This window comes from Onychomys torridus, chromosome 5 (genome assembly GCF_903995425.1).
Source record: "Onychomys torridus chromosome 5, mOncTor1.1, whole genome shotgun sequence".
NCBI classification, from domain to species: domain Eukaryota; kingdom Metazoa; phylum Chordata; class Mammalia; order Rodentia; family Cricetidae; genus Onychomys; species Onychomys torridus.
This window is the reverse complement of record NC_050447.1, coordinates 128600608-128708241: the sequence shown is the minus strand read 5'-3', so window position 1 is coordinate 128708241 and position 107634 is coordinate 128600608. Positions and strand designations below refer to the sequence as shown.

The 107634-nt window shown below is 45.4% G+C and overlaps 3 protein-coding genes across 6 annotated transcripts; all 3 read right to left on the bottom strand.

Annotated features, from left to right (window-relative positions):
* Positions 1-5067: 5067 nt before the first annotated feature.
* Pcbd2 (pterin-4 alpha-carbinolamine dehydratase 2) lies at positions 5068-55546 on the bottom strand. Of its 3 annotated transcripts, none has more exons than XM_036186799.1 (4): positions 55209-55546; positions 52032-52163; positions 7383-7463; positions 5068-5254 (listed from the first exon to the last, which is right to left on the bottom strand). In XM_036186799.1, the coding sequence occupies exons 1-4, from the start codon at positions 55539-55541 to the stop codon at positions 5159-5161; spliced, it is 642 nt and encodes a 213-aa protein (XP_036042692.1). In that variant the 5' UTR covers positions 55542-55546; the 3' UTR covers positions 5068-5158. The 3 variants fall into 3 exon arrangements, with proteins under 3 accessions (XP_036042692.1, XP_036042693.1, XP_036042691.1); XM_036186800.1 differs by having other exon boundaries at positions 55232-55370; XM_036186798.1 differs by lacking the exon at positions 5068-5254 and adding an exon at positions 14527-14720 and having other exon boundaries at positions 7404-7463.
* Positions 55547-60499: 4953 nt separating this feature from the next.
* Positions 60500-73563, bottom strand: Txndc15 (thioredoxin domain containing 15). 2 transcript variants are annotated; one of them, XM_036188691.1, is made up of 5 exons: positions 73379-73563; positions 68968-69449; positions 65326-65489; positions 61646-61776; positions 60500-60629 (listed from the first exon to the last, which is right to left on the bottom strand). In XM_036188691.1, exons 1-5 carry the CDS (start codon positions 73455-73457, stop codon positions 60544-60546), a joined length of 942 nt encoding a protein of 313 aa, XP_036044584.1. In that variant the 5' UTR covers positions 73458-73563; the 3' UTR covers positions 60500-60543. The 2 variants fall into 2 exon arrangements, with proteins under 2 accessions (XP_036044584.1, XP_036044585.1); XM_036188692.1 differs by having other exon boundaries at positions 68968-69443.
* Positions 73564-93237: 19674 nt separating this feature from the next.
* C5H5orf24 (chromosome 5 C5orf24 homolog) lies at positions 93238-101089 on the bottom strand. Its single transcript, XM_036188784.1, has 2 exons — positions 100843-101089; positions 93238-95046 (listed from the first exon to the last, which is right to left on the bottom strand). The coding sequence occupies exon 2, from the start codon at positions 95041-95043 to the stop codon at positions 94477-94479; it is 567 nt and encodes a 188-aa protein (XP_036044677.1). The 5' UTR covers positions 95044-95046; positions 100843-101089; the 3' UTR covers positions 93238-94476.
* Between the last annotated feature and the right edge of the window lie 6545 nt (positions 101090-107634).

Here is a 107634-nt window from a genome sequence, read left to right as displayed (position 1 = left end):
AGGGAATCAGTTTATTGGGCTTAGTTACAGAGCACAGATTAGGACTTACAGACAGGAGTGAGGGAGTCCCCACCTAAGACCACCCTGGGAAGTCTTTACCCAACAGGAATCATTGCTTTCCCATAGATGCATAAATGAAGTCACCCTCCCTAACCCTCACCAGCCCATATACTCTAACCCTGCCCTGAGGCCATAAGCAATCAGGGCAGAACTGTATGCAACATGTGGTATGGAGTGGCTGGATACTCAGGTAAGGATCCTGTGAGCCTCCCATCCTTCTATGTCAACAAGTCCAGCTGGGATGATCTTGCAAGCCAGCAACAGCTGAACTCCCAAAGATGCTGGTTGCTTGGCTCAGAGGATAGCCATGTACAATGTGGAAACTCAGGGTGTGAGGAATGAGCCCAAGTGTTGTGGGATGTCTTTCTGTATGCTGTGAATATGTTATTGGTTGATAAATAAAGCTACATTGGCCTATGGCAGGGCAGGATGGAGCCAGATGAGAAAATCCAAGAGAGTGAGAGGAGAATATGGAGAGATGCCAAACTGCCATCCAGGGAGCAACAAGATGCCAGCAGACCCGGAAAGCCATGGCCACATGGCAACATATAGAGTAGCAGGAATGGGTTAATTTAAGTTGTAAGAGCTAGCTAGTGAGAAGCCTGAGCCAATAGGCCATAGAATTTGCAATTAATATTAAGCTTCTGAGTGATTATTTTATAAGTGGCTTTGGGACTGCAGGGTCAGGCAGATTGGAGCAACACAGGACTGCGGGGCTTCCAGCTACACCCAAGACCTAGAGATGTTTTTAAGTACAAGAGCTACAGGGATTTAGTTCTGTTGTAGGATCTTCATCCTTGACCTGCTTTGGCTTGAGTCTCACAAGGCAAGACAGAGTTCTAGAGTGCTGTGTAATATTAAATGTTTAGTCACTGAGTTAGTCCATTTCCTGAAAACACAAGTTCTTGAGCTATAAGGAAATGGGGTAGCCACCCCACCATCTCTACTGTCCCTAATATTCTTTCTGTTGTTTGCATTGTTGGAGTAGAATCTACAACCTTGTGTGCTGGGCAAGCACTCTACCCTGGCTAGTCCTTAGTATTCTAACACATGTGTGTCCATGTCCATTGCTGGTGGGAAAAATACTCACATAAGCAACTAAAACACTGAATTGAGAAATAATAGCATCTCTACCCTGCATAATAGAAGAAATAAGTCCTAGTGGTTATAATCAACAATATTGTATCATATAATAAAAATAAAGGAGAGGACTTCAAATCCAATCCCAAAATTATAAATGTTTGAGATAAGTACCCCAAGTTGGTCAATGCACAATATATACATGCACTAGAACATCACACTGTGTCTCATAAATATATACAATTTTTTAAATTGGTTTTCTGACACAGTCTGATCTAGCCAATGCTGGTCCCAAACTTCATATGTAACAGAGAATGACCTTGAACTCCTATCCTACAGCCCCTCCTCCTCAGTGCAGTGTGCTAGGATTATAGGTGTGTACCATAACTGCAAGTGAAGTGATGTTCTTACATACACCAGATCTGAAGAACCAGCAGAGCCAAGATGGAGTGTGGGGTCCAAGGACTTATAACCTTGCTGTACCATACACAACAAACCCAAGGACACTAGAGCTTTGTTGAAACCATGGCCTCCACTCTCTTCTTACCCATACAGCACCATGTGGAATCATCTAGAGCAGTGATTCTCAACCTGTGGGTTACAACCCCCTTGGGGTCCAATGACCCTTTGTAGCCATAAGTTTTTCCTGTACTGCCCAGCCCTGCAGTCAGGATGAATCTCCCCCACCTGCCTCCCACAGCTGCGTGGTCCCAAGTAAACACACAGAAGCTTGCATTATTTACAAACTGTATGGCCTAGGGCAGGCTTCTCACTAGCTAGCTCTTACAACTTAACCCATTTCTATTAGTCTATAAGTTGCCACATGGCCATGGCTCACCGGTACTTTCATATCTTGCTTCTCCAGGCGGTGCTGGAGTCTCCCTGGACTCCGCTTTTCTCTTTCCTGTCTCTCTCCTTGGATTTCCCACCTGCCTCTAAGCTGCCTTGCCATAGGCCACAGCAGCTTATTTATTAGCCAATGGGAACAACATATATTCACAGTGTACAGAAAGACATCCCACAGCAACCCTTGTATAGGTTGCCCTGCATATCAGATATTTCCATTATGATTCATAACAGTAGCAAAATACAGTTATGAATTAGCAACAAAAATAATTTTATGGTTGGGGGTCACAACAACATGAGGAACTGCCTGAAAGGGTCTCTACATTAGGAAGGTTGAGAAGCACTGAGCTAGATCAAAAGGATCTGAAAACTTCACCCATTATTTGCATACATGTCTCATGACAGTCTTTGTGTTCTTCTGGGTTAGGTTTTAGGACCATGCTTATGTGTTGTCCCCTGTATTTCTCCTGCCCCCATGTCCCCCATGTCTCCTCCACCTATGTCTCCCCGCACACACTGCTCTTAGGTCTTCTTTACCCTCCAGTCATGAGTCTCACAGGCTCCTTCTCTTTGTCCTCCATCTTCTTCCCCTTGTCCTTTTCTCTTCTTTTTACGTCTTTTGTTTGTTGTTTGTTTTGTTTTTGAGACAGGGTTTCTCTGTGTAGTTTTGGTGCCTGTCTTGGATCTCGCTCTGTAGACCAGACTGGCCTCGAACTCACAGAGATCCACCTGGCTCTGCCTCCCGAGTGCTGGGATTAAAGGTGTGCGCCACCACCAATGGGCTTCTTTTTACTTCCTAACTGTAACCTTTGTCAATGCAAAAACAAACAGACATGGATCTCACCTTCAAAAGGAAATAAGAGGTAGTTTATTATGGAGCCATTATGCATGACCACCATCCAGGAACACAGACTTAGGTTACCCTAAATTCCATGTTCCCACCAAGTATAAGATGTATCAAGATACCATAAGAAAACCATTCCTAGACTAGAGAGATGGCTCAGGTTTTAAGAGTACTTACTATTCTTGCAGAAGACCTAGGTTTGATTCTCAGAATCCATGTTTGGTGGCTCACAGCCACCTGTAACTCCAGTTTCAGAGGCTCCAATACCTTCCTGCCTCTTTGGGTACCTGCACGCACGTGGCAAACATAAACTCATGCAGGCACCCACACACAAATTAAAAATAAATTTTTTAAAGAGAGAAGGAGGTGAGCTGGAGATACAGGACATCCTGTCTTGAAAAGACAAACAAAAACTAGCAAACACTAATCGGTACATTGTATATGATGCTAAAATTAATTTAAAATAAAATGGGGCGGTAGTATGCTCTGTGTCAGGTTGACCAGCAGACACACCTCTGGGTGTGTCTGTGGGGGCTACCTGAGAAGAGGGGGCCCACCTAAGCACCATCCCATAGGTTCCTGACTACGGATGCAATGTGACCAGTTCACATACCTGCGGCCACGTTTTCCCACCTTGATGAACTGTAGCCGCTAATGAAGAGCCTCAGGATAAACGCTCCTCCTCCTTTAAGCCGCTTTCTTTAGGACATTTGTTCACAGTGAGAACAGAACTAAGGCACGGCTAACTGAACCAGCCAGGAATTGGTTTTGGGGAGCTTGGACCTTATCACGTGACCACACCCGTGGTGTGCAGCAGCAGTGGCGTGGGTGGGGCAGTAAGGGATTTTGCTCCTAACAGGATTGCTCTTCAGGCCTGTGGAGTGAGGTCCTTCCAGAGATGATCTTCATTCAGTAGAGACTAATCTGGCACTCAGGTCACTGGTGACAAGACACAAATTGTGAAAATATATGGCTCTTAGTTCTTTCTCAATTCATTAAAGCCCAATAATGGACAGGCAGGCCATCGTGATGACAAGAAGTCTTTGAATTGCCACATCTTACTGGAGCCATGGACAAGACACTTGTCCTCTCCTTCAACCCCTTGTCCAAAAACTAAAACTTAACCAAGATAAGTCATCCAATTTTTATAACTTTTGTAATAAAATTAACTACTCCAGTAGCAAAGCAGCTAAACCCAAAACAGCTCTAGCTTTGTGAGAATTACTCTAAGAAGGTGTAGTCTTTACAGTGGGGGTCCCTTCCTACCGTGCTCCAGCACTGTATTACAAAGTCCTGCTCTATAGTTTCTAGGTGGCAAATGTCCCCAATATGGCCTTTAAGAATGCCATCTGGGGGCTGGAGAGATGGCTCAGAGGTTAAAAGCACTTTCTCTTCTTGCAGAAGACCTGGATTCAATTCCCAGCATCCACATGACAGCTCACAAACATCCATGACTCCAGTTCCAAGGGATTACCAGGCGGTGGTGGTGCACGCCTTTAATCCCAGCACTTGGGAGGCAGAGGCAGGCTGATCTCTAAGTTCAAGGCCAGCCTGAGCTACAGAATGAGTTCCAGGGCAGCCAAGGATAGAGAGAGACCCTGTCTCAAAAAACCAAGAAAAAAAACCATATACATAGAATAAATAAATCTAAAAACAAAATTCCAGGGTTTTTTTTTTTTTCCAGGCCAGTCTAAACTATATAGAAAATCCAAATCCAGCCTGGCTATACAGTGAGACCCTGTTTTAAAAAAAATGTAAAAGTTCTGTTTCTTTGAAAATTTAATTCCTGTAACAAGCCAGGCTGGGAGTGGAGAGATGGCTCGGCAGTCAAGAGCTCACACAGCTCTTCAGAGACCCTAAGTACAGCTCCAGCACCCATGTCAGACAGCTCACAACTGCCTGACTCAAGCTCCAGGGGATCCTGCACCTCTGGCTTCCCTAAGCACCTCTGGCTGTACACACACACACACACACACACACACACACACACACACTTTCAATTTTTAAATAACTCAGGTGTTTACTATATGTCTGACTAGATGTGATGAAAAAGAACTCAGGCTTCGAGTTCAAATTATTCTGTATTTAAGCACCAACTATACAAAAATGCATATATGTAAAAACAAGCTGGGGTTGGGGATTTAGCTCAGTGGTAGAGCGCTTGCCTAGCAAGCACAAGGCCCTGGGTTTGATCCTCAGCTCCGGCAAAAAGACAAAAACAAAAAACAAAAAAAACCTAATTTATGACTTAATTTATTCACATAAATGGCCTTCAAAAATACTGCAGACAAGCCAGGTGTTAGATCTTTACGTGCATTTTGAAAGAGATCACAGAGAAGAAGCAGCATTTTCAATGAACTGGGCCAGCTTCACATCCCGTTTGGTCAAGCCTCCGCAATCATGTGAGGTGAGAGTTATCTGGACCTAGGAAGGGAAAAGCAGCTTTTTAGATCTGAGAGAGACCTGTGGGAGAGACCCTAGGTGGTTTGGAAATCAATCTTCTTCTCAACATTCATATTTGAGAATTGGAGGTAGATGATTTAGAAAATGCTGCATTATGAATAAACATTGCATTTCCCAAACCCAGAGAGGTTGGGGTGCGGGCTGCACATGCTTTGTGGGACAGCCACCCCGGAGAGAAGGCTTCCCAAGGACAAGGGGAGTCAGCTTCCAGCACGGAAAAGCTTGTTTCCTGGGGAAAAGGACTGTAGCAGGAATCTTAAGAGTCTTATTAATAAAATCAAACCCGAGGCCAGGTATTGGGGTGAACACTGGAAGATCAAGAAGCAGAACAAGCCACAGCTACCTCGCCTCGCTAGTTCCTCAGCCTGAGTCCTCATCCAGAGTGGATCTCAGCTGAACTGTGCTGCTCCAAAGCCTAAAAGCTTAACCAGCCAAATGCTTAACCAGCCAAATGCTCTAGTTTCTGGTCTTCACGCCTTACATATCTTTCTCTTTCTCTTTCTTCCATCACTCCCTGGGATTAAAGGCTGGATTTCTGGGATTAAAAGTATGAGTCTCCTTGCTGGCTGTATCCTTGAACACACAGAGATCCGCCTAGCTCTGCCTCCCAAGTGCTGGGATTAAAGGTGTGCACCACCACCGCCCAGCTTCTGCTATGGCTTGCTCTGACCCATTTTCTAGCCACCATTTCTGGCTCTGTTCTAGTGGCTGTCTGTTCTCTGACCCCAGATAAGTTTATTTCGGGGAACACACAATATTTTGGGGGAACACAATACCACAAAGAACAGAGACAAAAGCTCCATTTTAACTCGCAGAACTTTAATTACAGCAACCCTATTCAGGCCACTAAGAAAGGGCAAGCTGACCTATCAGGCAGCACCTGAGTGAGGGAGAAAAGCAGGCCACCAAATGAGGAGACACCACTCACAAGATAAGTCAAAAGCAAAGAGAAGTGTCCAGGAAGAAGACGTTCATCCCAGAACTGGACAATTAGGAATTGCTTCTTTTTAAATCACAACAGTGGATTTATTTTTCTCAAAGAGGATTTACAAACCCTTGAAGAAATCTAGACAGATATCTCAAGTGGTGAGACACTCTTGGGGTGTGGCTGTTCTCACTGCACCCCTTAAAACTTTTTAGTCTAAGCTCTGGAGAACAACTCTCTAATAAACATTTACCACAAAGAGACAGTTTCTGAGATTTATTTCATCAAGACACATAAGGCTAGGCTATCTGATTTGCTACCATTCCTTTTAATAAATTATTTTCAAATTAAAACTCTGAGGTCTCAGGTAACTGAGATGGCCATGGCAACCTGTAATCCCACAAAATGGGAGGCAGAGGCAGGAAGATCTCCCACCAGCATGGTGTTCATAGTGAGTTCCAGGCCAAACAGGGGTACACAGGAAGACCCTGACTGCTGTGGATATCGCTCTGTGTAAATAAAGTTCTGATTGGCCAGTGGCCAGGCAGGAAGTATAGGCGGGACAGAGTAGAGAATTCTGGGATGTAGAAGGCTGGGGAGAGACACCGCCAGCCGCCGCCATGAGAAGCATGTAAAGACACTGGTAAGCCACACGCCATGTGGCAAAGTATAGACTAACAGAAATGGGTTAATTTAAGATAGAAAAGGTAGATAACAAGCAGCCTGCCACGGCCATACAGTTTGTAAACAATATAAGTTTCTGTGTACTTTCTTGGTTGGGTCTGAGCGACTATGGGACTGGCGGGTAAGAGAGACTTGTCCTGACTGTGGGCCAGGCAGGAAAACTCTAACTACACCTGACTTAAATAATATATCCCTCCAAATAAATACCCCTCTACAAAAATATACATAAAATGTTATCTTCATGGCTGATACCCACGATTAACTCAGGAAATTCCAAACCTCTGGAATTAATGTTGGAAGACGAGCCTAAGGACAAAGAACAGTTCTGCTCTCAGGAAAGCCCTGAACTGTGCTAACGATGACGACACACTGGGTTTCTGAGAGAGAACAAGAGAACACTTTCTTAGCACCACCTCATTCATAAAGAAGCTTCTTCAATCCCCAAATTAAAGTGATCCCAAGATAAAGAGGTCCAGCTACCTTGTTGTACACGTTGAACCATTCTGGGTGATGATTCATCTTCTCTGCTTGCAGGGCAACCCTGGACATAAAGCCAAAGGCCTGTAAAACACCAAATACAGAATTACCAGCCGCCCTGCACTCTGCAGCTGGGAGGAGACCCCAGAGTCACCCAACCAGATAAAGGCTCGCTGCGACCCTGGGGAAGCCTCAGAAATCCTAAGGGAAGGGCTGCTCTCTGTAGCCAGGGCACCAGGGCAGCAGACTGCTATGTGGAGAAACAATGTGGCTCAAATAAACAAACCAGGAAATGAGTGTCACCTAGTGACCTGTCTGGACGGCTTAATTGTCCTAGGACTCCCGACTGCACAGGAGTAATTTCCCTTCAACCCAGCGCCCTGGGTCTACCTGCCCCAAATCAAGGGAGCCAATTTGCTCCTTAACAGTTCCTTCTGTTTTTAGTGAATGGGCAGCTTGGACCATCAGCTGCAAGACTATGGAGAAAGGCCCACAGCTGTCCCAGCCCACACTTCAGGGGACAGCCAGGTCTACCTTCACCGCCAAGCAGCCTGAAAGAAAAGCCCTGCATGTCTGCTGGGGAGCCTCTGGCTACAGCCCCACCAAGCTGAAGGGACAGTATGCTTCCACAGAAGACAAGCCAAAGACCCCACCCAACAACGTAGACAGCTGGGACTCACACCACAGAAGAAGCAGAGACACTTCGCAGAAGGCCACCATTCTGAGGAAAACGTTTTCCCTGTTTGCGTCCTTTCACATTTTTATGAAGGCGATTGCAAATAATAATCCTACTTTACACTAATCCCTGTAAAGGAACACTCTAGAGGGGACCATAAAGCATACTGGAGGCTGAAGACAGGATGAAAGGCTGTGGACACTGCCACCAGCCAGTGTAGTCACGACCACACTGATTACCTGCACTGGGCACATGCCAGACTGGTCCTGTGAACTGTCAGTCACAGGTAATACATTTTAAAAGGAAGGGGAGGGGAAAGTCCACTTAGCTACGTACACAATTATCCAGAGCAGAGCAAACGTACTGCCCTGCCCCTACTCACTCCAAATCTGACTCCCTAGGTCCACGGAGGGTACAAGTAGCATAGGGAAGTCTGGTTTAATTATCCAAGCATGGAGTTAACAGTGCTGTGTGGGAATTTCTACTGTCAAAGTGACTTCCTTTTATTCAGCATTAGCTGACGTAGAGGACTGACTGCCCTCCATGACAGATGGTGCTATGGCTAAGGACCTCCTGGCCTTCTGAACCTGGGATTCTGGATTCAAATTCTGACACTACCACTTAACTGTCGTTTGACCCTAGGCTCCGTTTCTTTTTCATTCTCTTTCTCTCCCCAGCTCACCCCTGGGTTTTGAGACTGGATCTCATGTAGCCCAGGCTGACCTCAGATTTACTGTTAAGTGCTAGAGGTACAGGTATGTGCTTCCATAAACTCTTTCCAGGCTCAGCCTGCTCTCCAGCACACATGCTCCCTCCTCTCCTCCTCTCCTCCTCTCTTCTTCTCTTCCCTTCTCTCTCTGTCTCTCTCTGTCTCTCTCTGTCTCTGTCTCTCTCTCTCCTGTTATTTTTTAAGATTTAATTTTTAAATGGTGTGTACATGTGTATGCTTTTAAGTGCATATGTACACCTTGAAGCTGGAATCACAGGTGGTTGTACACTGCCTACATGGGGAACTGAATTCTGGTTCTCTGAAAAGCAGAGCACATGCTGAACCTCTGTCCATGAGCTGTCCATGAGCTGTCCATCTAGTCCTTAGTTTTCCTTTTTAGTTGTTTTTATTTGTTCTTAGACATTCTCACAAGTGTACATAATGCACACTGAACTCTCTCACCCGCACCTGCCCAGCTCTGTCTCCTCTCGCCCCACCCTTCACAAATCTCTCTCACACACATTCATGTCTATTCCATTTGTTTTGTGACACGCCAAGATTAGCCACGGCCATCTGTGTGACTTCAAGTTTGAAGCTATCACTACAGCCTGGTGTGTGATGACATATTGTATACCCTAATAAAATTTGCCTGAAGATCAAAGAGACAAAAAAATAAGCCACAGCTATGCCTTACCTCGCCAACTCTATGAATCCTCCATTTGAAACCCTCTGAATCCTTACCTGAAAGGTTCTCAGCCAAAAAGCCTTCAATTCCTGTCTCCTACGCCTTATAAACCTTTCTGTGTCCAGCCATATCACTTCCTTCTTCGTGCTGGGATTAAAGGTGTGTGTACTTCCCAAACAAAGGCATGAGATCTCAAGTGTGACTCCCAAGTGCTGGGATTAAAGGAGTGTGCCACCACTGCCTGGCTCTGTTCTCTCCTAGACTGAGTCAACCTCATGTACTCATGGGTGGTTTTGAACTCACAGAAATCCAGATGAATTTCTGCCTCCTGGGTGCTAAGATTAAAGGTGTGTGCCACCACTGCCTGGCCTCTCTGTTTAATCTATATGGCTTGTTCTGTTCTCTGATCTTCAGGCAAATTTTATTAGGGTACACAGTATATCACCACATTTCCCACAGAGAGCAAAGAAACGGTCCCATCCTCCTCCTTCTGTTGTGTGGTGTTTTGTTTGTGTTCTGACAAATAAAGCTTGCCTGGAGATCAGAGGGCAGATCTACCCACTAGCTAACCAAACAGGCCAGGCAGTAGTGACTCACACCTTTAATCCCAACACTTGGGAGGAGGAAGCAGGAAGATCAGGAGTTCAAGGCCACCCTGGTCTACACCAGATTGAGCCCATCTAAAAGAGAAACAGAGCCATGCTAGTGGTGTATACCTTTAATCCCGGCACTAGGGAGGTGGAGACAGGAATATAAAGCAGGTGCAGACAGGATCTGACCCCCATTTGGTCTGAGGATTTGGAGAGGTAAGAAGTCTCTAGTGACTGCTGCTCTGCTTCTCTGATCTCCAGGCAAGCTTTATTTGTCAGAACACAAACAAAATATCCTACAACATCCTTCCACTTAGCAGACCGAAATCTACTACCTACCTAGTTCAGAGCTTACACAATGAAAATGTCCATAGCAATATATGTCCAAGTTATCAGACCTGTTGCTACGGGAGTTTCGATGGGTGGGTAACAGGGGAGAGGGGAGCTGCAAGGATGGAATGCAATGAAGGAGCATGCCGTGTCTGCAGGAGACTGTGGAAGATGGCCCTTCTTTCACAGACTCCTTTTTACAGCCCTAGCTGCTGCTTACCAAGCCTCCAACTGGGACCTAATGACCCCGAGTTATTAAGAGTGTAGACCTTCTAAAATCATCCCACCTAACAATGCTAGAAAAGCTCCTGGCAGAACAGACTCACTAACAACCCAATGTGACTAAGGAAATGGGCAGTGAAATAAAATCAACAAGCTGGAGAGATGCTCAGTGGTTAAGAGCACTGCTGCTCTTGCAGAGGATCTGGGTTCAAGTCCCGGCAACCACATAGCAGTGCAGTTCCAAGGGATCAACGTCCTGCTTTGACCTCCTTGGGCACCAGCCATGCACATGGTACAGACATACATGCAGGCAAAAGCACCCATACACATAAAATAACAAAATTAAAAAGAAACCAACATGAGCTTCAAGGAATTAAAAAAGAAGTATATGAGACTAACATAAATTTAATTGCTACAGTCAAAAAAAGTTGTAAACAGGGCCAGGGGCCAGGGAAGCTCAGGATAGAACAGGTGTGTATTGAAGGCCTGGGTTTGATCACCAGAACTGAAAGGGAAAAAATTGTAAAAGAAACAGAGAGAGGCTGGTGAGATGTCTCTTGCCTCCCAAGCCTGGGAGTTCTATCCCCAGAATCCATGTAGAGGTGGAAAGGGAAACTCCAACCTACAAAGTTATTCTCTGTTCTCCACGTGCACAACACAATAATAAATGATATAGTAATAATATAATAATAAATAATGCAACAATGTCAGCTGGGTAGTGGTGGCACACCCCTTTAAACCCAAAATTAATAAACTTACAGTCTTAAAAATCCTTTTATCATTTAGTCAGCAATTCCATGCATAAGGATGAAAAGAAATCTGTTGCCTTCAAATCTCCACATGATGGCATTCGGCACTGGAAGTTGGACAAAACCTACAGACTTTAAGAAATGGAACTGAAAACAAAGATTGGGGGGAAAGAAAGAAATTGTTCTGTTGAGTTCTTTTTGTTTTGCCAGACAAGGTTTCTCTGTGTAGCCCTGGCTGTTCTGGAACTCGATCTGTAGACCAGGCTGGCCTCAAACTCAGAGTTCCACCTGCCTCTGCCTCCTGAGTGCTGGGATTGAAGTTGTGTGCCACCAGGGTAAGAATTTTATACCCAGCTAAACTATTTTTCAAAAAATAAAAGCAAGACTCCCCATGGGAGACCTCAATTTGGGGGATGTGGGGATGCGAGATGGCTTGGGAAAGAGGGAGGAGGGGGAGGTCTGTGGATAGTATGTGGAGTAGAAAATTTCTCAATAAATAAATATGAAAAATAAAATAAAATAATAAAAGCAACAGCTTGATGTGGTGACACACACCTTTAATCCCAGTGCTCAGGAGACAGAGGCAGGAGGATTTCTGTGAGTTCCAGAACAGCAAGGGATAGCATAGTGAGACCCAGTCTCAAAACAAACAAACAAACAAATAAAAGCAGTGGAAGTCACAGAAAAACAGAGGAGAGAGAACAGGTTCCATCAAGTTGTCCTCTGAACTTCACATTCATGCTGCCATGCCTACACACATGCACACACGAATTTGCACAACTTTAAATTTGTTTAGGTAAAAAGAAATGCAACAACTCAGAGAACAACTTCCATTCATCCTTCCGAGGAAACTATTAAAGAAGGAGTTATAACTGAGAGTCGAGTGGAAGACTATGTCAAAGGTGCTGGTGATGAGAACAAGGTCACTAAGTTCGAGGACTCCATTTAGCACAACTAAGCAATTAAGGAACCAAAAGCAAATGTTATCAACTAGAACAGGAAGAAAAACACAGGCAGGTTGAAAGCTGAAAGGCAAGTGTTAGAGATCTTTAAAGGCAGAAGATGGGAGCACTGGGGCCAGGAAACAGTGACAAGTAGAAGTGAACAGGACAAGAGACAGGGAGATGATGAGTTCAGATATCCTGTAGTGGGAATGCGCTAAGGAGAGAGGGGCTACGTTTGCCATGTAAACTTGTATGTGTAATAGTACCTTCAAAATGGAAAATAAAACAAACATTCCCAACTCAAGAAAATACAACTAAAATAAAACTTGAAAACACACCAAAATACCACATCTAAACAGCATTACTCATATATAATTTAAGGCAAGTAGACACTGCTTTTGTCATGTTTTTCAAAACCAAACAATAAATGTGCACAGCCTCAATCCAAGCAATTAAAATCAAAATGAGCTCATCAGCAATGAAGACTAACTATGAGTTTATTTGTACTACACAAACACAGCCTCAAAATTAACAAGGTAGAAAGTGCAGAAAATAGAAGGCAAATAAAACATTTATGTTTGAGTTGGTGGGTTATCTTACCACAAATAAGCCCTCTTTTTTTGTTGTTGTTTGGTTTTGTTTTGTTTTTTCTGAGACAGGGTTTCCCTGTGTAGCCCTGGCTGTCCTGGAACTCGCTCTGTAGACCAGGCTGGCCTCAAACTCACAGAGATCCTCCTGCCTCTGCTTCTGAGTGCTGGGATTAAAGGCATGTGTCACCACCACCTGGCCATGAATAAATCTTTAAAGCATTGTGAGAGTTAGGGGGGATTGACGGTTAGTTCTGGTTTTTTTTTTTTTAACAATAAATAACCCTCCTTTTTAAAAAAGTGTGTGGTTAGATGGGCTGGAGAAAGACTGCTTGGAGGGGAAGAGCACTGGCTGCTCTTCCAGAGGATCCATGTTCAATTCCCAGCACCACACAGTGGCTCACAACCATCTGTAACTCCAATCCCTGGGGAACCAACGTCCTCTTCTGGTACCTCCTCAGGCACACACTTGGTGCACAGACACACCTGCAGACAAAACACCCATACACATTAGATAGATGGATGGATGGATGGATGGATGGATGGATGGATGGATGGATGGATAGACAGACAGACAGACAGACACTTGATAGATTATAAGATTTTAAAAATATATAAAGGGAGAGGAAGGAGTGGGGTGATATAGATGAAATACTCACATAAGAAATTCACAAAAAAGGCCTGGCAGTGGTGGCGTACACCTTTAATCCCAGCACTCGGAAGACAGAGCCAGGCGGATCTCTGTGATTTCAAGGCCAGCCTGGTCTACAAAGCGAGAGCCAGGACAGGCACCAAAACTACACAGAGATAGCCTGTCTCAAAAACACCCCCCCAAAAAAAAAATCTACATAGTAGTGTCAGGGTACTCTAATCCATATTCAATAAAAAAAATTTTTAAAAAGAAATCCACACAAAAATATACACATATAAATGTCTCTGCTGGGTGTGGTAGCACACACCAATAATCAAACACTGAGGAGGCTGAACCAGGAGCTCGCCAGCTTGAGGCCAGCCTGTGCTACACAGTAACAAAAAGCAAAAGGAGGGGCTGCGGAGAAGGCTCGACAGCAAGAGGCCTCCCTGTTCTTCAAGGAGAGTTCAATTCCGGGAACCCATGTCAGGCATCTCATAACCACCTGTAACTCCAGCTTCAGGGATACCTACACACAGATGTGCAGACGAACACAAAATTAAAAATAAAATGATTAAAAACAAAAACAAAAAAAACCAAAACCACAAGCCAGGCTTGGTGGTGCACGCCTTTAATCCCAGCACTTGGGAGCAGGGGCAGGGGGATCACCGTGAGTTTGAGTTCCAAGTCAGCCAGGGCAACATAGTGAGACCCTGTCTTTAAAAGGAGGAGGGAGCAGGTAATAACAAGATGCCACACAAGCTAACTACCGAGTTCAAGGCCTGGAACCACAGTGCAAACCAGAGCTAACTCCTTAAGTCATCATCCTCTGACCTCTTCACATAGACTGTAGCACACATGTGCCCATGCTCTCACACAGACACGAACACATGCATGAATGTTCATACACACATGCGCACACTCGAACACACATGCAAGCCCATGACTTTAGAATGAACAGTTCTACTTCCTGCAGACACTCACACAACAGTTACAATAATGGTGACTCTGTATACTCTCCTACCTTGTTGCAGCACCAACTGGAGGAGCGAGAGTGTAGACATTTATACACAGGAATATGATGCAGTCATCACGAAGGATGAGAAAACTGCCCTCTGACAGGAGGCACTGCCGAGATCTATTAGGAAATGAGGCCTGCACTAGAGTGTGTGAGCTGTGCCAGGCCAGCCTCCTCTGAGCACTCATCTCCAGCACAGTCTGCAGGAAATACGGGAGCAATGTGAGCGGTGGCGGGAGGCACTGGCTGGGAGTCAGGTGACCAGGGCCAGAAACAGGAAGAACTCACTGCATTCTTAGTATCTTTTGAATTTGCACAATGAATATATCTCATCTAGTTTTAAAAATTAGTTTGGGAACAAAAATGAAGGAGTTGTACAAATGAAGTTATCACTGTAAAGGGAGCCGGGACCCTGTGATGTATAGTAATATGGTTCATATTAAAATACTTTGGCTCACGTCAACTTCTTAACATATGCCTACCTGTTGAGGTGGGTTTTAGTGCCAATTTACAGCATAGTTTGTCTATGAGCCGTGTTCTGTTGAGCCACGGCCATTTCAAACAAACATATGGTCAACAAATAACATATAATGGCTGATAATAGTTTCAGTCTTTCCTGTATTGCAAATTACAAACATTTCGTGAACAAGCCATGAGCGCATGATGAAGTATGACTCCTTAAGTCACTCTGCCATTTCAAGGAATGTGAGCACTACAATCAGAGCAAATTGGGCCGATGAAGTTTGTCATTTGGAAATCTCCAAATCATCGGCAAGTAAAGGTTTTTTCCATGAACCCCAAATCAAGTCCTCTTTGGAAACTTGAATTTTTCTCAAAGTTACTTTGGTTTCAGTTCACTCCATGGAACCATGAACACTATCAGATGCACAAAACCAAAACAGGAATCCTGTATCAATCTGTGAAACACGGAACAGCACCCCAGACTTAAAGCACAGCCTCGGTCCTAACAACATGTATGGCTTACTGAAGCTCGCAGGCTTAACTCTGGGCACACTGACAATATGAACCTGAGTCCTCAGCACAGCCCCCTTTGATATATGTCCTTCAAATCAGCTGCCTTCATATTTTGATTATAGACTATTTTAATTACATACTAAAAAAGAACATATCTCCCACTAAGAAAATGAGCACCAGGTACTCTCAAGTAATTTCACCAGGACAATCTCCATTAAGCCGTTAAATACTTCCCTCACTAATTCAATGAATTAGAACTCTCTATTGTTTACGAATCACCTTCATGTTTGTAGGCCTATAACCCTTCTTTTAAAAACACAATTGCTGTGGAAGGAAACGATATTTATGTCTGATTAGAAATGAAAACACTATTACATAAATCAGTTTGGGCATTTCTTCACGTCTTGAAACTTGATCGGCAATTTCCTCTAATTGGTGATCAAGGAAACTATCTTGTGATCAATTAAAGTAATTACCAGATTCCGGCAACACAGCCTACCTTAATTTCAGCTAGAGTCTGCACTTCTTCAACTTTAATTAAAAATAATGAAAATTATTAAGCAAAATACAAGGCAAGATCATTGCCAAGCATGCACATGTCACGGGACAGGACCTTCCCTCGGTGTTGGTGACATCAATCACGTAAACATTGCTTGGTGCACAGAGGGAAGACATTCTCTGCCCCCAAGTATGATTACACGTTTCCCCATAACTTTCACATTGGAAACACTGCTCACTATTCCCCTCACTGCAAAGGAAACATCAGATCCTAATTTGAGGGTCAACACAATATTCTTGACCAGAATTGTGAGGGACAGGCCCAGCTAAAGATGTATTTCACTCATGCTTTTTCTGTCTGCACAGGAGTTAACTACAGAGTCTGAGATCAGAGACCTGGGGTCAACTCCAGACTGCAGTAGTCACGGCTACATGACATCAGCAAAGCTCCTTAGCAGGGCTCCCTCCTGTAAAGCTGAGGCACTCTGTGCCACCCTCCTGTGCCCGGCACTCTGCTAAGCATTGGTTGTTTCTGGTTATAGACAGCAATGCTAACACTGTAGCACCTGTGACTAAAAATTCTTTCCCAAACCAAGACCAGCCTGGAAACCAACCGAACTTATCTTTGCAATGCTGAGAAAACCTGCAACATCTTGAGAACTGTTTCTTTAAGTTGCTATTGCCACAGGAAGACTTCCTTGGCGTCTGTGAGCAGCTCAGCCAAGGGACTAGTCTTCTGACAAGCACAGGGGTGTGTGTGTGTGTGTGTGTGTGTGTGTGTGTGTGTGTGTGTGTGTGTGTTGTGTGTGTGTGTGTGTTGTGTGTATATGGTATGTATGGTGAGTGTGTGTATGGTGTGTGTGTGTATGGGGGGAGTGTATGGGGTGTGTGTATGGGGTATGTAAGTATGGGGTGTGTGTGTGTGTGTATGGTGTGTGTGTATATGGTGTATGTGTAGGGGAGTGTGTATGGTGTGTGTGTGTGTGTAAGGCCTGAGGACCATTCCTCAGGCTTCCATCTTTCTAGGGGCAGATACAACCCCATCAGTCCTGGGACAGCAGTCTACATGCCCTCTACCTAATCTGCTACACAACTTACATTTCCAGTAACTCGGGACAAGAAAACCCAGTTCTGAAACTGAACTGGATTTCTCATGCTCTCAGGTAGAGCCAGCCCCTCTTCCTTGCCCCAGGCTGAATTACTGTCCTCTTAGTGATGATATAAACATGCCACCTGGGAGATAGCATGCTCACTTCTACACACACACACACACACACACACACACACACACACACAGAGGATAATGATTAATGATGATGGTAATAATAATAATAAAGAAAAAATTTTTCATTCCAACATCACCATTTCTGGTAGACAGCCGATTGGAAAAAGAAAGCAGCTCTTCAGCTAAGCACGGCACCACCTTCAAAACACATCATTAACAGAAAACGCAAGACTGCAGAAGCAGGACTTCTCACGTAGTGCATGCTTGGGTTCCCACAACAGTGAAGCCTCCCCTAGCAGGAATCTGCCCACAGAAGCTCTCAGTTCTCAAGGCAGCAGTTTGCTCTATGTAAGGCCCTCCACATGTGGTCTACCTAAGGGCCCTTCGCTTCTATTCTGCTCATAGTGAGAGGTCCTCAGACAGATCTCAGAAACTGATTTGTACCAGAAAAGGACATACTAGCCACATTGATCTCCCCCCCCCCCCCCCCCCCTGCCAAAAAAAGATACCACCCCTTTCTGACTTCCTCCACACACTGTCCTAACTGCATTCCCCACATCTCCAATGGCCGGCTACTCCGGACAGCCCGCGTGCCCGTCTGATTATCCATTTCTTGGGTTTCTCACAATCCTCACTTTTGCGCTCTTCAAATCGGCACTGCCACCAGTTTCCTCACTGTCCTCTTCCACAAATGCAGACAAAACACTGGCTTCAAAACCAGCCCAAGAGAAAGCCGCCAGAGAAGCACTTCCTGGAGATGCTTAATGTCACACCATTGCCTGGTACCTACTGCTCACCATCACCACGCAACGGCCTCACGACTGCCCAGGAGAGGCGTCCTTACCTGATCCTCCAACAGCAGCTGATTCCTAAGTTTTCAGGATCTCATGAAGTGAGAAGTGTTACAGAAATTACCACAGAACTTTGTTTTCTTTGAGCAATCTCTCCAAGAAACTGAACTTTAAGCTCCTTGATATTTTCATCATTTCATAAAGTTCAACTTTATACAGAAAGTGTCTGTTTTCAATGTCATGCATCCAAACCATGTGAATTCAGAATATCAGGCCAAATAAAAAAAAAACCTTAAAAAAAAAAAAAAACCTGAATAATATGCAAAATAGCAGTCTGTTCCTGATTCACAGACCCTTCCGGCTGCCTCAGCCTCCCAAATGCCAAGGTTCCATGATGCCTGGCTGCTTTTTTCTGGGGGATGGGGGGGGGGCAGGTCTCATGTATCCCAGGCTGGCCTTGAGCTCCTGAGGATAACCTTGATCGTCTGACCCCCTACTCTCTCCATCCCCCTAGTCTTAAGATTACAAGGGTGCACACCATGCCCAGTTTATTCAAACTGGCGACCAAATCTAGGGCCTCTTCACACAAGGCAAGCACTCTACCAAATGAGCCACATCTCCAGGCTGGCTTTTCTTCTTCACCATCAACCAACAGCTTTCAAGGCACTGTCACCACTACTGCTAACACAAAGACGCAGTCCAGGTTGACCTCTTAGGCGAAGCCACAGGGACCTCTGCACCTTTCCCAGGGACAGGGATGAGCACGTGTTAACCTAAAGATCCTATGACTGAGGGTGGAGGGTGAGCACAGGATCTCAGGCAGACAAAACACCCACTCCCCACCATCATCTACAGGAAGGAGGGTCACAAATATCTGAAGGAAAATTAACACAAATTTGTCGGTACAGTGTAGGCATGCTGCCGGTCGGGTTTGTACACTCCCATTTCACATCACCAACTATCTGACGGTACAAACAGATCTGCAAAACAACCACACGTCCACAGATGTGCTTTCTTTTACTTTGTTTTAAACCAGGAGTCCATTTCCCTTTTGGATTTTTAAAGTACTTTCTATCACATTTGCATTTATTTTCTGGAAGAACATATATCACCCAAATAGTGGATATCTGGTAACTCCACAGAGGACCCCAGCAGCAGCACAGAACCGGAAGAAAAACAGCTACCAGAACCAAGTTCCAGGGTGCTATGCCAAGCAGGCAGCAACCAGTAAAGAGGTTGTGCGCGCGCGCACATGGGGTGCTCCGTACACTTGTCTTCAGACGCTGAGCTGAAGTAAACCACAGTATACTCAGGACCTGTCACCACCTGTTGTGGCGAAGCTTAAGGAGGGCTAAAGTCTCACCCTTGCAGACTGAAAGAAGGGACTAGTTTTTGTTTCAAACAGCATTACTAAACAGTTAAAACCTCAAGGCTTGTGGCCACAGAGAGAGTAAGCAAGCTTAACACTCACTTTGTTTTTGGTATCAAGATTCGGTGCTGGGGTGGGTAGTGCCATTGTATCCTGAAAACTTTGAATTCTGGGTATGTCTCCTTCTAGCATACCAAGTAAACTCCACACCTCTACTGATCACTGTAAACCGAGGCTGTCCCATCTCTTAATTTCACTGTGGGATGGGACAGGTCTCATAAAGGTGGGACTGCCGTGCACAGATGACATGCCACCATGGGGCACTGTATATAGGGCTCGATCATGCACAAGCTAAAAAATTTGTTCTTTGTGGCCAAATAAACTTAGCAAGGCACACTGAAGAGCAACCCATATCAAAAGTTCACAGATGCCCCGTAACTCAGGGAGCAGGGGATGGGGAGGCACGCAAGAGGATAAACTTTTCAGTCCGCTTTCTTCAATAGTCAGACATAAATTACTTGAACTTCAGCTGTTGGGTTAGTAGGGCTTTCTCCAGCTTGGGTTTTATTTTCTATTCACAATATATCTGGGGAAAGTGTTTTCCTGACCGTACGAACAAGGATGTTCACTCTCCCTTCAGTCTGTCATGTGCCTGGGCAGGTGAGGCCACAGGCAGCAGACACAGCAAGGAAGGAGCAAGCAGAAGAGGAGAGAGGGGCACACTGCCATCTGATGCAAGTGCTACAGGGGAAATCCCCCCTTTTGTTCTGAAAAGTTTATTATTTCATATCTTATGCAAATCATACTTCATATATTAGGCAATAATATTTGAGAAATACCGGAGCTAAATTAAAGGCTTCAATAGTCCTGGCTGAAAGCACTGTGATTTTCCTATAAAAAAAATTATTCCAATTTGTTGATCTTACATAGGATGAAACATACTGTAACAATCTTCATAATTTATGTCCTGTTGGGACACAATGATTTAAAGTAACATAATACAGAGCCGCATCACAGTTAATCTAAACCACCTGACCAGATAAACACCAGCTTTCCTTCCCTCTTCAGCAAAGGCATTTCTGTTTATTGTCATATCATTTCCTCATTCTAGAACATGCAGAATAAATGCAGCCAACCTGCCTTCCAGTGGGAGGCTGAGCTGGCCTTTCCCATGTCCGGGGTTTGTGAGCACACAGGTACCGTACAATGTCAAGAGCTTACAAGACAGAAAGCAATCCAAGAATTCCACCCTCAAAATCATTTACAGTGAAGCAAATATGGATTCATCCAGCACAATCTGGACCAGGTGTGGTGTTATGAACCACACAGCCTTTTGGTTGGCTTTTGGTTTTTAATGTCAGTGAAAAAGTAATTCCATTTAAAAAATTATGAGGCTTACTCTGAGTCAAATTTTTACAAATGCTTCAATCATGCCTCTTGTCATGCTTACAGGGGACACATGATTTCATCAACCAGATGCCCAAGGTAACCATGTCTTCTGCAGGAAGAATCCTGGCAGGAGGAAAAGGCAGACAATTCGGTATGGCCTGGCCATGGTCCCATCTGGTCCACAAACGCAGTCTCACACTTGAAATTTGAAGGCTTCCCTGAGGTCTGCATCCCTTCACCCTCTGCACACAGCCTCACTAGGTGCAGGAAGGCTTCTGGGAGAACTTGAGGAAAGGGTTCAGAGTTTCAAGAGTGAAAGGCCGAGCCCAGGGTGCACACGCACTGGGCAGATAACAAGTCACTGAGCATTTTAAATCAAAACGAAATGCCTGTCTGAGCAAATTTTTACCGACGTGGTTGGAGAAGAGGAAGGCAAACAACTGTTAAGGGTGGTTTCAAATGCTTCCCGCTGTTACCGAGGACTTTCAAAGCTTTTCATGCTCCATTGGAAACAGCGCTGCTTCACAGGCTCTTCTGGTCGGGCCTGCCAAGGAAATGGTCTGATGCACTTTATTACAAGTTTATCAATGTGCTTACCCAGGCAAATATACATAATAATCTCCGCCCAAAAAGACTAGTGTGAAACAGGACTCCCCCACGGAGCACAGGGAGAGTGCTGAGACACAAGGGGTGAGACAGGATGGTGGTGCCCTCCCTGCCTGCCTGCCAAGCCCTGCTCCGATGTGGTCCACACTAGCACGCCCAACCCAGTTCAGCCAGTCAAAAGCAGAGTTCATCATCTCCTGAACACCACGGTTTGGACTCCCACGGTCTCAGTTCAGGAATGAAGGTTACAAGTGGTGACACTTTTTTACAACCGAGAACTTTCTGCTGTAGAAAGTTAGAGAGAGAACACAATTTTGGAGCGCTTTTTCATAAAATAACAAGTGCCCAGTGACTTGGGCCTGGACTTGACATCATGGACACTTGTAAAAGTTTAAGGTAACATTTTCAAATCTGCAGTACTGATGGCATTTCAAATTAATGCTTATCAACAGTGTACATGGTAGTGCACACCTATAGTTCTGATGCTCAGGAAGCTGAGGCAGAGCAGGGCACGGTGGCGCACACCTTTAGTCCCAGCACTCAGGAGGCAGAGGCAGGCGGATCTCTGTGAGTTCGAGGCTAGCCAGGTCTACAGAGTGAGTTCCAAGACAGCCAGGGCCATATAGAGAAACCCTGTCTTAAAAAAAATGGGGTAAGGGAAAAAAGAGAGGGGAAGAAGGGGGGGAGGGGAGGAAGGGGAGGGGAGGAAGGGGAGGAAGGGGAGGGGAGGAAGGGAAGGAAAGGGAGGAAGGGGAGGGGAGGGAGGGGAGGAAGGGGAGGGGAGGGAGGGGAGGAAGGGGAGGGGAGGGGGAGGCTCAGTGGTTAAAAGAAATTGTTGCTTTTTTGGAGGAGCTGGGTTCAGTTCCTTGCACCTACATGCCAGCTCACAACGTTTTTTAACCAAAAAGGAGGAGGAAGAGGAGGAGGAGGAGGAGGAGCTGAGTCAGGGGAAGGGCAGGGCGGGGAATCCTGAGTTCAAAATCAACCTGGGCTACACAGGTCTGAGCAAAATGCTGTCTTAACAACAAAAAGCTACAAGTTTCCACTGTAAGCTTTCAAGGCTGAGGGGAGGGCTCAGTCCTTGCCCAGCCTTGATGCCAAGGGAGGAGCCTGGTTCTGCCTCAACGTGACTGACATGCTTTGTTGACTCCTATGGGAGGCCTGCCCCTTTCTGAACAGAGGAGGAGTGAATGAGAGGCAGAGGGGAGGGGAGGGAACCAGAAGAGAGGAGGGAGGGGAAACTGGTTGGTATGTAAAATAAATGAAAAAAACTAATTAAAAAAAAAAAGTACTTGCCACATAAGTGTGAGGACCCAAGTTCAATCCTCACCATGGTGTAGCATGCCTGTGATCCAGCCCTGAGGAGGGAGGACAGGCAGGAGGATCCCTGGTGCTGGCTTACCAGCCAGTCTACCCACAGGCAAGCTCAGGCCGGTGCAAGACCTGTCTAAAAACAAAGTGGAGAGGAGCTGATGGACGCTGACCTCTGGCCTCCACGTGCACAAGTGTGTGCGCACACACACACACACACACACACACACTCACTCGCACGCATGTGCTGTGTGTGTACATGCACATGGAGTGGGATTCCGCCCCCCCCCCACAAGGTGCTCATAATCTTAACTAAGATACTACTCGTTAGTTGCTCCCACAATATTTTCACTGCATGTGTGCCTGCTCATATGTTCAGCACCAGTTCGAGACCAGCTAATGCCGTTCCGACGCGACAAGGACTCAGGTCACCATGGGTTACTGTGGTCTCACACACAGGTGACGTCTCTGATGACGAACAGCCTACTCCTGGGCTGCAGTATTACCAACATCAATCTCTGACCTCCCCACACTCCCAAACTTCCATTTTATTAATCTATGTAACAGAAGGCTACTCCAACATGTCTAGGGTTTCCTACAGAAACCCATGCCTGTGCACAAGGAGACACAGGCCTGACAGCAATGAGTCCTGGAAAGAAATTAAATGCTCATAACAGAATACACATTTTTTGTTACATTGTGATTAATTTAGTTAAATCTCTACTTTGTGGAGCTAAGAACATGTTTTACACACAGCTAATACACAGAAGCAGAGTGGTCTGGATGGGAAGGGCATCAAACGTGCAACCCAGACCTGGTCCCCAAACCCAGACTGCAAGCTGCATGACTCTGCTATCTGTTTCCATGGTATCAGGGCCACCCATTGCTATATTAATGCTCAGTAGACATACTAAAGCAAAGTATCAGCCAGTGTCTGACTGTTTTCTGAGTAGTCAGTATTAGCCATAAGGTACTTTATTTTCATCATATACATCCAATACCCAAGTAGACTCTTTTCTGATCAAGAAGCCCCTTCCTCTTCCGGACGGGCCTACTTCTTGATGGCTGTGGATTCTAACTAGTACACCCCAGAACCATCATTCCGACCGTATGTAGCCAACAGTAGCTGATTCCACTATTCAGTTCTGGGAAAGAAGAAGCTGCTCTAGGGCTGGGGTATGAATCAACAGTAAAGTACCTGACTAGCAAGCATGATGCCCCGAGTTTGACTCTGTGTGTGTGTGTGTGTGTGTGTGTGTGTGTGTGTGTGTGCATGCGTGCCCCTAGATACAAATCCCTAACAATGTCAAAGCACACTTCCCCATTTTTCCTTATACCTAAAAGTAAACTTTAGCATACATTTTGAAAAAAGTTAGTGACAAGCCAAGAGTAGTGTCGCACACCTTTAATCCCAGGGCTTAGAAGGCAGAGGCAGGTAGATCTCTGTAAATTCATGAGTTCAAGGCCAACCTGGTCTACATAGTGAGTTCCAGGACAGCCAGAGCTATATAGTGAGAACCTGCCTCAAGAAAACAAAAATAATAATAATAATAATAATAATAATAACAACAACAAACAAAAGCATTATAGAAGGTTTAGAACAAGGAAAGATGTTATTATAGATCTCTGCCTATGCCTTTCCCATAACTGCTATAGCTTCCATTTACCTGTGTAGCCTGAACAAACCACTCCATAAGGAAACTCCTTCCTCAGGTCCAGGAAGCAACATGGTTTTCTTTCCTACATTAGCTGCTGTGTGACCTCACACCTGGTGGGAAACTGTTTTAAAAACTGTTCTGTGCATATGGTTCACTGAGGTAGAGGAAAAGCAAATACATATTTTTTAATTTGCTTTTCCTTTTAATTTTTTATGTACATGGGTGTTTTGTCTGCACATATGTCTGGCCACCATGTACATGCAGTGCCTGCAGAGGCCAGAAGAGGGCATCAAATCCCCAGGGAATCAAGTTACAGGCAGTTATGAGTCACCACGTGGGTGCTGGGAATTGAACCCAGGTCTCCTGCAAGAGCAGCCAGGACTCTTAACCACAGTCATCTCTCCAGTCTTACGGCCAGGATTTCTAAACATAAAGACTGAACTCTCCACCAACACATGGCACAGTGTTTCAGGGCAAACTTCGAAGCGTAACTGATCAATGGGATTTTATGGAATAGGTAAGTTACCGTAAATCTATTTTTTCCAACTCCCCCAGTGGAAACAGATGAGAATGATCTCTTTATGGGAGTACTAAGAACAACTCATCATTTCAGGTATTAATAGTCACCTGTGCTAAAATGACAACAATTATCTCTCAGTATCTATCTGAGCCAATAGCCTGCCAATTTGAACTAGAGAAAGCACTCCGGCCACACCCTCAGGGCGCCAGCAGCACAACTCTGGACAGAGCACCCCCCACCCTTGGAGCAGACTTCTCAAGGACCAAGTTCTTGTGCTCACAATACTTTCAAATACATGGATGACTGGACATGCCACACAACCACCTCACTCTGCTCCTGCACTAGCCCACAAGAAAGCAGCTCACCAGGCGGTGGCGCACATCTTTAATCCCAGCACTTGAGAGGCAGAGGCAGAGGCAGGCAGATCTCTGAGTTCCAGAACAGCCAAGGCTCCACAGAGAACCCCTGTCTTGACACAAACAAACAAAACGGCTCACAGAGTATGTTGTGAAATGTGAGCGTCGAGGAGACAGGATGCAAAAGTGCTTTATGTCTACTGGGTCGTTGGCCTGACCCTACCACAAACACCCTGTGCTTGGTGCTGAGATGCCCCCTCCTTGAAACTTCAGGGGCCAAAGCCAGTTGCAAAGCTAAAATTAGAATAAAGCACAGGATACACTCTGCTCTGATTGTGGGGAGTGGGCAGGAGTCAGAAATGAGCTGGGGTGGTTCTGAGAGAAACACCAGGATATGGTGGCTCAGTCAGCAGAGGACTTGTCTAGCTCACATTGGTCCTGAGCTCAATCTCCAAGACAATGTAGAGCTGGGCATGGCAGTTCAAACCTGTAATTCCAGCCCTGGGGAAGGGGAGGTAGAAGGATCATAAGTTCAAGGTCATCCTTAGCTACTAGGACACATGAGACCCTGTCAAAGGGGAGGAGAGAGGAGAAAGGAAGAAAGAATGGACTAGTGACAGGTGGCATGTGACCCACAGAAAGACGTAAGTGCTGTGTTCCCTGATGAGTTCTCACAGCACAGGGAGAGGGGCCTCCGTAACTCAGCACACACTATTCAGGAAATCAGGGTTTGCTTCCAGGGTAGCTGGGGGGAATCTCGAGTCCTCTGTTCAGAAGTGTTTTTACAAGCACTAGTAAGACTTTAAGGCAGTCAAGTGTCCAACTTTCCTCAGCTTTCAAGGCCTGCAAGGCGGATCCCAGCCACAGTCGTCTGTTCAGTCTCTCCAGAAAGAGTATTTCTGAAGTTCTTCAGCCTTCATGTGAGGCTGGGGGCTGAGCCTTGTGTGGCTCACTTAGCGGCCTTTCAGGCCTGGAGACTGTTTACACAGCAGAAGGGCCGCATTTTTTTCCTTTGGGGTTTTTCTTTTGTTTTGCAGACTGGGTTATTCTGCACCATTCTTTCCCCTCACTGCCTCAAGTTTCCCTAAAACACAACCTCCCAAGTGCCTTCCTATGATCCAGCAGATGCTCAGACACACAAACACAGGCACAGGCGGTGATAAATCTAAACTAAAATCTCATGATCTCAGAATAAATTTAAAAATCAACAAAAACGTGAAATTAAGGGGAAAAGCTTCATAAATATAAGATTTTAAATAAGTTACTGATCCAGCCTGACAGTGCTAAGTAATGACAAGCTAAAGAGACATGGGAATAGAGAGACGGTTCAGCAGGTAAGGGCTTGCCACCAACACTGACAACCTGAGTCTGATTTCCAGGACTCAGGGTGGAAAAGAGGAACTGACTCCCACAAACTGTCCTCTGGCCCCCACATGTACACTATGGCATGTGTGCAGGAGTGCCAGCACACAATTGCACATGCTTTTGTACACACAATAAATAAAGTACGATAAAAGTTAGGTATGCCTGTTGATAACTAAGGTCTCAAGTCAGAGTTTTCTCTAAAAATGTAATGCTGTTCAGCATTCCTTTAAACAATAAATATGTTCCAAAAATGTGGTATTTTTCATTCTACTAATGGATTTAAGGAAAATCTGCTCAGAAATCTGTCGACAAGGGAACAGAGGGCAGGAGTAATGCAGCGGGCGGTTCCACTACTTCATCCAGGCAAAGCCTTTGCATTTTAGATGGGCAACTAGGCCTTACTTTATTAAAAAGCTTAAAAAATTAAAGTGAAAGAGTTTTTTGGGTGCAATGCCTTTCTTTTGCCAGTTGTAATTTTATGAGTTGGTAATAAATGAGCCCAGCGATGTCAGAACAAATGGGAAATGGTTGAGGTTTTAATGCACTATTTTAAAACCTGGCAATAAATTCCGTTAATGCTATTCTAAAGGTACACATATATATTTAAAGTAATGAACACTTCTCAAGCTCTCGGACAACATTCAAGCATTCCAAACTTCATCACTTTCCAACTCTATTCCGACCCTTCTTCTGCTGCCTCCTCGGCACCAGCTTCCCAGGCTCCATTCTCATAACACCAAGTCCAAAGCTGAGTCACATTCTGAGCCACACAAAGCTCTCAAAGGACCACGCAGGACACAGAACTGCTGAGACTAACCCAGAGGGTGATGAACGATCAGCTGGGATATATGAACAGATCCACTGCGCCCACATTGCCACACAGACAAGAAACAGTGAGTTGGCAGAGAAAGCTCCTTGTGTGTCTCTGCTGCCATTTTGTAGTAAGAAAAGAATTTTTTGAAATCAAAAAGCCAGGAGAAGTGCCTGAACAAACTGATTCTGCTCTTACTTCTGGCATCAAAACCCACAGCCACAGAGAGACCTGGAAACACACAGTCCACAGCCACAGAGAGACCTGGAAACACACAGTCCACAGCCACAGAGAGACCTGGAAACACACAGTCCACAGCCACAGAGAGACCTGGAAACACACAGTCCACAGCCACAGAGAGAGACCTGGAAACACACAGTCCACAGCCACAAAGAGACCTGGAAACACACAGTCCACAGCCACAGAGAGACCTGGAAACACACAGTCCACAGCCACAGAGAGACCTGGAAACACACAGTCCACAGCCACAGAGAGACCTGGAAACACACAGTCCACAGCCACAGAGAGACCTGGAAACACACAGTCCACAGCCACAGAGAGAGACCTGGAAACACACAGTCCACAGCCACAGAGAGACCTGGAAACACACAGTCCACAGCCACAGAGAGACCTGGAAACACACAGTCCACAGCCTCAGAGAGACCTGGAAACACACTCCCACAAAGGCACAGAGAGGACAGGACTGCAGGCCAAGAACCAAACCCTCAACCCCCACATCCACAAAGCTAAAACATTTCCTCATGTAGAAACAGAATCACCACTGATAATTTTTGGAAACAATTGAGTCCTGGGTCCCAGCTGCATAATTTTGTTCTACACCAAAAATAAATCCATATATACTCCCCAAATCTTCCAACTGCTTCGTACCACTGTCAGGACATAGCTTCCTTCCAAACCCAACAAAATGAAAGGCAGAAACCAGAAGAAGAAAAAAGATTAAATAACATATATAAGATGCCTTGCCATTTTATGAAAAACAAATGAATTACACTCACATCCCACTGGTAAATATGAGGCTGCCAGTGGCTCTCAGGGCAGATGTAACATTTTAACAAATGTGATTGTTTGTGAACGAAATAATTCTGATCAAAAACCTAATTGCAGTCAAACTGAGCTCTGGGCTGTGTCACAGTAATCCATTCTGACAGGAAGCAATGAGTGGACACTCCTACTGTGAGCGGGGCACATGTGAAAGGTCAGTGTTGGCCTGGAACTTCAAAACCGTTAGCGTGTAAGCCAGTGTGCATTAGAGCCTGGAACGGCTACCCACTGGATTAGCGGATGTCCGCTGTGTGGGTCTCATGTACTTTTTGGCAGGTAACAGTTAATTGGTAAGCAGGCTATGTATTGGAACTTCTTTCTTGTCCTCTTGCTCACATTACCATAGAAATCACTGATTATAGTTCTAGAACACTACAGTATTCCATTTGTAACACGGTCTCAATAAAACAAAGCAACATTCCTCAAGTAAAACTCATCTATAATGATTTACCAACACTGCTTTTATTAACAAATAAATTTCTGTGAATAGAATGAATGAAACAATTCTTACATAACATAGATCTATGTACATGTATACATAAGTGTGTGTGTGTGTGTGTGTGTGTGTGTGTGTGTGTGCACACATATATTTGTTCAGCCAACTCCAACAGCCAAATTTTTCTAAGGGTTTTATTAGAGAAAATATATACTTTGCTCATATACAATAATCTGAAAAACCAATTACATGACAGAATTTTGCATGTCTTAAAACAAAATTCTAAATAAAAATACAGTTAATAGCACAGTTTTCATTTCCAATATGGAATGTTCTTATGAAAGAACCAAGCTAAATATTACCTTATAAGTCAATGCATGCAAAAGTGTTTGTGCCTGTCCAGCACTGCAAGCCGATCTATTGGGCTTTAAATTATAGTCATTTCCCAACATCTAAACTACTTAAGATAATGCAGCATTAATTTGTGGTAAAGGCAGGCACTGGGCATTGCAATGATTATTTTAAAGTTTAACTCATTTCTGGGCTGTGGAGAAATATAGGTCTACTTTAAAAAAAATAATCAGTTCTTCTAAAGTTTTATTTCTGCTCTCAAAACCAGCCTTCTAAAAGTGTATCTCAGCCACTGGGCAGATTCAGTTCCAGGCACTTTGCAGGCTAGCTTGTGGGCTGCACGGCTGAGGGGTAGGTCTTCAGTAACTGTAGTCTCTGTCCTGTGCAGAGCATCAAGTGACATCTCAGAGACAGACTCACCACAACAGACAAATAACCAAGAAGAAGTGAGAAGAGGCCAGCGAGAGAAGCCGCAGGTTCTCATGTCCCGCTTTCACCATCCAGTGCTCCCAGCCCTGGGACCCAGAGGCTGCCCCTCAAGGATTTCACAGTGTGATGAGAGTGGGTAGACAGGCCAGCCATGAAGAATGCACAAAGAAAAAGGAGGCTGAGAGGGAGTGGGCCAAAAGGACAAAACCAGCCCGTCTCACTGTCACCCACTTTCTCCATCAATGCACACACAGAAACAATGGCTGCACCACCCAAGGAAATCACCTTTTCCTGGAGACAAAATGAGATGCCATAATTCCCTAAAATCTCCTCCAGGGTTCCACTGGAAGACTGGATAATGATATTTTCTGTTAAGTGGCTATTTCTACCTGATAATACACTAAATTATCATTTTACCTTACTAATCATTTATTCTGTGATAATTCAACATAATAATTTAATTATTATTACATTTACTTAGTGTGTATGCTTTCATGTACGTGTGTGTGTGTGTGTGTGTGTGTGTGTGTGTGTGTGTGTGTATACACCCAGGACGTGACGTGACAATCCCAGGACAGGACAAGTGGTGAGGGCTGTTTCTCTCCTTCTACCATGTGGGTCCCAGAGCCTGAACTCAGGTCCTCAGGATTTGGCAGCAAGCACCTTTGCCCACAAAGACATCTTGCCAACCCTCAGCATAGTAATTTTTGAATGCTGCTTCACTTCTTTGGTGAAACTAAGGCTCAAAAACTCTAAAAGAACTTCCTTCTAGGGATTAGGAATGTAGCTCAATGTAGAGCACCTGTGTATCGTATGCAAGGCCCTGAGTTCAGTGGCCAGCACAAAAACAAAGCAAAATTTGCACAAAAAACCCCAGATACAGTGGCTCGCCCACCCATGACCCCAGTTCTGGGGGTCCTTGATGCCTGCTTCTAGCCTCCAAGGGCACCTGCTCACAAGGGGCGTATACTCACATAGACACATACACAAAGATATTTTTAAATAATAAAATAAATTTTAGAGGAAAAAAAACCTTCCTTCTAGAAAGCTTATAATCCCAGCATTTAGAAGGCTGAGGCAGGGTGGTTGTGAGTTCTAGACCAACCTCTGATACATAGTGAGTTTGTAGCCAGCTCAGCATCTATAGGAAATGCTGTGTCCTGGAGATAAGCAGAAAGGTGGAATTTAGAAGGGATCAACAGCCGGGCCATGGTGGTGGTGCCACCTGCAATCTCAGCACGGGCAAGACAGAAACAGGAGGTCCCGGGCCAGCCAGGGATGGAGGGCACTCCACTGCATCTGCCTATACCAGTGGTGTGGTACCAAAGACATCTCAGAAAACTGGGGTGTCTGCCCTCACCCCATTCCTTCATAAACTGCTAATACATAGAAAAATCCTATCTCAAAAATAAATAAAATAATGGGCTGGAGAGATGGCTCAGTGGTTAAGAGCACTGGCTCATCTTACAGAAGACCCAGGTTTGATTCCCAGCACCCACATGGCAACTATAATTCCAGTCCCAGGAGGTCCACTGCCCTCTGCTGGCCTCCTCAGGCACTGCACACACACACTGTGCACAGACATACGTGCAAACAAAACACCCATACACATAAATAAATTTTTAAAATAAAATAAACATAAATTGATAAACAATAAACACTTTTAAAAAGATCAACCAGGCAAGAAGTAACTCCATGCTCATTGCAATCAAAGCAAGTGTGTGCACTCAGGGTTATGGCTGTATTAAGGGCAACACACTGCCCTAACATCAGTGCCAACACTAACATTAATGCTGTCTCATTGAGAAAAGCAAGATCATTGCCAAGGCAATTGCAACTCCTAATCAAGAATCAGACTTCTGCTTATGTCTTAATTGGTTTATGTTTTACTCATGTATTTTAAACTCTAAGATGTTCAAATGGTTGACTTCAATGTTTAATTCAGTTTGTATCATGAACTAATTTTTAAAGACACAAACACGTTACCGGTTTCACGTTAAGGAATCACTGGAAATGAGAAGAAGGTAAAGAAATTCATCATTCAATTCTAATTTGCAGAAACAGATTTTTTTGTAGCTTGTAAATTATTTTGATTTATGGTGAATCATTATTGTATTCAGACATGCTGGAAAGAGGATAGCCTGATACAATAGCGCTCCAGATAATTTTATAACTGCAGGTGTGTAAACCAGGGCACGTGGACAAGGACTCAAGGATAATGGGAAATAGAGCAGCTTAAGAAGGAACAGGGTGAGGGCAGGCACCCCAGTTTTCTGAGATGTCTTTGAAACCACACCGCTGGTGTAGGCAGATGCAGTGGAGTGATCCAGTTCCATTGAAATAAGCCAACACAGAACGCTTCATCATTTCCAACAAGCCAATCACGCTGCCCACTCTTCTGAGATTAAACAACCTGACATGAGCTACACCTGAATCCAATCGGCACGGAGCCATGGAGAAGATTCACACAAAAGGACGAAATTTGTCACAAATGGGTTGGTTTCCGATCTCAATGTAGCCAGGTTGCTCTACCCTAACCTCCACTGAGCAAATCAACTTAATGGGCACTGGGGGTGCCATAAAACTTAACAATGGACTGATTTTTAACTTTTAAAATATAGTTATGAAGCAAAACGTTGCATAGCTTCTACGATACTGGAAATCAAATTAAATCTAGATGCTTTTTAACAGTCCTGACAGATATAATCCCAGTTACCATGTAAATTTATGGTAAGCCGCTCTGATATTAGCCACAGGTGCTACTTTTAATATATGAGCCGCATCTGGCTGGGAATAGAATTTCTCAGCGGACTGAAAATGACCTCAGCAGCAGACAATGGGGACAGGACCACTGTGCATATAAAAAGCTGAAGATGTGGTCCGCAGCTAAATATTCACATAAAATCCATTTTACCTCTGTAGTTTAGGTTAAAGGATATTAGGCTTTCAGTGCTTAGGAGGCATAGATATATTTCAACAAAATGGCCAAAAGATTCAGAATGTAAGACAACTCTGAGGACTACATATAATTCTAGTTTTCCAACCTTTGATCAGTGTCGGGAAAAATGATGTACTGAGACTTGAAAAAACCTCTTTCATGATTCCCAAGCACACAACATGATTAGACACCACTGAGCATACCAAAGCAAGATATCACAATTACCATGTCTACAGGGCCCTTCACTGCAGCCGGTTGCCAGTGCACAGACAGTGGTTCTGATGCACTTTGTAAAGGTCACTGACGTCGTCATCACACCCAAGGAAACCATCTTACCTAGTGAAATTATTCCTTAAAATCTCTACAAGGAATCACCATTCCAAGTTTAAGAATGCATAACATAGCCCAGGGTCTAACAGAATGGGAAAGACCTAGGTCCCTCCACTTACATGATTCAAAAGTAAAAATACAGCTAAGTAGAAAATGCAGGACTGTCTGCTTTGAAGAAATCCTCACAACCACTCCAAAGTCACCATTCACCAGAGAGCTGACAAGTGTGGAAATGTGACAGAGGATTTACAAATATTTAATTTCCCACGAAATAACTCTTCCCGAATTAAACAAGCACTCTTTATCTGGGGGGAAAAAAATCTCAGGAAGAGAAAGCTTTCTGTGAAAATATTCCACGGACCCTTGCACTAAACTGAGCGAACAGTAGCTACAAAGCCCTTCAACATAACATGTCCTTCTGGGCTTCTCAAGTAACTTGAAGGACAGGATTTTTTTTTTTTTTTTTAAGCTTTCATAGATCAATCCTATCTAGGTAATGATTTCTATTTACTTTTTTTAAAGGCAGGTCTTGCTATGTAGCCCACACTGGCCTTGAACGCACAATCCTGCCTCACTTCCTGATTACAGGCATGTGCCACCAATTGGCTTGATTTACTTTTTTAACAAATGACTCATCTCAATGCAATGGGCACAGATCCTAAGCACCACTAGCAAGAAGGATATACTCTGACTTCCTGCTGCCTCTGTGCTGACCTGACACCACATTACCATGGATCATTTGGAAAAGGAGGATGGTTACCATATGACAGTCCTGGCTAAGCTAACTGTGACCTTTCAATGTCATGAAATACTATATATCCCACCATTAAAAATCCCCAGGTGGATCCTGGAGAGATGGTTCAGTGGTTAGGAGCCCTGCTACCCTTTCAGAAGACCAGGGTTCAGTTCCCAGCACTCAGATGGCAGCTTACCATCTATAATTCTAGCTCCACAGGATACAATACCCTCCAGTGGCAGACACATGGTGCACATACACACATGTAGCCAAAACATTTTTCCATATAAAAAGTTGAAAAATTATGAAATAATGCTGGGCTGCTGACTCAGTCCTGTAACTCCATCACTTGAGAGGCTGAAGACTGAGTTCAAAGTCAGCTTTTCTGAGCCATACAGTGACCCTGTCTCAAAACAAAACAAAAATTGTGGGAAAATATAAAAAATGCTCACTATACACAAAGCGAACGAAACAACTAAAAAGTTTCTGCAACATGGCCCCAAAAGCACATGCACACTTATATTTTTAAAGTGGGCAGAAGGACTATTTTTATTTGACTCTTTGTTTTCCAAATTATAAGATGCATTATGCAATCGAGAAAAAAAAACATATTTATGGACCAGCTAAACATACCATCCAACTGTGAAATGATGGCTTTATCCTGTAAGAGTCCTAGCTGTTCTCTGTGGGACATGAATAACCCACAAAGGCTAAGCAGTTCTGTTTAAAGCTCTCAATTCTAAACAAGTAGGAAGGCGGAACAAATACAAAGTTGCAAACTTACTCCAAAGAGTACAGTTGAAGACATTCAAAACACAATGATGGTTTGCTTCTCCTCTATACCTCTGTATCCACAGCCACGTGGCCAGCGGCTTAGACAGCCAGTGTGTTAGCCAGGCGTGGAGCAAGCCTGTACTCTTGAACTTGAGATGGAAGCAGGAGGATCAGGAGTTCAAGGTCATCCTAGGCTACCTGGTGAGTGCCCAGGACAATAGAAGAACCTAGTCCTTCTTGCTCCCCACCAGGAAAGTAAGTTAGAGTTTCTTCATTCACAGCATGCTTGTTTTCTCCACAGCCTTCCATTTCTTCAATGAAGCAGCTTCTTGCTGCTCTTTCCCTGAAGACAAAAGCTGAGCTCAAATGTGTCTAAGATTTAGGACTGATAACTGATACCAAGCATTGTAAGTTAATGCTTTCTGGGCCTGGCATCGGGAATCAGGTACCAAACTGGAGGTCAAATTCCTACCAGAAGCTGACTGACAGGAAAACTGGCTACCTTTTCCTTCAAAATATGCAACCAACACCAGAAATACTGGATTTTAAATGGTAAAGTTGTCTCTTCTAAGATAAGACATTCCTAAACAAAACTGTCACCTACTTCTAAGGTACATTATAAAAGCTGGGTCTTCGGCTAGAGAGTCTGCACTTGGAGTTAGAAGCCTGTACTCCACTACCTCTAGAAACCAGCCAATCTGTAAGTCCTCTAACTTTCCCACAACTTGCAAGGTGAGGATTCTAACAACCAGCCTTCAAGACTATTGGGCTGCTATAAGTCACCTCTCATTGAGCTACTAACTAATGCTAAGTGGGCCTCAGACACTCTGTGATTCTCAGATGAGGGCCATAGAGATAAAGCAGTAGATAAAGTGCTATCTTACAAGCATGAAGAGAAGCTTGATACCCAGAACCCACATGTTAAAAAGCTAGGTGTGGTGGTATGAGTGTGTAATCTCAGGACTGGGGAGGTGGAAATAGGCAGATACTTGGAACAACATGCTGGCCAGCCCAGCTCAAGTGGGAAATTCTAGGCCAGTGAGAGACCCTGTCTTGAAAAACAATGTGGATGACTTCCTAAGGAATGACATCTAAGGCTGACCTCTGGCTTCCACGGACACATGTACACACACACACACACACACACACACACACACACACACCTGTGACACTTTCAACTATCCTCACAAATAACAGATCTGGCTTTTTTAGTTAAGGCACAGTAGTGCACATCTGTAGCCCCAAGCGCTAGGGAAGCTGAGATGGGAAGACAGTTTGAGCCCAGGAGTTTACAACCAGCCTGGGCAACACAGTGAAACTCCTGACTCAAAAATCAAACAAAAACATAAAAACAATTCCTAAATAGAAACACACATATTCTTTTTTTTTTTTTAATGGAATAAACCCAGAGCCACCAGAGCCACTAAGTGACATCCATAGCACTTTCAAATTCTTATTCCAAGATAGGATTTTGCTAAGTTGCTCAGGCTAGCCTCAAACTTGAGATCCCCCTGCTGAAGCTTCCTAAGTAGCTGGGATTACAGGAATGCATCACCGTTCCCAGCTATCCCATGCATTATCTTTTCTACAAAACACCAGCCAAGTTATTAATTTGTTTTATGTATATGTGTGTGCCTGTGTGTGCCTCTGTGTGTGTGTGTGTGTGTGTGTGTGTGTGTGTGTATCACGTGTGTGCAGAAGTCTAAGGAGGCCAGAAGAGGACATCCAATCCTCTGGAACTAGAATTACAGGCAGCTGTGAACCCCCATGTGGGGGCTGGAACCAAACCCAGGTCTTCTGCAAAAGCAGTAAATGCTCTTAATGCTGAGCCATCTCTCTAGTACCACAGTAGCCAAGTTATGATGGACGGACGGACAGACGGGTGGATGGATGGAAAAAATACATACCAAGAGTGCTGAACAAGTGGTCACAGGGAAAGAATAAATCTTAAGAGTCAGAGAGCTGTGTGGCAACAGAAATGAATGCCCAATGGAGAGCAGATAAGTGGGCCTGTGGCAGCATGATGCTTTGTAGGGTCTTGGAAGAACCTACCATGAACCCACAATAACAGTCACAATAAACTGGGGCTGTAGTTATGCGTGGCTGAGGCTGTGGAGCCAACACGCTGAGTAAAAGGCTAAGTGTCTCTCTCTGAGGGCACTTGAGAAGGGTTGCTGTAAGAGGCTGCCTCAAAACAGGCATCTGCGCTGTCCGGGGAGTTCCCCACGGCACACTGATCACCTCTCACCCCGTCACACAGAGCCACTCAGCAGCCAGATCAGTCCATCACTCTCAGAAATCAAGTCACTAGGAGTGGGTGGACAAGGGAAAGTCCCAAGTGAGAAAGAGTTTTAAGAGAGAAAAAGAAGAAAAAGTTAGGCTCACCAGGGATTAAGGACACTGACCTTAATGAACCAAACCAAGGGGCCTCATGTCTTCAAATACACCCAGATAACACTGGGATGGTTCCGTGGGAGACATACACAAGCCAAGTCTCTGAACTGGGGGTATCCAGAGCCTAACCAGCGACTCGAAGGACAGCTGCGGTGACCTTCCGCATGGCCTACGCTGTGCTTACTCTCACCGTCCTGTCCAGCCACTGTCACCCTGGCAGAGCACTTGTGCCTAGGTCCTGGTCCTCGCATTTTAGCTCTGACTTTACAGAGTCAGTACCAAAGCACTAAGATGCACATGTTTAATACCAAAATTATGCTAAAGAACGGCGCAAACAAGTATAACTCGAGGACTGAATCCCGAAGGGAGAAAGAGACAACAGACTAGGAGTGTCTGAGGCCATGAGGATGGACATAAGCATATGTGCTCCACATTGGCTCAAGGCTGTCTTCACCCCCACCCCTCCTCACTCTGCTCATCAGTGACCTCCAACTGCTCAATCCAGCAGCATCCTTTGGTAGCCACTTTACATGTCTCAAGAGAACTGACCCCTCCTTCTCTTTCATTTTGTTTTTTCTTATGACTTTGTGAGGGTTAGTGGTTAAGAACGTGCCACAGTGTGTGTGAGTAGAGGTCAGAGGACAACTCTGTGGAGATGACTCTTTATTTCCATGTTCATATGCTACGGTGGTTCAAATGAGACATGTCCTCCAAGAATATGGAACACGTGGTCCTCGGTTGGTGGCGCTGCCTGGGGAGGTGTGGGGGGTACAGGCTTGCTGGAGGAAGCGTGCCACTGGGGGCAGGCTTCAAAAGCCTCACATGCGTTCAGTTCACTCTCTGCTTCGGACTTGTGGTTCAAGACGTGAACTCTCAGCTTCTTGCTCCGGCTGCTGTACCTCCCCAGCCATGATGGACTCTCCCTCTGGAACCAAAGCCAAAATAAACTCCTCCTTCTGTAAATCGCTTTTGGTCATGGTGTTTTATCACAGCAACAGAAGAGTAATACAGGTTCCAGGGATCAAATTCAGATCTCAGGCTTTGTCAAATGCTTTGCCTTGAACTCACAATATGGCCTCAAATCTGCAACAATTCGGTGCTGAATTCAGTCAGCACCCAGTGGAAGGGCAGAACCAACTCCAGCAGGTTACCCTCTGACCTCCACACATGTGCTGCGGTAGACACAAGTCCACACAGACACAAATCAATAAATGAAAGAAAGAAAAAAATTTAATTCTCAGCAATCCTTTTGCCTCAACTCCCCCCACTGCTAGGATTATAGATGTGCACCACCACAGCTGGCCAGCTCCTATCCTCTTTTGGATCACTACCTTCTGAATCCTGTGATTAAAAGTCTCCCTGGCTCTCAGAGCTGCAAGCTCTCCCCTCACTGCAGCTTCTCCCTGGTAGTTCCGCCTTTCCCTCGGCTTTTCCCCACACGTGCTATGACCCACGTCTCATCTGAGTTCCGGTCTCAGACATAAAGCCATGTTCAGAGCTGGCACTTGGATGTCCTTACAACAGTTCATACCTAACAGTGTCTAAACCAGAAAGCGTGTTCACTGTGCCCAGCTGTATCCAGTTCTTTCCTCAGCTCAGAAAACAGATCTGCAACTACCTGGTTCCTCCAGGTGCAAACTCTAGACATCCCCAACACCTGCTGCCCCTCTTCCTTTCCTCCCTAGTCAGAGAACCTTCTGTGTTCTCCTTATTTTGCCCCCCCCCCCCGTTTATTTATTTACCCGGTTTCCAGCCATAAGCTCTTGTATAACTCAGGCTGGCCTCCAACTCTCAGTGTAGCTAATGATGACCTTGAACTCCAGTCCTGCCTTCACCCAAAATGCTGGGATGCCAGGCTTCCACCACCGGGCCTAGCTACACTTCTGCCCTTTTGTCTGGGATTGCAGCTCAGACCCTAGGCAAGCATGGAGGCTGAGTCACACCTCAGACCCATCTTTGCCTTTCCTATACAAGTGTGTAAAATAGTTTCTGCTCATGTCATTTCTAAATATATCCAGGCTCTGCACTTCCCTGCTTTTCCCATCACTGCCCCGGTCCACAGTCCTGTGCTGTGTCCAGCCCAGCAGTGACCTCGACTCTGGATGAATCCAGCAGCTTCCTGAATATTCTCACCGCTGACTCTTATTTTGTGCTTGCCAACATCTGGGTGTCCTCTTCAAACAATACACCCACAGTTCACTTCCTCACCCGCCCCCTCGATGCTCTCCCCACACGGCACTAGGTCCTGTCATTCAGCATTTTTTCCTGTGGCAGGTGGAGGACCTTGGCCAAGTCACTCGCTTCCCCATCCGAGACATAAGGGAAGTAACATTTACTTGAGGTTTTTATGGAGACTCCAGGAAGCAACACATGTGGAGTCCTTACGTCTTTTTTGTATTAGCTATTAGGATTTTCCTTCCTGCATGGCCTTCACCTCAATTTCGTATTATAGAGTCCTCCTTTTCTGGTCTTGTCTCATTCCCACTACACTGTAAGCTCAGTAATGATAGGAAAATACCTGCCTGTTCATCACTGCACTCCAGTGTCTGCTACGTCTAACATAAATGACTTGGTAATTGTTTACTGTTGAGTATGTAAGAAAACCATAGAAGCAGAAGGATGCGGACAGATGTGCACAGATGTAGACAGAGGGGTGGGTTGGAGATTGGAGGAAGAGCAGCTTGGATATAAGTAGCAGAGATGGAGCTGGGATGACAGGGATCTGGGGCCAGCTCCAGCACGGCATTAACTTCCGGTGGCCTCTAAGGGCCATATGACCTTGAACAGAGAGGACAACCAAAGGACCTCACAGATAACAACAGTAATCTCTAAATAAAGAAGCTTCTCATGGGGGTCATGTGAGGTAGGGTCAGAGCAGGACTGTGGGCAGCTTTGGAAACCTCTGAGAAGATGAAATACATCCGGGAAGAAGCAACAGGAAGACACTGGGGTTTTCTGAGGAGAGACTAGCATGGTCACAATCATGGTCAAGTAAGTACGTGGGGAGCCTCCAGGGGCCAGACAATCGGGAAACTAACTCTGTGGAACGGCAGAGGCACCTGAACACCAGCGGCATAGTCCTGAGGGTGACTGGACAGCTCCTAGCGACAATCTGCAGCTCCCATCTGGGGTTTAAAAAGAGGCTGTGCTGCTGAGGAAAAATCTAAGCTGGATGCAAGTGACAGGAGTCTGCTCTCAGATGCCTAGGCTGGAGGCAGCAGGAAGATGTCCCACGAGGCCCTGCCACCATCTCTCTGCTACCCTGCTCACTAAGCTGGTCTCTCCCTGCCTTGCCTGTCAGCTGCCACCTCACCTTTCCGTCTTCCCTCACATATTCCAGACCTTGAAGGACCAACTCCAACCCCCTTCTGCAGGTGCATCCTAACGCACGTCTCCTTGGCTTACCAGACCCCACATCAGACCTCATTAACCAGGACAATTTCTAAAAATTCGCCACTTCATAAATTGGGATGTACCATCTCTCCAACAAGCCATGAACTATGTACTTCCTCTACAGCCCCTTCCTTCCGCATCCTGGCTAGAGGATGCCAGTCCCTCCGGGACAGCACACAGAGCTTTGTGGCGCTCACCGAGCCAGCCAGCCCATGCTCCTGTCCCACCTGCCACTGGGTGCTGTTCCACTGTGATGGTGGAAGACAGGACATACGAAGACAGATTGATGACTGGCCTGGTAGAAGACCATAGTCCTGCCCTACTGGCCAGGAGCACCAAAGCAAACAGACTTGATCATAGTGTTTACTGTGCTGATGGAACTGATTTAATGATACAACTGGATGACCTTTTATTGTTCAACAGTGAGACACAGGCTGCTCCCAGCTGAGTGTGGCGCCGTTTGTCACCTGTGAGTGTCCCTTTCTCAGGAAGGCATGGTGAAACCAGCTATGGAAAGTCATCCCACAGGTTGTCCTTGGAAAACAAGATCCCTGCTAGAAATGACTGGAGCAACGAAAAGGAGGCTCTGAGAACCCTGCCGCTGGTGCCAGAGATGTGAGTCTGGCACCTACCCACATGACCCGGCGTGACAAGCCATCCCACAACCTCAACTTGGCTCAGTGTCATCCTGTAAGATTCCATGAGTGAGTTGGCCAGTCCTGTTCCAGTCTACATCAGACAGGCAGTGTGAGGTAAGGACAGGACGCCAGTGCTGCAGACGGCGCGGGCTGGAGAGGTACTCAGTGGTTAAGAGCACTGGCTGCTCTTGCAAGGGGACCTCAGGTCAGCTCCCGGCACTCAGAGTAGTTCACAGCTCACTGCCATCTCTAACTACAGTTCCAGGAGACCTGTGGCCCTCTTCCGAGGTCTGCAAGCACCAGGCATACACGGTATGAAAATATATACATGTGTAGGCAAAACACTCATACACATACAATGTTTAAAGTAAGCAAAAGGAACAGAACCGAGAATGGTCAAAGCCAGAGAGGAATCTCCCTTACCTGTCCACACCAGTGGACCAAGTCAGCCATCAGCCACAGCCCAGATGACTAGAACGCAGGCTCAGCTCTGTACTGTGGCTACAAAGGGCACAGCTACTTCACCAGCACGTTCTGAAACACAGAAATCCACGTGTCTGTCCCAGTTCTAATGGACCAGAATCCCAGGGCCAAAGCTCACTGTCAACCCAAAGACCACTGCAGCGGAGGACAGCAAGCCCCCAAAACTGCCGCGGCTGCATGTAAGGGCCCCTTCCTTTATTGTCTGCAGTTACTGAACAGCCCGTGGGTCCCTATTTGTTCCCAGTGTACTTGAGCAGCTCCAGCAACGCCGGCTGAAAACAAAGACCTCCATAATTCCCTAGCTCTTGAATATTATTTTCTTGTGGGTTAAACAGAAAGCCATCCACTTGTGCCCACTTTATCCCGCTAACCTCACCTCCGGTACTTCACAAACCCTAAATGCTACATGTAGGTACACTAATTTCATTCACACTAATGAAAGCAATGCACAGAAATGAAATTTATGTCAATGAATTTCATGATGATTTTTATTTGATAATAATTATGGTATTTATAGGTGAACATCTGCTGATAGTAACAGTCTAAACCTGGCAGAGTTTAAGCTCTCAGCATTTTCCAGGCAGCGTGGACATTATCTGTGAAAGCAGTAAAAAAAAGCAGTGAATGCATTCATCACAGTGGTGTCTGCAAAGCATAAATCTGAAAGCCCTTCTCATCAGCTCAGATTGCTTTCTTATTTTCCACACACCTGATTTTACGCCATCTGTAAGAGGGCAAGACAAACACTGTTGAGGAAATTATATTTCTTGGCTATTTGACTTTTATAAAATGCTCAGGCTAATTTCTGTAAACATAAGATTTACTGCATGACTAAGAAAAACTGATACAGTTAAAAGTCCACTTTTATTAAAAGGAGGCATGGTGACCACAGTGTTTTACCCTGAGTGCCATCACAGTTCCCGTACTGACACCTGTTTCACATTTACCTTCGTCTAGCCTGTGTGCTTTAGTAATGAACATGAGCTCTACACCTGTTTATGATACAAACAGCAGAATCGGGAGCCCAGTGACAACCCTGGAGGCTCTAACTTCCCTTTCTTGGTGGACAGCAACACTAGCATTTCAGCCACTACCTGAGAGCATCAGACAGACGCCCTGAACTGCAGAGGAAACTCCACCGTGAACGCCAACAGGCAGCACAGACACTTTGGCCTCCAGGGTCTTAGGTAACATCGGCTAAGGTACAGCCATCTCTATTCTCCAAGGAAAACGAATGATGCCTTTATTCTTCACTTTTAGATAAAGTGAAGTGTGGTTGTCTGTTTGTGCATATGTACACATGAGTGCAGTGCCTGTAGAGGCCAAAAGCGGGCATCAGATCCCTTGGAGCTAGAGTTACAGATGGTTGTGAGCTGCCTTACAGAGGAACTAAAATCAGGTCTTCCATGAGAGCAGTATGCAATCCTATCCACTGAGCCACCAGTCCCAAAGGACACTTTCTGGTTTCTAGTCTACTATGGTCACAAAAACCATCACTGGGCACATTAAACAAGAGTAGTGTCTGTGACAACCACGAATGTCCAGCTTATCCTGCGACAGGAACACAAGCACTAGCATATACTTGCAAACAAAACGACACTTTCTATACGGCCACATCATCTTGATGGCTGGGAGCAGGAGAAGGGGTGGAGGGTGGCGACTGTCGACATCAGAATCCTCTCTTAAGTAAAGAGCTGACTCATAACTTGGATGTGTACAACAAAGAACTAACAACTAATTTGTCCATATGCTAGCAGCCAAGGCCACCACTAAAATCCTGCAGAGGACTGTTAGGACTTCCACTGATACCAGGCAGGGTGGCACACGCCTTTAATCCCAGCACTCGGGAGGCAGAGGCAGGTGGATCTCTGTGAGTTCAAGGCCAGCCTGGTCTACAAAGAAAGTTCCAGGACAGCCAGGCTGTTACACAGAGAAACCCTGTCTCAAAAAAAAAAAAAAAAAAAAAAGAAAGAAAGAAAAAGAAAACCAAGTGAGCCATAAGATCTTTCAGCTGCACTTGTGGCCATCTCTTTGGCCCAACAAGAGACACATTTTACAAACCTCCAAACCACTGCTGTGGGGCCCAAAATACCACCACCACAGAGGACACACCTACCACGAGCCGGTCAGTCACTAGATACTCTCACTCTCTCTCCAGCTCCATCCATCTTCCAAAGGCCACAGTTACAAAGGCAAGGAGGAGTAAGCAAGGGAACAAGTGCAGATGGCCCCTTGCCTTGAAAACTTGTCCTGGCCGCTAGATTAGACCACATAAAAGCATTCCCTTTGGAAGGGAAAGCTAGGACAAGCCAGTTCACGCAGTTCAGTCCCAGAAAACCAACGCTCTGGTTGGCTGGCCACTGAGAAAGCAAGGACAAAGAGACATGGGACCTCCTCCAGGAATTCAGGGGATACAGCTGCTCACAGAGCTTGGGCCCAGTAGTGGACAGCTGTTTGAGCCCTGAAGCACCGCCCCTAGTAACAGTTACACCTGCCTATGACCTTGAGGTACATGCCCCTGGGGCGTGGCCACTGGGGAACCTTAAGACCTGGGATGCACGTACGCAGCTCTCTCCTGGCTACCTCGTGGTTTGGATGCTGAGACCTTGGACCAAGCTCAGCTTTCCCCAGACCCTATGATAAATCTCCCGTGGTTGTGAGTTTACCCCTAAATAAATTCCTTTGATCATTAAGCTGATTCTGTAGGTTGCTAGTGATTTAATCACATTAGGGCCCCACCTTTACCAGAAGGAAACCTCTCATGGCCTCCACCTAGAAGCCCTCACATGCCCAAAGGCACCAAGACAGGTGCAGTGCCTAGCCATCGATGCTTCCCCACACCCAGCCCTGAGTGTGTTCCAGCCTGCAAGGGTAGACCCGGACACCCGAGGGTGAGAGAATGGCCAGTCTTCCCAGGGCCAGTCCGGGTCCTTCCCAGTCAACTCCACCTGCTGGCCCTGGGGAAGCTGCTTCCTGGGCTCTGGAACCTCATGGGCTAAACTTCGGGAACTTGCGATGTCCTCACTTGAAAAGTCTCCTGCTCACCCCGTTCACTCACACCAGTTTCTCATGGGAACACACACCTACATTTCTAAGTGACATTTTTCTCCTTTCAGACCCTGCAGGTGACAAATGCCCAACAGTAAGGTCCCGGCACTTACAGCCTCCCTCTCCTCATGTCTACGTGATGCCAGCCGTGCCCGGCTGAGTTCAAGCACTCTGAGCATGGCAACTCCCCATCTTGAGTCCAAAGCCTCAAAGTGCGGCTTTCTAGTGCCTTCACACTGCCTACCCACAGGTACCACAGAGCTGATATGCCACCACTAAGGGCAGAGGCCACAATGATGGACACCTATGGCTACTTCACCAACCTGAACCAGAGAATCGGGGGAATTTTCACATTTACGATTAGCAAGTATTTATACCCATTTAAAATATTAAATGATTTATATTATAAGGAACTAACCACATTTTAGAATAAAACCCCTTTGGGAAAATAAGATCAAATGTATTCTGCTGGCTACTTATTACTATAACAAAGCCTGAAAGAGCCCTGAGCTTAGAACAGGTTTTTATCCAAGGCAAAATCACTGAAGACATTCTAAAAGCGTATAGCTCATTTTCTACAGCAGCAAATGAAGCAAAGAATAAAGCTTGTGATACCACTTGACACACACTGATAAGCAAGCCACCTAAAACTGGAACACTCAACCAAGTGTAGTCCTGAAAGGCTTAGTTTTGAGACAGCCCCATGTGGCCCAGGCTGGTCTTGATCCTTCTGCTTCCAGCTCCCAGCTTACTGGGATTACAGGCTGTACCACTGTGCCTGGGGAAAGACCTCGTGTGGTGCTAGGCATTCAGCAGTTCCTCCAGAGAACCCGGGTTCGATTCTCAGCACCTACATGGCGGCTCACGATCATCTGTAACTCCAGTTCCAGAGGATCCATCGCCCTCCTTTGGCCTCTGCAGACCAGACTGCACACACATGTGGTGCACAGACATGCATGCAGCCAAAACACTCATACATAGAAAATAAAAATAAATCTCTTTTAAAAAAAGACTTTACACAATAAAAATGAGAAGACTATTTAAAGTACAAAATAAATGGCTGGACCTAAGTGTTGCACACCTGCAAAATCCTAGAACCTGGGCATCAGGCATTTAAGGCAGAAAGATTAAAAGTCTGGGGCTAGCCTAAGCTACCTGGGAAGGTCCTGCCTAAAAAAATAATAATAACAAATAAAATGTTTGTTAAAAATATAAACCTTGAAAAATGGAAGCTAGGGAGATGTCTCAGTAGATAAGAGCACTTGCTAGGCAAGCATCAAAACCTGAGGGGAGTGTGTGAGCATGTGTGCATGGTGTATGTGTGTGGTGTATGATGTGGGTGTGTCCGTGAACACACATGCAAAGTTAAAGCAAGGATTCCAATATCTCTCTCTCTCCCTCACTTCCTGAGACAGAGTCTCTCACTGAACCTGAGAAGCAGGGCGTAGCTGCTGATGCCTGTAACTCCAGCACTGGGACACATGGAAAGACAGGCAGCTCCCAAGAACTCTCTGGCCCCAGCCAGCCCAGTTCAAATGCCAGGCTTCCAGTTCAGTGAGAAACCCTGTCTCAGACAAGACAGAAAAAGAGAAAGACATCACTTCCTAATTTGGCCTTTGCCTGTGCAGTACATGGGTACACTCACATCTCATACATTCAACACACACACATACACACACATGCCTGAGAACAGCAGAAACAGTACAGGCCCACACAGCTTTGAAGGACAGTTCTGCAGATCCAACTTGCATACACGGAGGGACTGTATCTAGTAGATAAACTTCTAGATTAGGAACACAAGAACCTAGATTTTAAGTTCACAGGCTTTGTTAACTGGGTGTAAAGAACAAGAAAGTAACATGTAGAAGACCCTGATTTTGACTCCCAGCATGTCAGCCTGGAGATGCACACCTTTAGTCCCAGCAATCAGGAGGCAGAGGCAGGCAAATCTCTGTGAGTTCAAAGCCAGCCCAGTCTACAAAGTAAGTTCCAGGCCAACCAGGGCTACCTAGTGAGACTCTGTCTTGAAAACTAATAAACAAATAAATAAAGGGGCTGTCTTAGGGTTTTAATTGCTGTGAAGAGACACCATGACCACAGCAACTTTTATAAAGAAAACATTTAATTGGGGTGGCTTACAATTCAGAGGTTCAGTCCTTCATCGTCATGACAGAGCATGGCTGTGCAGGCAGACACGGTGCTGCATCTTATAGGCAATAGGAAGTCCACTAACTGTGACGCTGAGCAAAGCTTAAGCAAAAGACCTCAAAGTGTCAGGCTTCCTCCAACAAGGCCACACCTCCTAATGTGTCCCTCCTGTGAGTTTATGGGGCCAGTTACATTCAACCTACCACAAGTGCAAAGGTTAACAAGAGGCCCCCAGGTGCCTTCTGTGTTACCTGCTTTTTATCTTTGTGACCAAATACCTGAGCAGAAGCAAGGGCCTGTTTCAGCTTATATTTCCAGGGGATACAGCCCATCTTGGGCGGGGAGGTCCGGCAGCAGGAATGTTTGCATCAGCATCACCAGAGGAAGGCTGGTGCTCAGCTCACTTTCTCTTTTTATTTAGTTCAGAAACCACAGACCTAAGGTGGTGCTGCCCACACTCAGGTTAGATCTCCCCTCCTCACTTAAGACCTGCTGAAAATGTTCTCATCGAAACACACAAAGGTATGTTTGCACAGTAATTCTAAATTTAGACAATGGGTGGGGGAGATGGCTGAGCTGGTAAAGGCACCTGCTGCCAAGCCTGGTCACCTGAGTTCAGTCCCCAGGTCCCACATGGTGAACAGAAAGAACTGACTGCACACATGTCCCACAGCATATGCATGCACGAATGTGTACACACACACACACACACACACACACACACACACACACACACACACACGTCCCATAGTATATGCATGCCCATCCCCACACATACACACACATATCTCATAGTATATGCATGCCCATCCCCCCACACACACACTAAATAGAATATAATTTTTAAAAACTGACAAGGTTAACTACCACAGGCTCCGGAAGGATTCTCTCAGCTCCCAGCTCTTTGCTTCCATCTCATCTACACTGCTGCATGTCTCAGCAGCCTGGACTCCAAGGGCCAACAGCTCATACCCACCTTTATTTCCCTTGTCCTTCTATTACTCCATGGCACCTGTTCGCACAAAACTCAGCTGTCTTTTTTTTTAGCCCAACCCAGTATCTACTCCAAGCCTGCGTCCATGCAGCTGAACACAGCTGGATAAAACAAAATCTTCACTTTGAAAGCTGCACCATTGCTGTGGGGTGTCTTTCTGTACTCTGAATATGTGTTGCTCCCATTGGTTAATAAAGCTGCTTTGGCCTATGGCAAGACAGGATGGAGCCTGTGGGAAATTCAAGCAGAGATACAGGGAGAAGAGGGCAGAGTCAAGGAGATGCCACGTGACAAAATATAGATTAATAGAAATGAGCTAATTTAAGATGTAAGAGCTATCTAGCAATAAGCTTGAGCCATAGACCAGTTTGTAATTAATATGAAACTTCCAAGTGATTATTTTAAAAGCAGCTGCAGGACCACAGGACCATGGGACTGGGGTAGGACAGAGAAAGGTATCCGGCTGCACACCATAATCTTTAATTACACTACAAATGTCCCAGCATCAGCCACCTCTCCCTAGTTAGTTCATTACCTTAAACTCCATGGTGACTCTTCCTTTTGTTATCTCCCTAGACCACCAATGCCTCACCAAATGAACAGACACAATCAGAAGAGAGCTGTGTCTTCTTAGGATGAATGTCCTTCCTAATGCAGTGACAAACTGGCCCTGTGCGTGCACGGCCACTCCGGTCCTATCCCTCCTGCTCGCCTGGACCTGCCTTCACCACTACCCCTCTGGTAATTCTCAAACTGTCATCTCGGCTGAGCTCTGACCTCAGAACTGGTTTCTCCAACTGAATGACAGTGTCTCACCCCTGATGTGTACACAACAGGCTCTTAGTCCCTTCCCCCCCCTCCTATACCCTGACTTTGCAGCTCAGCATGTGGCACCAATGACATCTTCCATCTTACAGCTTAAACCAAAACCCTGGGGTCATCCTTAAGACCTTCTCACGCTCATCCCACATCAAATCCATCTGCAAGTCTGTCTCTCTCTCTCTCTCTCTCTCTCTCTCTCTCTCTCTCTGTCTCTGTCTCTCTCCTACATGTGTGTGGTGCTGGGATGGACCCCAGGGCCTTGTGCATGCCAGGCAGGCAGCTGTACCACTGGCTACCACCCCAGCTCTTGATATCCATCTTCAAACCTACGGGAAATCGCCCTGCCCCTTTCTCTCCAGCTCCACTGCTGCACCCACTCTGGCTCTAGCTTGGACCATTCCAACCAAGTCCAGGCCTGCTTCCACTTCCTTCTTTCCACCAATCATTGGAGCAAGTTATGTTGTTGTGTTGTTGTTGTTGTTGTTTGTTTGTTTGTTTCAGAACAAAAGCCAGGTCTCTGTTCTTGCAATCCTCTGGCATCTGTCCTTTGTACAACAAAACCAACAAGGCCCCAGAGCCCTGTCTTCTCTCTGTCCACTCTACTACCTTCTGGTTCTCATCCCATCATTGGAGATTATTTTGTATGAGGAAATTTGTCTTCTCCACCTCAAATGTTCTTTCCATAGATCCTCACATACTAAGCCCTTTCATGGCAATCAGTCTCTCTGTGTTCTCTCCCCAAAAAGACTATGTGATCTTAAAGATGGCCTCTCCTCCTGGGCTAGTGGAGTAGTTCAGTGGCAGAGCATAAGCCCTTCATGTTCAGGGTCCTAGGTTCAAACCCCAGCAGGAAAAAAAAGCAATGCCTTGGCCTTTGCCCGTTATTCAACATCCGGTCTAGTTTTTCACAGAGCCCTCCATGATCTCAAACCACATCTCCTACTCCTCTGCTTAGCATCTGTTTCTCCACTGGACTGGGAGGTTCCCAAGCTTAGGGTAATGCTTAAGTAAGAGAATTAATGAGTGCTACTTGTAAAACTCAAAGACTGGCCGGGCAGTGACGCACACCTGTAATCCCAGCACTCGGGAGGCAGAGCCAGAAGGATCTCTGCAAGTTTGAGGCCAGCCTGGTCTACAGAGCGAGATCCAGGACAGGCACCAAAACTACACAGAGAAACCCTGTTGAAAAAAAATGAATGTGGTTTTCTGCCCTAGATGAAGGTGAGTGAGGCTCTGTCAGCCTTGGTGTATTCTTTTTTTAAGGTTTTGTTGTTGTTGTTGTTGTTGTTGTTGTATTTATTTTTTAGTGTGTGTGTGTGTGTGTGTGTGTGACACACACACACACACACACACACACACACACACACACGCTATAATGCAAAGGATCAACTTTAGGGAGTAGCTCTCTTCTTCCATCATGTGAGTCCTGGGGACTGAACTCAGGTCATCAGGGTTAGCAGCAAGTGCCTTTATCTGCTGAGCCATCTCACCAGCCCATGTTCTGGTTTATTCTTTGGGCCACAGCCCAAGCTGACCTCACACTATGGTCTTCCTGCCTCAGGATCCTAAGCGCTAGGACCAGAGGTGTAGCACTGCACCAGCAGATACTCCCCTCTTGAACACAACATCAACAACAGAGCGATTCTGCGGCCATCATGAATTAGGAAAAGCAGTGCATGTCCTCTATGACGACTTCTGCACACAGACAGGTATGAGGGCCAGTGCCCACACTGAACGCCACTGCTTACTGGCTAGTGCTTCTTTCTCTTTTTTCTCTGGTTAGCCCCGGCTCCTCCTTTGTCTAATCTCCCTAAAGGTGAGATTCATGAAGTGCTGAATCACAGACCTGTCCTTTTTCCTGACAATACCCATCAAGGGCAAAGCTGGCTCCTCAGAATATTCCAGATCTGCTAGTGCAAGTAGAATCTCACCGCCAGGTCTTCAACGTTGTCTCCCTGAGATCGGCACAGTGTGTCCTCCCTCTCTGCAATGAGCAATGGTGCCCAACTTGTTAGTTTACGGGGGTGTTCTGGTTGTGTGTGGGCAGTGATAGCTGGTAACAACACCAGTGCCAGCACAGGCCACTATCCAGGTAGAAGTCACAGGGCCTGCTGAGGAGTGAGGCTGATGCTGGTTCCCCTTCCGAAAAGTCCAGGCAATGAAGCGCACCAGTGAGTAATGGCGCGGTTACTCCAAGATGCCTTTGCGCAGCTCCCCTCCCACCCAGGCCGCAGTAGAGCTGGAGGACCGACTCAGGACAGAGCCTGAGGCAACACTGCTCTAGCACTTTAAGCCACATGTTCAAGCCTAATAAATTAAACCAGGCTTAAAGAAGTCAAGCTGTACACAGTAAGAATTTTAATAAGCTCGGAAAAGGCTACCTGGAGCTATGTACAGCTTACTGTTCCAGCGAGATGCCCTGCTGCCAGCCAGAGTGCTGCGTCCCTGACCAGGGGTGAACGGGGACCGTTTGGACTAGGTTTTCTCAGGAGTTGGGGACTCACAACAAATGGCTGGCAGCCAGATGACAGACGAACAGAAAAGGGCAGCAGTGAAGCAGAGCCAATGGCATTTACCAGGAAAACGTGCCAAGGGTTCCTTCAGTGGGAATCCGGTGCTTGCACACCCTTGTGGAACCCAGCAAACACTGTAATCGATGCCTGTTTGTGCTCAGAACCATGCTGGGTACAATGGAGAGTTAAGCAAACATGCTCCCTGCCTCCTAGATGCCAACACCTAACATAAATAAAAACAATAAACCTGTCCAAAGGATTACTAAAGTAACTGAGCAAACATGAGCTAGTCAGAAGCATTTACCTTACACAAATGTGGTGGAGTAATCCCAAAGGCTAAGTCATGGGAGATGACTCTCTGAACAGGGTGGGGCCCAGATGGAACAGTTACCTGGGAAGGCTGAGTCTCCAGGGGGAGGTCAGATTTGCAGAAAATGTTCAAGGGCTGGATACCAGGCTAGGAGCGGGGCAGGAACTGGGAAGAGACACAGCTTAGGAGAGGGTGTAGAGGCAAAAATACAACTATGGGATTTTTTAAGTGCCCTGAAAAAGTAGAGAAAGCAAGAAGGTTGTGTTTCTCAACTGGCCTCTCACACACTCGTCTAATATACAGAGAAATGCTCACATCCTCATTTAGTGTTATTTAAAATACAGAAAAAGACTAAATAGTTTACCCAACCCCAAATTAAAGCTATAGTGGCTTCAGAATCTGATACTCATTTTCATTCTCTCTCTCTCTCTCTCTCTCTCTCTCTCTCTCTCTCTCTCTCTCTCTCGTGTGTGTGTGTGTGTGTGTGTGTGTGTGTGTGTGTGTGTGTGTTGGACAAGGTCTTGCAATTTAGGTCAGGCTGGAACTCACATGTAGTCCAGGCTAACCCTGAATTCACAATCCTGTCTCAGTTTCCCAAACACTAGGATTACAGGTGTGTACTGCCACACAGTGCTGATTTCTAAGTAACACAGAATCAACCCTTCCCCCAGAGTTAGACCTGCCTGATTCAGAAGGGGCAGTCTCTGTCACTGAATTCATAAGGAAGAGAGGGTGTGGTTCCTAGTCCACATAGGACCAAACAAGCAGTAGTCACAGAACCCTAACAGGGCCGTTGACAAAAACAGAACCTGGCACATCAGTAATTCACAGGAATTACCTGATTAAAATTTTTGAAGATGAACTCTTTGTAGATGGCATCTCTCTCACTTAGTTCCGACCATCCTGCTGCTTTCAAGCCAGGAATAAGTTGATTCCTCTCCTCTGCTGTCAGCCACTGTGCATCTGAAGACTAGGAAGGAAACACATTTCTTGTCTGAAAGGGCCAGCATTTATCTAAACTCTTTCCATAAACTTATACCTCTTTAGGAAGCAATATAGAAAAAGAAGTCTCAAGTGTAACAAATTCTAGCCATCTCTCATCCTTTACTCTCAAAAGACAGGCAGACTCCCAGGGCAGTGGGTGCACGTCTGTAATCCCAGCACTCGGGAGGCTGAGACAGGCGGATCTCCGTGAGTTCGAGGCCAGCCTGGTCTACAGAGCTAGTTTCAGGACAGCCAGGGCTACACAGAGAAACTCTGTCTTGAAAAAAAAATTTTAAAGATAGGCAAACTGTGTGGGCTGTCCAAAAGAAGATGGCTGGCGTCCTGTCTCCACCAAGTGCTGCCTCAGACCCCCAGTTCAGCCACTCTGGCTTTGTACAGCCTACGACTGCCATGGGCTTTCTTAGATGCTAGAGTTCCAGGATATGCAACCGAGGCAAAACCAATTCTCTCGGGAAGCTGCTGGCAGGCCCAGGACCGGAACTCAGGGCTCTAGCCCCTGGCCTGCTGTTCTTTGGATGGACTTCCAGCACCTCCTGTCTGCAGCTCACTGAGTGGGTTGAACTACTGAGGGTGTCCATTCCCTCAGTATATAATGAAAACCCCTCTAGAGAGTGCAGAACCAAGTGTACATTTCCATAGGATTTCCTATAACCACCTCTGGGGTCCACAGCCCCTCTACCACGGGCAAAAAGTCCTTGCCTTGGTAATAAGAGTACCAGAGAAACCAACTCCCTTCTGTGTCACTGGAGCACCTAGAACCCTGAAAAAGCAGCTACTTTCTCCCACTACAAAAGGGGGAATGACAATATATCTTAAGCAAAAACATATTAAGTCTTGTCATTCAAAATAAACAATCCCAGCATGCAGGAGGCAGAGATAGGTGGATCTCTGAGTTCGAGGCCAACCTGGTCTATAGAGTGAGTTCCAAGATACTCAGGATTACTCAGAGAAACCCTATCTCAAAAAGAAGAGGGGGAAAAAAACCAAGTAATTCAAAACAAATATTTAATGTTAAGAATGAATAGCAGGGGGGGTGGGGTGGAGAGATAACTCAGTGGTTAAGAGCACTGACTGCTCTTCCAGAGGACCCAGGTTCAACTCCCAGCACCCACATGACAGTTCACAACTGTTGCTCATTTCAGGGGACCTGAAACATACATACATGAAGGCAAAAGAGTGACATAAAATAAAAGTAAAGGAATAAATAATGCCTTTAATGCTTTAATGCCAGAACTGGGGAGGCAGAGGCAAGCTGATTTTTGTGCATCCAAGTCCAGCCTGATCTACAAAGTGAGTTCTAGGACAGCTAGGGCTGTTACACAGAGAAACCCTATCTCGAAAAAACAAAACAAAACAAAAAGGTAAATACATCTTTAGAAAATAAAACAATACAAAACCTCCAAACGAAGCGTTCTGCTGGGGGTATGTCCTTCTTCCCTGCTTCCTCCGTGGCTGCTTGTGGCTGGCTGGCCCCAGTGTCTCTCTCTTCCTCCCTTTCTCCCCTCTCTCTTCTCTCCCGCTGATTCTCTGACCGACAGCCCCACATCTCCTTCTACTGCCTGGCTACTGCCTGTGCAGCTTTTTATTAGACCAGTCAGGTGCCACAGGCAGGCAAGGTGAGACAGCAACCCATCTTTCCACAATTAAACAAATGCAGCCGGGCAGTGATGGCACACGCCTTTAACCCCAGCACTCAGGAGGCAGAGGCAGGCGGATCTCTGTGAGTTCGAGGCCATCCTCGTCTACAGAGTGAGATCCAGGACAGCCACCAAAACTACATGAAAAACCCTGTCTCCAATAAATTACAACAACAAAACAAATGCAGCATAAACAAATACAACACACCTTTACATAGTCAAAGTAATATTCCACAACAGAACTGTATCCAGAGTTCAAGGTCAGTCTCAGCTACATGAAACTTAACTCATTAAAAACAAACAAAATGAAATTTCCTTCCTTCTTTTATTGGAAGAAAGAAAACAAGGGGAAGGGCACAGGAGACTATGTTTTGTGTACCTGAACACACACATATACACTTGTATGAAAAATTATTTTAACTAAATTAATAGTAAAAAAAAAAAAAAAAAAAAACACATGTTAACCAAATGTGGTCCTGGATCACACCAGAAAAAAAATTTTCTCTAAGTCATTAGTCAAAAGCAATGGATGTTACCAGCAATAATATTCTGACTTCAACAATTCTACTGTATAATATAAGAAAAATTGTTTTAGGACATTCATTATAGAAATTTTACAGGCATATATATCATGTTTTATTCGTAATTTTCAAATGGGCTCTAAGAAGCGCTTGTAAATGAAACGGTGAGCTCCATGCTACATTTTCCACTAGGTGGAGCTGCCTGTTAAAACTTCCTCTCAGTTTGCTCTCCCTCTAACCCATCCCTCCAAACCCCCTCCCAGATGGTCTCCCGTGCTCCTCGCAGGCTTCAGGCTTCGCAGTAATCCTCCTGCCTCAGCCTCGGTAGGCACAGAAATGACATGCCACAACGGACGGCCAAAATACCAATGTCTGAAGTAAGAAAACTAAAATGCCCTCTATAGAGGTAGTGAGAAAAACCGATGTACCGTTCAAAAACGTGGGGAGAAAGGCAATTTACTAATTTCTTCCTAAAGCTCACGACCACGACGCCCCAGGGAAGTGGCCACTTAGGAGTCTCCCCTGGACTGCCGCCAGCACACAGGATGACCCGGCCCGTCTAATCTTCGCATTTAGATTTTTTTTTTTTTTTTTACAAGAGATTGTTTCCGGTGCGCAAGCTCATAAACTACGACCGAAGTTGCTTGGGGTGTTATGTTTTGTAGCAGGTGCCCCCGCGTAGCCGTGGCTGGCCTCGAACTCACACGCGTCCTCCGGCCTCGGCCTGCCCTGCGCAGGAGCGAAGGCGTGTGCACGTCGCTCCGCCACGGTGGAGCGTGGGAGCTGCGGGTTTGCACGCGCAGCCGCCCCCACCCAGCCGAAGGCCCGCTCTCCGGCACCGGCCGCACTCACCATGGCCGCGCGGCCGCACTCACCATGGCCGCCCGGCTCGCACCCCGGCCGCGCAGCGCCGCCAACCCGCGGAGGGAGCCGCGCGCCCCTGCCGCCGCCGCCATGGTCCCGGGCTGCCCCGCGCGCTGCCTGACGCGGCCCAGGCTCCGAAGGCCCCCGGAGCGGGAGGGCCGCCGCGCCCGCGGGTGCTCGCTGCGTGGGGCCACCCCTCCGGGCACGGTGGCCTTGGAAGCTGAGCCTGCTCCCGCACCGACTGTCCTGTATGCACCGGTACACCATCCCTGAGGTGGTGTCTCCACCGGCGAAGACCGGCGGAGACAAATTGCCTCCCATGTATTGAGACGTGTTCTTTTATATGCCATGTGTGTGTGTTAATCTTTATTATCCTTTTGCTATTTTTTTTTCTTCAGATGTAATTGACAATAAAATCCACTCTTTAAAATGGTGCGGGGCCAGGGTTTTAACATTGTGGTGAGGGATTTTTGTTTTGTTTTGGGGGTTTGTTTGGTTTTGTTTGGGGGGGGGAGTTGTTTTTGTTTGGGGCGTGTGTGTGTGTGTGTGTGTGTGTGTGTGTGTGTGTGTGTGTGGTTTTTTTGTTTTGTTTTGTTTTGATTTTGATTTTTCGAGACAGGGTTTGTCTGTGTAGCTTTGGAGCCTGCCCTGGAACTTGCTCTCTTCACCAGGCTGGCCTCGAACTCACAGAGATCCGTCTGCCTCTGCTTCCCAAGTGCTGGGATTAAAGGCGTGCACCACCACCACCTGCGGCTTTTAGTTCAGCTTGTATTTTTTTTTTTTTTTTTTGGTTTGGTTTGGTTTTGGTTTTTTGAGACAGGGTTTCTGTATATACCCAGCTGTCCTGGAACTCACGCTGTAGACCAGGTTAGCCTCAGAGATCTGCTTGCCTCTGTCTCCTGAGTGCTGAGATTAAAGACTGTGCCACCTTTTGATTTTTTTTTTTTTTTTTTACTAAGTAACTTTATTGTATTCCTTTCTTGTAACAGTTTCACATAACCCAAGTACAACATTGCAGAGGCTGGCCTTGAACACCCGTCTCCACCTTCCAGGAGCTGGGGATTATGGACCTGCGCTACCAAACCTGGCTCCCTTATTTTTTCTAAATTAGCACATTATCAGTTTGCCAGGCATGGTGGCACACACCTTCAATCCCAGAACTCTGGAGGTGGAGATAGGCGGATTGCTGGGAATTAGAGGCCAGACTGGGCTACATAGAGTTGTAGACCAGCCAGAGCTACTACATAGTAAGACCCCTTCTCAAAAATGCATATTTTCTTATTTTTATCAGTTTTACAGAGAATTTGGCAAAAAGATATCTTAGTAAAGAGTTCATTTAAGACTGATCTCAAAATTGTTAGCAGTCTTATATCCCAAATGGACTTAGAAAAAAATAAAGCCTCAAAATAGCCTAAAATTTAGACTTCAGTCTTGACCCTGTTTTTGCCTGATTGAAAAGATGTAACAATCTGGAAAAGAAGACTCTAGTCTGAGGGCCCTGGTCTGACAGAACTGACTTGAAGTAACTTGGGTGACAATGTGGGTTTTTCTTTAGGCTCATGTCTAAGGATGAGGTGCCAAGGGTAGAATTAAAAGTCATTTCTGGGCGGTGGTGGCACAAGCCTTTAGTCCCAGCACTCAGGAGGCAGAGGCAGGTGGATCTCTGTGACTTCAGGGCCAGCCTTGTAGATGTAACCGTCTTGTTAAATAAGAAACACAGAGCCAAATACAGAGTTTATAGCTAAGAGGTCAGAGCAATAGCTGAGAGCTGAAAACCTTACCCTTCACTGCTTCTGCTGTCTTTCCTCTCCACAAGAGAGCTACCTCTGTGTGTGTCTTTTCTTTTTATTGACTTTCTGTTCTGCTTTCTCATTGGTTGTAAACCCAGCCACATGACCTCCTCATCACTGCCTGTCTGTACAGACCTCCAGGTCTTCTATGGTTGGTATTGAGATTAAAGGCGTGTGTGGCCATGCTGGCTGTGTCCTTGAACACACAGAGATCCGCCTAGCTCTGCCTCCCAAGTGCTGGGATTAAAGACGTGCACACTACCACCCAGCTTCTGCTATGGCTTACTCTGACCCCAAGGCAACTTTATTAATATACAAATAAAATCACATTTCAGTACAAAGAAACTATCACCATACAGTCTGGTCTCCAAAGCGAGTTCCAGGAAAGGCGCAAAGCTACACAGAGAAGCCCTGTCTCGAAAAACCAAATAAATAAACAAACAAATAAATAGATAAATAAATAAATAGATAGATAGATAGATAGATAGACAGATAAATAAAAATATAAAAAGCACGCAGATTAATAAGATTTAAGCCCCTTTGCAAAGACTTACCAGGTGCCTCTCTGTGATGGACACCATGCTTGGCTTGTGCTGATGGGACCTGAGCTGCTCCTTCATTCCACCTCACCCTCAGCTTTCTGACTAATGTCTGCTCCTCCTCTCCAGGCAGTACCCTTGTTCTGAATCCCCTCCAGGGGAACCCATGTAGGTAGTTTTAGTTAAGTGTAAGAAGCAAAGCCATTGGTCTGCTAGGAATCCTGGTCACCCTCTCTCACTCCCTGATCCCAGCCACACCATGAAGGATGGGGACAGCTGCAGGAAAAGGTATGACAGAACTTCATCCCAGGACCAGCCACACCATGGAGGATGGACACTCTCCCCCCAGTTCACTCTCTCCGCTGATTGTTTGCAGCTAAAACTGCCATCTCTCACCTCCCTATTCCGTGCCTTTCCCAAAAGTCCCTACTCTCTCTGGAACCATAAGCTAAAACAAACTTTCTTCTATATCTCACTTTGGGTGGTTTTATCACGACAAAAAGTCCCTGAAACAATGCTGAATTCTGTTATCACTATAGCACACTGGAGAAAGGCCAGAGGCAAACACATCCAGAGGTCACCTGGGCTGTGCCATAGAATAAGGCTTGGAGCCAAGTGATAACACACACCTGGAATCTCATAATAAGAGCCAGAGGCAGGGGGGAGCCAGAGTCCAAGGCCAGCCTGGGCTACATCTCAAGATTCCAAAGAACAAAACAGCACAAATCCTACAACAAAGGTCCGAAAGCTACGCAGCCAATAGAGAGCTCCTCCACGCTTCAGTTTACATTGGAAATGGAGACATCTGATGGCAGCAATCTCGGAGTTGTATGTACAACCGAATCAGTATGGCAGAGAATTTTAAATAGTAGCTGGTATTCACACAGAAATGATTCAGATGTTACTACTGTGAGCAACTGAGGAGACTGACTGGAATCACTGGGTTTTCAGTTTGTTTGTTTTCTCTCTCAGATTTGTAATCATAGGCCAAGGCTCTCCACTGACTGTCTTTATAGGCTGGACAAGTTACGTAACCATTCTCAGCTTCTGTTTGCTCATCTGTGAACAGACACAATGGTACCTTTCTGAGACACAGTCCTTCTCCAGTGGACACCCAGCAGGGCTGTTCATGACATTATACACACCATGAAGTTGTAAGCTCTCAATGCGACACTCTATTTCTACAGAATGCTGAGTATTTTATACATACTGAACTAATGTGAGGAGTATTTTATACATACTGAACTAATGTGAGGAGTATTTTATACATACTGAACTAATGTCTAACACTGGAAGCAACTAGTATAATATTAATTTATCAAGGCATGGTGCACACCTTTAATTCTAGCACTTGGGAGGCAGAGGCAGGAGGATCTCCATGAGTTGGAGCCCAGCTTTGCCTACATAGCAAGCTCCAGGCCAGCCAAGGCTGCATGAGACCCTGTCTCAGGAAACACAAAGTACAGAGGCAGGTGGATCTCGGAATTTGAGGCTAGCCTGATCTACAGAGCAAGTTCCAGGACAGCTACACAGAGAAACCCTATCTCTAAGAACCTATAATAGTAACAATAATAATGATAATAATAAAAAGATTTGTATAAATTATATGTGTTAATTCCTGGCCTGCCCCGTGGGGCAGCCCTGCGTCCTGATGTAAATGCCGATTTAAGGAAAAATCCCTCCCTTCTCTCTTCCACTCTCTCTCCATTCCCACGAGGTTTGCACCCTCAACTCCCCCTTCCTTCTTTCCCTCTTTCTCTTTCTCTTCATCTCTCTATTATAATAAACTCATTTGCACACGGATGCAGCGCCTGGGTTGTGAATGAAATGCTGCTGCCCACCGCAGGCCGGCCACCACTACATCTGCCCAGCATGGTTCCCTCAGGCGTGGGACTCCCTTCTCCGGGCAGCTGCCCCCCCCCCCCCAAAGCAATATCACAATGTGTTGTCTCTATAAAAACTTATATTTTTATAAGTGTATGAGGGGCACATGCTACGGTGTACACGAGGAGTTCAGTTCTCTCCTCCTACCACGTGGAACACAGGCACTCAGCTCAGGTCTTCTTCACATTTAGTGGCCAGCATCTTTATGTGCTAAGCCATCTCAGCCGCTGTCTCTGTTGTAAATGCATCCTAAACTAGACTAGACTCAACCTTCAGGCAAGAACAGTGTTATTCTTCTTTTGGATCGCAACCCAGCTCGGTGTTCAGAGATTTGTCTGTCTGTCTAGGTTTCTCAATCAAGTTTCTCTGCAGCCCTGGCCACCATGGAACTCACTGTGTAGACCAGGCTAGCCTTGAACTCAGAGCTCCCCCTGCCTCTGATGCTGGGATCAAAGGCGTGCACAGCTACCACCTGGCTCAGTATTCAGAATTTTAAGGTTCAAATAATGCACACTGGTTATATAACTGACTAAAGCTTATGCTCTAACACAAAGTTAACATGTTTAAATTAGAATGTTTATTTTTTTCCTAAAATCTGCCATTTAGAAACAAGGGAAAGCTCCTTGAATTCTTTCAGAGAACGCAGAGTTCACAAAACAGGGGCGCGTGAATTTTTATTTTTCATCAGGTGCTACTGATAGGTCCAGCCCTCCTAGTCACTCCTCTACTAAACCCTTTCCCACTTGGCAACACTACGAGAGAGGTTCATTATGTTCAAGCACTAAAAACTGGAACAGTCAATTCTAGTTAATACTTTTTCACTGCAAATTGTCACAGTAAAAACACATTTATATGTCATCTTTCAAGCCTTTCAGTACTTCAACAGGAACATGATTCTTGACTCTGATTTCTGCTGCAAGTCAGTGCTTCAGGGGAGGAAATGCCCGCCCGAGACTGTAAGTCCGGCCGGCCGGAAGCCTCCTCTCCTTTGAGTTGTGTCTACTCCGAATGCTCCTGCTCTTGTCCTGGAATCGGCCACTAAATGCTCTCAGTCTGGATAGTAGCATACATAATAAAACTAATTAAAAAGAATAAGGAAAATACAAACAGTCAATCCACTGTCTTTACCAATGTGCTGGGGAGCGGGCCCATTCGGTCAGCCTGAGTCACCACCACGTTTTTCTTGGCTTCTATGCCTGAAAGACAAATCAATTGTTTCAAATTAGAGAGAAAACACATCCAAGGCTTGTCTGAAGTACCATGCGTGACATGCAAACTGACAGGTGACCCTGAACTAAACACGGCGCAAGCATATCTTGGAAGGATTTCACCTGTGGTCAGTCATGTGTCCCTTGCCTTTCTTCCCAGGACATCAAAGGATCGGGAATCCCTCCAACAGTTCAAAGCTAAAGCTCCAGAATTTCTGTGACTCCTCAGAGCTTTTCTAGTCAACAACCTGGTACAGTTGCCTTTTGTTCTCTTAAGAGCAAAGCTCAAAAAGTCAGACCACTCGCAAATGTTTCCACAGGTTGATGTATGTTAAATTCAAGATGCCTTCAAATGAGTTATTGAAAGAATTGTTCCAACAATTGCCCCGACTGGGTCAGTGATCACTGAAGGTGCTGGGCACCTAGACTTCATCCACAAGCACCAAACAATGGCTTTCTCTCCTCACAGCAGCAGGGACCCAGCTCAGGTCAGGGTTCCCAGTGACCTTGTAGTACTCTCACTCTGGGCTAACAAGATCTCTGCTCTCTCCTTAGAAGGAAAATGGAGCCGGGCGGCGGTGGCGCACGCCTGTAATCCCAGCACTCGGGAGGCAGAGGCAGGCGGATCTCTGTGAGTTTGAAGTCAGCCTGGTCTACAGAGCGAGTTCCAGGAAAGGCGCCAAAGCTACACAGAGAAACCCTGTCTCCAGTCGCCCCTCCCCCCAAAAAAACTAAATAAATAAATGGAACACGCCACAGTAGAAACAAATAAAAGCTAACCACACCCAGCAGTGCAGCTGAATCTCCCAGCAACAATCCAGAGAAAGAAGGTACACTCTGTACTACTACTACTAACATAACGTGCTCTGTGAGTTCGAGGCCAGCCTGGTCTGCAGAACAAGTTCCAGGCCAGCAAGGACTACACAATAAGACCCTGTCTCTGAAAATAAAAAAATAAAAAATAAATAGAAAACCTTCCTCCTCAGGGTGTTATTTCTACATACCTGTCTGGTTGAAAATGAAGATCTTCAGTGTTTCCAGAGTTCGATCTGTATGGTTAAACCTTGCCATTGGTTTAGCTCCTTGGAATAACAAAATGTTGGGGACAGCTACAGTGCCAAACCTGGTAGAAAGGCTGGAAGAGAAGGTGGCAGTGAAGTTGGGAAGCCCCAAACCCGCTTTCTCACATGACTGCTCGGTTGGACTTTGCACTTTTGGTCTGTTCCTCGCCACTTCTTATGGGCAGGGTTAGGGCGCTCCAACACCACCATCCAACACAATTGCTATTAGCACATGGTTCTAGCCGTGACCCAATCATTCCACGATTTAAATCCAGATGTCAAAACAACTCAGACCAGAAAATTCTAATTCATGAATAAAACATAGTGTGTCAATTTTCTTGACAAAAAAAAAAATTCAAACTTCAGAATGGCCATCCCTCCCTCAAAAAAGATCAGCATACAGTAAGCAATTCTTTGGCAAACTGGTGCAAAGGAATCCATGACTCAACCCGCACACCAGGAGGCTCACATCCAGGAAGACAGTCTGCAGACCGGTCCAGGCTCTGGCAGTGGTTTGACCACAGAACCAGCTGTGACCTTGGGGAAATTATTTAACCTCACTAAGCCTCAGCTTCTCCCGAACAGTGATGCTGGATGAGCAATGTCAGTTTTGTCATCAGACATTGGCATATGAATCAAACGCATTCCAGGCCCTGTGCTGAAGAGTGTCTTCCATAAACAGGCTAAGGAGGGCAGCAAGGCACGTGCCAACAGCCTCTGGGAAGGGAGCGCAGGGAAACATGCCAGACCTAAGTCCCAGAGTCTAGTGTATGCTTTTGAGCCTGAGCACCATTGCTAGCCTTAGGCCAGGCCCTGTAGACAGTTTCCTGGAGCAGACAGGAGAGTCGCTAAGCTAGGGCTGAAGAGATGGCACAGGGTTAAGAGCATATACTGCTCTCCTAGAGGACCCGTACAGGGCAGCTCACAACTGCCTGCAACTTCAGCTCCAGGGATCTGACACTCTCTTCTGCCTCCACACACATGCAGACATTCACATACCATATGTAATGGCTAATCTTGGTTGTCAACTTGACCACATCTGGAATCAACTAAAACCCAAGCAGCTGGACACACCTGTGAGGCATTTTCCTGATTGGATTATTTGAAGTAAGAAGATCTACCCTGAATATGTATAATTTGAGTTACTACGACCCACCCTAAATCTGAGCAGCATCTTCTGGTGACACCCTACGTAAAGGTCATGGAAAAAAGAGGCTTTTGCTTTTTGCCTACTTGCCCTCACTCTAGCTGGCAAGTTCATCCATACTGCTGTGGAGGCATCCATTCCTTCACTGATGTTAGAACCTACTTCTTTGGAATTCCAACATAGACTGAAGACCAGCTAAGATATCCAGCTTTGTGTACTGAACAACTATTAGATTCTTAGGAGACGCCATTGTTGGACTAGCTGGATCACAGCCTGTAAGCCACTCTACTAAATCCCTGTTTAATATATATAGATTCACCCTATTAGTCTGTTCCTCTAGAGAATCCTAACACACTATAAATCAAAAAGCAAAATAGATCTTTTAAAAAGTGATAATTACTAATTCGAGGAACAATTCATTTCTTCATAAACAGTAAAAACACATATATACTAAATCAATCAATCAATCAATCAATCAATGTAATGTAGCATGAATCTTAGAGGGTCTTATCAATAAAATAAAACCTGAGGCCAGTTATTGGGGTGAATGCTGGAAGATCAGAGAAGCAGAACAAGCCACAGCTACCTCACCTCGCCAGTTCCTCAGCTGATCCTGTTTCCTCAGACAGGATGCCTCTCAGCTGAACTGTGTTGTTCAAAAGCCTGAATACTTAACCAGCTTAGTTCTGGTCCTCACGCCTTATATACCTTTCTGCTTCCTGCCATCACTTCCTGAGACTAAGGGTGTGTGTCACCATGCCTGGCTGTTTCCAATGTGGCCTTGAACTCACAGAGATCCAGAGGGATTTCTGCCTCTGGAATGCTAGGATTAAAGGTGTGAGTGCCACCATTTTCTGGCTTCTATATCTGTCTAGTGGCTGTTCCATTCTCTGTCCCCAGATAAATTTATTAGGGTGCACAATATTTTGGGGAACACAATATCACCACAATGTAAGAAAATAAAAGAGAAGCCAGGCACAGAAACGAACAAGCTTCAGTTGTACCTCCCACTGCTGCTTGGGTAAGAGTGCAAACCCACTGCTGTGCCCAAGAGAAAAGCGATTAAAAGCCCTGTGAACAGCATAAAAGAAATATAAACAAAGATAATGTCGCTATAAAGGGATACATTCATTTATTAATATGTTAAGTGTATAATTATTATAATATATTGATGTATAATTTGTAATATGCATGTAAGAGTAAATATAAGTGTGGTGGCTCACACCTGTAACCTCAGCACTTGGGAGGCTGAGGCAGGAGGACCACCGAGAATTCAGGGCCAGTCTGGGGTACAGAGCGAGCCTCTGTCTCAAAAAAGAAAAAAATAAATGTAAATAGGTATAAAGAAAGAAAAGACAGGAAAAGAAAAAGAGGGGCTGGAGAGATGACTCGGTGATTAAGTGTGCATACTGTTGTTAAAGAGAACCAGAGTTTGGTTCCCAGCACCCATGTCCAGTGCTCACCACTTCCTGGAACTCTCTCTGGACCTGACACTCCTATGTCCAGTGCTCATCACCTCCTGGAACTCTCTCTCTCTGGGGACCAGACACTCTTTCCTAGCTTCTTTAGGTACCCATATACAGGGGCACATGCACAAAGACAGATATTTTTTTAATATTAAAAAAGGGGGCACAGAGATGGCTCAGTGGTCAAGAGCACAGGTTGCTCTTTCAGAGGACCTGAGCTTGATTCCCTGCACCCATATAGTGGCTCACAAAATTCCAGTTCCTGCATATCCAGCAGCCTCTTCCGGCCTCCATGGGCACGTAGTACACAACCATATATGCAACCAGAACACCCATATATGTAATTAAAAATAAATAAATAAAAGCACTTTAAAAAGATGACAGTTTAAAAACAAGAAACAAAACAACAACAAAACGAAACCATGAATAGACACAGCAGAGGGCTGGGAACGACACTGAAAGCCACTGTCACAAAGAGACACCCTACCACGACACCACTGTGCTAATATTTAATTTGGCCAAGACTATACAAGGTCCTCTAGCAATGTCCCTGCCAATAAATGCCATACTTGCCACTCTTACACACACACACACACACACACACACACACACACACACACACACATCCCAGGACTATTTCATTAGGGACTTCTAGAAACTGGCACCACCCACGCTCAGAGGAACCTGAGAACCACGCTTGCTTTTCTCTTCCATACTTCACAAAGCCCTGTTGACCTTCCCTACTTGTAGATTTTTGTTGTTGCTGTTTGGGTTTTTTTTTTTTCCGAGACAGGGTTTCTCTGTGTATTCTTGACTGTCCTGGAACTCGCTCTGTAGCCCAGGCTGGCCTTGAACTCACAGAGATCCACCTGCTTCTACCTCCCGAGTGCTGGGATTACATGTGTGCGCCACCACCGCCAGGTTCCCTACCTGTAACTTAACCAACAAGGGCCTCATGTGACTACAGCCATCAGCTGAAAGGACAAGCCACAAGCCCACCCCAAAGATACCTGCTGTGCTGAGACGCATCCAGTGCCAAAAAGCCAAGAGTTGGAAATGCCCGAGGCAGAGAATTAAAATGGGGGGCCAGGCTGGCAGAGAACGGGCACCACGGGGCATAGAAGAGAACCAGCGTACAGTCACTACCGTTTGGGTTGAGAAAATCCATGAGGTCCTGCAGAGAAAGAACAGTTAGAAGTGAGCATTAAATGCACATGCGCAGCCTAGGCAAGGAAGGAGGAACTCTTTAGGTTAAAGGACAGCGTGGTCTCCATAGCAAGTTCCAGGGCAGTCAGGGATACATGGAAACACAAAGCCAAACAAACAAAGTACATCTATACGCTTACGAAAGGATACCCAAGAAGGATGGTGGAGAGGAGACAGACTGATGCCCCTGACCACTGACAGATCAGGAATTAATAGAGCACTATGAATGCCAACATACCTCACCTCCAGTGTTTTCTTTCTTTCTTTCTTTCTTTCTTTCTTTCTTTCTTTCTTTCTTTCTTTCTTTCTTTCTTTCCTTCCTTCCTTCCTTCCTTCCTTTCTTTCTTTCTTTCTTTTTTGAGCTGAGGATTGAACCCAGGGCCTTGCGCTTGTTAGGCAAGCGCTCTACCACTGAGCTAAATCCTCAACCCTGGATCTTTTAAGATTTATTTTGCTAGGTGGTGGTGGTGCACAACTTTAATCCCAGCACTTGGAAGGCAGAGGCAGGTGGATCTCCGTGAGTTTGAGGCCATCTTGGTCTACAGAATGAGTTCCAGGACAGCCAGGGCTACACAGAGAAATCCTCTCTTGAAAATCAAAACAAAACAAAACAAAAAAAGATTTCTTTTTATTCATGTGTTTGTGTGTGCAATATATGTATATTTGCACGCAGATGCCCATGGAAGCCAGAAGAAGGCATCAGATCTCCAGAAGCTGGAATTATAGGCAGTGTGAGATGTCCAACATGGGTGTTGGTAATTGAATTTGGGTCCTCTGGAAAAGCTGCAGGCATTCTTGTTGGAGGCTTACTCCTCAGCCTGTGGAGTATTGGAAAATAGCTCCAACATCAGAAGGTAAGCTCTAGCGGGAGGTCATAGGTCACTGCAGCATGCCTTGGTTGTTGTTATGAGTCTCTGCTGCTTTTCTGTGCACCACATATGTGCCTGGTGCTTGTGGTTGACAGAAGTAGGCATCAGACCCTCTGAAACCAGAGTTACAGATGGTTGTGAGCTGCTATGTGGGTGAGGGAATTGAACCCAGGTCCTCTGAGCCATCTTTCTTGCCCCTGGAGCATGCCTTTGAAGGAGATTGTTGGACCTTGATCTCTTGTTCTGTTTCAGTCACAGGGTCTCATTGTGTAGCTCTGGCTAACTTGGAACTCACTCTACAGACCAGGCTGACTTCAAACTCTGAGAGATTCACCCACCTCTTCCTCCCCAGTGCTGGGATTAAAGGTGTGCGCCACCACACACCTTGGTCTCATCATTCTCTTTTTACTTCCCCATCCCCAGGAGGTGAGGTATTTTTCCAACATGTGTTCCCACCATGGTATGCTGCCTCACTACAGACACAAACAATGGGGCCAAGTGATGGTTCCAAAACTGTGAGCCAAAAGAAGCTTCCTCTCTTTTTAAGTTGACTAGCTCAGGTACTTTGTTTCAGGAGTTCCCAGCTGTCATCTTGGCAGAGCTAAGGTCACTGTGTATGGCCAAAGGTCAGTATCATTCAAGGGGGCACCTTGTCTGCCACCAGCTGTTTAAACTATAACCCAGCCTGCTTGGCCATGTGTGGGACATAGCAAAACAGTCCTGCATGGCCTGAGGACAGTGTTTAGGAGAAACTCTGGAGGGATGTGAGCCAGGCTGACCCCAGCCTGTGGAGAAGCTTCATGAATTAAATATACCATGCCCTCTATGACACTGAGTTATCATGGCTCCCAGAGCTAAGGATTGTTTCTCTCATGTAAGCAGGCTGACTGCAGCCTGCTCTTCTGGCTTCTTAACCATCTACAGAAACTGTCAGCCATTATTCCAGAATACCCTTGGGGAATCATCATTTATCTAAGTATCTGGAAACGTGGCTGGGTTTGGGACAATGGTCTCACTCACTGTAGAACAAACACTAGACTCACATTCTTTTTTTTTTTTCTTTTGGTTTTTCGAGACAGGGTTTCTCTGTGTAGTTTTGTGCCTTTCCTGGAACTCACTCTGTAAACCAGGATGGCCTTGAACTCACAGAGATCCACCTGGCTCTGCCTCTCGAGTGCTGGGATTAAAGGCGTGCGCCACCACTGCCTGTCTCTAGACTCACATTCTTTAGAGGAAGAGAACTTCGTCACTGTAACACATGTTCCAGCACAGATACCCACCTGTAGTTTTGGTCATTCAGATTTTCTTTTCTTATAAAAAGATTTATTTTTATTATTTTTTAATCATGTGTGTGGATCTGAGTGTGGGTATGTGCACCTGAGCGCAGGTGCTCAAGGAGGCCAGAAGAGGGCATTGGATCCCCTGGAGCTAGAGTTACACGTGAACTGTGAGGCATCCAATGTGGGTGCTGGCAGGTGAACTTGAATGCTCTGGAAGAGCAGAATGCTCTCTCTTTACTGCTGAATCATCCATCTCTCCAGCCCTTCATTCAGACTTTTTAAAAACATTTATTTTTTGGTGGTACTGAGGATTGAACCCAGGGCCTTATACATGCTAGGCAAGTGTCTATCACTGAGCTAGTCTCAGCTCCAGAAAAAGAAAAATGTTGTGATTATGATCCAAGCACCTATCTGTTCAGCAGGATGCTTTTGAGACTTAGTGGTAAATTATCACAAGAATGACTAGCTTTTGGTCACCTAAAAAACATCTTTTCAGGGCTGGAGAGATGGCTCAGCAGTTAAGAGGACTGCTCTTCCAGAGGACCCAGGTTTGGTTCCTAGCACCCACATGTCAGCTCGCAACTATCTGTAACTCCAGTTCCAGGGGATCCAACACCCTCACACAGCGTATATACAGGTAAAATACCAGTGCATATTTAATTAATTAATTAATTAATTTTTAAAAATCTATCCTTTTTAAGAAGACAGCAGGCTGGAACACAGCTGCGCTGAGAGAATGTTTACATGGTTCAATCCCCAGCACCTTATAAAATTAAGTGCCATAGATCAGGCCTGTGACCCCAGCATTCCAGAGGTGGAGGCAGGAGAATCAAAGTCTAAGGTCATAGGTCATCCTTTGCTATAGCAAATTCAAGGCCGTCCTGGGAGACTTGTCAAAATACCTGTCTTTTCTGAGACCTGCCAAAATTAGCAGCAGCTACCTGCACCCTTCCCAGAACTGGGATTACAGGGCTGTACCAGCAAATCCAGTGTCGTATAACAGACTGTAGTAATGTTTCTTCTTTTCCTAAACACACCGCTGAGAGCCAGTCACTTGCACTGCATCATGCAATGCAACACCATCCTCACTTGCAGTGGGCAGAGATGAGGCTGAGGGTGGCGGCACCCTCTGGTGGCACCCACCTAAGCCCAGGTGTGGGAGAGCAGCCTCGGCAATGTCCATCTGAGAGTTAGTGAGTACTAGAGTATTACATCATAAGGTGAGTTTGGAGAGACAAAGGAGTGACACAGAGACAGACAGACAGACAGACAGACATTATTAACACAGGTTTCCTACCTGGGACATGTTTAAAATCTTCAAGGTGAAATTTTCTAGCCCGGTCACATTCCTCTCCTCACAGTTCACCTTGGGGGACTTCAGGCTGTCGGTGCTGTTGGCATCCTCGGTGGCTACTGCCTCCGCCTCCGCCACTCCAGGCTCAGGGTAGTACTCCTCTTCCCGTTCCGGGAAGCCACCCGCACCGTGCAGAGCCAAGAGGCTCTCTTGGCCACATCGTGGGCCCTCCTCTCCTAGGGCACTGCAGGTGCCATCTCGGACCTCAGCGCTCCGTTGGTCCTCAGCTGCACCCGGAATCACCGACAGCACCACCACGGGATCTCCACGAGGACCAGGCCCCAGCGAGGCCTCAGCAGGCTGTGCCACCCTCGCCTGGTCCCGACGGCCCTGTGCAGCCTCCTCTTTATGCAGGTACTGGGCCCCGACCTGGAGAGCTGGGCCAGGCTGCTCTTCCCGCCACACATGACCACTCTCCTCTGCAACTGAAGCAGGGCAGCGTACTGTCATATCTGATTTGAAAGCAAATGAACCCCCAAAGACTTACAATTATCTTCCAAAATACCCCGATGGAGAAAAAAAGTTTCCATTTTCCCATCAGAGAGCCACCTACCTTCTTCATTTATGGAGACCATAAGTCAGGTATGCCGTATTGATAGATGCCAAATAAAAAGATAAACAGAGAACATACTAGAAGCCTGAAATTTGCCACATGACGTACAATTAAAAAATAAACAAATAAAAAACCTTCAGTGAAGACCAGCAGTTAGGAAAAGATAACAGAGACACTAAGAAAATAATAAGGGATGGTGGCCCACATCTCCAAACCCCGTATTTGGTAGGCAGAGGCAAGCAGATCTCTGTGAGTTCCAAGCCAGCCAGGGCTACATAGGGAGAGCCTGTCAAAAGAGGAGAGGAGGGATTTCTTCTTCAGTCTGATAAACTGATTGTAGCTTGAGCCATGCATAAAACGACAATTATTGTATCACTAGTTTCAAGTAAATTGCTTGGTGAACAAAATTAAGATGGATGGAGGGTGCTGGGCCCATCCTTCCAGGAAGCACCAGCCAGAGTCTGTACCTTGCCACCATTCAGCCTTTCTCAGGAGGCTCTCTGATGCAAGAAAGAAAGCCTAATAAGGAAGGGCCAGAACAGGCTGGGGCTGTGGGGACAGCAAACCTGAACTTCCTAAAGGCAATCCTTAGCATGCTTCTGTAACAAAGGAGAAGATGCCTCTAATGTGCGGGAAATTTACAGGAAGCTGTGAGGAGCAACGAGAAAAGATGTACTGGGTCTTAGCACATGAAAGCCGCGGTGATGGTTGCGGGGGGTGCTTACAGTTCAAAGAGATGTAGAGGTACCACAACCAAGTTCTAGTCCCCGGTAAACACAAGCAGAATCCATCCACTTTCCTCCACTCTGCTAACACTGCTCAGACCCGGCTACACTGTACAACTGCTGTGCTGACCGTCTCCCAGACCTCCTCCTCCTCCCACTGTACAACTGCTGTGCTGACCGTCTCCCAGACCTCCTCCTCCCACTGTACAACTGCTGTGCTGACCGTCTCCCAGACCTCTTCCTCCCACTGTACAACTGCTGTGCTGACCGTCTCCCAGACCTCCTCCTCCCACTGTACAACTGCTGTGCTGACCATCTCCCAGACCTCCTCCTCCTCCCACTGTACAACTGCTGTGCTGACCGTCTCACAGACCTCCCCAGCTCACAATGCTGCTCCTCACTGCAGCCCAAGTGGAACTAGAAGTTTGGACAGACCTCTTCTTGCTTCTCCCCAATGGAAAACATTTTCAGTGACTTCCCCCTGCCCTGTGTGATGTATACTCTATATTGTCTGGTCTCTGGTCACTCTCACTGTCCCTGACCTGCCTTGGACCATTCCTGAGGATGGTTCTCAGCTAAGAAAGTCCTCTACCCCACCTCTTCACCTACAGATGAATCCAATATCCTTCAGATGGCGGCACTAAACTTCTCTACAAGGGCATCTATCCTAACCTTTAGACCAAGGTAAGCAGTCCCCAGATGGCACCCAATAATATCCTGGGGCTTTCCTTGATGTATTTTCCACCCTTATAATTCACTTAATAATTTGTATCCATTTGATGTCTGCCTTGCCCTCCAGATAGAAAGGCAGGCTCTCTACTTCATCTAACCCTTCCCTGCACACCAGTGCCCAGTAGTACAATGCATATAATGCATGGGGAGACTTTGATAATGGGCTGGATGTGGTGAATCACACCTGCAATCAGTAATAGAGAATTTGAGGCAGGGGGATTTCTCTGACTTCAAACTAGGATGGGCTGCACAGTGAGACAGCTCTCAAACAAACAAGTAAAAAAAAAACAAAAAAAAAAACCAATCTGCTATCTGACCGCCCAGTAACGACTAGCATAGGGTGGTCCTGGATCTCAAGAGCAGGCGTTCACTCCCAGTCCTAGGCACCTGGGCAGCACCCCTAGCCCCAGGTGCTGATCCATCGTCAGTAGTGTCTGCTGGGGGAAAAGGCTTCATATTTTCAGCCACTCTGAAAAGGAACCAGCAGGGATGGTTCCTTTATCCTCTGCCAATGTCTTAGCCACATGACCAATGCCCTATTCAGTTGGGACTATCCTCAGGGTCTGCATAAATGTATGAATATATATTTTGCAATGAGCTCACAAGGACTACCAACCCTGGAAAATCTGAGAATGTAATGTGGGACTATCAATGTGTGCACTGAATGTAGAGAAACTAAAAGTAACATTGTTTTGTTTCTTTTCCTTGTTTGGTACAGGGTCTTGTATAACAGAGGCTAGCTCTGAACTCCTGATCCTGCCTCCACCTATGCAGTGTTGGGATCACAGGCCTGTGCTGCCACATCTGGCTTTTAAAGCAATATTAAAGAACTGCAAGATCAGGATGGCAGAGGGAAAGCCAGGTACCACTCCCATATCTGCTGCAGCAGAAACAGTCTATAGAGCCTTAGGACAAATAGCACAGGCCAACAAGAGCAGTTTCCCAGAATTGCTTCTTTCTGGTGAGGGACAGAGCAGGCCTGTAATAAGCCCTAGGAAAGTGAGCCAGGAGAACCAACACTCTCACTCATTTATCCCTTCTTCCAGTGCCTTCCAAAGTCAAGGGAGCCTATTATCCTACATACCCTCCTCACTTCTAAGGTCAGTGATTAAAGGGAATAAAAATACAAAATTCTGGCTGTAAGATCTGGTAGACATGGCTTACACCTTGGCCCTCAACTCTGGCTGTGTGACATTGACATGGGGTTTTCTGGTTCTGAATGTCAGTTTCAGGTTAGACATTCAAAAGTGGGAACGATGAGGTCTGAGTCCCGCACTGGGCAATGGAAGGCTCACCAACAACAGCAACAACAACAAAAAAATGTTTGGTGACCACAACACTTGGGAAGTGAAAGCAGGAGGGTCCGGGTGGGGGTGGGGGTGGGAGGGCTGGAGAGATGGCTCAGTGGTTAAGAGCACTGGTTGTTCTTCCAGAGGACCCACATGTCAGCTCACAACTGTCTGTAACTCCAGTTCCAGGGTACCCGACACTCTCATATAGGCAAAACACATGCACATTTAAATAATTAATTAATTGATTAATTTTTTTAAAAACCCAGCTAGGGTTACATGAAATCCCGTCTCAAAAACACCAAACAATAACAATTTGTGTTACTATGAATCATCTTTCTCTGAGCTCAGCATTGTCTCCTCATAGGACATGCCCCAAGGAAGGAAAAACCTTTTTCTGTTAAGAAATGGACTTTAATACGGGTGGATAAAAGAGCCATGAACTTAGGTCTCCCTCTGCTTCCCCTCTAGGCCCACAGAATGGAATCCCTTCCTCACTTAAGGGGGTCCCTATATGTACGGGCCCCAGGAATCTGCTGTTAGTTTTCTGGTCTTTCCTTCCTGCAGATACCTACTGAGCAAAAGTGGCCGTCTTCAAAAAGAGGAACAGCAAGACAGACTCCAGCATGGAGTCTCAGTCAGAGAGACTTCTGGCTCTGATATTACCAGTGAGTGCGAACTGACAAACTGTTCATCGCCTCTGAGCCCCGGTATATCCAGCCCGTGGGACGACAGTGCTAACGTGCTGTCCCCGGCCGGCCGGCGCTGGTGGAAGGAGGACTGACGGACCGGGATGATGTGGAGCATCACGCAGAGCTCTGGGATTCTAAGGCCACAACACAAGTCAGGTATTTGTTACGAGGAGGTTAATAACGAAGAAGGTGGGCCTCGGCAAGCGCCTAACTCCCGCAGGTCAGGCCTGCCGGGGCCGCCGCCCCGCCGCCCCGCCGCCCCGCCGCCCGCCGCCCCGCCGCCCCGCCGCCCCGCCGCCCCGCCGCCCGGGAGCAGCGCGTCGCCCCACGCAGCCGCCTTGGCCCGGCCGGGTCCGCACTCACCGTCCAGGCCGCGGGCCGGGAGGCCCAGCACCCACAGCAGTACTTGCCACCAGCAGAGGAGGTGCATGGCGCGTGACATGGAGCCGCGGCGACGGCCACCGCGGTGGAAGACAACCGGCGCACGGCAACCGGAGTCGCGCCCCCAACCCCAGCGAGGCTGGGGGAGGAGAACTGAGAGCGCAGGCGTGGCTGCGGGCCGCCATCTTGACTCCTGGCGGCCGCTGCAGACGCCATCTTGGAGTCGGGCGGTTGGCTTCTGGCCAGTTGTGGACGACCTAGGTACTGGAAGCCGCTGTGGGAAACGCGTACCGAAGGCTTAGGTATTTTCGAGGTCAGAGCAGGGCTCCAGCACACGTCGATAGTCCCCTCCCATGTCATCTCGCGGCTGCTTGCAGGACACACTGCACTTAGGTGCACAATGGAGGAGGGGCAGAACCTTGGGAGGCCGCATTTCGTCTGGTTTATTACTTCACCATGCTACACTAGCTTGTGTTGCCAGACAGAGGATAAATCTAGTTAAGTGTGAATTTCACATAACTGCTAAGTTTTACAATATATACTTCTTGTAACTGAACAGCTTGTCATTTACTACATCTGGCAAGTAAGGGTTAGTTGGCTTTAACGCTGGGGCTCGGAGGATAATACCAAGAGTATGACACTTTAGTATGCTGAGTACTTTGAACTAAAGGGCAGTGGAAGGCCTCTTTAGAAGCAGCTTCAGAACCAAGAGGCATGGTGGTTCATGACTAAAATCTCAGCACTAGGAAAACCTGAGGCAGGAGAATTACTGTGGGCTCCAAGCCCGTCAAGGCTACATGAATTCCAGACCATCCTAGTCTACAGAGGGAGAGGAGGGGAGGGAAAGGGGCAGAAGGAGGGGAAGATGGCTTTGCGGTGAAGAGCACGTGTTGCTCTTGCGGAAGGCCAAGGGTTACAGACCAAAGGCCTTGATGCTCTGAGTCAAGATGTAATACTTAGCTTGGTGCCAGCTACTGTCACTCAAAGCCCAAGGCTAGCCTCTGGCCTGAGGACTTAGAGCGTCATGGAACCAGACCTGGAGCAATGGCTCACCTGTTAAGAACAAAGGACCAAGATTTGATTCCCAGCACCCACACGGCAGCTTACAACCATCTATAACTCCAACTCCAGAGATGCAATGCCCCCTCTGGCCTCCACCAGTACTAGGCACTAACATGATACACAGACACACACACACAGACACACAGACACACACACACAGACACACACACACACACACACACACACACACACGCACGCATGCACATATATAGGCAAAACACCTATAAACATGAAATGTAAATAAATAAATTTTATTTTGGTTTTTCAAGACAGGGTTTCTCTGTGTAGCCCTCACTGTCCTGGAACTCACTCTGTAGACCAGGCTGACCTCGAACTCACAGAGATCTGCTTGCCTCTGCCTTCCAATTGCTGAGATTAAGGTGTGTGTCACCATCGCCCAGTTTATAACTTTTTTTTTTTTCTGAGGCAAGAACCCACTATGTTGTTATGGAATATTAAGATATGTTACAGCTGGGCAGTGGTGATGCACACCTTTAACCCCAGCACTCAGGAGGCAGAGCTAGGTGGATCTCTCTGAGTTCAAGGCCAGCCTGGTCTACAGAGCAAGATCCAGGACAGGCACCAAAACTACACAGAGAAAAACAAACAAGAGAAAAAGATATGTTACATTTGCTTATCCTGTGGAACATTTGTTTTAAGGATGCAAAGATGTGTTGTATTCTTTTATGTTACATTTGTTTGACTATGTGAAGCTGTGTTACTGTGCCTGTCCAAAACACCTGATTGGTCAAATAAAGAGCTGAACAGCCAATAGCAAGAAAGGAGAAAGGGTAGGCAGGGCTGGATGAGAAAACAAATAGAAGAAGAAATCTGGAAGATCAAGGTGCAAGAAAAGAAGAGGCCAGCCACATAGCCAGACACAGAATAAGAAGTAAAGAAAAGAAATACAGAAATAGAGAAAGGTAAAAGCCCAGAGGCAAAAGGTAGACAAGATAATTTAAGTTAAAAGCTGACAAGAAACAAGCCAAGATAAGGCTGGACATTTATAATAAGCATCCCTGTGTGTATTTATTTGGAAGCTGGGTGGCAGACCCCCCAAAAAGAGCCAAAGAGCAAAGAGTAAAGAGTAAAAACAACCAACAATACTATGTAACCCTGGAATTCACTATGTAGGCCAGTTTGGCTTATGAATTCACAACCGTCTGTCTGCCTCTGCCTCCAATGGGATTAGAGGCATACACCACCATGACCAGCCTCTTTTGTTTGTTTGTTTGTTTGTTTGTTTGCTTTTTGTTTTTCAAGACAGGGTTTCCCTGTGTAGCTTTGTACCTTTTTCCTGGAGCTCACTTGGTAGCCCAGGCTGGCCTTGAACTCACAGAGATCCACCTGGCTCTGCCTCCCATGCACCGCCTGGTGACCAGCCTCTTTTTTAAAAGATTTATTTTACTTTATATGAATGTTTTTCCTGCATGTCATATGCATAACACAAGTGTTATGGCCTGAGGAGGCCATAAGAGGTTATCAGATCCCCTGGAACTGGAGTTACAAGCAGTCATGAGCTTCCTGATATGGGTGCTGGGAATTGAACCTCAATCCTCTGCAAGAGTGAGAAGTGCGCTTAACCTCTGAATTGTTGTTTGTTTTTGCTCTGGGGGGGGGGCATTACCCAGCTCCCAAATAAATTCACACACAGAGGCTTATTATTACTTATGAATGCCTGGCCTTAGCTTGGCTTGTTTCTAGTCAGCTTTTCTTAACTTTAAATTGTCCCATCTATCTTTTACCTCTGGGCTTTTCCCGTTCTCTTACTTCTGTAAATCTTACTCTTACTCCCTGGCTTGCTGTGTAGCTGGGTGGCTGGCCCCTGGAGTCATCCTCCTTCTCTGGTTACTTTCTCCCTTTCTTTTTTTCCTCCCATATTTCTCCTATTTATCCTCCCTGCCTCCCAGCCCCACCTGTCCTTTCTCCTGCCTTGCTATTGACTGTTCAGTTCTTTATTAGACCATTAGGTGTTTTAGACAGACACAGTGACACATCTTCACAGAATTAAACAAATGCAACACAAACAAAAGTAACACACTTTAAATAATATTTGGCTAGGCTGGCAGGCCAGTGAGCTTTCCAGAATTTATCTGTCTCCAGCTACAATACCAGGGTTACAACCATTCATGACATGCATAGCTTTTGCTGTGGGTGCTGGGGACACAAGCTACCAAGCCCTATCTGTAGTAACATTTTCTTAAAAATTATTTTATATATAAAATGGGGGTGAAATACATAGTATCATGTGACTCTGTAAAAGCGATGAGCACAGGGCCTGATGCACAGTAAGCATGTCAAAGTCGTAGCTGTTGCTAATCAGATCATGCAATTCTAGTACAACTAAACTCTCCTTCTGCCCATCAGACAGAATGTTAGATCAGACAAATGCATCACTAATCTGACCCCAGGAGTGAGTCTTACAGCCATGCTTTTACCATGGTAAGTCCTCAAGTGTGTTCAGGGGGATCTGCAACAAAGAAGAGATGAACCAAAAGGCTTGAGTTCTAGAGTTCATGTACAATCACTTCATACAGCCTTACTGTCTCCCACACTTATCTACAATCATTTAGTACAGCCTTACTGTCTCCCACACTTCCCCCATTTTATCTGAAGAGTGTGGAAAACAAATAGAACAGAGCACTGGAGGAAATATGAATTCAGGAGGAGATGGGGATGGTTCCACTCACATGTGCATTCCAGCCTGTGCACACCAGTGTTATTGTGACCTCCCGTTACTATGTCCTTTCCCCTCCAGTTTTAGCTGTGTGTTCTGTGTTACAGGTGCTGTAAATGTTCTTTAACAGGTATGATGTGCTGGTGTGTGTCAACTTAACACAAGTTATAGTCATCTGACGGGAGGGAACCTCGGTTGAGAAAATGCTTCCATAAGATTGGGCTATAGGCAAGCCTCTAAAACAGTAGTTCTCAACATATGGGACATGACTCCCTTGGGGGCCAAACCCTTTCACAGGGGACACCTAAGACCATGGGAAAATACAAAATATTTACATTGTGACTCATAACAGTAGCAATGTGTGTGTGTGGGGGGGGGTCAACCCATTGTGGGTGGGGCCATCCCTGGGCTGTTGATTCTGGGTTCTATAAGAAAGCAGGCTGAGCAAGCCATGGGGAGCAAGCCAGTAGGCAGTGTTCCTCCACAGCCTCTGCATCAGCGCCTGCCTCCAGGTTCCCGCCCCATTTGAGTTCCTGCCTTGCTTTCCTTCAGTGATGGACTATGATGTGGAAGCATAAGCCAAATAAACCCTTTCCTCCACAACTTGCTTTTGGTCAAGGTGATTATCACAGCAATAGTAACCCTAAGACATAATGTACACACACCCTCTAATGTCAATTCAGTAAAGGAAGGCAGCAGGATAAGCCCTAATTAGACTATCTCACCACCAACAGGTGGGGCACCTGCCCAATTCCAGTGACACGATTAAATCCTTCAGGTCTGTCCTGGGTTTTGCTGGAGTTAAATCTGTGTCAACAATACACATGGCCTAGGATTAGTCATATAAAATGTTGATACTAATTACAGTTATTACATACAGCCACCTACCTGTACCTATTAGAGTACTAGCTTGCCCTTGATAAACCCACTTGGATTTTCTTTCTTTCTTCTCAAGATATGGTTTCTCTTTAAAGCCTGCTTAGATTTTTTTAGTCTGAGGAGTTGTAAGATCTTCCTTCCCACTCCTTCCAACATACAGACAACACCTAGACAAGCACTGTGCTTTAGGGAACTGTAGTAAATTATTTCCCAGTCACAACTCACCATCCCAGTGCTGTTTGATGGTGTCCTTTTGCTACAACCTGGTCACAGGTAGCATCAAGCTCCCCCCTTTGAATCTGTGTGGGCTTCTGGTCCATGATCCCTCCACAGAAGTCTTGCATGGCCTTAAGACTCATACTAGTTAAGGCTACACAGCCTCATCCTCTTCTGCTGGAGGATATGCACAGGAGCCAATGCCACAAGCTGAGCATTCAGACTATCCTGAGTCTGATATACTTTGAAGGAGGTCACACAGAGAAACCCTGATACAGCAGTAGCAGGGAAGGGAGTAAAAGAAACCGTTGGCAGTTAGGAAGGCTGGGCTACCACTCCTCAAGTATGGGTAGAAAGGTGTATACTACACAGATGACCTAAGAGATAGTTTGAATGTAATTGGCCCCCATAACCCCATAGGGAGTGGCACTATTAGGAGGTGTGGCCTTGTTGGAGTGGGTGTGGCCTTGTTGGAGGAAGTGTCTCACTGTTTTGAGGTTTCTTATGCTCAGGATACTGCCCAGTGTCTCAGTCTACTTCCTGTTGCCTTCTGATCAAGATGTAGCCAGCACCATGTCTGCCTGCACACCATCATGCTCCTGCCATGATGATAATGAGCTGTACCTCTGTGTAAGCCTCTACCTCAACTAAATGTTTTCCTTTATAAAAGTCACTGTGGTTATGGTGTCTCTTCACAGCAATAGAAACCCTAAGACAACTTATAAAGAACTCAATCTTCCAGACATGGGGTGTCATTGAGCTGCTGACTTTTCTCCAACTTCTGGCCCACTTCCTCGATTGGAACTGCACTCTTTCTTAATAAATTACCTATTCACTAATCTTAAAAATATAATCTTAACCTGGGAACTCTGGTGGCAGAGGCAGGAGTATCTCTGAGTTACAGGCCAGCCTGGTCTACAGAGTTCCAGTCTAGCCAGGCTATATAAAGAAACCCTGTGTGGAAAAATATAATAATAATAATAATAATAATAATAATAATAATAATAATGACAAAGCAGCTCCCCAGCACTGCCAGCCTGTCCCAGCCCCACCAGAGACCTTGCAAGAGGCATTTTGGTAAGCTCTTCCCAAATACCTGATTCATAGAATTTGTTTTAGGTTTATTTTTATGTGAACTTACATATGCTGTCATTAATTTAAGAGCACCACATGCATATAGGTGCCTGAGGGAGGCCAGATGGCATTGGATCCTCTGGAACTGAAGTCATAGGCAGTTGTGAGCTACTTGACGTGGGTGTCAGGAATTGAACCTATGACGGATGCAACAACAGCAGTATGTCCTCTGAAGTGTGGACCGGCCTCTCCAGCCCCGTTTGCTTCCTTCAGACGAGTTCTCTGTGTAGCCAGTGGGCTTTGAACTGTTGATCCCCCTTGCTTTGGCCTCTCATGTGTTGTGCCTGTGGGTGTGAGAAACATACCCACCAGAAACAGAAACTGACAATAAATAATTAATAATTAAATAATTAAATAAATAAATAAATAATTTTAATTAAATAATTAGGCTGGGTTTCTGGCTTCAGTGGTAGAGCACTTACCTAGCATGTGTACAGCAGAACCAAGCACAGAAATGTGAAGTTACTACCTTCTGCTTTATAGATAATCAGATCATTTCATTTTGCAATGAATTCATTTCATAAATGTTGGGGATATGTTCAGCAATTTTTTCCAACTTTATCACTTTTTGTTTTGATAAGATTGACTCAGTGTTTTTATTTTGGATTTTAGTTTATGTGTACTGATGTGTGTGCCTTTGTGAATTTATGTGTGCTCGATATATGTAGCTGACCGTGGAGGGCATAAGACCTCCTAGAACTGGAGTTATAGGCAGTTGTGAGCCCCTTGATGTTGCCCTCACAGTTACAGCAAAGATTAAAATGAACTCCTTCAATAATTTACTATTTGCCCAAGTTAGTTACTATGAGACTACACAGTGAGCCCCAGGTTGGCCAGCACTGTGGCTACTTAATGAGACTTTGTCTCCCACGAACCAAATATGTCTCCAGTGAGACACACTAGGAAACAAGGCTTCCTGTAGTTAGAGTTTTCCTGCCTGGCCCACAGTCAGGACAAATCTCTCTCACCCACCAAGCCCATAGACGCTCAGACCCAACCAAGAAAGCACACAGAAACTTATATTGCTTACAAACTGTATGGCCGTAGCAGGCTTCTTGTTATCTACTTCTTCTATCTTAAATTAACCCATTTCTGTTAGTCTATACGTTGCCACATGGCTTGTGGCTTACCGGTGTCTTTACATGTTGCTTCTCATGGCAGCGGCTGGCCATGTCTCTCCCTCTGCCTTCCTGTTCCCAGAATTCTCTTCTCTGCTTCTCCTGCTTATACTTCCTGCCTGGCTACTGGCCAATCAGCATTTTATTTACACAGAGCCATATCCACAGCAGCTTCCTGTTAAGGTCACAAAGAGGATTTCAACAAAACTAAGGCTAGAATACTAACCTGGACTCAAAACCTATTGTACATGCCATGTGAATCACCACCTCATTTCAGTGCTATGCCACACATATGGATTCTCCTCCAAAGTCCTTTGTGGTAAGAGCTTGGTCCTCCGCTGGCATTGTTGAGCCGGAAGAATGATGAAAGAGGTCTCCCGGGAGGTCTTTAGTTTAGTGGGGTGCACCCTCAGAGGGTACTCCACATGTGAGCAATTTAACTCTATCAAATAATCCCTGCAGGAGATACTGCCTCAGCATAGGCCCCAAAGCAATGGAGCCAAATGATCACGGACTGAAGCCTCCAAATCCAGTGCGCCAAAGTGAACCTTTCTACATTAGAAGCTTGTCATCTGGGGTAGCTGGCACATTGGCAGAAAGTTAACATATGTTAATAATTGTAAATAACATTCAAATATGCTAATTTCAGACTTGAACACTGGTACATATCTATAGTCCCAGCTTTAAAAGGACCACTTAAATTGGGTGGTGGTGGCGCATACCTTTAATCTCAGCACTTGGGAGGTAGAGGCAGGTGGATCTCTGAGTTCAAGGCCAGCCTGGTATACAGAGTGAGTCCCAGGAGAGTCAGGGCAGTTACATAGAGAAACCCTGTCTCAAAAAACCAAAAACCAAAAAAATTTTTTAAAGATCACTTAAGCCTAGGAATTTGACACCAGTGAAGTAACCTGTCATAAAATAAATAAATTGGCTTAACTTATACACTAATGAGGAGCCTATAGGGAGGGGTTTAAGATTACTGGAGAAGATAATCTCTAAGAAGATTAAATCTAGGGAAGGATAAATATGAGAAGGTAAGGTGAGTACCCTCCCGTTATCAGAACAAGTGAGAGCAGACAAGCTGTTTTCTCAGCAGAGAAAGTGGCCATGGCAGGATCAGTCCTCATGCCTGCAAATCCCGGCCCAGAGGTAGGATAAACTCAAGTTCAAGGTAGTGTACACAGTAAGTTTTATCAACAAATGAAAAACAAAACAACACTTCTTAAAAGTGTGTATTGGTTACTTTTTGTAACAAAACACCATGGTCAAAAGCTTGGAAGAAAGAGTTCGTTTTGGTTTGTTATGTTCAGAGGGAAAGTCCATAATGGCAACAGGCAGCCAGCGCAGGAAACTGAGGGCACATCTTCAAGCACAAACATGAAGCAGGGTGATCAAACTGGGAAATGAGACATAGCACACACTCTCAAATCCCAATCCCCACTGACGTACTCCTTCCAATAAGAGGTCCAGGGCTGTAATCTGAAAAGGAACAGGCTTGTTACTAGTGGTGGAGTCTGGGGTGGTCTGTACAGGGTTTCCAGGGTATCTTACTCAAGAATGAAAGGTACAGATTGTGTAGTGGCAAAATTACTTTATTCAAAGCAACAGTACAGATTAGAAAGGTTATTACCTGGGGCTTCTTTTTATGGAGCTTAATGGAGGGAACAGCTGGTTCCTAAGTGTTGTGTTTGGGTGGTTTTCTATGTTGACTGACAGATTATTCTATAACCATTTCTCTACTTCCCACACCTTCCCACAACACATCTGACTTTAATCATATGCATGCCCAATTACGTATAGGCGTAACATGGCAATAGGGGATTCTCCATGAAAATCAACTTCAAGACTGTTTGCTTTATTGTAAATACAACCAAGACAGTTCAGGTAGGATTGGATTTTCTGCCTTCTTTTTTTTTTTTTTTTACCTTTTAGAGCTTTATTGGGAGAGAGAGGGAGGGAGGGAGGGAGGGAGGGAGGGAGGGAAGGAGGGAGAGAGGGAGAGAGAAAGGGAGAAAGGGAGAGAGAGGACCGGAGAAACAGAGAGACTGCACGGAGGGAAGAGAGTGGAAAGAGAAAAGGGCCTTTTCTGCCTTCTTATTGGGACATAAAGCTAAGTAAAACTCAAGAGACTGTCCAAATGTGAGTCATTACGGGGATGGGAAATTGATTCTACTGTTCAGAGCACCATGTGCATGCAGCTCAATGCAGGCAGGGGTCCTAGTTTGCTAACAGGTTGCTAGATCCATTGCTAAGACAGGTGTGTGTGTGTGTGTGTGTGTGTGTGTGTGTGTGTGTGTGTGTGTGTGTGTGGTTACAAGTGCTGGAAGAGGGGTGGGCACAGATTCCAAACCAAGTGGAGTCCCAGCCTACTGAACTATTCCCTGCATTTACCTGCTTGAGGCTTGGTGGTATTTCACAACTCTAATACCTATCTATAAAGGGACATCCTGGAATCAGATGTCAACTAGAACTACTTCTCAGAACAAATCCATCACTTCAGTCTAGAGCCCTTAGGGCACTGCTTTCTTTTCTTACCTAATTTCTTCCTTTTCTTTTTGACAACAGTCTTAGCTGGGCATGCTGGCACACGCCTTTAATCCCAGCACTTGGGAGGCAGAAGCAGGTGGATTCTGAATTCAAAGCCAGCCTTGTCTACAAAGAGAGGTCCAGGATGGTTAGGGCTACACAGAGAAACCCTGTCTCAAAACAAAACCAAAAACAGGCGAGAGTCATATGCATCACTGACTGGCCTAATACTCAGGTTATATATAGTGGAGAATGATCCTGAATTCCTGACCTTCCTGCCTTTACCAACCAAGTGCAGGATTGCAGGCGTTGTAGGCATGTGCCAGTACACCTATTCTTATGTGGTGCTGGGGATCCAAACCAGGGCTTCGTCTATACTAAGCCAGCACTCAACCGAATTACATCTCCAACCATCTAACCTACCCTTCCTTAACTTACTGTATATAAGAAAAAATTTTAAATATGGTCTTGTTGGCCAAGCACTAAGACATATTTTGTAATCCCAGGACTTGGGAGGTGCAGCAGCAGGATCATGAGTTCAAGCCCACCTTCTGCTACATAGTGAATCTGAGGTCATTCCAGGAAAAAAAAAAAAATTAGTGTCACTATAAGTTTCCCTTTAAACATTTTATTTATTGCCTAAATTTTCTTGCTATCTCAAAGATCTTTTCTTTCTTTTTTTTTTTTTTTTACTTTTTTTTGTTTGTTTTTTATTTTTTATTTTTTTTTCAAGATAGTGTTTCTCTGTGTAGCCTTGGCTGTCCTAGAACTTGCTCTGTAGATCAGAACTCAGAGGGCTCTGCCTGCCTCTGCCTCCCAAGTGCTGGAATTAAAGATGTGTACCACTACCGCTTGGTGATCTTTTATTTCTTAAGTCATCTTGTCATACCAAGACACAAGGAAGCTATCAAAAATCAAAATGACCAAGTAAAGGCAGACATTGGGTAAAATACTCATTATACAAATATGATTACTTGCCAGGTGGTGGTGTCGGCGGCAGTGCACGCCTGTAATCCCAGCACAAGGGAGGCAGAGGCAGGTGGATTTCTGTGAGTTCGAGGCCAGCCTAGTCTACAGAGCTAGTCCAGGACAGGTTGCAAAGCTACAGAGAAACCCTGTCCCGAAAAATCAAAAAAACAAAAAACAAACAAACAACAAAAAACCAAATATGATTACTTGAGCTTAATCCTCAAAATTCATGTAAAGACAGGAGAGAAGAAACTCCACAAAGGTGTCCCCTGACTGCCACACTTGTGCCCTGGAATGAGCATGCCCACACAAATGCATCATACATATACAACAATAATAAACATTTTTTAAATGACCAAGGAACCAGATGGCTCCTACAATGCAAAGCTGGAGCATTTTTTAACATAACAATGAATAATCTCAATAGAATGACATCTAGTACCTGTTGTAGAATATTAAAGATGTGTTACATTCTTTTATGCTGTGGAATATTTATTTAATGATACGAAGATGGTTGCATTCTTTTTAAGACTTATTTATTTATTATGTATACAGTATTCTGCCTGCACACCAGAAGAGGGAATCAGATCTCATCATAGATGGTTGTGAGCCACCATGTGGTTGCTGGGAATTGAACTCAGGACTTCTGTAAGAGCAGCCAGTGCTCTTAACCTCTGAGCCATCTCTAGCCTGGTGTTGCATTCTTTATGTTGCATTGGTTTAACTCTGTGAAGCTGTGTTACTGTGCCTGTCTAAAACACCTGACTAGTCTAGTAAAGAGCTGAATGGCCAATAGCTAGGCAGGAGAGAGAAACAGGCAGAGAGAATAAAAGGAAGAAGAGGGAGCAAGGAGGAGAAAAGGAGAGAGGCTACCAGGGGCCAGACACACAGCCAACAACAGAGTAAGAGGTAAAGAAAGACATATAGAATAGAGAAAGGTAAAGTCCCAGAGGCAAAAGGTAGATGGGATAATTTAAGTTAAGAAAAGCTGGCTAGAAACAAGCCAAGTGAAGGCCAGGCATTCATAAGAATAAGTCTCCATGTATTTATTTGGGAGCTGGGTGACAGGCCCCCAAAGAGCGAAGAGTAAAAAGAAAATTCAACTACATGCATATAAACTAAAAGTAAGTAAATCTTCTTTTAAAAATAAATAAAACCAGGAGGTAAAAAGAATCCAATATCTCCTGTCTCCTCTCCCCCACCTCTCTTGCATAAAATGTATTTAGGGTAACCAAAATATTGGTTGACGGAATATTTTTTTGTATTTGGGCTAGAAGTGGCATGATGGCACAGGCCTATAATCTTAATAATTGGAAGATAGAAGACTCAGATCCTCAATCTGTTAAAATATCTACCACAAAAACATAAAGCTAACATAACACTGAATGGTGAGACTGAATGTTTATTCTGTCAGGAGCATGACAGTGAATGTCTCTCCTTGCTATTTATCCAACACTTGACATTTTAACAAGTGCAATAGGCAAAAAGAAAAAAAAATCACAAAACACAAAAAAGACTTTAGAGTTGTGTGGTAAAACCATATGCACAGCCAGGCAGTGGTGGCACATCACATGTCTTTAATCCCACACTCAGGAGACAGGCAGGCAGATCTCTCTGAGTTTTGAGACCAGCCTGGTCTACAGATCAAGTTTCAGGACAGCCAGGGTTACACAGAGAAACGGGGGGGGGGGGGGGGGGGGGGGGGAAACGGGACATGCATGTACAGATAACATGATCTTATATGACAACCCCCAACTTACGGTGGTTCAAGTTACAGCACATTCAGTATAATTAGCTGTACTTTTGAGTTTTAATCTTCCCAGGTTAGTGTTATGTGATGTGACCCTCCACATTAGTGGTGTGGGGCAGTGACCATAACACAAAGTTCCCAGTCACACTGTTTTATTCAAGTTTTTAAAACTTTATTATTAGGAGCTAGAGAGATGGTTAGGCAGGAAAAAGCACTTGCTTTTGCAAGACTCGGGTTTAGTTCTCAGTACCCACATGGTGTCTAGCAATCTTTCATAATTCCAGTTCCAGGGGACCTAGCACCCTCTTCTGGTCTCCAAGAGCAACAGGCACAGTCATGGTGCACATACATATACTCAGGAAACATTCATAAACTAAAATCTAAAAATGTATCATTACAAGTGTGGGTGTGTATGTAGAAACATACTTGACATGGTGTGTATGTGGAGGTTCAAGGTCAACTTTGTGGAGGCAGTTTTCTCCTTGAGCCATTATGTGGTTTCTGGGAACAGAACTCAAGTTGCCAGGGTTGTGGAGCCCATGCTTCACCTCTTTAGTAATCTCACTGACTCTCAGTCATCTATTTGATTATCGAGGTAAAGAACCAACGTATCATGGCATGCTGTGTTTCTGGGACACTTGTTAGATTAGATGTGTTAAGTGACCTTTCAACTTACAATGTTTTGCCCTTTCAAAGCTATCTCACTGTAAATCAAGGAACATTTATATGGAAAACCTTTAGAACTTCCTAGTGAAGGAGGGTGTGTGGTGTACCCTAATAAATTTGCCTGAGGATCAGAGGACAGAGCCAGCCAGTAGATTAGACATAGAGGCCAGGCAGTGGTGGCACACACCTTTAATCCTAGCACTCAGGAGGCAGAGATCCATCTGGATCTTTGTGAGTTCAAGGCCACCTTTGCTACTTGAGATTGACTCAGTCTAGGAGAGAAACAAAGCCAGATAGTGGTGGCATACACCACCTTTAATCCCAGCACTTGAGATCTCATACCTTTGCTTGGGAAGCACAGGTGCCTTTAATCCCAGGAAGTAATATGGCAGGGCAGAGAAAGGTATATAAAGCCTGAGGAGACAGGAACAAAAGGCTCTTTCTGGCTGAGGCCTTTCAGGTGGACTGAGAGGCTTTCAGTCTGAGGATTCTTGGAAACAGGATCAGCTGAGGAGTCGGCAAGGTGAGGCTGGCTCCGGCTTGCTCTGCTTCTCTGATCCTCGGGCAAACTTTATTAGGGTACACAACGTATCATAAGGGTGAACTACTCCTATGTTGATATTTTATTTGTGCCGAAATGTGATATTTTACTTATATGTTAATAAATAAAGTTTGCCTGGAGATCAGAGGTCATAGCCATTAAAGAAGTCAGGCAGTGGTAGCACACAACTTAATCTCATTACATGGCAGGTAGAGGATCTGTGTGTTCAAGGACACAGCCAAGTGTGGTGACACACACCTTTAATCCCAGTACCAACCATAGAGACCTGGAGGTCTGTACAGATAGGCAGTGACAAGGAAGTGATGTGGCTGGGTTTAGAGCCAATGAAAAGGCAGAACAGAAAGGCAATAAAGGAGCAGGTTAGACAGGAAGAGGTTCTCTGGGGAAGCTACAATGAGGTGGTTAAGCTAAGGTTAGTTGGCGTCTATTGCTCTGATCTCTAGGGCTTGCACCTCTGTATTTGGCTCTGTTTCTTATTTAATAAGACTGCTTAGAAATTCATCTACAAACTCCCGTTAGTTGTTGGTCAGGGGAGACACTGAAGCACATCCCCTCAAACAATGCAGGCAGTTGCCTCTGTTGTTGGCTGCCAACCAGAACTAGATGGAAAGACCCTAATGTAGGAGACACCACAAGATCTGGTGGCAGTCATGGGGAAATCGGGCTGGCACTGATCTGGAGATTTCACCCACGTAGGCTAGCTCTCAGTGTTAAAGGTGCTATGCCCCCAGCCTGGAGAGAACTGTCATCAACAGGCTTCCTCAGCTGTGGGCCCTACGCTCTATACTAGTAACTAGCCAGGTAAGATGGGCACAAGGCTGCAAGGGTGCCAAGTCTGTTACGGGGTTGACCAACTACTTTCTGGTTAGATGTGAGACCTGTTCCATTGGAGGGAATTCAAACCTGGTACTATAAACCTGTTCAGAAGCCTGTGGCGGGGGAGGTCATAGGACCCTGTGGCCAAACTACTGCTGTTTTGACATGCTGTGCCTATCAAACTTCCTTTTAAATAATCAGTGTTGCTGTCAGCTTTGGTCAGCAGGCAGCAGAAACTGCAGATTCATAACTGGTCTAAGACAGGAAAATAAGTGACTTAGATGCCGTTGTGGTTTGAATATAAAATATCCTCCAAGGCTCATGTGTGAACACTTGGTCCCTAGCTGATGGACAGATTCATGGGTTATGAAACAGGAGGCAGACTTGGAGGTTGTATAGCCTGGCCCCACCCACTTCCTGTTCACTCTCCTCCCCAACTGCCAGGCTGGCCTCACACTCCTGCTGCTATGCTGTCCCTACCACTGTGGACTCCATGCTGAACTGTAAACCAAAATAAACCCTTTCTTCCCTGGTTTGATTTCATCAGGACATTTATCACAGCAACAGCAAGCATTAATACAGATCTCAGCCACAGATCTGACTGTCCTGGCTATTTTTCATGTCAGCTCACCTGTTTAGAAAATGCCTTCATAAGGCAAGTCTGTTAGGCATTTTGATTAGTGATTGATATTGAAGGGCCCAGCCCATTGTGAATGTGGCCATGCCTAAGCTGTGGTCCTGGGTTAAGAAAGGCTGGGGCAAGCAAGCCATGAGGAGCAGGTCAGTAAGGAGCATTCTTCCAGGCCTTCTGCAGCAGTTTGTCTCCATACTCCAGCCTGACTGCCTTTGACGAACAGTGTAAACCAAATAAATATTTCACTCTTCAGAAACCCTAAGACAAGGACATATCTGTCACCCTCTCTAAGGGTCAAAGAACATGGTGGAAGGGAGGCAGAGAGAATGTAAGAGCCAGAGGATGGGGTGGAATGTTGTGGGATACAGTACCAGGCATGACATTGCCAGTGTACCGAGCTGCAACTGCAGCTCCCTGCACTAAACTGGGCCTGTTAACATGTACGGGAAAGGGCTCATGAAGCCCTGCTCCTCCCTGAGGACTTAAGGCATTCAATGGTTGCTGGAAGAGGAAGAAACATTTTCTTTGGCCGTGTGTTGGAGCCCACTAGGTTTCCTAGTGGCTGTACCCAACAGGACTGCATAAAAGGTTGACTGGGCCACGAGCCTGGGTACCAGGTGTTTGTTTCTAAGGGTCTAACCAGCAAGGGGGAGGTCTTTTGGTTCATCCCTTGACATTGTTATAAATAGACCTTTGGAACAAAGTTCTGGCCTGGTGGATAAGGATCCAGACCCACTCGAGTCTATCTTGTGTTTTCTCTGGCTCTTTATTCTCTATTTCTAACTAAGTTTCTTATCCCTCAATCCTCAAGAGTTCCTGGGATAAGTAAGTATGGGGCTGGTCTTCCACAGCTGTGAACCAATGGTAGGGTGCCTATGCTCACAAGTAACTCGACTGAAACTCTTGGATAACCAAAATCAAACATGTAGGAGGGAGCTGCTTCAGAAGAGGAAGGGGATGGGAGGGGGCCACAAAAGGATGATAGATGAATATAACCAAAATACAGTCTAAATATGTATAACTAATGTATGTTAGTAAAAGCAATTAAAGAAAAATTCTTAGGAATAAAAACACACCAGCAAAAGGTACCACAGTCAATATATGAATTTTGCAAGACTGCAGGATCAGCATGTATAAAACAAGGCTGGCGAAGATGGCTCATGGAGGAAGATGCTGCCAGGCCTGACCACCTGAGTGGGATCTCCAGAACCCACCCAGTGCAACTGTAACCAGAAGCTTCTCTGTGATCCGCCCTGCCCTGCAGCAGCTTATAAAATAATCATTCAGAGGCTTAATAGCAATTACTGTTTGCTCTATGGTTCAAGCTTATTGCTAGCTAGTTCTAACATCTTAAATTAGCCCATTTCTATTAATCTACGAATCACCACATGTATCGTATTACATCTTGCTCCTCCGGTAGCTCCCAGCAGCTCCAGACTCCACCTTTCTTCTCCTTGTATCTTTGCCTTGATTTCACGCCTGGCTATAACCTGCCCTGCCATAGGCAAAGGCAGCTCCTTTATTAACCAATGGTAGCAACACATACACAGCACACAGAAAAACCATCCCACAAGGTATTCTCTGACCTTACACATGTGCACACTCCCACTCCCTCTCTGTCACACAACACACACACACACACACACACACACACACACACACACACAGAACAAGCACAATAAATATAAATGCAACAATAGCCAGGCAGTGATGGCGCTCGCCTTTAATCCTTGCACAGGTAGCTCTGAGTTCCAGCCTCGACTACAGAGTGAATTCCATGACAGCCAGAGCTGTAACACAAAGAAACCCTGTCTTGAAAAACCAAAAATAAATAAGAAAGAAAAACCAAATATATATGTAGACAGATTGCTAAAGTCTTATTAATTAATAAAAACAAACCCAGAAGCCAGATTTGGGAATGAATTCTGAAAGGTTAGAGAAGCAGAACAAGCCACAGCTAACCTCACCTCGACAGCTTTTCATCCAATCCTGTTTCCACAAATCCTTAGCCTGAAAGCTTGAGTCCTCAGCCAAATGGATCTCAGCTGAACTGCTGTTAAAAGCCTCTAGCTCCTGGTCCTCACTTCTTACATACCTTTCTGCTTGCTGCCATCAGATTAGAATGCAAAACTCAAAAATTATATATACTACCAACAAATCATGGCAAGATTTAGCATGTATGCTTCTCTACTGTGCTAAGACACAGCAGTAAATGAGAGAAGGCTCAGTGGGTGAGGTACCACAGAGCCTTACCACCTAAGCTTGCTCTCTGTATTTAGAGTGGAGAGAACCAACTCCCATGCATGCTATGGCATACACATGATCCCCCACCACCACATACAAAATAAATAAATGAAAAAATAAAGCAGTAAACGGTCTTAAAGTGATGACTTTATTAATAAATATACATCCATATGATGATGTAGATACAAATCATGAACACTACTCCATTCCCATACACATAATTGCACATGAGTAGCTCAAGTTCATGGACATTAAAACATACACAGTATCTATTCAGACTTTTTACAGCAGAGGACAACGTGCTTATTTCAGTTAAATGGTTATTATTTGCTTCATAATTGTGGAAAAAGAAAACTGAATCAAAGAATCAGAGTGGCCTGATTAAATCACACAACTGACTTGCTACAGCATTAATTCTCAAAAACTTAAATACACTGTATGTGAGAGCATAGATTTGTCTAGTGGAAGGAAAAGGGAGAAGAGCAAAGATTCAGATACACCTTAGAGTTTGAGCAAAACCAATGACATTATAATAGACAGAACAAAAGAGCATCAAAACTTTTTATGCCCTAGATTGTTCCGAATTATTATTTTACTGTAACGGATCATAAAAGCTTACTGCATATAGCTAAGGGACGGACAGAATCATTCTCAACCCCCCGAACTGTTCTTTCAAAGCGTTTTACAGTATAAAGAATTTCACTGTCTAAATCACTGTGGTCACTCTACTCTTACACTGGATGAAGCACCGCCCTTAACCTCATCTTAAATGGATCCAGATTTTACCTCAAAGAAATCAGTATTCTTATTTCATGAAAATATGTATGTAAATTCACACAAGCAGCAGTTTGGAATCAATAAATACACGTTGACTGATGTTTCTTTTTAAAAAGTAAATTAAAAATACAAAGAACCATTAGTTTGATTTAAACACTGATTTTAAAAAAAGTTCCCAAATATTAAAAATTAAACCAACTATTATTTAATTTTTCAATATATTGTGCCAATATTTTTTTTATATCCAGTGCAAAACTCCAAAGATAGTATCAAAATCACCCCTACTAAAGATTAGTTAAGCAAGGTGATACCTGTGGAAAATGAAAATTTCATCTGTATTAACCTCTATTTGATATAACAATAATAAATAAGGCATGTTATAATATCCTTTTCAGAAAAGAGTAAAACCAACTTACTGGAATAGTAGATCATTTTCTGACAGTTTTAATATAGAATAGTGAAACCTATTTTATGAAGAATAGAATCACGCAGTATAAAATTAGCAATTTACCTTTCAAGAAACAATTATACAGTGGTGGGGGGGCAGTTTTCCCCAACTGAATATACTGACATCTAGGCAACTGATTAACATGCTATTTCAGTGTCTGTCATGACAAAAGACCATGTTACAAAAGATGCAGAATGCAGTCTTTAGATCAGGTAGAAATGAAAATAGTTTCTATGTGAAGACTTCATGTCATCACTTCTGTCTCTCCAGTGTGGCCTAGTGAACTGTCCACAGGAGAGAAGCAAGCAGACCCAGATTCACCAGAGCACACATTTACTGTTCCAGGTAACTGCTCACAGGAACAGTACATTCGGTTTCCTAAGTGACACCATTCACAAGTGCAGCCACTCATCCCCTTTCCTGGGATAGACAGAGCTCCCGATAATAACACTGAAATGAACATCTCTCCTTAAACTGATGCCCCATTTCAAGAACATGTATCTAAAACTCATTATACAATAATCCACCTACTGTCTTCTGACACACAGCACAGCACCACTGAGTAGATGTGCTGGAGAGCTGGAGGAAGGAGGTGGGTGGAGGTGGGTGGAGGAAGGGCAAGGAAGAAACAGAAGGGTACAAAACCAGGAATGAAATCAAACTGGAAGGCTGTTAAGTGGACTTACTATGAAACACAACATGCACCCAAATCCTAGACAGTGGTGCACATTACTCTTCAGTAGAATATTTCAACTGTCTTCAGGAACTAGCCGTGCAAGGATTTCTAAGCAGCCAACTGCTGAACATCTTCAGAAATAGCTAAGTGACGGATACTCAAGTGACCGACGAACACATATATGAAGATGCAAGCATTTGTGTGTGTCAGAAGTTATACTGTTCTGAGTAAATTATTGAAATTTTTATATTCTAAGCTTCTGCAAGAAGAAACTCTTGAAGTACTTTAGCTGCCTGAATGATACAGCCGGCTGTGTAATCACCCAGCACTGTCCGCTGTTCCATATGGTTTGTGCAAAGCTAGTACTGCTGAGGTCACTGTCCTCACATGCAATGCAACACCTCTTATTGTCGGAGCAGACACCCAGCTATTGTGTCAGCTGTCCCGGGGCACCTGAGGTTTGCTGCTTGTCTCCTGATAAAGGTCTAAAACATGGCATTTACGTGCAGTCAATTAGCATGGACTGAGAGCAAGCCTAACCAACAGGTATGTGTTCTTTTAAATTTCTGATTATTTTTGAAAGCTTTTCTTTCTTTTTTGTTCGGTTTTATGAAGAGAGGGTTTCTATTTAGCACTGGCTGTCTTGGAAATCACTATGTACACCTCTCAAACTCAGAGATCCACCTGCCTCTGCCTCCTGAGTACTGGGATTAAAGGTGTGCACCACCATTGCCCAGTGAAGCTTTTCAATTCTAAAGTTCATAAAATTTTATTTAGAATAAACTCAGAATAAATAAAATGTATATCAACTAGAAATATTTCAGAAATGAAGATTTCCCTCTGTAACTACACCTATGAGCCCAATACTTTTCTATCTTGCTTTTAAAGCAAGCCTCACTAGGGAGAACAGATTTCTTTTAGAAAAGCAGTCTTTCTAGAGCCACAATGCCATTAGAAACTAACCAGCACTCCTTTTACAGGGTTCACACACACTGAGTTCTTACATTTCTTGGCATTTGGGTCTTGACAGCCAGGAAACTCCTTTCTTAGACCAGTTTTGCAGTCTACCACTTAATTTGTGTCCTTTGGTAGATATAAACCTGAAAATGCAGTTAAGTACTAATGCAATATAATAACAATTACTCAGAAAAATTAAAAAGCCATTCTAAATAAGTAATAGAAATAAATGTTTTAAATATAATACTTTGAAATTCACTAAATATATGAAAGACAAAATAGGATGACTATAGTTACATGCAGATCTTAAGGTTTCTTTTTCTTGAATATTAATATAATGTGCAGGTTCAGGAAGTATTTAAGGGTTTTGCTGTAAGTCTGAATTGTTTGTAGTGTTTGGTGTATATGCTCTTATGCAACTGAAAAACATATTACCTGTAACTATAATCTCTGCAAAGCAAGTATTAAACAACGCATTAGGAATAATGGTCAACTAATGTCATGTGAATCAAGAAACTGTGTTTTAAATTCCAAAGTATCCAAACAGCTGTCTTGTTTCATGGAAGTTCTAACTCACACGGCCACGCCCTTTGGTCTGTTCACTAGCTGCTGTTCTGCCCCATCAGAATGCCTCAGGTAAACCTTACACACTGGTTTGCTCACAACTGAAAGTCAACTGAGGCAGCTGGTTAGCCTGTGAAGTGTCCACTAAGAATGGCCCAAAGAGAAAGCAAAAATGACTTAGCTGAGTGTTGTCTGAGCCTTGTACAATATAGAAACCATGCACTACTCCTGCTCAAAGTGCATCTGTCAACATGTGGTGACTTCTGAGCAAAGAAGAAAGAAAAAGAAGTGGGAGGTCAAACAAGAACAAAACTGGGAAGTACGGGTAGTAAGTCAAACTAAACCAAGCAGCTTTGTTTGGAATGCCTCAGTCTGCTCCTAACAGGTGCTGTCCTGCCTCCTGGCTCATTCACTGGGTGGCTTGACTTCGCCTCCGGGTTCCTGAACCCCGTGAACTGCCCTGCTGTGCATCATAGGGTAAGGAAAGGCAGCAGTACCACAGCCATAGCCAAGGTCTGCAAGCCGGGACAGAGCTTTAATGCTACCTGGAGGTCTCCCTGGGCTGACCTTGTACCCTGCAGCTTTGGTTGTACCCAAAGGTCTGCCTGGACTTGTCTTAAATCCAGCTGCTTTGGTAGTTCCCAGGGGTCTGCCTGTGCTGGTCCGGTATCCTGCTGACTTGGTGGTTCCCGAAGGCCGGCCGCGCTTACCAGATCGATTGAGGTTTTTCTTTTTCTTTAGTTCATCTTTTATGTCTATGTTTCTGCCACTGGTAGGCTGCAAGTGTGTTTCATTTAATGGGTCTTGCCTTTGACAAACCAATGGTTTGTGGCCGACTGTGTGACCGTATTTGCTTTGTTGGGAGGAATATATATCAAACTGACCAGCAGCTCTCACGGCATCTTCACTGAGGCAGGAAGGCTTGCCAGGCCCACAGAACGCTGGATTACTGCCGGCAACAGGATGCATCATTTTCTACCAAAAATAAAAACAAATATGTATAAATACCTATTTGTATGACAGCATCCAATGGGAAAATCATCTTCCAACAACTATGCAGACTACCTAAAATTAGGGCAATAGGGTAGACTCCAGAACACTCATAAGCAAACCCTCCCAAGCGGTATTCCATGAGTCTCCCCACCCCTACCCAACTGAAACATTCCTTTCCAGAGGATGAAGGTCCAGAAGATTCATTAAGTAAATGAAATGCACCATGCTCAGAAAGTTAGGAGATTCACTCCCCCTCGCCCTGCAAGTTTATAAAAGCAGGAAGGAGCTGCTAGGGAGAGAAAGCCTCTCCAGTAGACAGGGAGTTCTAGGGATGTGGCTTTTATAAGCTCTGACCATGCGAGGGCGTCTATTCAGCCATACAGCTGCCTTTGAGTTACCTATACATCTGTCCATACCTAATAAACTCACTGGCTCACTATGCTAGCCTTGCTTGGAATTCTTTGTTGGTGCCCTATCCAGGGTAAATAGAGAATGGTGTCCATGCCTCCACCCCAAAAAAGTCACGAAACAAACAGCAAAGAGTCATGGTTTCCTCAATTATAGATAGGAACAGATGTCATATGAGATCACTCAATGAGGCTAGAACTATGGCTCAGCAGTTAAGACAGGATTTGCTCATCTTGCAGTGGGCCCAGGTTTGGGTCCCAGCACCCACATGGTGGCTCACACCATCCACAATTTCAGTTCCAGGGGACTGACACCCTCTTCTGACCTCCTTGGACACCAGGCATGCATATGGGAAACATACATACATGTAGGCAAAACAGTCATATACATAATTTTGTTTTTGTTTTTATTTTTTCAAGATAGAGTTTCTCTTTGTAACAGCCCTGTCTAACCTGGAACTCACTTTGTAGACCAGGGTGGCCTTGAACTCACAGAGATCCGCCTTCCTCTGCCTCCCGAGCACTGAGATACATAAAATCTCTTAAAAATCTAAGTTTAAAAAAAAAAAACAAAACCTCAAACCACTAATTTAATAGCTATGATAGTCTGATTAAAGCTGAAGTAGAAAAATGAGTACTTTGTAGGCTTTTTTCCCTTTTAAGTTACTAACCCTAGAAAGATAACAGTAAAAACCACAACAAGGACCAAAGAGATGCTCAGCAGGTAGAGACACTTGCCACCAAGCTTGATATCCTAAGTTCAATTCCAATGACCCAAAAGGTAGGAGTCAACTTCCACAAGCTGTCTTGACACACACACACAAATGTTAAAAATAAATAAATAAACAAAAATAAAAACCCAGAACTCTTATTAAAATGAATTCCCACGCCTAACCTTAGAATGCCTTCGCTGGTCCTTACAGCTCATTCTCACATGTATACTCTTAACCTGATCAGTTTCCACAAGATGGACACTCAGTCATTATGGTAATTTATTATTTATGCAGAACTCTGAGTGTATGTTACACTTTTCAAGAGCCAGATAGTGTCAAGCAAGGAACACAATGTCTTGGCCCAGCACACAGAATCCCCTCCAATGGCCTGTATCCAAACAGAAGATAAACAAAGGTTCTATTAGCTAAAACACATGAGCACAAATACAAACAGTGAAGACTGGAACTACAAAAATATGGGCTACAATCACATACGTCGACTCCAAAGGCAAAAGCTCAATGTCAAACAGATCACATAGAGGGAATGCCACCTTCTTGTTTACAGGAGCCCTGAAAAGTTAAGTCATTGTTCTGTCTGAGGACCTTGCTATGATTTCTCCCCTTCTACATAAGACTGTATCTCACCCAAGCATTTAGTTTTCAGGCTGCAGCACTGTAACACAAGAAAGACAAAGCTTTGTGCTCCAATTCAGATAAGGTCCCTCCTCAAGTGTCATCTTTCACATCCATAAACCTGCAACCCCTCCAGAGATGACAAATAAGGAACTTAGTTCCTAAAAGCACAAGGAAATAGGACTCATGCCTGAGAGGCACATGCTATGAACTAAGGACTTGCCAAGAATCAGTAAGTAGAGTTGTTGCCCAGGTGGTTTAAAGCCTGCATGGTGCAGTAAAAATATACATCAAGAAGCCACTTGTTTATGGTCAGGGCAACCAACACAGACTTAAATTATAAAATAAGTCAAAGCAAAATAGAATATTAAAAGGAATAATTTTTACTTACTTCCCAAAGATATGAGCTATTAATACTTACTTCACTAGCTATAATTCTAATTTCAGATAAGAAATAGAGACTTTCAAGTTAAGTTTTAACATAACATTAGCCTCAAGTTAGTTTTTGAGCATTTTCTATACTATATTGCACATAATCCTCACTCAGTGCACACTGTTAAAGAAATGGGAACAGGGGCTGGAGAGATGGCTCAGTGATTAAGAGCACTGACTGCTCTTCCAGAGGTCCTGAGTTCAATTCCCAGCAACCACATGGTGGCTCACCACTTGTAATGAGATCTGGTGCCCTCTTCTGGCCTGCAGGGATACATAATAAATAAATAAATTAAAAAAAAAAAAAAGAAAAGAAAAGAAATGGGAACAGGGCTGGAGAAGGGCTCAGCAGTTAACAGCACTTCTGCACAACTGAAGGACTGGAGTTTGGACGTCAGCACCTCCTTACAGACCAGTCTTGCCTGCAACCCCAGTCTGCTGGAAACAGGAAGACCAGTGGAGCTTGCTGGCTTCCAGCCTAGCTAAGGAAACACAAGTCCCAGGTTCATCAACACCTTGCCTCAAAAAAATAGACAGTGACAGAGGACACTCAATCCCCCTGGCCTCTGCATCAACACAAATAGACACAATTACACACATTTCTTCTTCTTCTTCTTCTTTTTTTTTTTTTAAGAAATGGGAATTTACTTTCAGCCACCTATCAGCGACATTTTTTAGATGGCAAAGCCAAACAGCAATTTAGTTCATCTGAATAGAGAGCCAACCGTTTGTTACAGCTAGCATAAGCCATGCTGAGATCTGTCTTCTCTACACTGACAGTGTTTAGCAGCATCCCACTAGATGTTAGGAATACAGCTTTCCCCCCAAATTATGACAACCAAAAGTTTTTTCCAGCTGTTGCCTCTAATAGGCAAGCTCATCTCCTACCATAGGCGGCACTCTACCACAGCCACCTCTTTGGGGCTGGGGACACAGTGCATGTGCAGAGCCCTGGGTTCAATCCCTCATCACACCAAACAGAAAGACTCTCTTTAGCCCTTAACTTTATAAACTTAACTTCTATATCCACAAAACATTTCTGTTAGCTAGCACTGTGCTTTGTAAAACAATCACACTTTCTCTTCATGTTACATACTCGTTAAATGTTTAGGTCCTCATGAAACCCTATGCCCAGATTTTTCAGGAAGTTTAGGTAGGAATAGGGATGATGACCTTCATTATTTATAAATCAGCAGTGCTAATAAAACAAGTAAGGCTTGGAAAGACTCCAGTCCTGCTCATGAACCTCTTTAACCAACTCCAGATTTCACTCAAGATGAACCTGTTGGCCTGTAAATGTAAGCAAATTGTATTAGATGGGAACATGGAACACTGCTGTACACTTTATGATGTGGCATTAATAAATTTATCTGAGACACACCACTAAATATACATATTCACGTGTGTGTGTGTGTGTGTGTGTGTGTGTGTGTGTGTGTACTAAATAGGAATCTAAAGAGCTGCTTATAGCCAATGAATTTGGACTAGAAACTATATGCAAACTAGAAACACACACATCTGTGAGAAAACAGCCCTCTTCAGTCATGATTTAGAAAGCTCTCACAAAAAAAACCTGAAGCCACTTGTGGTGGCACGCCGTGAGTTCAAGGTCAGCCTGATCTACATGGCAAACTCCAGGACAGTGAAGGCTACATAAGAAAAGGCCCTTCCTTTAAAATAAAAAAAATTAAAAAATAAATTAAAAAAAACACCTCGGTACTGGCTCAGTTGTTGGTAAAGTGCCTCCTGCTGTACAGACACGAGGGCCTGGGTTTGGACCCCAGCATACATAAAAAAGGTAGGCAGAGCACCCTGTATGTGTAACCCCATGGGGAAGGCAGTAGAGACTGCCTGCAGACCTACAACCCAGTGATCAGCCAATCTAGCCAAATCTGAAGGCTCCGGGCTCAAGGTTGGTGGGAGACCTTGTCTCAAAAGAAAAAGCGCATCCCTCAAGGAAGACACGCGGCACTGACTTCTAGCCATACTAGTAGATATGCAGATGCACACACATGCCTTCAAGTCCTATCACTGGGAAGGCTGAAGGCAGAGAACCCCTGACTCAAGGCCAGCCACAGCTTCACAGACAGCAAGAGATGATGGTGGTAAGTTGGGAGTTCTTCCTCCCACACATGGGACTGCCAGACAAAGGAAAAAATATTTACAACCCACTTCAGCACTATGAAATCCTTTGTGTTTATATATATGCATATATTTACATACACGATAAATTTCAGCCTTTGGGTAACACATCAGCATTAACCCTGTTCAAAATGCCTCCCTCTTTCAACTCCAAAACTTACCTGCTAATGATTGATTGTTTTGTTTTTTGAGAACTGGTCTTTCTTTGTCTAGGCTGACCTCAAAGACACAGCAATCCTACTGCCTCACCAAGCAAGTGATTAGTGTAAGGTGTTAACCAACATGCTTGGTCAGCTACCTTATTAAAATTATGTTTGTGTGCACGAGAACACGTGGGTGCGGGCAGCCTTGGAACTGCAGCAGATGGAGTTACCGTTGGTTTCCAGCTGTGCAGTGACTAGGTGCAGGGGACCAATCTCTAGTTCTCAAGACCAGTACACGCGCTCAACTGTTTTTTTTCCAGCTAACGGTCTTGAACTCCTTCCATATAAAGTTCACTAAAATGATGTAGGTTACATCTAAGAAAGTCGAAAGACATTCTCTTAAGATAAGGGTGGAATGCAAGCTAGGAGTTATAGAACAAATTGTGTTGTCTAGCAAAGGTTACAGTTGTGGTTTTGTTTCGTTCGTGGTACCGGGGTGGAACCCAGAGCCCTGCACACACCAAACATCTTTTTAAATGATTCACTGAAAGTTTAAGGAAGCCAATGAAGAGTTGGACTGTAACCAAATTAGTAGTTCTGAGAGTGTGCTCAGATTTGTTCTCCCTGGAGGTTTACTGTGGATTTTAATCCTGCTCTCTCCTCCAATCAAACAATTGCATCTTGAATATGGCAGACATTACGACCAAAAAGACTATTTTTAGTAACTTCACAAGGCACCTATGAAGCTTTGTAAATACAGCAAAGCTTCAAAAGCCCAGTCTGTTCTCCAAAAATCAAGTGTCACAAAATTTCGGATTTTTGTTATAATCTTGCTATCTACTACATGTAATAACATATGACTTTATAGTTTTAAGTAAGTGTGTGGGAGGCTGTGGCGACAGCTGGGGGTGCTGCTCCGCTCCAGGCCTCGCCAGGGGAAGTTTGGATACTAGGACACAACATAAATAACGGTCCCCTTTGTCTTCTCTGCGCTACCCAACTGTGCCCCACGGCAGCTCCCCAAGCCAGCATCCGAACTGGTCCCGAGGCGTTCACCGCCGTGTGGCCGGGATGAGCCGGGAAGCCGCGATTACCGCAGCGCCAGAGCAAGTTTGCAGCCCGGTGCCCTCCCTGCAGCCACGGCTGTGCGGCCCGCGCCGTGACTTCCGCCTCCCCCGAGGCCGGCGGGCGCTCGGGCGGAAGTACCGCGAGGCCCCTTAGCGCGGGAGGAAGGAGGTGCCCGCGCCCGCCGCCGCACCCCGCGCCTCGTTCGCCGGGCCCCGCGCCCGCCGCCGCCCCGCGCCCTACCTCGGCCGCTTGGAGCCCGGCCCTCAGCGTGCCCAGGGGCCGACCATAGGCAGGAAAGCTCCCGCCGGTTGGCTCACTCCGGTCGGCCCAGTCCAGTCCCCGGCAGAGGGCCGGCGGCGGCGGGGAGGCCCACGCCAGCGCCCGACTCTCAGGAGCCCTCACCGCGGGCCCGGGACGCTGGAGGAAGAGGCCGCCACAGCCCAGGAACGAGAGCGCCTCGCGAGCGCGCGCGCACGCACGCACGCACGCACGCACGCACGCTTAGGTATCGCGAGACTGGCCAGCGGCCAGAGTGCGCTTGCGCGGAGTGGCCCCGGCCTGTGCTGATCTAGACGCTCAACAGGGGAGTTGGGTTTGCCGGGGTGCATCTCTCAGGCCAACCCTATCGTGTCAGGACGTTTGCGCACAAAATTTCTCAGAAATGATGCAGTCGGGGTTTGAAGCCCGTTGTTGTGTTCCAAAAGCTGCTCCCAGCACTTGGGAGGCAGAGGCAGGAGGATCTCTCCCGAGTTCGAGGCTAGCCTGGGCTACAGAGTGAGTTCCAGGACATCCAGGGCTACACAAAGAAACCCTGTTTTGAAAAACCAACCAACCAACAAACAAAAAAAGACATTGTCTGCCTATCAGTTTCTTATGGGTGGTTAGGGTGAGATTCCAGACCTCGAAACAACATAGGAATATTCAGATGATGGTGTTACAGCCTTCTGACATGTAATAAAAGCATCTTGTGGGACACCCTGTCATGTTTAGTTGTTTTTTGTTTGTTTGGGGTTTTTTGTTTTTGTTTTTTTAATCCCTGACATCTTTAGAAATGTGCTATAGCTGTGATGATGAAAGAGGCCGAGCCACGAGCCTAATTCCATTTTGGCCATAACTTTCTGTTGTGAGATAATCTTTTTGTCCACTGTAAAGATGTGTCTTTGTCTAAGGTGCTTTCTGATCGGTTGATTGGTTTAATAAAGAGCTGAATGGCCAATAGCTAGGCAGGAGAGGATAGATGGGACTGGAGTGGGGCGTGCATGGAGGCAGGTAACCGAGCCATGTGAATGCAGGTTAATAAAATCAGGTTAAGCAATAAGAGCTAGTTGGGGGAAAGCCTAAGCTAAGGCCAAGCATTCGTAATTACAAGTCTCCATTATTTGTGAGCTGGCAGCCTAAAAAGGGGTCCAACTGCAGTTTCCTTCTGAGTCACTTGGTTGTATATTATCTTGGATTCTGGTAGAGTTCTTACTACAAATACACAACATGAAATACACAGTCTTCCCATGCTCAACCCCCACACTTCTAAGGAAGAGACAAACCCGTCCAGCAGGATGGTGACAGGAAGCCTGACTTGGAGGCAACAACTCCATCTTCCTCTCAGGAACTTAAGGAGCTGCCACTCAAACAGCCCTCCAAAGTTCTCTGAGCTGTCAGCAACAACATAATTTTGGGTTTTTGTTTGTTGTTTATTTGTTTGTTTGTTTTGGGGTTTTTTTTGGGGGGGGGCGGTTGGTTTTTCGAGACAGGGTTTCCCTGTGTAGCTTTGGTGCCTTTCCTGGAACTCACTTGGTAGCCCAGGCTGGCCTCGAACTCACAGAGATCCGCCTGGCTCTGCCTCCCGAGTTCTGCGATTAAAGGCATGCGCCACCACCGCCCGGCAAGTTTTGGTATTTTTGTTTTGTGTAAAATAAAAAAAGAAAAACGGCCAAAAATCCCAGAGCTGCCCGAGGGGAATCCTGTGCGGCAGGAAGAACCACTGAGACGGTCCTCACAGCTGCTCGGTGGGCCTTGCTTTGGCCACAACTCAGGATGTCCTTGGATGAGCCAGCCTACAGCCACCCCAGATGAGCCCGCTCACAGAGGCACTGGATCTCACTGCAGCAGCCTTCAGTCTGGTTAGGCAAGAACAGCCCCTAACCCATTACAGCCAGTGCGCGTGCGCCATGACCTGGCTTTACTACAAACAACACTCTCTTCATGTTTCTGAAAGCGGCTGAGGAAACTTCCTTCCTGGCAAGGCTTCTCTGCTGCAGCGCAGGCCTCAGAGACGACTAGTCTCTGTAGTCACATTGCCTACTGGTGACTTCTGACTGCTGGCAGAGTGGGCCAAGGAGGTTGCAGGAAAAGCAGATGACTTGAGCTACCAGGCCCAGACAGCCCAGAATCAACTAGAAGGTGGTTAGACGGCAGAGATCAGGGAATCAGAGGGCTGAGAAGTGAGACTACGGAGGAGCCATCAGCCCTGGTGCGTTAAAGAGGAAGGCACTAAATGGCTAGCTCTGGTTACTGAGGTGTACTTAGAGGCTGGAAACTAGGCCATTGGCACTTGAAGGCCACACTTGAAAGGAGCAGCCTGGCTCTGCATTTGGAGTTGCTGACTCTGAGTTTCTATTGAATAGAGCAAAAAGGACCTTCGGCTCCTGATGAAGTATCAGTATTCTGAGTGATGCTGGACCATCAAACAGGTCACTCCAGAATGTAATCAGGCTCTGGGGCGGCAGAGAGGAACAATTTCTGTTGGACTTAACCCCCAAAACCCATGCAGAAGCGTATTTAAACTTTTCACAGAAAAGTTTTTGGAGTAAAACAAGTGCTCACACCGAAACCCAATCTACGCTTCTTGAAGGAGCAGCCCACTCTTGCAGTTTTAGTCCTTATTGCTCACTGTTTGCAGTTCTCAGTAATGCAAGACATGCCAGGACTGCCTTGTAACTAAAGTCATGCTGTAAAGCTCCTTCAGAAGAACTCTATAAATCACAGAAAACTTCAATCACTGTTTTCTATAACGATTTCTTCAAGGTCTAAGTCCTCCCAGAAAACAACTACTTTATATTCTGATGTTTACCCTAGATACAGTGACTCTCCTAGATTTCATACTACAGTGAAGCTTGGAGGTGATCTGTATGCCATGCTTCATGGTGTTTTTATTGGCCTGGGACTTTGAGTCATGTCTGTCTATCACAGTGATTCAGCAGAGGACTGCTGAATTGCATGGTATCAGTACCACATCCAAAGGAACTGGAGACAGATTAGCCACATGGACAGTGATCCATCTACATGATGTCCGGTAAAAATTCTGAACAAAACCCCAGTATGGCAGAACATTCCTGTAATCCTGCACTGCAAAGGTAGAGCACGGAGGATCTCTGTGAGTTCAAAGCCAGCCTGGTCTACATAGCAAGCTCCAGGACAGCCAGAACTACATAGAGCAGTGTTTCTCAACCTTCCTAATGCTACAACTTTTGGATAGTTCCTCATGTTGTGGTGAACCCTCGCCATAAAATTCTTCTCATTTCTACTTCATAACTGCAACTTTACTACTGTTTTCAATCACAATGTAAATCTCTCTGGAGACAGACGTTTGTCAAGGGGGTCGTAACCCACAGAGGAGACAGAGAGAGAGAGAGACCCTGTCTCAAAGAAAAAACAAAACTGAACAAAGGCTGGAAAAGGAGGGGCTGTCTAGCAGGAGAGCAGAGCTGGAAGATCCACGCCTCAGACACAGGCCCACAAATGACTCCATTCTGGGGGCCAGCTGTGCTTGGCTTACTATTGGTTCTCTGTGAGAAGCCACATGCAAGCAACCACTCTCAGTGATTTCTGAAGAGCACCACTCTAATAAGACTGAGGGTTTGTCTTGAGGAACCCCAAACTCCCAATGGGTATCAGGACAGACTGGCAGGGGGTGTTCCACCTTCACAGCCAAGAATTTAGGGCAAGTGCCAGAACCTGTAAGAAACATGAAAATGGTGAATTTTTAAGAAGAAATAAGGTCTCAAATTTAATTTTAGATCTTCTATAAGAACTCCTTTTTGAGGGCTGGAGAGACAACTCAGAGGTTAAGAGCACTGGCTGTTGTTCCAAGTTCAATTCCCAGCACTACATGGTACTCACAACCATCTGTAATGAGACCTGATGCCTTCTTCTGGCCTGCAGGTATTCCTGCAGGAAAAACATTGTATACATGATAAATACATAATCTTTTTTAAAATTCCTCTTCCTGAGCATGCAAATAGAGGCCAGAGGACAGTACTGGCCATTGTTCTCCATTGCTGTCGTCCTTACTGTTTGAGACAGGGTCGCTTGTTGGCTAAGTAGACCAGGCTGCCTGACGAGCGATAACCAAGGATTATCTGGCTCTGCCTTCTCAGCACTGGAATTACAAATGTGCACCATATTTACCATATTTTTTACATGATGTCTTAGTGTTCCTTTGCTGTGAAGAGACACCATGACCATGGCAACTCTTATAAAAAGAAAGCATTTAATTGAGACTTGCTTACAGTTTAAGAGGTTTAGTCCATTATCCTCATAGCAGGAAGCATGGTAGCACACAGGCAGACATGGCAATGGAGAGGTTAGCTAACAGTTCTACATCCAGATCCACAGGCAGCAGAAAGAGAGAGAGAGCCATTGGGCCTGGCTTGGGCATTTGGAACCCCAAAACCCATCAGTGACACACTTCCTCCAACAAGGCCACACCTCCTAATGCCACTCCCTAAGCCTTCAAATATGAGATTGTGGGGGACATTATTCAAACCTCTACTGATTGGTTCTGGAGAGAATAGAACTGTCTTCATGCTTCTAAGGCAAGCACTTTACCTACTGAGCTACCACCCTGTCCATTCTTAACCCATTTGTGAGACCATTCCAGGAAAGTCTGCTATAGTGAAAAAACATTCTGGTTTCATCACATCACACTACAGAAAGGAGTAGGGTAGGGCCATACTGATCTTGTAGCTGATGTCTTGGATGGAGTTTTCTAAAGGAAGATAAATGATACACGTGTGTCAACATTTGCACGCACATGTGTGTAATTTACTAGATTGGTTTACACAGTACGGCTGGGATGCACAATGGCTGTCTACATCCTGGAAAGGCTAAGAGCCTGGCAGCTGTTCAGTCCATGGGGACGGGTGCCTCAGCAGTCCCACGCTGGCACAGAAAGCCTGGAGATGTCTGGAGAACCAAAGGTTTATAATGTTGGAAGTTTGAAGCTGGGTTTTCAGGGTAGGGAAAGCCAATGGTGATGTGGCAGCAAGAGCAAGCCAGACGCACTCACTGAGCAAGAAGCACAGGCAAGCAGGCAATACTGCTTCTTCCCGGCTCCCAACTCCTCTGGAAGCACCACCTACTGTGCAGGCAGGTGTCCTTCCCACTTCCCAAGTTAACATTTTTGGACATGCCCTCAAAGCCCCATCCAGAGGTGTCTCTCTTAGTTGATTCTAAACCCAATTCAGTTGAACATGAAGATTCACAATCAGGCTGGAGAGATGGCTCAGCGGTTAAGAGCACTGGATGCTCTTCTAGAGGTCCGGAGTTCAATTTCCAGCAACCACGGGTGGCTCACAACCATCTATAATGAGATCTGGCGCCCTCTTCTGGCTGCAGGCACACATGCAGACAGAACACTATACATAATAAATAAATCTTTAAAAAAAAAAGATTCACAATCATGGCTCCTCTTGTAACCGTCTGTTGTGAGATATTTGATTACGATGTATAAATATAAGTTACTGTGATTGGTTTAATAAAAAACTGAGGGGTTGGGGATTTAGCTCAGTGGTAGAGCACTTGCCTAGCAAGTGCAAGGCCCTGGGTTCGGTCTTCAGCTCTGGAAAAGAAAAAACAACTGAATGGGTATCAGATAGGCAGGACTTTCAGGCACAGAAGACACTGGAAAGAAAGGGGGAGTTGCCAGCCAGATGGAGAGGAATCAGTATGGGCATTACAGGGTAAAGCTAACTGAGTCATGTAAAAGACCATAGATTAATCCCAGCACTCGGGAGGAAGAGGCAGGTGGAGCTTTGTGAGTTCGAGCCCAGCCTGGTCTACAGAGCGAGTTCCAGGAAAGACACAAAGCTACACAGAGAAACCCTGTCACACACACACACACACACACACACAAAAAAAAAAAAAAAAAAAAAAAGGATAGGGTTAAGTTATAAGAGCTAGTTAGAAATAAGCCTAAGCTATTGAGCTTTCATAATTAATAGCAAGTTTCCATGTTGTTTGTTTACTTGGAAGCTGCCAAGAGGAACAGAGAAAGACTCGTTACAACTCACACTTATTCATATACCACCACCCCCCAAAACAGTGATGAAGAAAAGGATTAAAAATCACACTCTTGGTGGGGCAGTGGTGGCACACTCCTTTAGTCCGAGGCTTCAGGAGGCAGAGGTAGGCATATCTCTGTGAGTTCAAGGCCAGCCTGGTCTACAGAAGGACAGCCGGGGCTATAAGGAGAAACTCTGTCTCAAAACAAAACAAAACAAAACAAGTGACTTATTACTCTGATAAATCCCCTACCACTGATAAAAAAGATTCAGCCAGTGTGGGATAGCTGTTTCTTCTAGGCTGGACATGATCAGAACATCAGAGAAGCACAAGAAGGAGACAGAGATAGAGCTCCACACTGCCACCATAGCAGGTTCTTTCAGAGAGCTCCAATGAAGTAAAGACAAGATTCTTTGAGGACAAGTCAGAAAAAGTTTATGAGGGGATTTTGAGCTGGATATATGCCATTCTAATTGTATTCCATATGAAGGGGGGGTGGGGTGCCCTGCCATGGAGTTTGTGTGAAGATTAGAAGACAATGTATGGGACCAGCTTCTCTCCGTTCACAATGTGTGTCTTGGGGACCTTATTCCGGTCTTCAGATTTGGCAATAAGTGCCTTTACCCACTGAGCCATCTCTCCAGTCATGTACCTGGAAAATCTCCACATAAATGGAGCATGATCTGTAGCTGGGGCTATCTCCTGGTCCTGCCTGGCCCACAGTCAGGACAAATCTCTCTCACCCGCCAATCC

Coding starts and splice junctions, on each gene's coding strand:
- C5H5orf24 (XM_036188784.1), bottom strand. CDS start 95,043: ATGATGCATCCTGTTGCCGGCAGTAATCCAGCGTTCTGTGGGCCTGGC.
- Txndc15 (XM_036188691.1), bottom strand. CDS start 73,457: ATGTCACGCGCCATGCACCTCCTCTGCTGGTGGCAAGTACTGCTGTGG. Junction 69,450..73,378: donor CCCGGCCCGCGGCCTGGACG/GTGAGTGCGGAC, acceptor GCCCTGCTTCAG/TTGCAGAGGAGAGTGGTCAT. Junction 65,490..68,967: donor AGATTTTAAACATGTCCCAG/GTAGGAAACCTG, acceptor CTTTCTCTGCAG/GACCTCATGGATTTTCTCAA.
- Pcbd2 (XM_036186798.1), bottom strand. CDS start 55,541: ATGGGAGGCAATTTGTCTCCGCCGGTCTTCGCCGGTGGAGACACCACC. Junction 52,164..55,208: donor AGTGCGGCCGCGCGGCCATG/GTGAGTGCGGCC, acceptor TTTCCTTCCTAG/TCTTCAGATGCACAGTGGCT. Junction 7,464..14,526: donor CCAGTTGGTGCTGCAACAAG/GTAGGAGAGTAT, acceptor GGTGTTTTACAG/GCCTTTGGCTTTATGTCCAG.